This window comes from Phoxinus phoxinus, assembly GCF_949152265.1.
Source record: "Phoxinus phoxinus genome assembly, chromosome: 5".
Lineage (NCBI taxonomy): Eukaryota > Metazoa > Chordata > Actinopteri > Cypriniformes > Leuciscidae > Phoxinus > Phoxinus phoxinus.
Genome location: NC_136880.1, coordinates 23,132,871 through 23,277,049, shown reverse-complemented (window position 1 = coordinate 23,277,049; position 144,179 = coordinate 23,132,871). Strand labels below are relative to the sequence as shown.

General features: G+C 37.4%; 6 protein-coding genes across 17 annotated transcripts; 4 read left to right on the top strand and 2 right to left on the bottom strand.

Annotated features, from left to right (window-relative positions):
• Positions 1–236: 236 nt before the first annotated feature.
• csnk1g2a (casein kinase 1, gamma 2a) lies at positions 237–12,295 on the top strand. Of its 4 annotated transcripts, none has more exons than XM_079613058.1 (10): positions 237–372; positions 3,071–3,219; positions 3,313–3,547; positions 3,839–3,924; positions 5,190–5,274; positions 5,362–5,507; positions 5,595–5,678; positions 6,762–6,863; positions 7,503–7,609; positions 10,634–12,075. In XM_079613058.1, the coding sequence occupies exons 2-10, from the start codon at positions 3,121–3,123 to the stop codon at positions 10,686–10,688; spliced, it is 999 nt and encodes a 332-aa protein (XP_079469184.1). In that variant the 5' UTR covers positions 237–372; positions 3,071–3,120; the 3' UTR covers positions 10,689–12,075. The 4 variants fall into 4 exon arrangements, with proteins under 4 accessions (XP_079469184.1, XP_079469183.1, XP_079469185.1 ...); XM_079613057.1 differs by having other exon boundaries at positions 5,359–5,507; XM_079613059.1 differs by lacking the exon at positions 6,762–6,863 and having other exon boundaries at positions 5,359–5,507; positions 10,634–12,295.
• An 844-nt stretch (positions 12,296–13,139) lies between these two features.
• Positions 13,140–20,477, top strand: mfsd12a (major facilitator superfamily domain containing 12a). 2 transcript variants are annotated; one of them, XM_079613055.1, is made up of 11 exons: positions 13,140–13,809; positions 14,281–14,491; positions 14,618–14,750; positions 15,819–16,025; positions 16,176–16,268; positions 16,374–16,466; positions 17,794–17,964; positions 18,215–18,309; positions 18,442–18,572; positions 18,697–18,747; positions 19,366–20,477. In XM_079613055.1, exons 1-11 carry the CDS (start codon positions 13,539–13,541, stop codon positions 19,440–19,442), a joined length of 1,533 nt encoding a protein of 510 aa, XP_079469181.1. In that variant the 5' UTR covers positions 13,140–13,538; the 3' UTR covers positions 19,443–20,477. The 2 variants fall into 2 exon arrangements, with proteins under 2 accessions (XP_079469181.1, XP_079469182.1); XM_079613056.1 differs by lacking the exon at positions 18,697–18,747.
• A 16,852-nt stretch (positions 20,478–37,329) lies between these two features.
• prrx1a (paired related homeobox 1a) lies at positions 37,330–60,077 on the bottom strand. 8 transcript variants are annotated; one of them, XR_013797837.1, is made up of 6 exons: positions 59,871–60,009; positions 42,239–42,932; positions 39,447–39,622; positions 39,102–39,283; positions 38,503–38,577; positions 37,330–38,181 (listed from the first exon to the last, which is right to left on the bottom strand). XR_013797837.1 is itself a non-coding variant. In XM_079614028.1 (6 exons), exons 3-6 carry the CDS (start codon positions 42,483–42,485, stop codon positions 38,049–38,051), a joined length of 738 nt encoding a protein of 245 aa, XP_079470154.1. In that variant the 5' UTR covers positions 42,486–42,932; positions 49,625–49,757; positions 59,871–60,046; the 3' UTR covers positions 37,330–38,048. The 8 variants fall into 8 exon arrangements, 6 of the variants coding, with proteins under 6 accessions (XP_079470154.1, XP_079470156.1, XP_079470152.1 ...); XR_013797838.1 differs by having other exon boundaries at positions 42,239–42,963; positions 59,871–59,975; XM_079614028.1 differs by lacking the exon at positions 38,503–38,577 and adding an exon at positions 49,625–49,757 and having other exon boundaries at positions 59,871–60,046.
• Positions 60,078–66,944: 6,867 nt separating this feature from the next.
• On the top strand, positions 66,945–99,710 carry kifap3b (kinesin-associated protein 3b). The gene is made up of 20 exons (XM_079614025.1): positions 66,945–67,097; positions 67,543–67,674; positions 67,783–67,934; positions 68,102–68,163; positions 68,487–68,628; positions 68,869–68,968; positions 70,305–70,429; positions 70,526–70,624; positions 70,715–70,893; positions 76,031–76,193; positions 78,326–78,426; positions 83,231–83,339; positions 83,542–83,654; positions 83,843–84,008; positions 84,593–84,718; positions 86,186–86,284; positions 87,632–87,717; positions 92,132–92,297; positions 92,643–92,724; positions 98,399–99,710. Exons 1-20 carry the CDS (start codon positions 67,066–67,068, stop codon positions 98,481–98,483), a joined length of 2,319 nt encoding a protein of 772 aa, XP_079470151.1. The 5' UTR covers positions 66,945–67,065; the 3' UTR covers positions 98,484–99,710.
• niban1b (niban apoptosis regulator 1b) lies at positions 99,710–122,402 on the bottom strand. The gene is made up of 14 exons (XM_079614024.1): positions 122,211–122,402; positions 111,884–112,014; positions 111,624–111,752; positions 111,420–111,534; positions 110,858–111,022; positions 107,692–107,807; positions 105,684–105,788; positions 105,209–105,371; positions 103,581–103,768; positions 103,197–103,343; positions 102,980–103,090; positions 102,762–102,869; positions 101,396–101,507; positions 99,710–101,297 (listed from the first exon to the last, which is right to left on the bottom strand). Exons 1-14 carry the CDS (start codon positions 122,263–122,265, stop codon positions 100,354–100,356), a joined length of 2,589 nt encoding a protein of 862 aa, XP_079470150.1. The 5' UTR covers positions 122,266–122,402; the 3' UTR covers positions 99,710–100,353.
• Positions 122,403–124,517: 2,115 nt separating this feature from the next.
• rnf2 (ring finger protein 2) lies at positions 124,518–132,871 on the top strand. Its single transcript, XM_079613111.1, has 7 exons — positions 124,518–124,651; positions 125,477–125,589; positions 126,917–127,077; positions 129,301–129,516; positions 130,404–130,676; positions 130,808–130,979; positions 131,753–132,871. Exons 2-7 carry the CDS (start codon positions 125,503–125,505, stop codon positions 131,852–131,854), a joined length of 1,011 nt encoding a protein of 336 aa, XP_079469237.1. The 5' UTR covers positions 124,518–124,651; positions 125,477–125,502; the 3' UTR covers positions 131,855–132,871.
• Positions 132,872–144,179: the final 11,308 nt, after the last annotated feature.

Here is a 144,179-nt window from a genome sequence, read left to right as displayed (position 1 = left end):
TCCACACAATGGGGGATTTTGTTTGAAGGGTGAAATATTTTGCATCATGTTGTGCATACATCACTATAGTATTGACCTTTTTTGCCTGTGAAATTTAATTGATCACTATGGTGATTATAGTGATCAACTGCTGCAATACGTAACCCAAAACACCCATAATAAGGACCACGTCAGTTGTCTGACTATGGTTTTTACAGCTTTCATGCGAACCTAAAACCAATGTTTAAAACTGGCTTATTACTTTTGCGTTAACCTGAACGCCAAAACTTATGTTTTTGTCCTTTAATTTTACTCTTTTATAGGAGCCAATCAAATCCAGAGCACCCCAGCTCCACCTCGAGTACAGGTTTTACAAACAGTTGGGCAACTCGGGTAAGTAACAGGCTGAACTTCTATCCATTTTCTTTTTATTACTTTAAATCTTACAGTTTAGCACCCATGTTCAGACCAGTTATTTGTTGTAGAGCGTATGCTGTTCACATCCTATTTACAATCGTGAGTTTCTTTTAGCTCATCCTGTCCACATCCTCTTTTCAACACAGAGGACGAATTTAATCAGTACAGGCTGTGGTTCCTGTGCATCGATTGCTCTACTTGTTTTTTTACACGTTTGATAAGACTTGCAGGACAGAAAAAGGTTAACTTGTATTCAAAGATATGACAGGTTAACATATAGCTTATTTCAATTATATAATTTATTCAAAATGTGTTCATCAATAAAAGATTGTCATTAAGCTCAGATCAGATAAAGCCTAGGGTTGCTGGTCGAAGCGTTGCGGCTCTCACTACTGTTGATCTCTGTTCCCAGCATTAAAGGGATAGTTCACCCAAAAATGAAAAGTACCCCATGATTTACTCAAACTGAAGCCATCCTAGGTGTATATTACTTCTTCTTTCAGACGAATACAATCGGAGTTATATCAAAAAATGTCCTGGCTCTTCCAAGCTTTATAATGGCAGTGAAAAAATATCCATATTTAAATCATTATCGATTTAAAATAACTAGCAGACGGCCGTACGCAAGTCGACTTGCGCCAAAAGAGTAACACTTGAGGATGTATGAGTAGCGTAAGCTTTGACGCCTCTTGCGGTTCAAATAAACAGCGCTGGGCAACCGCGTTCGTCATTACGTTGTGCGACTGAAGGGTCTTTTAGTCTTTCGGGTTTGCTGTTTTCATTTTTGGGTGAACTATCCCTTTAAAGGCCTGAGACCCTTTTTATTCTGCTATGCATTTTTAATGAGGAGAGCTTTAGAAAAACGTGACACTATACAATTTCAACATTCACTCATTCCTATGCTGACGTATTATTGTGAATCTAATTGTGTGTTCATGGTTACTCAGGGTAGTATTTTTGTGCTGATACAGTGTGACCAGGCCAGATTAAGGCTTGGTAATAAAAAAATGTATCTTGATATTTTCCAGCCTTTTAAAAATATTTGATTTATATATGATTATAGCAATAGCAACTTAATTTATAAAGCACAATTAAAACGACACAAGTTGACCAATGTGCTTTACAATGTCACACAGAATTAGATTTTTGTGACTGATTAAAAGCTATTGAAAACAACAGATATTTTTTAAGTTGTACTTTAAAATCCTGTACTGTAGCAGCGTCTCTAATATGTTTATGCAAACTGTTCCAAAGTTTAGGCACTGCTACAGCAAAAGCGCAATCTCCTTTTTGACTCTGATGTGTCCCAGGAATTTTTAGTAACTTCTGATCTGAATTATGAATTTGGCTTAAAGAGGGTTTTTTTGGAACCATTGTTTTGACCAAACAGCCATTGTTGTAAACTAGATATAGAAATTGTATATATTATTTTATATAAAGATTTAAGAATTATTTTCAATTTAAATGTAGCTGCTTCTTTTTTTTACTAAACATTTTAATGCCTGAAAACATTCACATGGAGATTTCATGTGAATATTATTTAGTGATGATGATACATGATTTGTTCCACTTATTTATTGAAATGGACAATTTGAAAGAACTGATTAGCCTAAATGAATCAAACTCCATAACTATGTCAGTGTTTCTGCTTCTAAGGTTTAAATGAAAGGTGGTATTGAAATATCTTGTTTTAACATTTGTCATACTGTAGTCGTGACTCAAAAAAAAGTGTTCACACTTGGCATGTTTGGCTCGATTAAAATGAACCCTGGTGCGATTGCTCTGTTAGTGCGGTTCATTTGATTAAGTGTGAACGCTGTCATCTGAACCCTGGTACGCACCAAAACAAGCGGGCAGAGACCTCTGAAAAGATAGGTCTCGGTCTGCTTCCGAACAAACTCTGGTGCGGTTCGAATAATGTATGAATGGTGAACGCAACACAGACCAAAGACATGTACTGTAGACAAACCAAAAACAGGAAGATGAGACTCTAAAAAGGACAGAATGCTCAAGCATGGTTTTTCTCGTCATAGTGGCGATGTTGCCCATCACAGTTCGGTACCGGCATCAGAATCTCATCTCCTCGCAGCAGATCTTTTGTGTGTGTGACGGAGGGTTTCCTGACGCTGTTTTGACTCCTTTACGCATTTTATAAGCTCTTAACGAGTTCTCAGCTGGTCAAAATACTATCATATGCAGGCTACGCACAATACGAGTGCATTTAGCCCAGCACACAGCATTGGTTTGTATATTCATGAGTTCTGTCTCAAAATAGGCAATATGTCATACAAGCAGACCAATCAGGTTGTGAATGTATCCATATCACTTTAGGTTTGGTGATAATCAGAATCAAAAGCGTATAAAAAGAATTGCGATATTCTCCATGTCCCAGTTAAACTTATCGCCTAATAGATTTGAGAGTCCTTACCTTTTATCTGTTGCCCCATAATGCCTATTATACACAAACATGTAGTGTACCTCAATATAAAGCACTACTGAGTGCCGAACACCACATAATAAAATATTATTGTTCCCTGTCTTTACGTAATCTTATTAATTCTTACCATTAAAGATAAAGCTGCTAAATTGCCAGTTTGTATTTATATTACTGAACTCTGTGGATTTGTTTTCTAACTGCATATATATATATATGTGTGTGTTTGTGTGTGTTCAGAGGGTGTTCCTCAGGTGTACTACTTTGGGCCTTGTGGGAAATACAATGCCATGGTGCTGGAGCTGCTGGGCCCCAGTCTGGAGGACCTGTTTGACCTTTGCGACAGAACCTTTTCCCTAAAGACCGTCCTCATGATCGCAATTCAGCTGGTTTGTGTAATCGGTTACTCATGAGAGAGAAAGAAAGATGTTTAAACTAATAGTTTTTTTTTCTTTTTAACACTACTTATATCTCTATTATAGATCACACGGATGGAATATGTGCACACAAGAAGTCTGATCTACAGGGATGTTAAGCCTGAGAACTTCTTGGTGGGCCGGCCGGGGACCAAGAGGCAACATACAATCCACATCATCGACTTTGGGCTTGCCAAAGAATACATCGACCCTGAGACCAAAAAACACATCCCTTACAGGGAGCACAAGAGCTTAACAGGGACAGCTCGCTACATGAGCATCAACACACACCTGGGGAAGGGTAAGAGACACGGGAAAGATTCGCTCTATCAGGGCTTAGGAAGGGTTATTCGAATTTCATGGGGGGATAAAGACTAAAGTATGTCTTAAAACCTAGCTTAGCTGTTAGTGACACAAATCTGCTTGCTCAACCACAAAACATACATTTGTTTTGATTCTTATGCTAAATGCATAAAAATATATATTTGCTCAGTGAATTAAGACTTTTTGTCTGACTGAAGACAGATTCCAGTGTACCTAGCAGTTTCATAATTTTGTCTTTAATAATAATAATAATGTCTTTTTCTTGTAGAGCAAAGCAGACGGGACGATTTGGAGGCGCTGGGTCATATGTTTATGTACTTTCTACGTGGCAGTCTGCCCTGGCAAGGATTAAAGGTATTGTAGTAGGTGGAGTGAAAGAAATGTTTGCTGCCCTCATGCATTTGATTTAAGAGTTTGTTTTGAAAACTACGTTTTATTCTCTGTTACATTTCTTTAAATATTTAAAGCACAGATTATGATATATGAGAGATTAAAGCGGTTTATCAGTTCTTTGCTGTTTTGTACTAATGAGAAGTTCAAATCTATGGTAAGAATTTCCCCTCTGTTCAGTTCTCACTCTCGTAACAGTATTTTGATGGTATCCTTCTGGTCGGAGAGTCTTATCTCACTCAGCTAATGTCTGAAAGAGTGACAGGCCCCACTATCTGTCACTATCCTGAAAAGTCAGCAGAATAACCAATAGCTATATAACCTTGATAAGCTGACCTATTTAGAAGGCCCAAAAAATATAACTGTGTTTGGTTACTTCTTTATGGTTTTATAGTCTAAAGGGGAAAAAGACTGAAGTCTATGTGACCTTTCTGTTAAATGTCACATGCTAATCATAATTTAGACTAGTACATGGTTCCACTGTCATCGAAAATATGAAAAAAAAAAAATCCAAGTACATTTTTCTGAAAGTTTTCGCTCTCAAAAATTGTCCTTTGAAGTCTTATAGGATACGCTTTTTTGAATTATTTTTTTCAATCACTGATGACAGGAGAGGTCATGGAAATTCATTGTTCAAAAATACTATTATGGTTGCACTGTATTTTACAGTATGTGCCCTTGCAGTGTACTAACTCAAAGTACTGAATAATATTAAAATAACTACATGGGTTAAAGGAATAGTTCACTTTAAAATGAAAATTCTGTCATCATATACTCACCCTTAAGTTGTTTCAAACCTGTATGAATTTATTTCCTCTGCTGCACACAAAATAAGATATTTAGAAGAATGTCAGTAACCAGACAGTTTCTGGGTCCCATTGACTTCCATAGTAGGAAAAAAATATACTATGGAAGTCAATGGGACCCAGAAACTGTCTGGTTACTGACATTCTTCTAAATATCTTCCTTTATGTTCAGCAGAGGAAAGAAATTCATACAGGTTTGAAACAACTTAAGGGTGAGTATATGATGACAGAATTTTCATTTTAAAGTGCACTATTCCTTTAAGGCTAGGTTTAGAGTTAGGTTTCGAGGTAGTACCTAATTATTACCAAGTTATTGTAAGTATGCAGTATGTATATGTGGAACAGTACGGACTGTAAAATAAATAGCTTATTTATGTAATTCCCCAAACTGTTCTAATATTCTCTCCCATTTTATTCATTAAGGCTGACACACTGAAGGAGCGCTATCAGAAAATTGGAGATACCAAAAGGGCAACCCCTATAGAAGCGCTCTGCGAGAGTTTCCCTGGTAAGCGATTTCTTTTCAAATGGCCACATATCTCGTGCACTCTTACCTCCGGTGCATTGTCTTAACTTTGACCTAATCTCACAGAAGAAATGGCCACCTACCTGCGCTACGTGCGGAGACTGGATTTCTTTGAGAAACCGGATTATGACTACTTGAGAAAGCTCTTTACAGACCTCTTTGACAGAAATGGCTATGTCTTTGACTATGAATATGACTGGGTCGGTAAGCCGCTGGTAAGTCTGTTTGGATGTCGTGCCATAAACCGCTTGTATATGATGTAAGTTACATGGATGTTGAGTTTCCTGTTCATGTCTATGCAGCCGACTCCAATAGGACCCATGCCTAGTGACACACCTCTGCAACCCAGCAGCAGAGACAAAGCACAACCACAGACCAAAAACCAGGTGAGATACACCCTCATGATGTTGATGGCGATGTAAAATACATGTTTGTGTAATACACATCATTTTCTTTCTTTTTTTTCTTTCTTTTGACATTTTATAGTGTATGATCAAAGACCTTATAAAGGTTTTAGCTTCATTGCTTGGAATCCCACTTTAAAATTAAAAAGGTTCAAACTGACAAATAAATATCCATATTTAAAATTAATTTATTTAATTTGTTAATTTAACCACTATTAATAATTGTTTAATAATAATTTATATTAATAATCATGTGTAAACTACACAAAAAATGAAATTTTAAATTTGCATTAAATGTTTTTTTAATTACCGGTAATTATTTTTTTACATTTTAACTATTTTTAATCATTAGCAATTTTAAACATATTTATTTGTCAATTTTAAGAAAAAACTCCACTTACTATTGATTTCTTAATTTTCTAAAGTTGATGTTTATTATATTTTAATATTGCACTCTTTAATATTGCATATAGCGGTAATTCCTTGTTCATGTAAAAGAGGAAGAATGGGACAGAGTACCATTTAAGTACTAGTGTTTTTCCCTTTCTTTGGTTATTTGTGGTAAAACATTGCTTAATGCAGTGTATTTGTTTAAATGTTATCTCAGTGTTTCATGACTCTTTTAACCCATGTCAGCAGTATGTGGTAAATGTTTGTTTTCACTCATCAACCGACCCTAGACAACTTCCTGCAGCCAGAGTAGTTTTTTGCTAGTCTGAAGATCTGTCATTTCCTCAAACGCTGAATGCCATTCTTTTAGTTGGTGGTATTTCCATGTCTTGGTCACAGTCCCTTAAAATCTCTGTTACATTATAAGTTTTTATATGAGCTGTTTGTGAAAGATAAGAGCTTTCCTCTCCATCTCTGCATGTCATGTGCTCTTGTTTGTTTTTTCACTCACACTTTTATTTCCACCTCTATCCTGTTAGCTAGAGTAGTCTGCTTGTGCATGGAAGGCGTTCCTCTTTAAACTCGTTCTGTTCTTTTTTTCTTTACACCCTCACCTCCTTTCAAAAACATCTCTTATGCCCTTTGCCACCTTCCCCCCCATTGCTGTCATGCCAGTCTCCAGAACCTAAAGGAAGTGAGTCCCAGCCCACTCCCGTGACCAACAGGGAGCTCCTAGGGTCGCACCTCACGGCCGATAGGCTAGGGGGCTCTGTCCAGGTACTGGGTGTTTGCGCAGTACTGCATGCTGTTGGTGTCGATCTCTTGCTTTCTCTGTTCTCTAGTCTTTCTGTTTCTTTTAGTCCTTTCACTTGAGACACCTCTGTCCATCTTCCAGCTGCAGACACTTAAATGGTCTCCTCTCTCCGCCCTTGTCTAACACATCACTTATTAAGTGACACACATCTAGTGACCTCAGTGGGAAAATACTGCTTATATTGTATATAAGTAGTTAAGCAAGACAAATGGGTGTTGTTTGCTTGTGTACATGCAGTTATCCAGGGTGTAACTCTTCTTTTATAATATGTTAGTGTAATAAGAATTCCAACTAAACTCATTTTCGGCTTATTTCCATTATCTAACCAAGCACGGTTCTTTCATTTTACATACCCCACCCCCACCCCACCCCCCTCTTTCTTCTTAACTGTCCTGGTTGGTGCTAAGCAACCTGATTTTGAACAGGTTAATTATTAAAAAGTGTCCTTAATGGGTTACATAGCCCCAATCTGAGTTACATGAACTGTTAAATATGCAGGGCCAGTTAGACAAAATAAATCCCAGTGTGTTTTTTCTGTTATTACTCATCTTTGCCAGTCCATATTGAAAACACATTGCCTGCTGTCTTAAATTAATCTTCAGGTTATGAGCTCGACCAATGGAGAAGTGAATACAGACGATCCAACGGCGGGACACTCAAACGCTCCCATAACTGCCCCTGCTGAGGTGGAGGTGGCCGATGATACAAAGTAAGGACAATTTAAAGAGTCTTAAGTTTGCCAGTTGTTTTTAAAAGTACATGTTTGCATAATACACATCCTTAGGGTTCCCACGCGTCCTGGAAAACCTGGGAAATTGATGACTAAATTTCCAGTCCTGGAACATGTCAAATGTCCTGGAAAATCTGGTTGTTGTCCGGGGAAACTATATTTAAAAAAAAAATTCTTGTATTTTCCTTTAGCCGAGAATGAAGAGTGTATCACTCCCTGAAACGGTTAACGTTAGTAGCAGTGCTGTGCAGGGACGCTGAGTTTTGACGTGAGAGAAGTATTTTGAATGATGATGTTTAGTCTCATTGGCCCTTGCTGCAGTTAGCTAATGTTATGAACTACTCAAATGTTTGAGGTGAATGTCAACTGGTAAGCAGCAGCTACCTAACCTTGTTACCATTAATTCATTAACTTGCTAACTAATTTTATACGTTATAATCCAGGGGTAGGCACAGCAACCTTCAGCCTGTTTTTAGGTCTGATTGTTGTCAAAAGTACTTTGATACCATGTCGATAATTAAATAAAAAAAAAGTAAAGATACCGGCTGACGGGTGACAGTCATGCGCATTTGTGTGAGCGCTCTGTAAAGAGCATCAAAGGTTTCTATTTACAATGTGTTTTTACAGCATTGAGCATTGTAGATGATTTTGAGCACATGAACGCAATGACCAACAAGAGGCTTTTAAGAAATAAGTCAGAACGCGCTCAATAGTACTCTTGATTATAGAGGGAGCGCTCTTTATTTGCCATCTGTACATAACCCATTCACAGTTTGAATGAAAGTTTTATTTTTAATGCTGCTAAGTACACACTCCAAAGTTTCAGGAGGGACAACCTTTTAAATGCAGGATTGAATCCAATATTGTGTTGATTGACAGTAATAACCATAGCAACAGATGAGACAAAAGTCTGATATGTCAAAATAGATATGTGCATTAAGTGTAAATGCAGACTAACAGACCTGCCACTTGTTCTGTAACAAGTTTGTGTAATGTATGTGTAATTTGTTTATTTGCTGTTCATTTTATTACTTTTCACCTAACCCGTTTAAAATGATGTTTACTTAATTAAATATTTGAAGGCTACATGCTAATGCTTTTTGGTATTTACTTAATTATTTTTAGCATTAATAATTCATTGACTTTGTTTAATATTTAAAGTCCCCATGTAGTCAATAATTTTATTCTTTTAAAATTCACCAAAATTACATTTTTAAAAAATAAAACTTTCTGAATTGTTTAATTTAGTATTCGCAGAACCATGAATATGCTAATTAGCCCTGCTTCCACTCACTCACACCAGCTAAGATTACCAGATCCACTCGGCCAGCTTTACTGTAGTAAGCGCTACACGATGGCAAGGAAATACTGCTTTAATTGAGCCATATATGTTTGTACTAGGGCCGCACAATTAATCGTATTAATTAATTAACGTAACCGCACGCGATTTGAAGTGAGTTTGTAGTATAAGCATATTAAATGTTGTTTGGAAAGCTGTTTGACACGTGTTGCTTTTTCAAATGCACGTTATAAGTGACTCAAACTCAGTGCTTTCAGATGGAGCAGCGTTTACAGAGCCGTACATCAATGACAAGCTGCACATAAAAAATAATCGCAGCCTTTGCGATTTCAAAATCGCGATAAGCCAAATCGGTTTAATTGCGATTACATGAAAATTACGATTATATCGTGCAGCTCTACCAGAAACTGATTAATAAGTGGAAGAACGAATTCTACAGGCTCATCTACAAGTCGATGTTTCAGAATGGTAATGCGTCTTATGTATCGCTCTCTACAACGTCGGACAACGGTAATTTGATTAACCTTTGGCTTGTCTACATTATCAAACAGCTAATAATGTGCTGCTAATGTTACAAACTATGTTCCCATTCGCCATCTCAGTCACACAGCTGCCTTCTGAAAATCAGCATCCTTAGAAATGCTTTGAACAACTCAGAACTCCAGTGGAGTAAGACTTATAGTTCATCATAACATCTTAATATACATAATTCACCTGCTATATTGCTGAATGTCCCCGATTTTTCATATCAACGGAAAAATATACCAGGATAACCTAGCGTCTCTTGAGACTCCCCTGCTTCAGAGAATAGTTAATGATATGCTAAAGCCCGCCCCACTTGTGATGAGATTGGACATGAATGTGCACATGGTTTGTCTTAAAGCATATTAAAAGCACATTAATAACTTGATTTTCACCAAAGTTTTTTTTTATAATTTCAAAAGGTTAAAATATTTAATTATTTGTTTCTATGGTATTATAATTGCTAATGAGAATTTTATTTTTTAATGTTTTGTATTTTATAGTGTATGATCAAAGACAAATTATAAATGTTATAGTTGTATTGCTTGGAATGCCCCTTTAAAATAAAAAAAGGAATTATCTATTTATTAATAAAAAAAATCAAACTGATGAATATCTATATTAAAAATCTATTTCATTTGTTAATTTAACCACTTAGTATATTTTAATAAGTTCTCTTTATAATCATATGAACTGCCCATTTTCAAAATGAGTGGCTTTGTTTTAAAAAATGAAATTTAAATATAAAAAATTATTTATTAATTTATTGTTCTGTTACATTAAACTATTTTTAAACCTGTAAATAACAAATACTTTTTCAAATTGAAAAATAAATACATTTGTTATTGATTCATTCATTTTATATAATAAAATGTATTATATTTGAAATATTTAACTTTCAGTTTTACCGTTAATTCCTTCTACAAGAGGAAGAACGTTTGAGTTGCCATGGGCTTCAATGGGTCAAAGCACAGTTGTAGCATTAATGTATTTATGTTTTGGTTACATTATCACCAGTCACATGTACAGTAGCTGCACAGAATTGTGCAGTCTGATCTCTTGCTAACAAATTTGCTTTGAACTCTGCCTAACAAAACCTCGACTAGACAAGTTTGTGTGACAAGTTTGAGAATGAAGGGATGAGATTGCAAAACTGTCTATAACTCTATCGCTCATTTCAGGTGCTGTTGTTTTTTCAAGAGGAGGAAGAGGAAAGCGCTCCAGCGACACAAATGAGGAGGAACATCTTTGAAACGTTAAGTCACTGGTGCGTTTAAAGAAAAAAATAAAAGCAAAGGACTTGGGAGCTGAAACATGGAGCTCCATCCCTTTCTGTCTCTGCTCCACATCAGAACAGAAACTCACTGCCTCACTTTTGGCATCCGCTCAGAGGACACACCTTAGCACTCTGGGCTCGATTCAGTGGAACAAATAAATATATTTGTACAATGTGGGAAACCAGAAGAGACTAGCGGTCAGAAGTAAGATATATGTTATGTGACTTAAACCAGATGGACTGTTTAAACTTGTATTTTAGATGACATGCAAAACCATTATTTGAGAACTAAAAGGCAACCAGACACACAGACATCCGTTCACTTTGACACACTGGCTGGATGAGTGAGTGATGTGCTTCATGATGTTTTTTTGTTTTTTTAATGGGATCAAAATAAGTGGGGAAAGACTGCTGACTGATATATGGAGAAACGTACACAGGAATCAGTAAAACCTATGTAAATTCTGTCTTTCCTTTTTGTTTTTGTAATTTAAAAAGTTGTTTTGAAGATCTGCTCTCCTTGAGTTGAACAGTTTTACTCATGTTGTAGAATGTGTGAACATTTTTTAACCGCTCTTAGTGTTTCTTTAATTTCTCTTCATTGTTTTTTTACTTACTCTTTTTTTTTCCCCTGTCCATGTGGATGATGATGTTGTAGCACAGTGGCTGGTCTCAGGTACTGTGGGAGATGGAGAGAAATACATGGGATCTCTCCTCTGTGAATTGCACTTTTGAGGGAAAAAAGCAAACCGTTTGGCATTTCTGGCATTGACATTTACAGGAAGCAACAGAAATAAAAGCAGACGTGGGATCATTTTATACAGCAGGCTGGTCTCTCCCAAAGGGACAAAAGTGATGCTCTCGGTCAAAATTGTGCTTTTATTGTTTTTCGCATTAGATTAAGTTACCTGGGAATCATAGTTTGTGCCTTTCCAAGTAAAACATTTAACACTAATGTGTCCCTCTCTACGATTCCTATCCAGGCGGGGTGTCCATGGCCCTCTCAGAGTGTTTGTTCTCTACGGTGCACTCCATGCCAGTCTAATGGAGTCCGTTGGCATTTCTCAGATTTCTTTTTCACTGTTGTAAAGTGTATCATAGCAAAGCTCCATTAAGACTTGAGTCTATGGGTTTATACGCAGTAACAGAGGTTGCCTATCAGAGTGAGGATGTGTATTGATTTACATACCTATTAAATGTTGCTTTTCTTCTATGCCTCATAAGATGGTATATGTTGTGTCTGTGCACAATCACTGCAGTGAGTTTATGTTTGTGGTTAATCCTTGTGGTTATTTCAACAGTAGTCAACATCACGTGATGAAACGTAGCCAGTTGCAGTGAGTCACCAGGTTGCCATAGAACACATTTGTAGCTGCAGGGCAAGTGCCGTAAACACCGCTTAACCTGCGTAATACAATTCACTGAGTATAGAATGGCATAAGAGCAGATGGCACACCCTTGTAGTTTATGTAGTGCTAGAACAGGATATTTTTATACATCCAAATTACTTTTTTTCACCTTGCAGATACAACAGAGCTAGTCAATTATGACATCCTGTGATGATTCAATCATTAACCTCTTTAGAACAGACTGTAAAGAAACATGAATAAGCTGTTCTTAAATATGGTGTTAAACAGTGGCTCTCAACCAGTTCATGATTTACTGGATAAGGCTTAACCCTAAAAAAGTTTTGTACCCTGGGGGATACAAACATGTGAGAGGCTGTGAAAGTTTAGGCCTCTTTTCTTGGTTTCATGTTGAATGGGTGTTTGTTGTGAATGTTTAGATATGGTGACTTTGCTCATATATTCTTTGTTGAGCTCACTGGCAGCATTTAAAACAAAACATGGCCAGCTGTAGTGGGAAATCTACTCACCATCAAATAAGTTATAATTTCTCATATTTACAATATTTGGAGGAGACTTGCGAGTTTAAAAAGTTAAGCGTTAGCTTATTACGTTCATGTTTAAATTAAATGAACTTATACATTTTTCATAATCTGTAAATGTTTGTATCTCAGGGGAAACGTTGCCCTTTTAGGGGTATAAAAATGAACTGGTCTATAGTCATACTTTGTGGCCCGTTTTAGAAAATCAATTCAATACTTAATACTCTTATATTTAATAATTTAGTTATAGTTAATTCAGTTTTAGGTCAACAATACATGGATTTTTTTTTTCTGGTAATTTGTTCGTGAGAGCTGCACGAACAGCAGGTGGTGATATTTGACAACTGCTCAAACACTAGCAAACCCAAATGCGTGAAACATTGTACTTTTGTGAAAATAAGCGTAAACCCGCGATTCCTCATGCTTATACGCGATTTCGTGAAAAAGAAAAAAATTATACAAAATTCTTAAGGGGACTTTTACCGGACTCGCGTTTAAAAAGCAGACGAAGAGAATGATGAATGAGAGAGGGCGTGGCTTAATACGCACGTGATAACAACACGAATCGAAAATAACAAGACGCTATGCTATACTAGCTCTTTTGCACCAGACAAATTCAACATTAACTATGCTGCATATGATCTTTACCAATATGTCATTTAAGAGAGTAAGTCTCAATCGATGAAAGAGAATGATGAAGTTTTGTTTCGCACCTCGTCCATCGTGACTATTATTTGCAAAGTCAGCTGACCAAAACCATAGGAACTGCAGTTACAACTGTTATGGAGCGAAAGCATTGACCTTCACACTAGACTCGTTCTCTGCAGTGAGGAAGCCGGCGCTGGAGAGGACAACATGCAGAGGTGGATAAACGAAAATACACACTTTTAGCCGACTGGGAATTGACTGTATCGCGTTAATCATGCCGGACTCCACAGAAGCCTCTTTACCCGCCGTCAGTCGTCTGAGTTACTCAGTGGGGCATTTTCTCAACGACCTGTGCGCCTCGATGTGGTTTACATACCTGCTGGTGTTTTATCACTCAGTACTGGGCTTTCAGAACACATATGCGGGTGTGTTGCTGTTAGTGGGGCAGATAGCGGATGGAGTGTGTACACCACTAATCGGTTATGAGTCTGACAGGACACCCGGCTGTGGGTCGTATGGGAAAAGAAAAACATGGCATTTAGTCGGTAAGTGAATGAAATCAAATAAACAATTTTTTTAATGGAATATCGCACTATTTATTGTAAATGAATTATCCGTACAGATCATTATTATGTTTTTGTATTCATGTGCCCTCGTAATCTTTGATCAAAATATCGTTCCCTCCCTCTTGCAATTACATATGTTCTCTGATGACGTGTTTACTGGCATTTACTCACGTGAGATCTGAGCAATAGCAACAACCATCCACACGTTCCTCCATACATATATTGGACAATTAATCACATCTTTCGTTTCATGGTGGTAAAGGAAAAAATCATGCAAATGTTGTACTGTCATCATTGTTGTTTCAGAGCTGTATGACTTTTAAAAACAAATGTCATTGCATATTTTGTAAACGATGACAATTATTTTTGATGAACTTTCTCTTTAAGGTTTATTTCATGCATATTATAAGATGATATACATTCTCATCTACTGTCTTTTACCCCACCTAGGGACCGTCAGCGTCCTCCTATCATTCCCTTTTATATTCAACCAGTGTCTGGGCTGTGATCCGAACACTCCACAGTGGGTCAGTCTCACCTACTTTACCCCCTTCATCGTCATCTTCCAGTTTGGATGGGCGGCCACCCAGATTTCCCATCTCTCCCTCATTCCCGAGCTGGTGTCTTGCGAGCATGAGAAAGTGGAGCTCACTGCATACAGGTAAACTCATGCAGCTCTGTGCTAATGATCCAACATTCTTGTTGCTTGTTTGGAGGAGTTTGCCTGTACCGGTACTTACCGGTATGATGTCTTAACTTTTTATTGTATTTTGGTTGTATCCCTCAGGTATGCCTTTACAGTGATAGCCAACATCACAGTTTATGCAGTGGCCTGGTTGATGTTTCATTTTCAGACACAGGAGGGAGATGATCCTGCCATTACAGAAAACCTTGGCCCTGGTGACATTCCTGTTTTCAGAGTGAGTGCTGAACTTTTATTGTGCTACAGGAAATTTAATTGAAAGTTAGATGACCCAAAACATTTCCCTTAGATGTTTCTCTAGATGAGTACCGTAGTAAAATTTAGTTAAAGGGGTGGTAAAATGCCATTTTCACAAGATGTAAAATAAATCTCTAATGTCCGCAGAGTGTGAGAAGTTTTAGCACAAAATACCCCACAGATATTTTTATATAGCATGTTTAAGTTGTCACTTTTTGAGGGTTTGCAAAAACGCACCGTTTTGTGCCTGGCCCTTTAAATGCAAATGAGCTGCTGTAGAGGGCGGGGTTTCAAGAGCTCGAGTGTGTTAGCAGCTGCGATTACCTCTCGCAGACACACTAAAATTACAGAAACTGTTCTGTCTTTAATGTTAAAACGGAGTCAGACAAAGATGGAGAGACTCAAGAAGAAGTGACAACATGTAGAAAGCAACAGGACGTCTCTGAATGGTTAGTTGATGAATTTATGTTGCTGATGTGGCGTTAAATATCTTCAATTAGGATATTCTGTAATCTATAAATCGCTCATATAGGAACTGTTGTGAGATGCACACAGAGTGATTTTCCATTGCATGTGAAAAGATGGATGCTAAAGTTTGAGCTGACTCACAAATGTACTCTTATAAAACAACTTTTCCTCTCCTCCACATGGACTGCGTGTTCCCGGGGGCTTATGTACATTTTAGGGTTGCTGATGTCACTAACCCCGGAGGAATGTTGTGTAGTCCCTACCAGCCGTTTGTTGTAGTCCTTTTCTTTAAAAGCAAAAATCTTCCTTTGCTTTGAACTTTGAGCTTTGTAACTTTGCAGATGTTGTTTATGCTCAAACAGCAACATTACACACTAACTAAAGTTAGAAAAGTGAAATCTTACTTTACCACCCCTTTAAATTAATGTAATCAATGACGGTTTATGGTTTTCAGCTGATTTTTATGGGCCAGTCTTTTCAGCCTTTGCTTTTGTTGACATTTACCTAGCAGGTTACATAATGTAGGCCTGGACAAAACAGCTCTGACAAGCTTAATGCAGAAATATCTTTTCACACACAGAATCTAAGTCTTGTAGTGGTGTGCATTGGGGCTCTGTTCTCGGTGCTGTTTCACCTGGGCACGCGGGAGAAGGGCGCACGTCCCCGTCAGGAGGAGGATGGTTCTAGTTCTGGTGAGCGCCAGTCACTTCTTCACAACGCCACTGTGGCCCCTCCCACTAATCCGCTGCAGTGGCAGCATTGGCTGAGACAGCCATCATTCTACCAGGTTAGTAGCCAGTACCCATGTTACTCTTCACTGGCATGGCATTTAATTCCCAGCTTAAATCACAGTGGTGTGAAATCTTCAGGAAACAGTATTTAGTAACTGTCTGTTATTACTGACTTGAACATCTTCTTTAAACCCTGCTCTATTCAGGTGGCTGTGCTTTATATGTCCACCAGACTGGTAGTAAACCTGTCACAAACATATATTTCCATGTATCTCACCTACTCACTACTGCTGCCAAAGGTACGACAACTATAGTAATACTTCACTTTACACCCAGATTAGCATCAGCAACAAAAGCATTGAAGAAAATAGACAGTAATCTCTGTTTGACCCTCTGTCTTGCAGAAGTACATAGCCACCATTCCACTGGTCATGTTCCTGAGTGGCTTTGCTTCCTCATTTATCATGAAACCTCTCAGCAAGCTAATAGGCAAATCTGTGAGTATGAGTTTGCATTTTTGATTGATATATAAGCCATAATAGCTCTTCCCATTGTTGGAAGTGATTCAGTATTGCTGTGTCATATACGTGTGATCATATTTCTGAGTTGAGCACACACGAATGCCACCATGAAGTTGTAATTGCCAGTGAGGAAACGTTTCATTTTTATTTGAGCCCAGACTTTGCGCTGGAGGTGTGCCAATTTAAGTACACAAATGGAGCGTCATATACACACCTGATGTGCATCCTTGGCTGTTTTATTTTTATTTTTATTTTGCATCAATGCTAGAAAACTTCCTGTACTGGGCATCCCGAAGTAGAAACAGAAAAGCAAATTGAAAATAATTAGCATAGCTGCGGTTCATAACATTTCAAGCAATAGATAGTCATGTGCATTCGATCTGATATACCGGTAGTGAGTACAAGGATATGAGATGCATTATGTGAATGTTTGGCTAAACTAAAGAGATGTTTTTAATCTGATTTAAACTGGGAGAGTGAGTCTGAGCCCTGAACATTATCAGGCTATTCCAGAGTTTAGTATACCTCCCTTCTATTCTTTATAAACTGCTGCTGCAATTGCCACAATATATAGCATTTGGAAGTGAAAACATTACAGATGAATTCCAGTAGCCCTGATTTATGAAGAGTTAAATGATTTTTTTTTTAAGGGTATGTATGACTTTTAAAAACATGGCTTAAAATGTATAGATAAGTAACATAGATAATTATAATTAAAATGTATAGATTCCTCAAGTTCTCAGAGCTGAATGTCCTTCATAGATCCTGTTCTTATTACCTCATGTATTTACATGACTCTCCTAGTTGTTCATTATTTAATAAAAAAAAAAAGAATTTTACTCAAAATTTTTTCCTGATCAAATATTTTTGAGCTTGACAAATAAAATGACTATGGAATTATAAAATTTTATTAATTTATATGACTTTTCCAGGTCAGGAAATGTCACTTTTAAAATTAAGCTACCACATTTATCCAGGTATTTCAAGACAATTCGAACCCTGATTCTTCAAAGAAAAATATATATTGAAGGGTTGAATCAAAATAAGAAATCTTGGTTTAGTTGTTTTTGTGTAGATTATTTAATGCTTGTTTTGTCTTGTCTTATTATAAGTCCTATTAATTAATCTTGAGACCCCCAGTTGAGAACCTCGGTCTAGACTGTTCTCGCCCATCCAAATTTCAAATGATCATCTGAAAATGAATAAAAGGACAAATCACTAGACAATTTAATGTACAGTATTTGTACAGTGAAATTTGATACAATATGATTTATACTAAAGTTTCCTTGTTTCTTATTGATAGATGACCTATTTTTTGGGACTGTTGCTGATTCTGGTGTTCTCCTATTGGGTGCTGCTGGACACACACATGGGAGAAAAGGTGTACGGGGCAGCGGTCCTGCTAGGGGTGGGGTCTGGCACCATCCTGGTGATGTCTCTTGCCATGACGGCTGAACTCATAGGAGATCAGACAGTAAGTGTTGATATCAGTCAGTCTTGAGGAACTGAAAACGTACAGCAACCACTTCAAGCAGTTGTTTAATTTAGTGTATTTAAGCGCTTACAAAACTGAACCAGTAAGAAAAGCAGATGTTTGCAGAAGTGAAAAAGGCATGCGCTTCAAAGGGACTAGTTTCAGAAGTGTTCAAATAGTCGCAGGAAACAAAAATTTGTTTTCAAAGAAGTTTTCTAGTTTCTGAAATGACTTGTTTTCCTCCTTACAGCAAAGCGGAGCTTTTGTTTATGGAGCTATGAGCTTCACAGACAAGGTGGCTAATGGTCTGGGAGTCATGATCATTCAGGCGCTACACCCCTGCCGGTAAGTGTGTACTTGAATGCATCGACACATACTAGAATGTAAAGTGAGTAAGAAAGATTTTTAGAGTACAATTGAATTATAATATATGTTTTTAATTGAAAGCGTTTTCTGTGTGTGATTTCTCTCATTCAGCACGATGGTATGCTGTCCGGCCTGCGTGTGGTATTACCACTATGTCATGGTCATCGTCACTGGTGGAGTGGCCGTTTTAGCAGCACTGAGCCTCTCCGCGATCCTTATCTGGCCTATAAAGATTGTGCACTGTAAGAAACTCGACTAAACTATCATTTATGTCTCTCACTTGTTTCATACACGCACTTCCTCTTTTTAATAGTGTTACTCCATAACAGCTTCCCCTCATGACTGGCACATTGTTTTGTATTTCAGTATCTAAGCGAGATCATGAGAACAGTTCAATAAACAGCAAAGACTTTAAGGGTGAGGGTCACATGTCAGCATCTGAAAAAACAATCAGGAATCTGAGCTAAATGATTTTCTCCTCAAAATACAATCAGAAACATTAATCATCCACCTTTACATTAAAGGGGTCATATCACGAGGTCTGTTTTCCTTGATCTTTCGAGATAAAGGATTGTAAGAAATGTCAATTCATATAAATCGGGTGTATTCCCAACAGTTTTTCTCTGATAACCAAGTGCTTTGATGCAGTTATTCTAAGCAAATCCATTCCAAACCCCAGGAAAACTAGTGATGTGGGAAAGCCTGCTAAACCTTGTGTATTTGAAGGTGAAGATGGAAAATGCTCATAAAAAAGCTAAAATATTATACAAGTGGATTTATTTTCATAATAAAAAATGTGATATGACCCCTTTAAAAGTGATTTTAAAAGTGATTCTTTGATAAATAGAAAGTTCAAAAGAACAGCATTCATTTGAAATAGAAATCTTTTGTAACATTATACATGTTTTACTGTCAATTTTCATCAGTTTAGTTTGCTGAATAGAAGTATTAAATTCTTGAAACTGACTCTTTTGAACAATGGTGTGTACATGAACTTCTACATGTAATATCTAATGTTTGTATTGGTTTTTGTAGATCTGCCTGAGGTGACTGGTCTTATGGGGAGTGATGGAGAGGACTCCGAGAGCTCTGAACAGCCTTCAGTCGACTGAGACGCAGAGATTCTTCAGCTCTGATGCAGAGAATTCTGGTTTACACTTACAGTGGCCAAGGTTAGAGTTAAAATCAGGTTTTGGTTCAGAATAATCTTTCACACTGACAATATGTGCTAATATTAGCCAATAGAGCGGCCACATCTTGACACATTTCTACAATACAGGTTCACTACAAGACAAGGATGTGGTGAGTTCATTTTTAGACGTGATTAGTTAATATCGCTCATCTTTTACTTAACCCAGCAGTCTTTATAGACTGACACTTTATAAAGGGACTAACATTTTTATTATGCACATTTTACAATTGTTTTTATTTATGATTATAAATTGAGTTCACTTATTTAAATCATCAAACTATGAATTTAAGGGAATTTATATATGTACCTGCCATGAAGGCCAATGCAAGACGGCGCACATTTTATGATGGATGCATCATTCCAGATAACACTTCAAATGAATCCATCTATCTTTTCCATAAGGGAATTCATGAAAAAGGGAAGAATTGATCTTTTAAATCAGGGATATAAAGCCATGTGGTGTCTTTTCAAGGCACATGTTCTGGTGTGAGATACGTGGGGTTTCGCTGTTAGGGACCAGAGAGCCAATGATGTGCATTTTCTCATATAACCATTCTTGTATATTTATATATGCATAATTATGGTTTTCATATGTAAGACAATTGTGTCTGACATGTGTTCTGTTGATATGATTTACTGAACAGAATAAATGTTCTTTGTGAACAGACATGTCTGTATGATTGTAACCTGTCTTTGAAAGTAGTTACTCATTAGCAGGAATGCAGTGTCAGTGTGAGTAGATGTAACATCTGGTCAGCTGATTTAGCGTGATGCTTGTGACTTTAAACACTCAAAATAACTCATAAAAGCTGTCGCTCAGATGTAGCTGAAATGTATTCTATTATAGTGGAAAGGAATCAGCAAAACCAGGATGTTTATAAAAAGACAATTTGTATTTTATTATCTTTGACGTCTTGTTTAAATTGACTTTTAAATAAAAGTGTTTATTTCTTAACTATACAGTGTCAGTGATAATTAATAGGATGTACAAAAACAATTAATAAAGACTGTATATTGCAGATCTGTTATATAGTTTTATTCTACAAGGATGCATTAACTAGTTTAGACACATGTAACTAATGTTACAAAAAAATTTTTATCTTGAAAATTATAGTTTATAATCATATAGTAATACAATTAATTTATAATAATAAAATATATTAAAATGGAAAACAGTTATTTTAAATTAAATAAAATTAAAATTTTACATTGTTGCTGTTTTTACTGTTGTAGGAGCCAAATGTAATGATTGTTCAGCCACTAGATGGCAGTGTGCATCAGTGGTGCAGCTGTGGTCACCTCCTGTTAATAATATCACGTGATATTTAAACTTCCCCGGGTTGTATCCAGTGTTGCAAGCATAGACATAATAAATATGTATTTATTATGTCTATGGTTGCCAGATGTTGTGGGTCCCCGTTCTAGTTGGTACATATCGTGAGTTTCCGGTTAGAGCGTTCAGGGCACCTACATACATGAGAATGCAGATTATCACTGTTTTATGGCTGCCAATTGATTAAAACAATGAATAATGATCTCTGTATTAATTCTCTTGAGCCTGCTGAAATGTTCCTATACATATATTTTATTTCCAACTGTGCATTCTGAATAATAAATAGGCTAAATATGTTTATCCACTGAGCTGCAGTAGTCCTATGCTCGTCGTCTTAACAGTTTTTTTTTCTCTTTCTGACATTTCATACCTGTTGGGTTTACATTTTTAAATGAAATTGACTATTAAAAGGATTGCTTGTGTGGGCTGGTGTTTATTCCAGTCTTTTAAAATGGTTGAATGAATGAATGCGTAGAGGAGAATGACAGTCAACTACTTTGAATATTTTAGCATTTTGGGCATAAACATGTAAATAGTGAAAAGATTGACATTGAAAAATGACACAGAATGATTACAATATTTAATCATAAAACATAAATGTTTGTGGTTCGTACTGATGTTATTCATCCGTTCTCATACACTTCAGCTTCGCGGTCACTAGTTTAGACCATAGACGGTTTAGACGAACACTGAAATAATGGCATATTTTTAACACCTGCTGCGTTCTCGGATCGGCTTCTCCTGTCAATACAAATTGCAAAAAATTTCAATCTTATTGCGGACACCCATTTTAGATGTCGTTTGTTCAACGCAATGACCACAGTACATTGAAAGTAAACATAACCGGAAATAAGTGAGCCGTACTATTTCCAAACGGATGTGTGTCACGAAGCTCAGTGCAAGTGGTCCAAAATTTGATTGTGCGGATAAAAAAAGGGTTTGGGCGGGTGGACAAAATTTGGGCTGGTTTGGGGTCAGTTCAGTGATTTTTTTTTTTTTTTAAGGAACAGTCACAGGTTAGATTTTTGCAATTTTTTTTAAATGAAAGATCAAAAGGATAAACAATGCAGATTTATTTTTTACAGCCATTTTTTATCATATTTACCAGGGGTGCCATTAATTCTGACCACAACTGTATATACATATTAATATATTGAAGAACACCGATAAGATCATTGCAATCGTGATTGTCTTGTTGTTTTAGTCAAAACGTCTCTATCATTTTATTCAACTGTAGTGATATCTGATGTCTATATAAGTGATTTCCTATAAAGGCACCCTCTGGCCTCAAGTATGAATCAAACAGAAATTACACAAGAGTGTTTAACGCTCCACATTGCTAACATCGCCTCATTTTGGGTATAAATAGAAAAACATACTAAAGTTTTTCAGCAAACTACTTATTTACTCTTACTTGAGTCATATTATTTTCCAGTAGCCAATTATTGTTATATATTATTCCAGTATTGTAAGTAGCAATACTTAAGTAAAATGTTTTAGTACTCTCTCTACCACTGCTTATAGGAAAGCCACTAACTGTATTTTGATCAAATAAATGCAGCCTTGCTGAGCAGTGTCAATGCTTAAAGGTGCAATATGTAAGATTTTTGTAATAAAATATTCATTGCGTTTGTATATGCAAATTTTGATAGGGTCGGGGATGATGTCTCAATTGGTCTAGTTCCGCCTAATGCGAGCACTCCTAGCGGCACGGCTATTGGCTGAATGTCTGTCGGCTGGTGTAGCTTGGCCCTGTTTTCCCCGTGCTTATCTTCACTACCGTACTCTCACGGCGGGATTTAATACAGTTCCCACAGCGTAGCTACGAAATGTAGAGTTACCGCTCTCGAAAGGGAACGTCTCCGCTTACTATCATAACCTTGGTTCCCTGAAAGGCAGGAACGAGACATTGCGTTAGTTAGTTAAAATATTATAATCATACAAGTGTCTTTTGCTAGTGTGTTGTGCTTCAGCACATTTGCTGATGTCATTTCTCTTCATAAAACAGTGTGGGTATGGCTGCAAAAATTAGCAGGATATGAGATTTTTGGTTATCCAAAGTTCATGTGTTTTTTTATGTGAAAAGCATTTCAGCACCTGATCTATGCATCTCCTGTCATGTACAACACAACTCACAAATGCCCACGGGAAAATCCCACAGAAACATTTATTAATAACATCTTTGTTTTGAAGCCTAGGAAATATATCAAAACCATACGTTCAGCTGCATCCTATTAAGAAGCAATCATCACTAATTGGAACAGCATTTATAGAAACCACTGTGAATTATCCATATGTTATTGTGCAATCTAACAATAGATTGTTTCAGTGATACTGCACAGCACAACACACAATAGTAAGCAATGACTTTTCTCTTGGAGTTTTAAACAAAAACTGTTGTGTTGAAGTTACGTGTCAGTGCAGATGCGGCCTATTTTTTCTGCCTTTTCACGCAAAACGTGTTGTTGCTGTTACAAAAATACCTTTATTTTTAAAACGTTTATTTTTTAACTTGAGAACGCCTTGTCAGGCATGCACAACGTCTAGACTCTAGAGTGAGTTTACATTGAAAAACGGGCATGGAAAAACGCGTTCTGTGTGAATGGTCCCTATGAGTTATCAGTATTCCGGTTTCATTATATGTGTGCAGAACTGCTATTAAAAGCGTAACAGCAGAACATACAAAATACATTAGTTTGTGCCTCCCGCAGCTCTTAACTCCTGCTGTTTAATTCAGACCAGGATCATGGCGTAATCTGCTACTCATTAGGCTCAAATCTGTTAGCAATGAAGACCAAATCTAAAGGAAAGCCATTCTTTTCACTTGCTTTATTTGCATATAGCCTATTGCCTTGCAGGTCAGCTAGTGTATTTCTAATATGCTTTGTGAAATAATACTAGACTGCTCCCTGAAGATCGGGAACACTCTCTAAAGTAAACTACTAATGATGCCATTAATCACTGCTTTCTTCCTTTCACCCTGCTTTTCAAGATATTCTGTCATTTGAGGGTAAATATATAGAGGTTTTATTCTAGCCTTATTCAGCCAATTTTACTGAACATTTCATTTATTATGTTGGAAGCTGAGGCAACATTGTGATTTGAGACGAGTTTATAAATAAGTTTATACTTGTACTCAGTTGTGTCAAGTCAAGTGTCGGTTTTCTCCGGTATTTATTGTTCTTTTGCACTTATGCCCGTGACAGGGATGGTTGAACTTTCTCTTAATGGCCATTGGGTGGTGCCAGAACTGCTTGTTTTTTAAAGCTGGCATATCCTGATTTCAACCTTGTGTAGAAATGACAGATCTCTGTCCAAAATGGGCAGATCAAGTAGGAGAACACGATAAAACTTTATATCAATGAATGCATTGTCCAGGTGCACTGCAAATATGAGTGAGTTCAGGTAAATTGGGCCATGTTTTAAATAAAAAAAAAAGTTATTTTTATTTTTTTTTAAATAAAAGAAAAAAAATTCAATGCAATACTTATTTTTTTCATGTAATTTACATTGATGTACTAAAATAACTTAAATGGAAATAAAATCAATAAAACTATAGACATTTTAAAAAAACTTGTAAAAATGACAAAAACTTTAAAATAAAAAAAATGGACAAATAAAAACTAATTAAAAAATATTTATCTCAATGATTCTAAATAACACCATGCATCTAAAGTCTATAAAGGTGTTTTGATAGTGCGTTGGCTGGATCATACGGTATATATTCTCAATCTTTTAAATATAGGCTCACGCACCTTGGATGATATAGTGTTTTCTTGATCATGTGTTATTGGAATTTAAGCACTTAACCTTCGGCATATTCTCACAGCTGACAAGAACCGGCTTGTTTTCCCCTCTCCTGTTAAAACATGACATTGTAAAACCTTTTATTCAGATGGCAAGCAATGCTCTGTTGGTTAAGAGAAGGGTAAAATCCAGGAGGTGAAACCACAGAGAGATAATAATGCTGGCTGGAGTGGTTTTTATTTAGGGGAATCCCAGAGGCTACAATCACATCCATATTGGCAGCAATCAAACATCTAGCAGGTCCTAAACATTTACTGCACATACTCATTAAAGATGATTAAAAACATCATGGAGAAGGGATCAGACAGGTTTAAATGGTAAGGGACATTTAAAGACTCCACAGCCTAATTGAAAACAACAACAGGAAATAGAACCTGTTGTTGCTGTAAAAAAAAAAAAAAAAACATCTGTTAAAGACTAAAAACATAACCAATCCAACGGTTAGAATGAAACCGGAATGAATAAAGTAGACCCGATAAATAAAAAAAGAAAGGATTTTACAACAAAAGGCCTAAATTAATGAAACTAATCAGCCTAAAACAGATGGAAACTTTGCAGAGTTTATTTTCCCTGTTCTGTTTGGTTTTTTTTATTTTGACAAAATGTTACAATTTCTTCTGATCAAACATTTGGTGCATAAAACCTCTGATTTATTATTTGTTAGTCTTTTCAGAAACTAAGTAACAGTCACTAGAATGTTTCATAGTTTCAAGTTCAAATAAATAGAATGTTTCAAAGTCTAAATAATTGGAATGTTTGATTGTTTAAAGTTTAAATAAACAGAATTTTTCAGTTTCGGCATTGCAAATATAAAAGGACTCAACTTTGACTTCACATTTAGACGTGTTGGTTGAACCCGTAATGAGTTGAAAAAGAGGTGAGTGATAAAACTTCATCAGCAATACATTTAACGGTTCTCATTTTCATTTATTGTTCTCCGGTGTATCGATCAGTTCACTCAGTGTTTCCAAAGTTTTATTACTATTTAAAAAAAAAGTTGTTATATTCATTTTTTTTCACCATATTACATCATCTGGCACTTTAAAAATGTGTCTGTTTATCATCCATCAAGCTAATTTGTCCAAGGCGATAAATGTTTGTTTTTACATCCAGAGACAATCAGTGTGGATGAAGTACTGATCCAGAAGGAACACCATAGACTTTCAGGGTCACTGTGCAAGTGTCACAATGTGTAAAAACAGCACTGGTTTGTGCTGAAAGGCTCCCCATAATTCAAGAAACCATATATCTGTGTCCGAAATCGCATACTTCCCTAATCCCGTATAGTAGGCAAAAACAGTATGTGATAAAAGTCAGAATTAACACTATGAAATAGTAGGCAAAAAGTGTGCATAAGATGGACACTTTACTATCCCATGAGGCCACTGGAGAGAATTTGGCAATGGCAGTGAATTGGAAGGTCACATGATAATGAAAACATGGTGAATGTAGTATGTCCAGATTCATACTACACTCATTTATACTATATAGAACATACTTTTTCTTTTTTAGCCATGAAGTAATTTTTCAAAATAAGTTCCTCTAGAGAGTATGCGATTTCGGATGCAAAAATCTGTGAATTGCTATAGGCTCCCTTCCATGTTATGATTGAAACAGATAATTTAACTATTGGGAGAATTAGAGCACTTATAAAAACGTATAAAGTAGCTTTTTATAAATTTAGCACAAAAAAAATGAATTTATTATTAATTAAATGTATTTAAATAAAATTACACATAAAAAAGTTAAATAATTATATACAGAATATTTAATTTATTTATTAATAATTGTTATTATTTCCACTTTTAGAGATTGGCAGTGACAGACCCTGCAGAACACAAGTTGTCAATGCCACATCAGTTGTTCTGGAGAGAGGCAGCTCTCCTTTATCTCAGCAAGCTGGACCTCTAACCACCAGAGCCTGGGAAAAACATGAACTTAGGGGTGCTTTCCAAGAATGACACGTATTCATTCCCCTTCTTTAACATGATTCAGGCCCCAAGGCTTGATTATCAATGACTAACACGGTCATATTTCCAATGGTTGATTTGTGGAGAATCTTTTTGGACCATGTTGGTGCCATATGTTACAAATTAAAGCCAGAATTCAACATTCAATGCTAAAATATGCTACAAACAAAAACACTGGGAAATTAACTGGAATATGTCCATGAATAACTACAAATGTATAATCAAATAAGTCCTTTTAAGCTTTGGATAATATCTGTAGAGATTCGACGAGAGGTTTGGATTTGGTCAGGCATATCTGTGTCATCTAACGTCTTTTGATGTGATTTAGTGTCAGTGCTGGCTGGAACCGACGTGTTTTATTCACTGTGGCTGTGGCAAACGGATAAAAACGAGCGAGAGACAGAAAAGGAGAGATAGAGGGACATAGAGAGTGTGCGAGAGAGGAAGAGAGAGCATGCTGCCACTGGATCGGTCACACCCACCACGTGTGTTGTGTTTAGACAGCTGCTGTTCAAATGACCTGCCTGTGCACAAGAAACATGCACTCCACATAGCCGTAAATCATCTCTATTATGGAGTCGGTAAAGCTTGCAGAGATCTCTGCAGAGCACTTACATAATAATAATTGTCTCTTCAAAGTATAGTACCATATTATTCTCTGACACGCAAAACCTACCTCATTTGATTAGTTTGACAACTCTAGGTGCTTTAGGCTAGCTTTTCAGTGCTGATGTTTGGACCATCAGAAATTGCTTTTACACAAGAGTTCAATAAACATGTAGTTGATATTAAGTAACTTGCCTTTTAGACAGTAATGCAATAGTTCCAAAAGAAAGTACAGCAGCAGAAACTATAATCGTGCAAGTGTTTCTGAACAAATCAGACAAAGACATTGTCGCCACCTACTCGCATAATGATGCAACCTGCAAAAAGAGTTGATGTTGTATAAAATGTCTCCAGTCACTAACATATCCTCCCTGAAACGAGGGATCGAGACGTTGCGCCATCCTATGCCGCTATGGGGAAACATCTTTCTCCTAGAAATACTGAAGCCTGATTGGAAATAACGCTGTTGCACAGCAATGGCCAATGGCATTCAAGCGCACAAATTAGTAGTCTCACAGTAGAAATACTGCATAAGATACAACTATCATAACAAGTTGTATTGCAACATACCTCTCAACATATGTTTCCGGTGTTCACACAGCAGTGAAGACTACCGGACCTGGTTGAACACCAGTATTTTGGGGGTTCAATGTAATTGGGTTGGCTAAGTGGCGACAGCGTTGGCTTGTTTTGACCAGCGCAGTAGCGGGCCTGGTTGAAACCACATCCAGCCGCTGTAATCATGCGAACGAGAATACAAGCAGCGAATCTCTGCGTATAAAGGCCATTGCACACTGAGTCCGAAATGTTCATTTGCGTTTTTTCGTATTCGTGATTCGGTGGCTCTGAATTGTCAAAGCACCATTCAAACTGCTTGTTACGAATGCGAAAAACGCAGAAAATCAAACCCGTTTCGATTTTTTTTATGACGGACGAAAGTTTCGGAGGCAGTGTGCAAGCGTAATTGACATAACGTGAGGTCGTATTTATTTTTTAACTTGTGGAAATTTCAGATGCGAATTTCGGACTCAGTGTGCAATGGCCTTAACTCAACACAACTGAATTAGAACAACACGGTTCAAGCTGCGCTTTCAGCCGCTACAATGCCACCAATAATCCTCATGCTCGGCCGAGGGGAGGTGCTGCGGGTTGGAGGCCAGATGCTCCGCAGAAGGTGTATCCGAGTCCTGGCGCTCATAGCATCGCAGTCAGAACCCTTAATGGCGACTTCTGCGTGGCCGCGGCCCAGGCAGAAAACGCCCGATAGGTCCCGCGCAGATAAAACAAGGTTAAATGGCTATCTTCGGTCCACTGGAACGCTCAAGGGGATCAGTGAAGTGTAATCCACTTTTGGAGATGAATCAATGGCTTGTCTTGCATTTTGAAGGAGAAAGATTCTGAGGAAGTGTCGTTCAGCACCACGCTAGAGGCGTTCCCGCCCCTAATTTGCGCACTTAAAGACCATTGCAGTGCATTGCCGTTATTCCAATCAGGCTTTTGCATTTCTTAGAGAAAGGTGTTTCCCCTTCGTAGGATGACGCAACGTCAAGAGACTGATATTGAAAGGGAACTGGATGATAACATGGTGAATGTGAACATGGCTATGTTGACTGTTTTCCTATCATCAAACTGGACTGTTATAGAGGTATATTTTAAATTCGATGCATCATTTGAGAAAAGAGAAAAAGTGGATGAATTTAATGGTTATGTAGTTCTAAAAAAAACTACTGAACTGCACATTAATGAAGGAAAAAAGGGGCCCACTTTTTGTTTAAAAAAAGTCACCAGCTCGCTCTGGTTAGTTAATATTTGCCCCACTTTGGATAATTTGTCATTGGCTGGAGTTTGTGAGGCTGATGAGGAGCTGATCATGTGACGAGGCTAAAGCCAGGCTGGGCTTCAAGAGGGGAAATGCACAGCATTCCTCAACGATCCCTACTGAGGACTGGCTGAAAACCAATAGTGCTGATGTGCAGCGCACGGCACGGCTTACAAGGGCCAGATTCAAACAGCACAGCACGAGAGAACGAGTCAGAACCCCTCTCTGCCACCAACATTTTCTTAATTCAGTTTAACTTTAAACTGCTATGCAGAGTTAATTGTATTTATAACTTGGAGTATGGAGTTGAGGATGGAATTGTATTTAGACCACCTCTGTTCAAAGCACCCACACCTCTTAAACATTGTGCATTTGTATATGTGTACACATTTGTGTGTGGTGTTTTAATGTGTCAAAAGCCATGTGGCACACATTCAGACAGACAGTTAAAGGCACAGAAGAGTGTTTGTTAACATTTGTAGTGTGGGAAAAACAATAGTTCCCTCATACATCTTTCCTGCCCTTTTGTGCTGTGGCGGACAAGCCAACCAATCAAATTCTTTAGTCATTCTGTGGACTAGCATGATGATGGAAAACAAAAGCCCACGCCTTCACTCTCCACCCTTTAAGTGGTCTTTCAGCTATTCCCCTTGATATTGTAGTCAAAGTTTCCAGATTTAAGGAGGGAATTCTTTCCACTCTGAGTCAAGAGTCAGCAGAACTATCCTTGTCATTTAATTCAACGATTGCGTTAGATAGGCGTTGCAAATGGGCGGCGTTTGTGAGGATAGAGCAATGCTACATGTCATGTGTTTTTTCTTAAGAGCATCAGTGACAACTGACAAGCAACATAATCTTGAATTAGATTGAGACAAACACTAACACAGGTTCTCAGGAAAGGAAAGCCTTTGAATGTGTTCCATCCGTTGGAGGCAAATGTTTGTAGTCTTTTTGTATTGCATTCCATTAAGGTTTTGATGAATACCTTTTTCTTATTTTGAATTCTTTCTCAAAATTCTGAATTACTAGCACATTTTTCAGAAATTTTTCATTATACGTTTTCCCCTGTACATCAATGTATTTCTACACTTCCTGAAAACTCAATCTGATACTAACGTCCCCTTCAAGAGCTTGAGAACCCAAAGTTGTATCCCTAATTAGGGAGGACTGGAAAATGAATTAGGGAATGTTGTAAATCTAGCATGTAAATAAAACACACATTGGAATCCAGTTGTTGGGCTTGCCGCGGTTGCCCACCAGTGTGTTTGTGAAATACTCTGGCAGAGATCCTGATCAACCCTAATCAAAACCAAATGAGAGACGGAGAGAGTGAAAGGGAAAAGGAGAGTGGGGAAAAAGCAAGGAGAGAAAGAGAAAGGGAGAGTGAACATCATTAAAATACTATCCAACTCAATTACCAGCAGATTTAAAACAGATGACTTGGGCATTTTTTTGTTTTGTTTTTGTCTTACTAGATCAACCAGATCAATTTCTACACATTATTTTTTTTGTTTACACAGGCTTTCTAACTGCTTCCTTTCTGATTATGATAAAAGTGAACAAAAACTGTAAGTCATCAATAACCTGTGGTCAGAGATTTTCCTGTAATTATGATTACAAGTCAACATATGACATAAGTATGCGTACTACGAATACTAGTTTGGGAAGCTTTGCTTTATTAATTTGTCTTTTGGAATACCTCTCAACATAAAAAAATTTAATTTTTTTTTGAAAAACTTTCATTTTAATATGGGAAAAAATTACCATATCAAAGTTATATGCAAAAGATGCTGAAAAGTGGGAAACTCTATGCAAATCAGTGTTTACTGATTCACTCTAATCAGATCTAAAGTGTTTGATAATAGCATTTAGCATCATGGAGATCTTCTCGCCACACTGCCAATTAGTCATAATTGGTAATTGGAAAACTAAACGTCAGGGTTCACTTCCGCGTGCTGTCAGTGTGCTGCCAGAAAGGAAATTGAAGGCAGATTTTCCACGGCCTCCTGACCAGACCCTGTTTGGAGAGAACACTCACCGGCACAAGATGTTATGCTATTATGAAATATCTCATTAGTATGACTGACCCCTTAAATGGATTTCATAGTAAACTTTGAAATTCATGAAGTACAAAGTAGTTAAATTTACTATTATTAGGTACAGTTCTAATAAGAAATAGAAACTATATTAAGGTGGCAAATTATATATAGTTCAAAAGTTAGGGTTAGGGTTATGTTTTGTGCTCTTGTGCTCACCAGGGCTGCATTTATTTGATAAAAAATACTGTATAAAACAGTAATATTGTGAAATATTATACATTTTAAATAACTGTTTTCTGTTTGTATTTTATAATGTAATTTATTTCTTTGTTGGCAAAGCTAAATTTCCAGCATCATTACTTCAGTCTTCGGTGTCTTTATCAATGCTAAAACTACTTATTTGTGAAAACTGTGATTGATTTTTTAAAAATGTAATATTATAAATATATATTAAAAATACAAATACATTATTATAATATATTTATACATACCTAAAAATATATATTATACATGCATACATAGATAGTGTATGTTATTAAACAATCCATACAACACAATCCACTGAATATCCTTCACAGCCTCATTCATTAAAATAAATTGAACTAATTGAAATGAATACTCGGTTCTGTTAGAGACATTCTAGGAGAGTATAATTATAATTATATATATTATATAAGAGTATAAGTATAATATATTATAATTATTGCTGATTTATCATGATATCTCAGTTGCTTTTTTAGGGTATAGCAGATCAGGCTGATAATCCATAATCTAATAATTGGTTTTCAATACATTTCTCAAAACAAACTTGGCAAAGTGATAATATGCTTGTTCTGCCGAATTCCCTTCTGTAACAGTGAAGTTCGTTGGTCCAGTGAGGTCCGTGATTAAGCGTGTAAATCAGTGGAATTTTTACCTGCAGCGGGGGGGGCTGATTGTATTGAATATACAGATGAGTTATGATAAGGCAGCACAATAGCAGCCTTTATGAATGAGTCCACTTAATCAGCCTAGGGAGGAAGGTGCAAAGCCTCTGGGACAGATGTATAATATCACTACTTCCTTCCATAAGCCTGTGCTGCAGATTTATGGTGTGGCTACTTTGTTAGAAAAACTCTCTCATGCCGTCTTCCGCCCTAACCTGTTTTCCTTCTCCTGGAGTTTTAGTGTAGTGTTGTTTCCTTCACTTGGGGAAAGAGGGAGTCGCCATTAAAGCAACAGAGAAGAAAAGGAAAACTGTATTTCAATTGGTCCACATGCCACAGAGCAGTTGGATGGTTTACAAATATGTTTAAAGGTGCACTCAGTCATTTTTTGTTTATGCTGTGCTGGCCCATATAGCACCATCTTGGACTTACATAGTGCTGTGGATGCAGCATCACGCGTCCGAAAGCTTAGGCAGTGACTTGCTGCTTCGCTGCCTTTGATGACTCAGTCAGTATTTGAAGGTACTTAACGAAACTGATTTCAGACAGAATTCTGAGGCAGCGTAATGGAAAATAGAGCAAGCTTTGGTGATAACTAAGCAAATATTTAATTTACAACAGTAATTTCTAGCTAGAAATTACATCAGAAGTGGGAAATGTTGGTCAAAACAGTTACACAAACTGACCACCAGCTAGGCTAGAACTTCCAAACACCATCTTCACCGCCACAGAATGGAAAGCACAGGATTGTGGGATATCAAAGGCAGTGATCTATGCTGCTTTCAAACACCGATTAGATGAAGGTATCTCAAGAGGAGACAGGAAGTGAAGCTAACACTAGATTTGGACATGCCTTCCTACCTTGGGATCCTCTGAAGGCAGCATTTTGAACTTAAGCTTTCGGATATATATATATATATAATATAATAATATGTGTAATGATCTATAAAACTGCTACTACTGTAATATGTAAATTATAATGATAGGCTTAGAGATTACCTATATATATAGATCTATAAAAATCTTTGACGCATTGAGAGTGCCATCGCATTAACCATTAAAACTAAATCTCAGGACAACACTCATCGTCAGCTAAACAGATGATGCCTTAAGTGCTGACGTCTCTAAATGTAAACTATTTTAAAGAATTTGACTGAGATGTTTATTCTCAAAATTATTCTAAATCTGACTATTTCAGACAAGCCTACACAAGCCTGTTCGTGTGCCCCGTACAGCTATAACTAATGTCAGATTATGGTACCACCATTATGGAAAATATATTTATAGTTTCACTCATTCACCATTCACTGGCCCTGAATGTCTGTGTACCTGAGAGTGATCAGTAATGAACCGTGGCAGACTCTAACATGAGAGCCACATCACTGGTCAGTCATGCTGATGAAATGAGAGTCAGATAGGTCCATGCGGGGAGGTGCCGGTTCAGAAGGTTTCCTCCTCTGGGAGAGAGCAGAGAGAACAGAGACTGGCCGCGCAATGTTGGGATTGTTTGCTTTGATGAGTTCTGGGTCTAAACTGCTCCAGAGGGCATTATCAACTAGAGATGTCTATTTCAACTAACTTCTCCTGAAGGCAATTTGGAAGACTTCCATCAAGGAAAGGAGAGGTTGCTTGAGGACAGACCTTTAGAAAAACAATTCAATTTTAATATGCACTAAACTACAACACATTGATCTGACGTGACCATTGCTGCAGTGAATCTCATCAGGCCCGGACTTATTTTGTGGCTCTCAGAGCATATTTTTCAATGCTGAAAAGATCATCATGGTCATTTTCAGGGCTGATGTGAGAGAAAGTGACCATGTGTTTTGGAACATTTCATCTCCAGCATTCATCATCCCTGAAAATCTAAATGCCATCTTCAAGTAACAAGCTACTTTTTTCCAAGATGATGCATCTGTTTGGTATTGGATTAATTAAAAGTAGCATGTTATCAGTATAAGTCTAGGCATGATGCCATAACCTACGTGGTCATATTATAATTATTATATTTGCATGGTCATTGTATTGATTTTCTCAAAGATTGTCTACAGAAAGTACAATAACGCTTACTATAATGAGCCATATATAAGAAAAGTGGCATTTTCAAAGGTAATGGCTTGAGGAGAGATCAAACTAGCCAACACTAGTTTAACTGAACCCCCACCCCATTCTCTCTCTCTCTCTCTCTCTCTCTCTCTCTCTCTCTCTCTGACTGTCTCCATCCTAATGGGCTCCAGATGTGGAGGTTGATGGGGGTGAGCTGCTCGCTTGTCATCTGTGGAGCTGTCCGTCCATGGGGAGGCTCTGTCAGTGGGCTGCAGGGTGCAGAGGGATGTGGGGGTGGGGTGGACGTATGATCAGGGCCGCTGGGGCTCAGGTTAGAGCTATAGACGACATCTGGAAGCACTTGGGGTCAGCGAGCCCAGCCTGTGAAAGGTAAGATGGACGCCCAGGCAGAGGAGACAACATGAAAGTTGTTTTTTTCTTTCTTTTCTAGTGGCTTCCTCAAACAACTCTCCTTGGGACACGAGCAAAGACTTTTCATTACTTATGAAATCAAAAGTGTGAACAAACATATACGAGCATTGCAGCCCACCCCGAGAACATTATAGGATAAAACGAACGCATGTTTAAGTCATAAATTCATTCTTAGGTGTTTGGTTGATGTTGGCGCGAGGACAGTAACGAATCCGTCCAGCTTTCTGCATGTATCATTGAAAATCCTCCAACCAGAGACTCACTTTGTTAAGGAACCTTCAAGGCCCATTGACCTTGATATAAATGGTTCAAAGAGGGTAGTGTCGTCAAAAAAACAAAACAACAACGTCGAAATAGGAAATGGCTCCCTCTCCAAAGTGAACACCCTGTATATTGCAGGTCCTAAGAGGATGGCTGTATTTGGAAAGGGTTGGACTCATGAACTGCCTGGATCATGAAGATTCTGCTGTAAATTGGATGGAACGAGCCCAGTTTGTGGGGAGAAGCCACATTAAAGGCATCACAAATGGAATCATGACTGGAATTTTTACATAGATGCATCATTTAAGAAAATGCTCAAACTCGGATCATTGTGAAACAGTTCTTGTCCATCACTGCTAACTCGGGAGAGGTCAACCAATCGGAAATGTACTCGGTCCTAATCTGGACTTCTTTAGAAGCTGCTGCCAAATTTATTTGGAAAGCCTAAGGCAACAATTTATTTAAACCGATAGTTCACCCAAAAATGAAAATTCTGTAATGTATTACTTACCCTCATGTGGTTCCAAACCCGTAAGACTTTTGTTCATCTTCAGAACACAAATGAAGATATTTTTGATAAAATCTGAGAGATTTCTGTACTCCCCATTGACGGCTATAACAACACTTTGGCGCTTAAAAAAAGTTCATAAAACGAATCCATGTGAATTGAGCAGTTTAGTCAAAATTTTCTGAAGAGACATAATCACTTTATAATGATGAACAGATTGAATCAACTCACACTTCAGTTGTGGTAAAAGGAAGCTCAAGTATGTTCGTTTGACATGCGAGAACCAATGAGGCTCATTCTCGTGTTACGCAGGACGTTTGAGCTTCCGGAAGAACCAATGAGGTTTGTTCTCGCGCGTCAAGCAGGTTCGGTTGAGCTTCTGTTTCTGTTCGCTGATCAAAGTTTGTATGTGAATAAAAGCCTAAATGTAATCTGTTCATCAAATAAAGCAATCAAGTCTCTTCCAAAAATTTGGACTAAACTGCTCAATTCATATTAATTTGTTTTACGATCTCTATGAACTTTTTGAAGCATCAAATTGGTAGTTTAATGGAGGGTCAGAAATCTGTTGTGCTGCTTAATATTTTTGTGGAAACTGACATTTTCTCAGGATTCTTTGATGAAAAGAAAGTGCAAAAGAACAGCATTTATTTGAAATAGAAATATTTTATAAACTTTACTATCACTTTTGATCAGTTTAGATGCATCCTTGCTGAATAAAAGTATTAATATCTTAAAGTAGTAATCACAGAACCCAAACTTTTGAACAGCAGTGTATATAAATTTTAAGTGAGCATTAGATAATGGCAAAGGTAATCAAAATGTCAAAATAGAGTAAGTGAGCATGCACAATAAAATAGCCAATATCAACTGATACAATAAATAAAGTGCGCTAATTTAGTGCACTGACACCTAAGATTTTCAGCAATGCTGTGTGAGAATCTCATTTTATACCGCAAAACATGATGTAAACAAATTGTTGGAGCACATTACAGTGATGACAGCTGACAGATTTCTTTCACAGAGCTGAAAGAGACAGATGAAAAGGAAAAACAACTCACCAGCTCACCCCCTTCCTCCAATTGACTGTCTCTAAGGTCACTTGAGGTCACATGTAATCAGCAGACCGAGGGAGCCATCAGGTACATAAACAAGCCAGTGTCAGCCATTCAAAAACAGCCCGAGGCCACTTAAACTCAAACGATCGCTTCCTGTGCCATAAACAGACTGTTTTGAAAGTAAACATTCCTGCTCAACAAAAAATGAACAGCGCCGGCCCTGAAGACTGCTTAAAGGAATCAAAGTTCACCACGCAACACCAAAGTCTCCATCATCAGGTAGTAAAACGCATAGGCTGTTTTTCAGAACGCTCCTGTCAGCTGATTTTTCTCTTCCACCTTTAAAACGCTTTCAAATCTAAAGCAAATACACAGGCACTTTAATGGAACGATAGCTGGCAGGGGAAGAACAACAGCGCTAGAAGTGTTTGGATCACATTGTAAATGACCAGTTTGATTAGCTAAATTTTGTAGTTTCCTTGCTTTTGTTTACCCTAGAAAGTTGGAAACGGGTGGAGAAGAAAAGAGCCGCAGGAATTTCTGCAAAGCTTTCTACTGTTTCTCACGGAACCCCCAGGAGTCCCGACAAAGAGTTATTTTACAGTTTAAAGGTAGATGTTCACACTGAGAGAAGGAAAGAGTAACAACCACCCATAGGAGACCACAAACACACTAACTCTAACTCTCACTACTCATGTGTTTCTCAATGATTTCACCTGCCTTTCCTTCTATTACGTAATGGTGTGATTCAATGGGCCAATGGTGGGAGTACGTTTCATCTAATTTTATTCTAAAAATTCTTCTTCACGCACATAATGAAATAGGAATTGATGTCTGATACGTGGAACTGCTGCCAGCAACAGAACAAAACAGAGAATAAGAAAAGTCTATATACGTGCTTATTAGTGAATCTTGAACATAGTTGTGGTAAAAAAAGCATAGTCAAATTGTTCTCTGGCAGGCCATAAAGACATTTGAGGACACTCTAACCCTGAAGCACAATGCCATTAAACTGCTTGGACATCTTTATTGCAAAAGGAATATTACATGTTTAGATATGTTTAGACAATATAAATGGGTAAAATCAACAAGGCTCCAAATTCATTACTTGCATACATATATGGCAAGAGTTCTGAAAATGCCAAAATGAACAAATGACCCTGGCATGTTTTAAACTGAAAACAGCGAAGAGTGATTTTAGAGTACGTTAATAAGGTAGCCAAATTTCAGCCAGTTCCAAATAATCAAAATATCCAAATCCCAATTTGTGGCCTCAGTGCATAGTTATGAGTTCCAAGGAGAAATCGAGGGGAAATCCGAAAAACTTCCCAGATGTCCTCAAGATTGTAGTATAAGGATTCCGCAGAGGTCATCAAATCCCTGTGGTCTCGAGAAAGAAATCTATAGTAAGCCACAGTCTTCATACGGGATGACCACACTCACGCCGCCACAGTGAGTGCGAACAGAGAAAAGTTTCCATTTTGTGCTTTCCAAAACTGAATTTTCCCACATGTCATTTTCCCACATGCCCAGAACATGACAGTCTTATGTAAATCATTGGTTCAGGAAAGCTCGGTACCTTGGAGAAGTTCTCGTTTCCTTGTAGAATTGATGGATAAGAGTAAAACACATATAGGAGGACAGAAAACAACATATATGCCAGTTTTGTGGGGACTGGACATTGGGATCGCTCAGAGTCTCTGACAGCCCTGCTGTCCACTTCAGTTGACGGTGGGTACCTGGTTCAGGCTGTATTCTTTGGCCTTCAGTCTCAGGTTGGCGATACTGTTGGCCATATTCATGCCCTGGGCTGTGTTGTTGTTAGCGCATGATGGAGAATAAGTTGCCATTGCGCTGTAACGGAGAATTCAGGTTGTCAGGATGAGAGTTGACACTTTTCATTAATAATGGATCATTCAAACGCTCAGAAATGCATGTTCTGTCTCTATTCATTTTATTGACTTTGATGAAAAACTCTATATGGATAGCATATGTCACCACATTTCTAATTTCAAGACAATAATTGTATATTAATAATAATAATTAATACTTTTAATAGTTTTCACTCCCTTAGTTTAAAAAGGATGTTTACAGTAATAAAATAAAAAAACAGAAATCTAAAGTGGTATTTCTGGTAAGGAATTATATGAAATCTTTCATAAAAATGCTTCTTACTCAAGCCGTAGAGTTGTCTGAGTGATCCTTTAAACTGCTTTTCTTATTGATGGTTATGTATCACTGATGTAATTTCTGTTGGTTGAGTTTGCAGAATTCAGCTCCATGTAAATAGAAGTAAATCTAAGCTTTTATCCAATGCTACCGACATTGCAATTATTGGGTAACACTTCACAATGAGGTCCCATTAGTTAACGTTAGTTAGTTAATGCATTAACTAACATGAAGCGGTACATTTTGATAAATACAACTGTTCACTGTTAGTTCATTTTAGCGCATACACATTAAATAATATTGAAATATTATTTTTTCATTAGTTCATGTTAACTAATATAGTTGACAAATGGAATCTTACTGTAAAGTTGTATACATTTCATGGGAATTGAACCCTTGACCTTGAGGGTCTCATTCTAACACATTGCATGTTTAAATCGCATGGTTATACATTTGAAATGGTGGGATAGTTGAATATTTTAAACATTTATTTACAAGTATACTACTTTCATTCAACATTATGCAGATGCCGTCCACTTTCATGACCCAAAATATTGGTATAGCTCATGCATAACCAATGGAAAAAAATGAGGTGGACTTCTAACCTGTACGATGGTGAGCTGCCCCAGGACAGGTAGTCATTGGGTCTGGGAGCGGGTCGTGGGACAATAGGCTGCTCTACGGCTGTTACTTCTCCTGAGAAAGTCTTGAGCAACGAGGCATTTTTACTGGCCAACATTGCACGTTCGTTTCGACGAAACTTCGCCCGCCGGTTTTGAAACCACACCTGGAAAATCAAGAAAGGTGCTCACTTAGACATGTACATAATGTGACGAGCAGCCTTATCATCATACTGGAGCATTGTGTTTAGTTTGAGAAGGTAAAGTACAAGGATGCTGCATCCACATGACGACAGTGAGCACGATTACATTCTGTAGACCATGGCTAACCTGCACTCGTGCTTCAGTGAGGTTGACTCGGCGTGCTAAATCCTCCCGAACAAAAGCGTCAGGGTAGTGCGTCCTCTCAAACACTCTCTCTAAGGCCTGCAGTTGGCTGCTGTTGAACGTGGTCCTATTCCGTCTCTGTTTACGCTTCTTCTTCTCCTCTGAGTTGAGTTGCTCATCTGCACACACACACACATTTAAGGATGACATGAATATCCCCATTATAGCAGGTCTGTACTCATAACGGCCTAACTGGAAAAAGAATATTAAATTCTTAGAATTACGCTTAAGTCAAACTAGCAAATGGAAATTCAGCCAAAAGTCACAAACATGTCTTAGAAAAACTGCAAGTTTGTAATTGTTTAACGGAGAATTAATACAAATTATACTTAAGAAAAAAGTGATGATCCTTCTTAAACCCGTAAAGAGTGTGCAAGCAAGAACACTGATCCTTATTTATTAAAAATCAGCAATTTTTCTCCAATTTTATAAATTATCAACTGACATTTTAGGTTAATAAACCCGCTTACCCCATATGTTCTTTTGGGGGTCAATAAGACCCTAATCATGTTGTGAAAAAATGTGCACAATTATTATTATTTCTTGACTGTTCTTCATGATTACATAAAATCTTTTCAGAAATGTGACTTTGACAATGTTTCTGATGTTAGCTTTTTATAAACAGTGCGGGAAAATATTTTTAGAGGATAACTTTAGGGGTTTTATTAACGGAAGAAAATGTTATTAAATAAAGTATTTGATGTGTTGTAATACTTGTATGTCTTTCAGTCTAGATCTTATATAAATTATATTACACCTACAGAAATGGAACATAAAAAAATGTTTTTTTAAAGGTTTTATAGAATGATACATAAGCCAAAATATTAAATAAAACTACATGTATCAGTTTCCCACTTATTTTTTGTATTTGATGAAATCTATTTTCTTCTGTCTTCTACTTTTTGTTTCTAAAATTATTCTGGCTTCTTCTAGTAGTAAAATGCCAATTAGTAGGCTATAATGTCTAGGGGTTTTTTTTGGTCCGGTGAGAAACAGATAGTTTCAGACTCACTCCTCTTAGTTTGGATGGGCTACATCAATCAGTTCTTAAATCGCTCCATAAAACTTCCCAGAGAGGGAGAAAATACCACAGTGACGAATTGATTCGCCCCAATTCCTACAAGGCAGTAAAATAAGAAGAAAGTTGAAAGAAGAGTTTATCAGTACTAGGCCCAGAGCATGAACAGCTCCACATGTGACAGCTGTGTGCTTGGTGACAACGAAAAGCATCTCGACTTTATCGTCTTTTATCAGCTAAATGCGCTTATAGGCCTACTGGAGATTTAACTTCATTTCAGTATGGTTATTCAGAGGTCATTAAAATAATACATCTGAATTCACATCTCAGATGTTTTAATTGTTCGGGGGGGGGGGGGGGGGGGGGGGGGAATTACATAGCCTATAAATGCCCTCGAGTCTTAAATCGTGTGGTTAATAGGCCTTTTATTTCTCCGACGTACGAAATACACGCGCCCAACTATTAATATTTATTTAGCCTACGTTTATTTATTACAATTATTATTGTTTAGAATTATTATTTCGTTTTAATTTTCTTGGCTTCGTTGATTAAAAAATAAATATTAAAAATTGTATGTGCAAAAAATAAACAAAGCCCATTAGAGCATAGCCTATAGTTTTCGCAAAATAAGCAAGACTGCAATTTTAGCAAAAGGCTCCTTTAGGCCTATAATCATTTTCGTAATGTTTCACGTTTAAATGTATGGATATGAAGCCTAAAAATATAGGCCTGGCCTACAATGTTTATGCTAATAAATCATGATCTATAAAATTAAACGAACAGTTTTGGTAAACATAGCTACCCAGGTAGCCTATAGTTTGGAAAATGTAAACGGTATAACCACTTTATTGACTTTAATTCAGTAGTAATTAATTAATTGAAACTTTGGACTAGGCCTATTTAAATCTAAAACGTATAGTTCTATAATATTTACAATATCTAGGCCTATATTTCCTATTATGAATTTGCAGATAGATCACTAGCTGTTGGCTTCACTGAGGGGAAAATATTAAATAGGCCTAAATAGAAACTGTCCGACTGGTAAAATGACTGTAGGCTACAGTGAATTACACTAGGCCAATGAAAAGTTTAAAATGTTGTTTTGATATTGTTTTATTTTAACAAACCTTAATGGAATTAATCTATCGAAGAAAACTATTAGACCTGGCTGTAGGCTATTTTATTTTATTCAAGGCCTATTGTTTAAACGAATGGAGTTTAAAGCAACAACACACTACAAATTATGCCATTAATTGCTAACTTAACGCATGTAGTAGGCTAAATGAAGCACGCATTCAGAGTTGGAACTCGTGTTCTCTTGTAACGCTAATATGGGTGCCTAAAGTGACCCGCATCTTCGGTATCTTACTGATGTCTATCATTGTCACTCATCTGCTAACGGGACCGTTTTTGGCACGCTAAGGTGCTAATCACATCTAAGCTATTAGTTTACAGTGTGTAGGCCTAAGCTATGCCTAAGAATATTAGCGTGTGCAAATTCATCATTCACTCGTTAAATAATTGGGAGACCCTAAACAGAAGCTGACTAATGTCAATGAAGTAGCTCATTTTCCTTTCCTTTTTCTTTTTTAAGTTGAAATCTTAATTGGCTTTAATTATTCTTATTAAATTAGGACAAATCCGTCCTGATATTTCAATGTTATAATGTTTAAATACTGAAATAATCTCTGGGATCTTGCTCTGCTCATGCACTTACTCTCCTGCTGTGTCGTGTCGCTGCCGCTGGTAAGTCCCGGAGACTCCAGCATACTCCTGCCCGCCTCCCCTGCGCTCTCGTCCGCTTGAGCTCCCACCATCTCCCGCGCCTCCTCCAGATCCAACAGGTGGCTGACGGAAAAGTTCTTCTTAGCCTGCAAATGATCCTGATTCGCGGTGATCGGACTCTCCAGTCGGTTAGGAAACGTTGCTTGTCTGTCCATTACATGAGCATAGCTGGAAGTCATGACGCAAACTGACGAAACCCAAGATATCCTTTACCTTTAACCAACATGGGTTAAGTCTTGACCTCAAACAATCACTCTATATTCGACAAACAGATTGATTTTGATTTCTACATCCGTAGGTCAATGTGTCATATGGATCCAAACAAGCGTAATTATCGCTCTTTTACTTGACAATCATGCGTCTTTATGGAAAAAGGCATCGCCGAAAGACATCTCCAAATCTAGAACGCCAAAGTCTTCGTCTTTTTCTACCCGACGGCTCCCTCTTAGTTTCTGCAACAGAGACTTTCTCCTCTCGTTCCGAGAGTGAGGGAAGGAGTATTCTGGCGAGAAATGTTTGATGGCTCAGATGAACGATTTACGCCCAATAGTAGGAGGTCGGACGAGCCTCTCTCAGCTCCTTTCTCCGGTACTTCAAACGGCGCAGACTGGCGCTGAGGGGGGAGCCTGCGAGTCAAATACACGAGCATTTGAATCCCTGGGGAGGGATGATAGACATACAAGAAGTCCTAATTACGTGGCAATGTTTTTTTGTCGGCGTTTCTAACGTTTAACAAAGCAATATATATTTTCTCAACCCCTTAACATCCACACTGAAAAACTTAATAATTAATTGGTCAATTAGCCTATTGATGATACTTTTTTTGGGGGGTGGTCCGGATACAGTATTCGAGTTATACAGAAATACATAGCTACATTTATAAAAAGAAATATCCACCACATTTCTGAATTAAAAGTCACTGATATTTATTTTGGGTCAAATATAGACAAAGACTAGCCTACAATGTCTAATTAAATTTAGACAGGCCTCTAGTTTGTAATCTTTTATTGTAATTATTTCTTTAAAAAAAATTAAAAGCAGGTTTTTGTTGTCATATAGACTAGGCCTATTAATCCAAATCAATAGCGTAACAGGAAACCATTTTTGTTGTCATGCGTTTTCCCCCCCCCAAGATCAAAAATGTTTTGACCTTTTTATGAAAGAATACATTTTGTCAAAAATGACCTTGAAATCATTTTTTTTATTTTTCATTTATTTTTCATTTTATTTATTATGTCATTTTTGGTCCAACATTTGTCCTTGTCTCGAAAATCATTATTTTTGCCCGTTGTTCCACGTGGAATTAGATCACTGAACAGACTTAAATGTCTTAGTGATCATCACGATCACTTTTTTGCATGCAAATAGTCTGAAGGCCTAACCCTAAATCACAGGCTGTTGTGGTTAACTGATGTTAAGCTATATTAACACGAACACACAAAAATCAAAGTTACACACTGGCAAAGCTCTTATGGGTATCGTGCGTTCAGGCCATGATCGGTTTGCAAAGGATTTCGAAGCGTTGCGTGCGCTTTTAAAGAGTCTCTCGACAGGAGGGGATCGAGCTCTGCATGTGTCGCAATGACATGAGTTCAGGCTCCAAGCTGCCTCCGTCAGCCTCCTAGCCTAGGTCTGGGAAAAGAACACTTGATGCCATCAAAGGGGCGCAGATTGAATCCAGATGTGCAGTGCCTCTCTCGTTCTTTCCGTGCATTTAATTAAGGAGCTTGGATTGAGGAGATCTTTCTTCATCATTAGTTTTCCCCAAGATCCCATTTCTCCCTCGAAGCCCAGCTCGCTGCCCTGTGCCAGCGCAAAGCTTTGCTTTTATTGTTATTATTTTACTCTGCCCATAAATCTGCCACATATCGAAACATTGAGTCTTTTTGGGGAAAAAAAGAAAGAAATTGGAGGAATACAGGGAAACAAAACCAGGCCCATATAGTTTACCAGCAACAAAAGCTTTAATCAGGCTCCATAGCATGTTTTTCTTCATGAGCAGGGCTTAAGAGTAATCTGAATATGGATAAAGAAATACATTTATGCACTATAACAAAATTACAGTAATAAAAAGTCAACGCCTGACCTCTATTTTTCCCGAAAAGTATAGGCAATAAAAAGTCAAATTGTAAAGCGAACTGGATAAAGTAAAAATAATAATCTACCCTGAAACGATAAAACAATAGGCCTACATGTTTGCATAGAGAAAAAAATACAATAAGCGCACTTAGCCTAGCTATATTGAAATAGCCAATATATTGGTTATATGTATTAAAATGGTTTGGTTATATGTATTAAAATGTGGTGGTGGGATTTATTTGGAGGACAAGACATGCTCTGTATTTAATATCGAAAGAAATAGAGGCCATGATGGTCACACTGACAGCAACAAATAATATTTGACAATAAAACAAGACGCAAAACATATTTTCACCTTGTGAAAATCGTCGGTTGTCAATCGCATTATTGCTTGTAACCATGCAGACGGAAAGTAAAGACAATTAACTGAAAACAGTAGGCCTAGAAACAACCACCGAATCAAAACATTAATATAGGCCAATAATGATATTTTTAAGATCAGTTTTTAAACATGATAGCACTATTAGCCTATTTAGGTGAAACATTTTACCTAGTTCGGACAATGTATACGATTTAATTTTTTATGAGCATAATATAGGCCTAGGCTACAGTAGCCTAAGTCGTAAATAATGGAACTAAATTATTACTGTGGTTATTATTGTTTCAGGAATTTAGGAATAACATACAAAAAAAAAAAACTTTCACGTGCAACTTTATGCAATCCACCATCTATATGAAATTTGCTCCAAATAAACGAATGAATGAAATAAATAAAGTTAGTTAGGAATAACTCCCTAAACATTTGGACTGATATATTTTTTATCAAGTTTATTTGATCAGTCATAATACATAAGTAGCCTATAATAAGGTGAATCGACACAGGCCTATTAATAATCAAATTCGTTTTATTTAAAACATATATTTCCCCTATCGGCAACACGGAGGACAATAAGTTTCATGAAAGCAACTTCGTTTTGTAGCAGCGCACGGATCATTTGTAACAAGGATCATATCACATGTCCATATGAATTGGCGTTCATTATAGGATAATTATTATGATCAGACTCGGATCCTCTTGTAAAAAGGCCTCGTGCCGAACCTTTAATACATGCCACATACCTGTGTGCATCACAAACATACATGTGCACAGCTTACATTTGCTTCAGCATCGGGACATTTTCTCATAACATCACGTTATATTATGTTTGTCTAACGAGCACAGCAAGGAAAGAATCAAGGGCCTGAGAACTACAGTGCAACCTATCACATATAAACCCACATTAGTCGGAATGAAGAAAAAACAAAACAAACCTTAGTTTAAAAAGTCCATAAGTGACTATAAAAATCAGTTAATTTGGAGTTAACATTTTTATAGCCTCTCCCTTAGCAAAAGTGGACTTATAACACGGCTTTGTTTTCTTAGACATTACTTTAAAACAAAGTGCAAAAAAATATAAGATAAAGGCTAAGCTAGGTGTCTAACTTTCCCTTACGCCGCGCGAAACCCCCCCCCCCCCCAAAACATGTCCAGTAGTTATTAATGATTTATTGTAATCCAATTATTTAACCCATTTCGTTTACATACTGTGTCAAAAGCTACAATCTATAACTAATGCGTGGCCAGCGGCGTTAGTGCTCTGTATTTATCACAGACTTTTTACGTCTCATGTTACACACTTTTCCAAGTTGTCTGGAGAGGAACCACACTAAATTAAAAGCAGATCCAGAGGAATGCTGCTCTATGAAGATGAACTACTGTTCAAACAGGCACTAGTCTCATTCACACATCTAAGTTGTTTGGTATGGCACGCTCATATATGAATTTTCCATTAGTTTTATTTTAATGAGTATATTTACAAAGACAAACAAGTAGCCTAAAACACCTGCCTTGAAATTGTCTATACTGGAAAAAACTAAATATGATGATACGAATGTAAATTATTTAACAATCTTCAGCCCTTATTTATTTTAATACTGTGGCTTTTACTGCATTTCCAATCTTGTTAAAGGAAATTAGATTAGACTAAATGAGAGCCAGCGATAAATAAATCAATAAAAATAGCTAAATAAATAAAATAAATTACAACTGATACCTGGTGATAAAGCTTCTGAAATGTGTACTGCCAGTAACCACTCCAAAAAGGATATACTTTACCAAGACAACGCCTGATCAAATTCAAAACGTATAAACAACAGATCCCTTACAGAGATGAGTCTTACTTGTATTTTGCTATTCTCTGACCTCATTGCTGCAATGCAGAGCAATAGGGCCAACAACATCCCCGACTACAACGCTGAAACACAGCAACAATGATCATTTCCCTATCGTCTCGGTTGTCTTAGTTCATAATATATTGGTCATCTTGGCCTGGAGAGCAGCATTTAAGCACCACCTCTTCATTCCAGAGACCTCAAGGGACTTAAAGCTGTTTGGAAATTAGGCTCATTCTTATATTAACCCTTTGACCCTGCCGTCCGACGGGCTGAAGCCGTGAAGATGAAGGCCAGAGAGGCTAATTGATGGCCATCGCTGAGGGGAGAGAGCATGAAAAGATAAACAAAATTAAGAGCAGTGATGAATATCACCTCTGAAGGAGCGAGAGGCCAGGAGAAGTAGTCATTTATTAATGGGAAGTGTTAGGCCGTTAGCCCAGTTATTGAGTGATGGGCCAATGGCAGGGCCTTATTGCAGGTCCTCGTGGAGAACTGCGATCATAGGCCGTGATAGGAGAATAGTGTTGGTCTGCTTCAGCTTTTCCCAAACACAGATGTAAGATGACTGTGCAGATTGCAACGCTAATTCAATTTTCCCTTATTTGTCTATTAAATTCAGATTTTATCAGCAAGGCCTGGTTCTGAAATCAGAGGCCTATGGTTTCAGGAAAGAACCATGTAACACAGACAGAGATGTGAGACAGTTGATGTGGATTTGGGAAAGAAAACAGTTACTGTATGTGTGCATTGGAACATTGAAAAAGTCTGTTGACACCAAAGGTCCAACTTCACAGCGCTGCCTATTAATATCTAATAAAGTTTCCTGAAAACGTAATGACCATTAGTCACAATATGAGGAATTTCTCTGTGCTGCCACAATGAGGGGCTCTGATAGAAAACACATGGGCTGCAAAAGACGGAGCGAGCCCATCAATGAAAATATGATAATTGTGTTTCTAAGACTGAATACATTACTATATGTCAAGACAAAAGACACATTTAGGCCAAATCCATAAAGTCATATTTCTTTCCGAAACGATGCCTAAGGACAAATGTCAAATCAATTTGTCACGGGACATTGAGAAGAAGCAAATATGGGATATTAGCGAAGAAAGACTGTGTTATTTAATTATTTGGGATTGACGAGATTCAAAAATTGAAAACCGACTATATTCTGATTATATTTAGCATCAGCTCTCTATAAAGTGCTGACAACACTGGGTGAGAAACACTCATTGAAATACACTAAATGTTTGGGGTTGGTAAAAATGTATGTTTAAATGTGAATATATTTTAAAATGTAATTTATTCCTTTGATGGTAACGCTGTATTTTCAGCATCATTACACCAGTCTCCAGTGTCACATGATCCTTCAGAAATCATTATAATATGCTGATTTGCTACCCAAGAAACATGTCTTGTTATCAATGTTGAAATTGCTTCATATTTTTGTGGAAACCATGATTCTTTGATAAATAGAAAAAAAAATAGTATTTATTTGAATATAAATATTTTGCAACATTATAAATGTCTTCAATTGAATGCATCCTTGCTAAATATAGTATTAATTTATATATATATAAAAAAAAATCCTGATTCCAAACTTTTAAACAGCAGTGTACACTAAAAAAAAAAAACTTAATAAAAAACATTGTTAAGATCAACAAACACATGTTCATCAAGGGTGGTGTTAAGATTTATATACTTAGCTCTAATGACCCACATAATTTCATCACACTGTAACCTTTCTGAATGAGCCTTTGAATCTCAGCTAATGAACATTTGAGAGCACTTAATCAAAAATAAGCTTTGTTTTATGACCAGGATATGTATAAGCCATCATTTCACTCTTTAGGTTTATTTATACTGAGTGAACCAACCCTAAAACACACAAATAAGAAATAAATCAACACGCTGATGCAGCGAGCGCTGCTGAAGTTTCTAAACACTCCACTCTCAGACACAAAGGCTGCTTGTCATTCCTCCTCCGCATGCCAACTCTAGCAGGACTTCAGAGAGTGTTTTCATCGACTATCACCCATTAACTCAAACAAATTGGCAGCCAACTTTTCCACCAATATGATGGGATGTAAGAGCTGAGGAGCCTGAGGCGAATGTTGGCATGGCAGCAGAAAGGATTCAAGCAGGAAACAGGAAATTAGGTTTCAAAATATTTTAGATTTGCGCAGTGCAAACACAGTTTACACATAGCACACATAGCATAGACTGGAAGCTCAGCGTTCAAGCCTTGCTTCCCAACAGATGCAGTTCTACACGCCTGGGAATCTGAAAACTTGTCGAAATTGTTGCGGAAGACATTAACATTAAACGTAAATTTATGAATTTATCAGAGCTGTCTCCTGCAGATTTTATGATTGTGTTTAAACTAATTTTAAATAAAATGTTGTTTCATGCTCAAATTATCATTATCAATTGTCTGTAAAATAAATTCTATAATTGAAATTAGAGCGTGTTCTAAAACCGAAATATTGCATAATGATTTCATTTCATTTGATCAAAAAACATAGTACAATAACAAATAGAAGCAATAGGAAACTGACGTGCATTACAACACATTCAAAGTTTTAAACACACATTCTTTGATAAAAAAAATTATAGGCAAACATTTGATAAAACCTATCTAATGTTGAGCATGAAAGAAACTCGACATAATTTATGGGCAGGAAATTGCCAGTCGGGTATTCTCTGAGACAAGAGGTTAAAGAAAATCAAGCCAGCTCCATGAACACATGCAGCCCAAGTTCAGAGGTCCTTTTAGCCGTTTAAAATGGTAACATTTAAAAAGATCTTGCACTACTCGGTCAGGAGAAAAGGTAAGGTAAATAAATGCTTCAAGAAGGGCAAATAGCCAAAGTGTATGGATGTACTTGCATATGTCTCTCATGTGCACATTCACATCTCTGATGTGTTTAGAGGCCACGTGCTCTCTGGACAACCCTGACCTTACGGAGGATGTGTCCCTTTTCCTAACCACCAATGGACTCCCTTAATTTCAAGTCCTGACCTTACAGCTGTCCACATCTGCAGTGAGTTTGGGATGCCGAGACCCAGAGCAGGGTGGACAGCGCTCTTTCCAACTCCTTGTCCACTTGGAGAGACCCCTTCTGGGCTTGGTAAAACTGATTAGTAAGAGACAGCTGTGTAGGATCACGAAAGACAAAAGGTTTATTTATTATTTGAATTGTATATTGAATTGTGTGTGCTTTTTGTAATTTTGTAATTTTCAAGTAATGAAAATTCAAGGAGTAGTTCACTTCAGAATTAAAATTTCCTGCTAATTGACTCACACCCATGTCATCTAAGATGTTCATGTCTTTCTTTCTTCAGTCGAAAAGAAATTAAGATTTTTGAGGAAAATATTCCAGGTTTTTCCTCCATATAGTGGACTTAGAGCAACGGACAAATGGCTCTATGATCCCAGCCGAGGAATAAGGCTTATCTTGACAAACGATCAGCCATTTTCTAAAAAACATTATATAATGTTCACGACTTCACGCATTACGCAATCAAGTTGGAAAGGTCAGGCGGTAACCTGAAGTGGAAAATGTAGGGTAGGGCACAGAGGTGGACAGTAACAAAGTACATTTACTTGAGTACTGTACTACTCAAGTACACTTTTTGAGTAGTACTTTACTTGAGTATTATTGTTTCTGGAAACTTTTTACTTTAACTTCACTACATTTGAAAGACAAATATCGTACTTTTTACTCCACTACATTTCTGTTAAGGTCCTTGAGTAGAAAGTAGTAATGTCAGTCTGGGGATGATTTTGGTTGCAGGGGTTACATTTTGGTTGGAATTGAATGTCGGGTTGACGTCAGAACCCAACGTCGGACAGACGTTGGATTTTGTTTGGAAATAAAAGTTGGGTTGCCAATGCCAAAAAACTTGGCCAATGCCAATGCCAAAAAACTTTAAATAGGGCACTATTTGAGGGAACAGGCATTTGGGGGTCTGAAACCATTGTGGACGTTATTGAGTGCACTTATTCAATCTCACATTCAATCCCACTACTGGAACTGTGTTCTAGAAATAACTTTGATATTGATATGAGGGTAGGCAGGCATAGATTCAGAGGCATAAGGTACTGAAAGTATTACCTACAACAATGAAATGATCTCAAACTTTCATAGAAAATATTTTTTAAATAAAAAAGTTGCCAGAAACTTAATAGTCATATGACTAGAATGCAGTTAATTTATAGTCTTAGATTTGTACTACTACTGTTTGTATTTAGACTTCAAAATTGATAAAAGTTGTGTTATTTTGTGAAGATCCATATGATCAAAACATAAGCATCATAAACTTCTAACAGAACTTATTTTGTGCAAAAATCCAATAGCCAATAGAAAACATCCTATGGGGTTTCTGTCGAGGGAACCAGGGTGATGTAACTTCCGGGTTGGCATACAAAAATATGTCATCACTGCAGCACTCTATATCAGTGCTTGGAGAATCAAATTTGAGGACCAGAACTAACTCTTGTATAAACGTGTTTAAACACAAGGCTTTCATGAGTTTTATGTGTTTGGCCTTAGGACTGTCATTCAAGAATGAATTGAGCGCACCAGTTAGTGGAAGCTGAACATTCTTCAGGGAGTGTGTTACCATCAGAGACTTCCCTCATGTTTTCAATTACCATTAGGACCAATACATCTCCCTTTCCTGTACAAAAGCCAGGTTCCTTGATCTAGCCCCAAATGCACTCACTCATACACAATCAAACTAAAGTCATGGTCAGCTGCAGAAATTGTCAAAACCCCAGTGCCCCTATCAATATCTTGTTCCCATTGACCTAAAGTCACAGAGCCCCCTTTTCCAACCAAAAGCACTCAAGCTCATCCAGAGTTCAGCCAGAATCCCTGCATATTCCATTTCAAACAGTAGCGATCTCAATAGAATGCAAAATATTCAGCATGTCCAATCTGGAGAGTCATATATATGCCTATATGTATTATATTTATGCCAATGTGACCGGGGTGAAGACAGATTTGACAGGCTGTTGAGGGAGGTGATGAAATGAGTGAGACCATACGTTGTATGTAAGAAGGTTACTTAGAGGACTTGCAACAGGGTCGGCCGGCCAACCTTAATTCAAATGTTATCAACCGACATCTTCAAAATGACCAAATGTTGTTGATTTTATCATTGTTGGCAATGTAATGTAATTAACTATAGTAGCTATTTTTGCCCGTCAGCTGTGTAGTATGACACAATGCATGTATGCCACATTATGGCATCAATTTAGTGTGGAGAGATGCATTTAACAGTTGTTTTTTTGTATTGAAATAAATTGGGTAATATTGAGCAAAAACAGACAATATCTTGTCTAAAATAACACAATGTTAACTTTTTATTTATTGAACTGTTGTATAAAATCAATATCAGATTTTCACTCATGATATTCGAAACAGCGCTGATATTGCACTCGTTATGCATGTGAATTTGCTTAATCATGTGATATAAATATAGGGAAAAAAATGATACAGGGGCCTTGCACTCTATAGGCTAAATCACGCAGTGAGTTGTTGCCCTGCTTCATGTTCATCATCAATCAATTGTATAAAATGGAAAATGACATAGGTCTGGAGTGGGGCAGGGTGGGTGCGTTAAATAATTTTAACATGTTATTTTTCCATAACTAAGTAATTAAATTAATACGTTAAATCGACAGTCCCAGAGTTTTAAAACACTACGATGTTATGTTTAGGCCTATATATTATTTTAATTTGTATTGTAATTGATTAAATAGAATATAATGTATTACATACCCAATAGATGTCTCCACCTACTGGTGTATCGTTGTAACCTGCAGAAAAAGTTGATGAAAAATCCCAACCACCACCCATACACGGACAATCTGTCTGGAAGTCACAAACGCATCAAGTGATATGAACAGTCCAAAGTTAGGGTCCTATATCTGTGCTTTTATGCATAAAGAGGTATGGCACAATATTATCTTGTAATATTATATCGCCTTTTCTGCTATTTACTTTTTTAAAGGATCGCTCATATTTACAAACTAGACATTGAGACATTGACATAGATATAGAGCTTGGCAACTTGCAATATAAGCACTGGCCACAGTATAGAAGTTTTCCACGAATTTGTCTGGAACCACTTCCCATTTGCTTTAAACATGGGTGCGCTGTCCTGTGGAAACTGCTTAGCAGTGGATGTAACTTCAGCTGATGTGTCTGACCACCAACTAAACATCTGGGGTTGAAGAAAACTTCCTGAGGCCTGTGGCAGGGTCTTAACCCAGATACTGCTTGTCAACAACGGTTGGTTTAGTCTTGGGTGATAATAAAAATGTTAACACCCTCACAGTTGCATTGAAGTTGAGAGAACTTAAAAACTTGAGGCAATCCTCTTTAAGACTTGGAATGTTGGAACACACACAAGTTGGAATGTGCTTTCATCAAACATAATAAGTTCTGTCAACTCAAATACAGTATATTGTAATTGCGGATCCAAGTTCAAGAGGCATTCATTTTAAGTTAAGCTGACCATAATAGCGATATAAAAGTTTCTTAGTTTGGCTAACTTGTTCATCAGCAAACTGACACAATTATATAAATATACATCTATCTATGCACCAAAAAAGTTGTACATATATATTAATTGAAATAGAAGATACTTCACCAAAGGGAACACTAATCACTCTAATGGTGAAAACTGAAATATAACAACTTTTGCAACAAAATATAATCAAATAAACTAGAGCTAAAACAAATATTAATTCTGAATTACAATATGTATGTCATCATCAGTCCCCATGATGGCGCAAATCCTAGAGAAGGATTTCACACATTTGTTTTGAGCAGGTGACGTAGCATACAAGGCCGTTCGTCCAACACTCTGCAGCACGTAAGGAAGAGAAAGACTCTGTTATTGAGTCTTCACTTTTTCACAATTGGCTCCGTTGCCCAACTTAAAAGGGGGACATGAGATATATATATAGCAGATAGCGCAAGCAGCTCTACACCTTATCATGAGAATAGTGGCACAGCCGGTGTTTATCATAGCGAGGCAATGAACGGCGGCAGCGCCGACCTACATAGTGGTTAGTGCAAGCAAAGCCATACACCTTTATGAAAGCAACGGCACAGCCGGGGATTTATCATAAAAAAGCAACTGAATGGTAGTGTATTAAAGACAGTACCACACATTGCTGAGGCGGGGGGGGCTGCTTAATTAATGTAAGTAAGCAGCAAGAGCAATTCATGCTTTATACAAGGCAGAATGCCACACTGAGGTGGGACGCTGTTTATGTCGTAAGCACGTTCAGAAAACAGGGACCTGTGGGACCTATGCCAGCTTTTTGATTCAGCCTGGGTGCGGCAGGCAGAGGCGAAAATCACAAGTAGTTCAGCTGGAAGCGAGGCACGAGGATACTGACTCTCCTGCCTCCGGCTGCCGCTGCTTCCTACTCCATGGCCTTTGGGCAGTGGAGGGTGTAGGCCTAAGCGCTTCAGCGGCCTGCTTATCATCAAAGATGATGGTGATATGGAGGCGAAGGATCCTGACACTCCTTCATAACTTCACAGTGAGGATAGCCTGGTCTTTTCAATGCTGAAAGAAAATGTCATAACAAAATGCAAAGCAGGAGAGCGGGAATCCAGTGTTGTCCGCTGGTTGGAGCAAATCTCATCGGCAAGCAGTAAACGGCTTCTTGAAGTCAGAACAGCTGTCTGAAGGAGAAAGATTCGGAGGAAATGCCGTTCAGTGTTGCATTATATAGAGAGCGTTGCTGCCCCAGATTCGCACGGTTGAATGTCATTTGCGCTTGCAAGGGAATAGCATGATTCAATCAGGCTTCAGTATTTCTAGGAGAGTTGCTTCTCCATGACGTTATCGATGACGCAACGTTGAGAGAGCGATATTGAAAGGGAACCAGTCATATCAATAGAAATCCACGATAGGAACATTTACATGAGGGCAAAATATTTATCTGCGTATTTCTGTACTGCATTGATGAACAGAAAGCTGCTTGGTTTGAAAGTGACTTCTGTGTGAGCTGTGCCTCATCGCTAACTTATTGACAAAAGACCTTTTTTTTTTGCTAATGTCATGTGACTGCATCTTCAGGCTGAAACTGCAGTATAACATCCACAACAACATCCATGTGCTTGTCTCATCTATTTAACACCATTAAAATGCCACCTCTTGTGTAAGTATCAGAAAAAGCAAACACTGGCTAAATCCATTAGTTTAAGTGGATGATAGGGTTAATAGCTAGTTTATTTAGCTAGCTCAAAATGTTCTTTTGTTTTCCTTCAGCCCAATAAATAAACTCTTGCCCAGATATGGGCTGATTACAACTGAGTGAGTCTCTCAGCCGCATATAGAGAGAAAGAGCGAGAGAAATGTGGGCTGTGGGATGTTTACAGAGGTAATTGAGTGTAGGGGCTCACCTCAGGGGCTTTAGAACAAACGCTCATAGCCATACTCCCCGGTTTATTATGCTTTCCCATATGTTTATTAGACAAGACTGGGCCTCACCCAAATACACAACCCAGTTTGTCACATAGGCACAGGCACACCTAAGTGCAGTGCACTGAATATTAAAATGCACTCTTGGCATTAATTTGCTTTCAGAGTTTTTACAAGATTCTTTATGCAGCTCTAAAATAATTATGTGTTATTAGACCTATGTCAACAAATGCTGCTTTTGTAGTTGATCAATACTATTGTGATGGCCTTGAGGGCCTATGTATCTGTGGTGTCCAAGCCAGCATTTCAGGGGGCTCACATCTGTTACCAATTGGACTTCTCCACTGCCCATCTGTGCTGAGGTTTGCCTAGGTAATCTCAGTCTATTGGGATCCCAAGTCTGGAGGGAACAGCACAACGTCCATTATAAACCCACCACCATTAGCATTACAGTTGCGTAATTGTTGCAATGCTCATTGCAAACCAGGAGAACAAAAGAAGGCCTGAAGCAGCCTCTAGCAGCAGAGATGATGGAAATCATTTCAAGTTTGCCATAAACATGACTCTCTGACATAAATGCCTCCTGGCAGGACTGGTGGTGCCTACTTGCCGAATAGAGTAGCGTCAATTATAGTCAGAATGATGGAGGGAAAATACCTGCGCTCTCAAGATTTGCTGATTTATTACAGAAATTATTGCAACCACTTGTCGTGTTTCTTATAGCGCACTGTCATTCACAAACAAGCCATATCATGCAATGCTAATAGTCCAATTTGGTTGTTCAATTATATGCTATTTTCTTGAGGTTGGATGTGTTGTTTGGTGAAAAGTGGAAAGCTGTGGGTTTTATTCTGAGTAGATCTAAGAAAGGTCTAAATTTAGTAATTTTTAAAAGCCCAAGTCTAATTAGGAATGCATGTAAACCTCAATAATGCTCAGTTGTGTTCATGTTTGGTTTGTATTAGGGAACAAAGGAAGTACATGGTGTTCTGTTGATCAAAACCATCGAGAGTGACTCAACAGCACCAGACTAGCTTGCAGTCTGTGCACATGAGGAGCAAATAAAGTGTGCTATGGCAAGCCGTTTTAGCTTTTATTCATTTCCAGGATATGAATTCTTGATATCAACAATTAGATTTTTGATATCAACAATTAAATTTTTTGATATCAAAAATGTAATTGTTGATATCAACAATTGAATTCTTGATATCAACAATTGAATTCTTGATATCAACAATTGCAATTGTTGATATCAAAAATGTAATTGTTCATATCAACAATTGAATTGTTGATATCTGTAATTGTATTTTCACTAGTGAAATGTCACAATAGGCTGCCATTCAAAATCAATTGTTGATATCAAGAATTGATTTCTTACTAGTAAAAATGTAATTGTTGATATCAATAATTACATTGTTACTAGTAAAAATGCCAATTACTGATATCAATAATTCAATTGTCACTAGTTGAAATGTCTATTCTTGATATCAACAATTGAATTGCTACTAGTAACATTTTTCATTTTTGATATCTGAAAATGTATTTATGATATCAATAATATTTCAGATATCTAAAATGGCTTTCTTACTAGTAACAATCACATTCATGATATCAGAAATTAACATTGTCACTAGTGAAAATGGGATTATTGATATCAAAAATTAACATTGTTACTAGTAGCAATTCAATTGTTGATATCAAGAATAGACATCTCAACTAGTGACAACTGAATTCTTGATATCAAAAATAAAGGTTTTTACTAGTAAGAATTGTATTTCTGATATGTGAAATTGGAATTTCTACTAGTAAGAAATCAATTCTTGATATCAACAATTGATTTTGAATGGCAGCCTATGGTGACATTTCACTAGTGAAAATACAATTACAGATATCAAGAATTAAATTCTTGATATCAAAAATTAAATTCTTGATATCTAGAATTAACATTTTAACTAGTAAAAATGTAATTGTTGATATCAAGAATTAGCATTGTTACTAGTGGAAATGTAATTCCTGATATCAAAAATGGCCATTGTTACTAGTATAAATCTAATTCCTGATATCAATAACTATAATTTTAACTAGTGAAAATGTAATTGTTGATATCAAGAATTCATATCCTGGAAATGAATAAAAGCTAAAACGGCTTGCCATAGTGTGCTCTGGCACTGCAAACCCCATAAACCTGTGCAAAGCTCTGAGATTCTGAAGAAACAAAGAAAAAGTCTCTGATAAGTGATATGGAGAACAGGAGGCACTGCATAGTGTTTACTGAAGGTATGTTGAGTGATGATATCCACAACAGTAAAAATATAAAATCAGCAGTTCAATAAACAAGAATATAATTCCAATTGTAACTTCCATTTTAGACACAACCAGTAACTTTGTGTATTTTTGCTTCGCCAATTAAAATTGTTCCAATTAAAGTAAAAGCTAGAAGTCTTTGCAAGTATAGGGTGCTTTCGAAACATTTACAAATCTTTAGTTTCTAATCAGAGGATCGGAACTTGATCAAACTCACCAAGTCACATGATTTCATCATTTATTTTTTTATTTTTTTATTCTGATGGTTCACTGCTAGGTTTATGTATCTTTATCTGGTGAACTATTTAGTTATGTTTTAATTACAATTAAAGGTAAGCACCCCAAAAAAATTTATTCTGTCATAATTTACACACCATGTCATTCCAAAACCGTTAGACTTTCGTTCATCTTCGGAACACAAAATAAGATATTTTTAAAGGGGACATATCATGAAAATCTGACTATAATCGGGTCCCCGGTGAAAAGCAAACGTCATCCAGAAAATGTGAAAAGTGACAACCCAGTGACGTTGTTTTGGTAAACTTTTCTCTGCAAGCATGTCAAAAAAATAAACCGATCAGATTTCACTCCCCTTCTGATGTAGGAAGGGGATCTTATTATAATATTACCGGCCCTTAATCTGCACGTTTCCATCCACAGTAGGGCTTTGACTCTGAACTTCGTTAAAAGTTCACAACACAACAAAATACAGAAACACGCTGCAAAAGTTCACAACACAACCAAATACAGAAACACGCTGCAAAAGTTCACAACACAACCAAATACTGAAACGCACTGCAAATAGCAACGGCCACAACATAAATGTTTCCAGGGGACCCCAATAAGTGACGAACATGCTTATTATAATTTCCAAACGGAAGAGAGCATCCCTATGCCCTGCTCCCTTCGAAGGGCAGAGCCCTTGAAGTGGAGACTTTGGAGTGAGCAGGGCACTTGTGTGCCATTATCTAGCCGTTTGGAACGCACTTGGCGAAGGGAGCAACGAAAGACAGCGCAATTTCCTCATTATTTTCACCTGGGATGTTCCCCTGACAACACAGCATGGTGTCCATCAGCTGAATAGCTGTTCTTACGACAGAAATGTCTTATTATTGCTGTTAACACAACTGTTGCAAATAAATATACTTTTTATGCAAAAAAGTTTTTAAAATATGCCTTATATATCTGTGTGTGTGTCTCAACTTCAAAACTCGCCATATTATCTTTGGACCCTGCATTAGCCTACTTAACATTATTTCTTATTCTTTCCTGTTATTAAGGTTATTCTTAAATGTTATTATTCTTAGCTGTTATTCCTACCTACTGAAACTTATTTAAACATGACTTGACAATAACTGTACAATACAACTGAAGTATAGATTTAAAAGAGTATAGTATTTCTTAATTTGCCAGTGTTTTTTCTGGCAAATTTGACAAGCTATATTAAATTATCTGGGGGGGTATTTTGAGCTGAAATTTCACAGGTAGGCTACATTCTGGGGACACCATAGATTTATATTGTGAAAAGGGGCATAATATGTCACCTTTAAATTATTCACTCATAAAGACATGTTTCTTTCCTGAATAAACAAGTGTTTTTCAACAACGGTTGAGTAGGCCTAAATGATTATTGGTGAATTCGAATAACTACATACTAGCCTACTCTTGCTACTTTTAGCTACTAGGCCTATATCCTTCAGGCATAAATAGTAAGAGTATAATTCAATTCCGAATTCAGGATTTGGCTCAATAATCAATGTTTTTAAACGAATCGGTTAAATAAATGATTCAATGATTCATTGAGAGAGTGGCTGCAAGGTTACCAAAAAAAAGTGTAATGCTGGTAATTTACCAGTAAATAAAACTGTAAGCCCCTTTACAGTCTTTATGGACAAATTACCAAAGATGTGTGAACATGGCCCTTTTCAAAAATACCAGTAAATTTTTTTTTTTTTTTGCAATTATAACGTTACCAGTAATGTGCTCTGTGTGAACGCGGAATAAAGATTATTCATAGACTGTAAAAAAAAGAGGTAACGTTAGCTTGATCGCGTCGACGAGGTCAGACTGGGCTTACGTGAGAAATCTGCTTTGGGCCAATCATAAAGTTCTTATGGGGATGACTTGATTACTCAGCGCTGTTTTTAATCTTTTTAATAGTTTTTCTAGGCTATGTACATATGCGCAAGATGTTAACCTTTGACCGTTGCCACGTCTCGCTGCTTTTTTTCGAGACCCTGCCGTCTTTTCCCTTCATCAGCGCTGCGGCTCTGCAGTTGCTGGATATAATGCACGTCTTGTGTATATACGAGCAAAACGTGTTCTGTTTGGTCATCCCCAAGCTTTTTACTCAGACATCAAGAAATGTTGTCAAATTGAACAGTGAACTAAAGCGCTTCTTCTCATGCTGGCGAATGAAGACAACGGCGCGGCGATTAAAGATCACTTCCGATGACTGACATCACATAATTTACAGGTATTTTGGAGCTGATGTGTGTATGGTCTCTTACCGGTCAAAAGCTGGAACGCCGTTGCAAACAGCATATTTGTTTATTTACCGGTAAAGTCATTCTAATAATTTACCGTGTGGGAAAGGGGCTTGTAGGCCTACGTGTGAAAGGGGCTGACGACTCACTCATTAAGTCAGTCACTGCTGCCACCTACTGGCCTGTAGATGGATAATGCTAACCTGCAAAAAGGGAAAGGTAAAAATGTATAGGCTACTGTAGGCCTAAACATTCTTTATGAAAATGAATACCCCAAATCGCACGAAATCTAACACATAAACCCACATATTCTAAGTTGTGTAGGAACATACTACTTGCAAAAAGAGTTAGTGAAAAAATCTCCACTACTACTAATGCAATCTATCTGATTCATGTATTTAATTTCATTAGGTATCTAAGGTTAAAGGCTTTAACCATTAAAATGCTTTTTTTTTTTTTTTTTAGTAATGGCCTAAGTGATGTCACATTCTTTCACCTCATTTATGAGCCTCTGTGTATAGTAAGACACATCCAGTGAAGAAAATCCCTTCTTAGCAATTTACAGTAAACTCATAATTTTTTCATAATTGTAGGGAAAGATATATTTTTGCGAGGGAAGCCTGCAAATAGCCTTCCTGTGGTGAGTGTTGTCCATGTAAACAGGCCGGTTGCTAGGGAGCGGAGCTGTCAGATGATGTGTGTTATTGTGGAGCTCCGGGCCCTTGGCACGGCGAAAGCGAGCCTGAGATCAGAGCGCAGATCTGGGCCGCTTCTCCACCTCGCTCCCTGAGATCTCTTAAAAAGCCATTAATGAACATCTGGTTGAGATTACTTCAATATTGCCATCAGCAAGAGAGCGCTGGCAAACACAGCAACCCACTATGTGTGGCTGCACTTTTCCCATTTCTCCCCTTCACTCTGGGCTTAAAATAGGTTATGTGTTCTTTTGAGTATCATTTATGATAATGAGAAAATAAGCAGCTGGTACAAACTATTGTCCCCCGTGAACCCTGATCTAATATCAGCCCCATGTCGTCAACATTAATGCACAAAGTCAATTTGTCCAGTACAGCTGAGGTGTTTGGTATGAGGCTATTCATGATGGATATTGCTGTTTATTATGTAGAAAGTCCTGCATCCTGTTTTGCACATTTCCATCAGCTGATTCACTGAGCAGGATGTGGTTTAAGCTGTTGAAGGCACTGTGAAAATGGACCACGGCTATTAATAAATGAGTCATTTAACTCAAACCGAGATTTCATAATATGCCATGTTTTTAGAAATCATGCTTCAGAGGTCTGTAAATAGATCCAAATAAAACACCACTGCATTTCTGCACTAGCCACAGGTGTCCCAGACTGACATTCATTTATACTCTTCACGTTACATTGATATATGATGACTATGACTAAATGATGACATAAATCAGACATGGTGCACAAATAAACTCATTACTTGTTTATTAAACCTTATTTGAGGGCATAGACACAAAAGTTATTTTAAACATTACATTTTATCGGTGTGAATGAGTAACAACAAGCCATCAAGCTAAAACTCACGTTGGTTGATTAAGCTGTGTACTGATTTTCATAAAAAAAACTGTAGTATTATATATCCAGCAGTCCTAAACTTTTGAATGTTGGTGTACATATTAGTTACTGTGCAATACTATTTCTTTTATGTATAAAATCATAATATTTTATAGTTGTAGGATTTTTAAAATAAATTCTTGTTCTGCAACGTTACCTTGTACCCTATACGTACATGAATGTCCTGAAAATCCACAGATCTGTTAGTAAGCAAGTTTTAGAAGCTTTCACAGAAAATACACTCAGCTTTAGAGAGGAGCTATGGTTATACCATCACCTTCTGTGTGCTACTTACACATTAACTCTAAACAACAATACAAACTTTCACACAATGGGAATAATAGGCTAAACTATAGATTTAAGGAAAAAGAGAAACGAGCAGGTACTGTATAAATGGCTCTACCATGAGAGAAAGGGAAAAAATAGATATAAACAGCATTGATTGTTTATAGAGTTCGTATGCATTGTGTCCCTTCAAGCAAATGATTAAGCCCACTGAGAAATATAAAATGTCTTTATGGCTATAAGCTTGAAAAGATGACAGATCTCAGCATCTCACGCTAATCAAATCCTCCTGCAGTAGTCAGGGCCCTGTGAAATATATGGAGCTGACCACAAAGAGTAAGCGTGTGAGAGTGTGCGAGAGGCTTGCAGCGTGAAGCCCACTTGCCATGTGTTAAAGTGAGTTTAATAAGTGCAGCAGCAACAGCAGTTAGGAAGATTGAGTGATATATGTTCCATATGGAGTTGAACTCTCTGAGCCTGTCAACTGTGAACTAGTACGATACCAGCAGGCCACTTCAGGGGTGTCATAACGTTCAGTCTTAACACACTCCCTATTAACTTATACATCTATCATGGCTGGATCTCCCAACAAGATCAGGTGTGAGTTACAGTTACTATACGCGCCAGATTAAAAGAACATGTGCCTGTTTTACTGTCATGTTTTCTGTTGATCTGGTCGATAGTCAGAAGTTCTCATGTTTAGTTCATTATTTAGAAATTTTACAGCAGTTCAAGTCTTTGGACATTGATGATGCATGGTCTGACATGATCAAAATATATAAGATCTCAGCTTATAAACTGAAATGCATTCATTCATTACATGACTCTCTGATTCTGGTCAAATGTTTTTTGTATAATGACCTCTAAACTGTATATTGTCTGTTAAGTTGATATGTTATTGATTTATGCTCAGCTTTATGCAGTCCTATCTGGAAGATGACTCTCTGTCTAGACTATGAGACTGAGGCATAATTCGGTACTCAGATGAACAGAATATGTTGACATTTCTTGTGCTGGTTTGTGATGCGGTTTCTCTTGCTCTAACTGGCCTCTCAGTTGTTGTTTTGTGGCTGAGGTCAAAGTGTTGCTGTCTCTACCATGAGGACCTTTAAAGACCTTTACTTGCATGCATACTGTTTGAAGCAGAGGTGACTAATACAACATTTAGGAGAAAGAAAAACAGAGTACTGGAATTACATTTTATTTCAACCTAAATAATTATTTTATGTTCATTTACCATTTATTTGGTGTATATATTATAGCCATAATATACACTACCGTTCAAAAGTTTGAGGTCAGTACAATTTTTTTAACTACCGTAATCCTTTTATTCAGCAAGGATGCATTCATTTGATTGAAAGTGACAAAAGACATTTTGTAATGTTACAAAAGATTTAAATTAATTTAAATGCTGTTCTATGTTCTTTTGAACTTCCTATTCATAAAAAAATCCTGGAAAAAATGCATCACGGTTTCCACAAAAATATTAAGCAGCACAACTGTTGATAATAATAAGAAATAAGAAATTATTCCGTAAGGATCATGTGACACTGAAGACTGGAGTAATATTGCTGAAAATTCAGCTTTAAATAAATTACATTTTAAAACATATATTTAAATAGAAAACAGTTTCACATAATAATAATAATACACAGTGTGTACACACACACACACACACACACACACACACACACACACACACACACACACACACACACACACACACACACACACACACACACACACACACACACACACACACACACACACACACACACACACACACACACACACATACATATAGTGTAATTAAACATTATTGCAGGTATAAAAGCATTTGACACTTAAAATTACCCAAAATAAAAACACATAATTATTACATATACAATCCAAAACAGTTTGGACACTTTTTATCCCTGCAAATATTGAGAGCCAATGTTTTTTTTTCTGCAACAGAGGCCTAATTCACTTTCAGATACAATGACTCTTTAGATAGAAAAACTCTTTTGTTTTAACTTTTCCACAGTCACAATGGAAGTGCTTCTTTTTCTCAAGCAGTTCCTCCAGAGTCATTTAAAAGGTTTCATATTTTCCACCCTGCGTGTCCAGGACATTTACAGTTGGCGTCAGAATATCAGTTGGTCTGAGGGGAGGCACTTTGAAGTGTTTGTGGTATCACCACATCTGCGGGCAAGATGTGCGCCCGGCAGGGAGGGGGTGTCGGGGGGTTGTTGAATATTGCCTGTCTTCTCCCACATCATGTGACAATGAACAACATTCCTTAACTCTTTCTGGAGCGAGCGCACATTGTGAAACTCTTCCCATCTTCATTCCACATCATCAGCGGCATGAATCTGCACACGGAACTATGATCGGTGGCCATGTTTGTTCTTCTGAATAATGATGAACGTGTCCGAGATGCTTATAATGCTCAAGGGGAGCCTCCATGCTAAGCAGTTCTTCATTTAATTGTTTTCAGAAGGTTACATTGAAATGCGTCCTTTGAAGAATTACATTTAAACAGTGATTATGAAATAAAAAGCAAAGAGACATTCTAAATTGATGGTATAAATGTCTGGTGTGGTGTTGAGCACTCCCGTGTTTGATCTCATTTTGCTCTGTTACCTTATGCATATTATTGGTGTCAGACGTGGCATGCCGCTCACCTACGGGTCGTACAAGGCATGTGCATAAAACATGAGAGGGAAGCCAGAGGACCGAACGAGTGTCAAAGTGTCTGAAGTGTAATGACTTCTGAAGTGAGTGTAATGACCCTGAAGGTCACACAGTAGTTTGAGAAATGTTCCCTCAATGTTCTGGGCACAATTTTAACAAGTTCAGCCAATAATTAAGTTGCTCTGTTTTAATAAAAAAAGAAGAAGTTTTTTTTCCATTTAGGATCAAAACAGTAAAATCACTAAATATAGCTAAATGCCTTATTGACGCAGATTGTCAACAGTAAAATGGCACTGTTATGAACTCCTGAAACAAACAAGCTGGCTCGTAAATGTAGGGCAGCACCAATCCAGTCAGCCCACTGGCACCACACACATCCCACAGTCTGACGCATGAAAGTACCTTCAGCTCAATTACAACAGAACCACAGGACGGCAACTTCATCAACAGTTCAGTCTGCAATAACCGTAACAGCCACACCGCAGTCATTTTCACATTTCATTGATAACAAATGTGCTGCCAGAAAAATGCCAAACGGGCTGCCTTTTTCATAAGCTCTCGGGCTCTTCTGCGTTTCTCACGCAGACTGCAGTGGAGCCATTTGTAGCCATTATTAAAGTCATATTTCACAGCTTTGCCTGTAAATCACCCCGAAATGTTTCAAATTAGTTGGATTACTGTTTTACTTTGCTGTTACTGCTGCAGTGCGTGCTAGACAGCTCTAATGTGTCAAGCTTTACAGGGTGGGCCGGGAAAACTATAGCATCGTTTTTCGTGGTGGGACAAAAATGTGCTATAGCAAACAACCGCAAGCGGAGCGGGCACTCTGTGTTGCTATAGCATTATATACGGTGAATCCTCAACAACATCAGCAGCCAGTGAAATCCTTAATAGTATAGCCCTGACTGTGATGCATCTGGAAAAAAAGAAAAAGTTCACATGAGTGCAACGTTAAACCTGAAAATATCCCTAAAAAAACGCTGGCCAGCTTTCAAGGGCTGACTGGACCGGTGCATGGATCCAACTGGATGATTCATTTTGAGATATGAAAACATTTAATTATGGTAAACCGGTTTTGGGTAATGTTATGACTTGCATGCGTGAGCCAGTGTAGATCATTATAGTATAGTATAACTGGTAAAGGTCACTAGACTGAATCCGTGGGAACTCATGCAGAGAGCATATCCGCTGCCCTGTGCTATAGGCCGCTGAGTTTAGTAACGCCACCATATATAGGCCACCCAATGCTGTTGATATTGCTTTCACTAGTCCCAAACATTATGGATTCTCTCACTCTTTTAAAACGTAACACAGTCTATTGGTGTTCACTGTTGAAATTAAGAGCTGATCATCAGCATAAAAGATTCGAATGGCTGATGTTTATGGTACAGCATATTTTTATATTGCGAAGAAGATATTATAAACATCTGGTGACTTGTTTTTGGAACACTGTCATCTAGTAAGAGCAAAACTTGTGAATCTGTAACGGGGAAACTCCTCATTTAAACGTTTTTTTCTAAACATTCACCTATGGGTTTGAATTGCTTGCCAAGAAAAACAAATCTATCATCCTATTTTGGAGTGAAAAACAGAGAAGAGCTAGAAAAATCAGCAGGATATGTGATTTTTGCTGCTAGATAGCTGTGAAATCAGCAATGTCAACAAACATATCACTGCTCACTTAATATAAACACATCCATAAAATCAGCCAGAACTAACACGTAGGTGACCATAGCCAACATGACACTCAAGCAAAAGGAAAAGTATAAAAATGGTCAAAAAGTTTATTTTATGAATGTACTTATTTATACTTTTGGAAGTCCTACATCCTTAAATTGAATGTATCATTATAATTTATTCTTTATATATTACTCTAAAAAAAGACCTGCTCAACTGTTAGAGTCAATCATATTCTCTGCAGATATAGTCTAACTGCTTTCATAAATTTGATTATATTCCCTTCTATAAAAACACATATCTAAATAAATGACTTGCATATAACCACTGCTACAATCCATAATTTCCAATGAAATGCATGTTTGTTGTCTTATGAAAACAAGAAATTTGTTCAACTATAAATTTGGAGTGGACACGATAAGCATTTCAACATCACCTGGTATAAAAGTATTAAAAATTACCATACACAGCCTCCATAAAACCAACACAGGTATATATATAAAAAAGCACATGGAAAATAAGAAGGCATCACTAATCTAGATTCAACAATCTAGTAATTGATACCGGCACAAACAGTGTGTGTGTGTGTGTGTGTGTGTGTGTGTGTGTGTGTGTGTGTGTGTGTGTGTGTGTGTGTGTGTGTGTGTGTGTGTGTGTGTGTGTGTGTGTGTGTGTTCAAAATGACACGTGGGTAAAAATACTACATATTATTGAGAGACCCCTTTTAAGTTTTAATTTTCAACGATGCAATTGCGAAAAAGTGAAAACTAACCATAACACTTGACAATGGTCATTTGGAAACTCCCTGCCATTCCTCCCGTCCTACAGATGGCGGCCGCGCTCAGTTCAGGCTTCTGTTCCCCCGGCTCGCCCCATCAGATGTGACAGCGGATCAGTGCAGTGCGGATGAACGATGCTTTGATTCTCATTCATGTCAACAGTCTGAAGAGCAGCCAAACCGACGTCTCGCGCTTTCACATGAACGGAATAAAATGCAGCCGGACGATTCGCAGTATTTGCAGCGGTAACCATTACATTTAACCTAAACGTACATCGCAGTATGACAGCGTTATGTTAGTACGATTATGACCATGTATTAAGGGAGACACACTGCATATAATCCGTGTATACTATATATTATTCATTTGGGTATTTATTGCCGCTGGTTTTATTTCCAAGCAAATTAGTTCATTATCATTTCTGTAGTCATAGTGTAAATCTGGGTCAAATTCATCCGCTCCACTTGCAGATGGGCGTGGCCTACTGTCACCATCCCGTTGTGATGCTAGTGTCTCCAATCTGCTCATCTAGACATTTATGTAGTATTTTGGGCGTGTCCCGAGTGAGCTGCACCTATGATGCACGCCTCTTGTGCTCTTTAGGCTTGACAGCTCACTAGGGTTTGAGACAACCAATGTTTATCGCAACTCACTGTCACATCCAATCTTGATCTCTCCTGTGTCTATTAGGAAATGTAGGATTGGTGATATAGATGTGCATCCCACAGAAAAGGCGCTAGTGGTGTATTATGAGGTGGAAGCATCCATTTTAGGAGAGTCGGGCAATGCCAGGCATGAGGAAAAGAAGGAAGGCCAGAAAATGTAAGCAGAGATGAGCTGTGTTTGTGTGCACACACTCTGTACATTCTCTATTCTGTTTATTACATTTCATTCAACTTTTTTTTGTGTGTGTCTGTGTTTGTTCTTTAGCATCCGGCTCAGGAGTCTGAATTCCAGCACTGATATTTCCTCCCTGGCCAGGAAGGTTGTGGAAGAGTGTAAAATCATTCATCCATCAAAACTGGCGGAGGTGGAGCATCTGCTGCTGTATTTAAAGAACCGAAAGAAGCCAAGCAGTAAATGTAAATCCCTCTTTAAAAAATAATTCCCTTTTGTTAAACAATAATAATAATAAAAAAAATTGTTGTATATGAGCAGCTCACAATCTTGTGTTTGTTTATTTTTTTTATCATATCATATGATATTTTAATGGTGATGGCGTTTGTTGTTTCATGTTGTCTGTCCTTAGCGGAGAAGAAGGAAAAGAAACCACCGAAACCCAGAGAGCTCCTGCCGTTTGAAGGAATGGAAGTACGTCTTGTTTCCCACCCAAACACATTTGAAGTTTTATGTAATTAGGTCTGACAAAGTGAATATATTAACACATGTGATTACTTGCTTATTTTGAATGCCATTTATCTCATTTGACATGATAACTGATCCATTCTGTTACAGTACCTACTAATGGAACAAACCATTCGTGGCCAGACTAATCGTCTTTACATAACAGTCCTATTATTTAGCTTCCTGAATGTTTTAACTGTGACAAACTTACATATTTTAGTTGATTGACAGCCATAGTTTTAACTGAAGTTGATGTATTCCCAATTTTCCATAATCCTTTTTTTTTTCAGGTTGAGGAGGAGGCCAATATTAATAAAATAGATGAATACATAGAGCTGTTGTATGAGAGCGTCCCAGAGAAGGTCAGAGGGTCCACTCTGATCCTCCATTTGGCCCGTAACCCTGATAACCTGGAGGAGCTCCTGCATAATGGTACTAAATGAACCGATTGTTTTTTCCTCAATTCACTGTCAACTATTATTATTCTATAACAAACTTCCGTCTCAAAACATATGAAAAGTGATGAACTGCCGCACAACAGCAGTCATTTTAGCGATTTTAACTTTTGAATTCTCTTGCAATATATTTTTTATTTTTGTGTTGGAGTGTGTGGGATGAATCTGTATCAGCGATCATTATCCAGTTGTTTGTGATGTGTTAAATGTTTTTCAGAGACAGCACTTGGAGCTCTGGCCCGGGTATTGCGAGAGGACTGGAAACACAGTGTGGAGTTAGCAACTATTATCGTCTACGTCTTCTTCTGCTTCTCAAGGTACACAATTCCTTTACAGCTTTTTTTGTCCTCTTGCCAACAGCGATACTCATTTTGTTGTGGTGCTTTAAAGAGAATAGAATAGAATAGACCCTGATTTTAGCATGCGGATAATCATGCTGATGTTTACAGAGATAGTTCACCCAAAAAGGAAAGTTAATTTACTCATCCTCAAGTGAGTTTCTTTCTTCTGTGAAACACAAAAGAAGATATTTTGAAGAATGTTTGTTACCAAACAGTTGTGGGGCACCATTGACTTCCATAGTATTTTTTTTTTACATACAATATAAGTGCCCCACAACTGTTTGGTAACAAACATTCTTCAAAATATCTTCTTTTGTGTTCAGCAGAAGAAAGAAACTCGTAGGTTTGGAAACTTGAGGGTGAGCGAATGATGGCAGAATATGACTTTTTTGAGTGAACTCTCCCTTTAAAGTGTTGTCAGCATGGTGAACTCTCTGAGAGGTGAGGTGAAAATAAAAACACAGTTTATATTGTTAAACAGTTACTTTAAATCACCTACTCTGAGCATTTTTCCTGTTATGATCAGATCATGATCTTTAAGTGTCTGTTTGTGGGGACATTAGACCGTTATTGTGTGGTATAATTCATAAATATTTGGCCTATTTATTTGTTGAATATATCTGTCAGCTAGACTATTTAAGGGCTGCATATTTTTGGATTCAGCTTAATGTTGTACTATGAATACATTCAGATGCATATCTCTGTCCATTTTGTATCATCTCACTGTTTATTTTATTTTTTATCTTGCTGTCTTTTAAGTATGTAAGTGTATGTAAGTGTTTTGAGAGAGGGATTTTGGAGGATATATATGCTACCTTCACTTTACATTTTTTATTTTAAGAGGCAGATTGCATACCATATATCATTCTGATATAGCTCTTGAAAGCCTTAAGAAAACCATGATATGTTCTCAAAACATCTTTAGTGGCTGCAGATCAGGTTACTGCTTTCACTGAGATAGCTGTCAGCTTTTATTTGAGCTATGAAAGACTTGTGTTCTCATTTGAAGGTTTTCCTTGGCTCTCATTTTCCGATGGCTAATGTGGAAATTTCTTTTCGCAAGCTAGAATGACTTTGACGTTTGAAGGATGTATTTGAAATGTATGATGAGTTGTTTGGCCCGATCTTTCAGTTCTGTTTATGTACTAATCAGGACTAGAGTAAGAAATTCATCTGGCACGTCCGTCTCGGTGTCTCTGCATACCAGCCATTGTCTAGTTCTCAGATTGTATCGCATGCATCAGTGTCTGGCTGAATGTGCCAGCAGAGGTCGAAGGAGGACAGACCCTCACGACTCGTGTTCTTCCTGCAGTTTCTCTCAGTTCCACGGGCTCATCACGCACTATAAGATTGGCGCGCTGTGCATGAACATCATCGAACACGAGCTGAAGAAATATGACCTGTGGCAGGATGAGTTAGAGAAGAAGAGCAAGGCTTATATCCTTTTTGTCAATCACTTTTTAATCATAAAGTCAAAAATGAATCACTAAATGAACATGTTAAATGAACTAGATTATTCCTTAACATATCCACGTGACGAGGACCCCGACAACCAGAGCTTGCGGAAGGAGCACGAAAAAACCCTAAAGAAATACCAAAGCCTCCTTGTCAAACAGGAGCAGCTGCTGCGAGGTATAGGAAGTGTTTTTTATTTTTACAAGTTTAATAGGAATCATTCATTAAGCTTTGTTTATATGTTCCTCTACCTCCCTTTGGCTCTAGTTGCGTTCTACCTGCTGTTGAACCTGTCTGAGGACACCCGCACAGAGCTCAAGATGAGGAACAAGAATATTGTGCACCTGCTGGTCAAGTCTCTAGAGAGGGAGAACGAGGAGCTGCTGGTGCTGGTGGTCTCCTTCCTCAAAAAGCTCAGCATCTTCTTGGAGAACAAGAACGACATGGTAAAAATCCTAATATATTACCTTTTGTAATTCTGATCTCACAATCTAGGCTACTTTGCTGGTGTGTCCAAGACAGTGTTCGTATCCGTTCCGGTGTCCTTGCCGATGCCGGTGTCCGTATCTGTGCAAGTGTCCGTAACCGTGCTGGTGTCCGTGGCGGTGTCTGTATCCGTGGCGCTGTCCGTATCTGTTCGGTGTCCGTATCTGTGCCGGTGTTCGTATCTGTGCTGGTGTCCGTATCTGTGCCTGTGTCCATGCCAGTGTCCGTATCTGTGCCGGTGTCCGTATACATGCCAGTGTCCGTATCCGTGCCGGTGTCCGTATCCGTGCCGGTGTCCGTATCCATGTTGGTGCCGATGCCGGTGTCCGTATCCGTGCCTGTGTCCGTATCCATGTTGGTGCCGATGCCGGTGTCCGTATCTGTGCCGGTGTCCTTATCCGTGCCGGTGTCCTTATCCGTGCCGGTGTCCTTATCCGTGCCGGTGTCCGTATCCGTGCCGGTGTCCGTATCCGTGTTGGTGCCGATGCCGGTGTCCGTATCCGTGTTGGTGCCGATGTCCGTATCCGTGTTGGTGCCGATGCCGGTGTCCGTATCCGTGCCGGTGTCCGTATCCGTGTTGGTGCCGATGCCGGTGTCCGTATCCGTGTTGGTGCCGATGCCGGTGTCCGTATCCGTGCCGGTGTCCGTATCCGTGTTGGTGCCGATGCCGGTGTCCGTATCCGTGCCGGTGTCCGTATCCGTGTTGGTGCCGATGCCGGTGTCTGTATCCGTGTTGGTGCCGATGCCGGTGTCCGTATCCGTGTTGGTGCCGATGCCGGTGTCCGTATCCGTGCCGGTGTCCGTATCCGTGTTGGTGCCGATGCCGGTGTCCGTATCCGTGCCGGTGTCTGTATCTGTGCCGGTGTCCGTATCTGTATCCATGTTGGTGCCGGTGTCCGTATCCGTGCCGGTGTCACTAGGGACCAACAACTGTTTGGTAAGCCACATTCTTCATAATAACTTTTATTTTCAACAGGAAAAAAATAACTTATTTGGCCTAAATGTCTGCCATTCCTTTTTTAATTTATTTTATATTTTATAATAAAACATTAAAAAACAAAAGAAATCTCACTGCTCTGAGAAGTTTAATAGTAGCTTTAATAAGTATCAATTAGGGCTGTAAACGATTAATCGCGATTAATCGAATTCTAGATAAAAGTTTGTGTTTACATAATATTATGTGTGTGTATTGTGTATAATTATTTTGTATACTGTATATAAATACACACACATGCATGTACTGTATATATTTAAGAAAAATGTGTTATTTATATATAAAATAGTTCTATTTATATATAATATATATAAATCATATAAAAATATATATGCATTATATAAATGTAAATATTTCTCAAATATATACATGCATGTGTGTGTATTTATATATACAAAATAATTATACACATTAAACACATATTATGTAAATACAAACTTTTATTTTGGATTCGATTAATCGCGATTAATCGTTTACAGCCCTAGTATCAATGTATAATTTATACAGTGAAGTCTATGTAGTTTTATTTTTATATTTGTTAATAAAAAAAAAAAGAAGAAGAATTCTTCTGTTAAATACACCTACTGTAGCTGAAAAAATAAAGCACTGTTTATTTCATTTGTATTTTATGTTGTGTATATTAGGGGTGGAACGGTACACAGAAGTCACGGTTTGGTTCAGACATCACGGTTCGGTACAATGGAGGGAAAAACAAAACAAAAATGCAGAAGGCATTTATTTTTATTGTGCATGTCTCAGGCTGTACCACCTATACAGTCTCTCCCCTGAGCTAGCTGAGGCAGCCTGCCCTGAAGTGTGTAAATAAGATGTAAACAAAATAAGACAATCTGCTATAAACTGAAAATATAGCATCTCTTATGTGCGGACGCACGAGCGCGAAGGTGTGTGCGGCAAAAATGTCGTCATTGCGGTGTGGGCGGTCGGTGTGCTGTGCACGGCTTTTTTTGTAACAGCGCGCACGGCTCCGCATCTGAAGATGCATGACTTCAAGCCGAATCTGGCCGAGCATGTACATCTCACAGTACCGGCACCCAGTTCTTGCATCTAAATGAGTTGCTTACATTAACTAAATGAGCCTACAATAGCAGACATAAGCCCTTTAAATAAAAAAATGGCCATGTTTTATAAAAAGGTTCACAAAACTAAATAAAAATGTTTTAAAATTATGTAAGATAACGTTAATTTAGTTGTAGATTACGTTCTCATATCCATTTCCCCCCCCCTAATGTCACAGGGAATAATCTGGTTTACTGCTTTGCACGATTCTTTTGTAGTGTGGTTTTGATGTATTAAAGTGTTGTACTAAAATATTCACGAATGTACCTTACTTCTTCTCGCCGCTGATTCCTGATGGTTAGAGGACAATTACACCGAGTCGCACCCTGTCGTTTCAAAGAATACACCGGCGAGCGTGCATTTAGGGAGGTGCGCGCGCAGTCAGCGGAGGCTCGCAAACCCATAGACAGCGCAAACCTAGCTTAAGGCAGGGGTACAGAACGCGCGTTTCTAACAGTAGTTCCGCATTACATTAATTAATTGGCACACGAGTTTTATTTATTTTTATAGCGTGTATTCTCCGTGTAAATTCATGCACCGAACCGTGACGCCCATACCGATTCGGTTCAACACGAATACATGTACCGTTCCACCCCTAGTGTATATGTAATGTGTATCTTTGTTCTTACTGTATCTTTTATTAAAGCAGTCCGTAACATTTTGGGGTTAAAAATAATCCCAAATAAATTTGAGCAAGTACATAACCAGCCAGTGTTAAAAACTATCTGCGTGCCTTAGCTCGATTCAAAACGGTAAGCTTGTAATAATGTTTTTAATTCCAGTGGTACTGGTCTTTGCATCATTGCGTCACTGTCTCAACTCTCGGTGATGAACCCAAACGCAGACAGTATGCAATTAACAAGGTTTATTAAAGACAGGAAAAACTGGGAAAACAAAACCCACGAGGGGGCAAACAACACGGGTAGGGAAAATAAAGACTACCAACACTAGACTAAGACTGGACAATTAACTAGACTATAAACTCACAGCAAATACAAGGTTAAACAGCTCTGTGACAAAACAGAATACTCACAAGGGTGATTACAACATGAACCCGCACAAGACAGCAAACACAAGGGGATTACAAAGGGGAGAAAAGGATAGGGACAACAGGTGATACTAATGAAACAATGAAGACTAACGAGGAGAACAAGGGGGCGGGGTTAAGTGAACAAAAGGTCTGTCGTCATGATCCTGCCTCAAGACTAGAGAAAATCAAGGACACGAGGGCAGAATCATGACAGTCACATCTGTACACATAAAGAAGAGTCTCTCGGCTAGTAGGCTATGTAGCGTGTGAGGATGTTGTAATAATTCAAATAATTACATTTATTTATTTGATGGCGGTTCCAGAAAGGTTCAAACGAAAATCACCAGTGTCCAGTGACAACTGGAGATTCACCCGTTGTAAAATGCAAAAGTCTTCGGAGTAGCTACAGGAAAAAAAGAGACCGCAACCGGGCCCATGCGAAAACAAGGATAAATATCGGAAGGGCATTAAATGTAGTCATGCAATGCTGATGTTGTTAACATTAACAATTTGAGAACAACTTATAATTTGCACGGTTTGACATGATATGATAAAGCGATCGTTAGATTTAATCAGCACGATTTAATGCAATGCTTTTTTTACGTTAGTTGGTCAGAACAAAAGTGGATGTTACTTACTGGAGTCGGATGACATTTTCCAGTGAAAATTCTTATGTTGGTCATACTTCCAAAAACTGATCTGTGATTCTGAATGACCGTATCCACGCCGGCGCGGCGACTGACAGCCGCACATTCTCCTCAAAACATTGGATTCATCCTCGCTGTGCCGTGCCGAGGAATAACCCACGTTAAGTTGATAATTCCACGAATAACTGCAATTGCAGATTTCAAACAGAGATGGCGACAAAGAGGAAAAACTACGGACTGCAGCTTTTTTTAACATAAAATAATGACAACAATTTTTATCTTCGCCACTTTAGCCTAAATGTCTGCCATTCTTTTTTATTTAATATTTTGTTACCTTGTAACTTAAGGCTTTGTTTTTTAAATAGGGACATTAGTTTGGCTGTAATACTCTGTCACTTGCAAAATAGTAAAACCAACATGAAAAAGAATTGTGATAAAATCGTGATTTTCATGAAGAAAATCGTGATATGATATTTTTGCCATATCACCCACCCCATCTAAATTTTAATTTTATAACAAGTATCTGATTTCTGACATCAAGTATTCGATTTGATTTTTGATTCCCAAATCCTAATTTATATACATATACATATGAATCATAAATATATGGATTTTATACACTTTGAATGACATTCAGGGTGTATTTCCTGGCTACAAATTAATTTGCTATTACGTTAGCACATTTTACTAATTCGTTCCCTCGGTTTAAGTAAATCATGCGCATGCACAATATAATAATTTGTTCCCAATCCCTTGTTTTACTAAATAGTGCACACAATAAAATAATTTGTTCCCTCGTTTTACTTAATCATGCGCACAATAAAATAATTTTTCTCTTTTTTTTTTACTTAATCGTGCACATGATATAATAATTTGTTCCCTCGTTTTACTAAATCTGGGCCACGTTGTAATAATTTGTTCCCTTGATTTAGTTCAATCAAAACAAGGGAATGAATTAGAATATTGTGGCCATGATATACAATATATATTTTGTCCTGCTTGTCCACTGTCAGTCCACCTGGAGTCAATCTACTCTGGCTATGAATGTGCATTTATCAAGACAGACGTTGTTTTTATTCCTGTATCCCTTAACCAAATCCTTGTTGCAGATAAAAGAAATGGACTAGTATTGGCTTTGAAAATCTTTCATCATGTACGTACATAAAAACACATGTTGGACAAAAATTTCTGGCAAAAAAAAGATGATTCTATTTGTGTCTCCAGACGAAGCGATTTTCAAAGGGAAAAGATTGTTTAAATAATTTCATTTAATAAATTTCCTTCATGTAGTTGTTTCAACATCTAATTTAAAATGTATTACGTGTACTTGACTTGTGCGTTTGTAATAGGCAGAGATGGACACGGTGGAGAAGCTGGCTCGCCTGGTTCCATGTGAACACGAAGACATGATGAACGTCACTCTGCGACTCCTCCACAACCTCTCCTTTGACACGGGCCTGCGCACCAAGATGGTGCATGTGGGTTTACTGCCCAAACTCACTACTCTGCTGGGTAACTCTCTTACCTTTCATACAAATGAGATTGGACCATCGTTCCACTGTAATTGAATTGCACAGCAAGTTTTTTTTTTTTACATTTTCACACATTTTAATGCCAAGGACTTTGCATCACATATAGTTCCACAGTAGTTTTACTAGAGATATTGCCTAAAACCCTCACTGAGAAACTCTGTAGAAATAATAACAATTATAAACCCTACTGTTCAAAGATATGTGGACGGTAAGATTTTTTTCATGTTTTGAAAGAAGTCTCTCACAAAAGCTGCATTTATTTAATCAAAAACAATTAAAACAGCTGTTTTCTATTTTAATATATTTTAAACTATAATTCATTCCTTTGATGGTAAAGCTGAACTTTACTCCAGTCTTCAGTGTCACATGATCCATCAGAAATCATTCTAATATGCTGATTTGCGGCTCAAGAAACATTTCTCAATGTTGAACAGTTGTGCTGCTTAATATTTTTGTGGAAACCGAGATGCATTCAGTAAGTTCAGAAGAATTAAAATTAATTTAAAATTGAAATATCTTTAACAGTATTAATGTCTTGCTGTCACTGATCAGTTTAATACATCCATGCTTAATAAAAGTATTCCTTTCTTTAAAAAAACAAAAACATCTTACTGACCCACTTAAGTTAACATTGACTGCCCTAAAAATACATTTTGTGAAATCTTTTTTTTCCCCTTTTAAATTTTTTGCTCATGACAATCTCATCCAAGCCCAGAATGTTACGGTTTTAATGCAGTATATTAAGAACGAACAGGATAATATAATTTTCCTATTTTCCATTTAAAATAAACCTCTTTGGCCCAGCAAGAAATTGGATAAAACTTGTATGAGTGAGGTTAATGGACAAATTACATTTGTAAGGTTTCAAATTAAAGTCATCTTTAGACATTATACACTCTTATCTTCAGACTAGAAAGCGACTATTTAAGGTTGCATTCAATGATTCAAAATCTGTACGATCTACATCTGAATGATTTGAGAATATACAGTTACACTGAAAGCAAAAACCTGCTTTGGCAGCAGCGGGTTCAAGTGCAGATGATGGAGGTTTGACTTAAATTATGGCCATTTCTATCAGATATCCTGAATCATCAAGCTAAGCCAAACACATTTACCCAGTGATTTTGAGTCCAGCCACACATGTCATAGGAAAAGTCTGTTTTCATTTTCAGTCGTTCACAACAATCCCAACAGCGCTTTCTGTACGTCTTTGTCAGGCGTCAACCACAATATTTTGGGTAATTCGAGGCCTATCACATGCTGCGCTTTTGCTAACCAGCTCGGATGACACCTCCGCATCAAATGCTGCTTGGGAAATCATTTTCGTGATTACATCTAAGGACTTAATTGCTGCACATTTTTCACTGTGCCAGCCGTTAACGCTCCAGCAGTTAGGGGCGAGTTTAAGAGGCTACCTGGCTGGTGTCGTAAAGCCCGTCCGTGTCCTCCTACCCTCGCTGAGGTGAGGCAGCGACGTGGGTCATCTGTGTCTGCAGACACTAACGAGAAGCACATGTCCCAGCCACCGAGGGCCCGCCCAAGACGGCCCTCGCTTATTAATGCCACTAAAATATATGCCTCCTCCTGTGTCCCCAATTAAACAAACTAAGCAAACCTCTTCTCTCCTTTTCTTTACCTACTCAGCTTTCCCCCAGCGGTCACATCTGCTTCTAATCGCTGATGTGATAATGTGTTCTAGGGTGTCTCGGGTCCCGACTGCCATGGTTGGACTTATAATGACTGATTATACCATTGATCTATCCGAGTGTTTCCTATCTCGCAGGGGAGTATCAGCATTAGGGAGGAAGAGTAGGAGGGCGTAAAGTGTTATTAATGAGAGTGTTTTTAGGGAGAAGTGTGAGTGTTTGGGTTGCGTGTGGATCTCTGCTCTCTCTCTCTCTTCCCCATGGAATGGGTTTGGATCGTGATCGCATACACCACATGCTCTTATCTCCAATCTCTATGATAAATAACTCGCTCTCAGCACGAGCCAGTATAAATACGTTATGTAACTGACCACGACGGATCAATTTAGATAGCGCTTTAAAAGTTTACACACGTTGTGAATATCTGTCTGAAGGGTTTTTTTTTGCTCTCCTTTTTTTTCTGTAGGTGATGACACGCACAAGCACATAGCGATGCGCATCCTGTACCACATCAGCGTTGATGACAAATCTAAATCCATGTTCGCGTATACTGACTGCATCCCTCAGGTCTGAGTCTTCTTCACTTTTATTCACTTTTGATTATTGAGATTAGGGCTTTTAATAATCAACATTGTTCTGTTGATTATTTCCTGAATTAATTAGGGTAACACTTTATTTTACAATGTCCTTGTTACATGTTGTTACTATAGTAATAACTGTACATTATGCATAATTACATGTAACTAACCCTAAAACACACCCTAGTCTTAACCATAAATAACCTGATTGTAAGAACAAGTAGTTGATTACTATTACTCAGTACTTAATTATACATTGTAAATGTATAATTACAATAATTGTAACTTTTGTATAATTGTAACAAGGACACTTTTAAATAAAGTGTAACCGTAATTAGATATTCTCCAACTTGCCCAATATTAAGGTTTTGATAAAAAAGTAGCAATACAGTTTAAATGACCAAATAAATTATATTAAATAATAATATTAATCAAAACCTAATAAAAATCAGTGAAATGAACAGGTTCTAGCAGGACATAATTTAATTTCCTTCTCTTATCATAGTAGCACTATGCATGTAATCAGAATTTTTTCAGTAATGAAAAAGTAATACATTTTAATGTATTATAATAATTGTTACTTGTTAAATATACAGTTGTAGTTGACTTAAAAACTAATTTACCTGCTTATACGGTTTTGATCCATATGATTGGCATCTGTTTGATTGACAGGCATATGCATGCTCTATGAAGTATGTAGAGTTAAATACTAGTGTGATGGAGGCATTTAATTGTTAGGGGCAAAAAATAAATGTTCATGTTTTTTGCATTTCTAAAGTGCCATTACTGACGGAAGTTCTCCATGCACAGTGCAAAGACCCGACTAACGGATTACAAAATTCATTGTTTATCATTTTCATTATCAAGCGAATTATTAGCAATTAATTTGTGGATTCTATAAGCTGTAATTGTATGTACAGTATGTCACATGTGGCAGGACAAAATCTGTTATGTGGTGAGTAATGATTCCTTTTTGTAGACATTTGTAAGTAATATAGACGGTATGCACTTAGTAGTCATCCTGGTATTCTATACATACAGAAAAAGTGTATACTGCACACTATGTGCATACTGTACTGCATAAAGTTAAATTGTACTTTATGATTCCAAATACTGTATGTTATTGCTGCTGTTGTGTGTGTCATGTATGTATCATGTGTACACCTCAGTGTTGTAAAGTGGGCTAATTGTAGTGCTGTCTTTCTCTCACATGGCGTTAATGAGATAACAGAGCTAATTTAATAGGAGGGGGCCTCTGTGGGGTCACCAGCAATTGCCTGGGTACAATTTCTCTGAAACAACTTCTGCCCGAGCGTTGTCATCTTTAAAATGCTTGTCTTCTCTAATTGGGTGAAAATGCCTACCAGATGCTTGTTAAAAAAAAAAGTTAAATTCCTCAACCTAATCGCTCCGCCGATCCGCCTGGAGACGGTTGTGGCATGATGTCAGTCAGAATAGCTGCGGGACTCCTCGGGGAGTTATGCAGTGTTTTTCTTTCTTTCTTTCTTTTTTTGTTGTTGTTTCATTATGCAGTTTGTTTTTCATTTCATTTTTTTTTTTGCTCTTGTGTACTCATTCTCGTAAAAATTTTAAGCAAAAACATGAACTGCTACATGATTTATGTGTAACGAGTGGTTCCCTATATTATTACAGGAAGGTGGTACAGCAATCACATGACGTTTTCAAGAAGTTTTCTGTGCGCAAACACCCGAAGCGCGCGCACATAAAGCTGCATCTCAGACAGCGCGTGGATAGCCTATTAAATCGAGTTCTCTTTCATGCCTTCTTGCGATTGAACAAACAAATTCACACAAAATTATTTCGAAATGCCATGCTTGTATAGGCAAGTATCCTTGTGAAACATAGTCGGTTATGTCTTAAGTGAACATTAACAGCTGAAAAAAAAATGCGTGTAACAATATATTGAATAGCTGTTAAAGTGACAGCAGCCTAATAAACGTACTGCTGTCTTTGTCCTCAATGTCCATCCAACAACAAAAGACACAGATAAAGTCACTCACTACTCTTGACTGGTTGAGCCCTGCTGGAGCAGCTCTAATTATTCACTGTGCTATTAAATTTACATTTATATTTAGTCATTTAGCAGACGCTTTTATCCAAAGCGACTTACAACTGAGGACTAAACCAAACGAGTCGTCGTGGAGAGGCAAAAACAACGCAAGAAGTGCTCAAAATACAAAGTTCAGGCATTGCTCAGAGTTGCATAAGCCAGACAAGGGAGGATTAAAGAAAAAGGTTTATTTTTTTTATTTTTTTTTATGATAAGTGCTCACGGAAGTTAAATTAAAGATAAAATATGATAGATCAATAATATGAACAGGGAAAGTAACAGTAGCTCCTACAATACATTTTAACAGGCATAGAAAATAACTGAAGGAAATATCTATTCACTAAGCCTACTAATTTGATTACAATTCTGCCCAATATTTTAAAACATTAAAAATGCAATGAAAATACAGGTATCGGTACTTGGTATCGGCAAGTACTAAAAATAAAAGTATCTGTATTTGACTTGTTCTGGAAAAAGTAGTATCGGTGCATCCCTAGTTTTCCTTTTTAAAAGTCTTCATTTTTTTCTTCCTTTCTTTTTTGTTTATTTGTTTATTTGTTATTTATTTATTCTTTCAGTGGTTCATTCTTTCTTTCAGTTTTTTTTGTTCTTTCTTTCCTTCGTTCTTTTGTTTGTTCTGTCTTTCAGTTTTGTTAAGTACATACTTTCATTACATACTTTCATTCTTTGTTTCTATCATTTTTTGTTTAATTATTTCTTTCATTTGTTTGCTCTTTCTTTCCTTCGTTCTTTTGTTATTTTATTTATTTCGTTATTTCATTTTTTGTTTTCTTTTGTTTTAGTTCCTTCCTGTTTTATCTTCCTTCCTTTCTTTTTTTTGCTTGTTCTTTCTTTCTTTCTTTCTTTCTTTCTTTCTTTCTTTCTTTCTTTCTTTCTTTCTTTCAGTTTATTCAGTTGTATATTCTATTGTTCTTTCTTTCATTCATTCTTTTGTTCTTCCTCATTTTGAAGACTCCCGTGACTCTTCATCAGTCTGTCGGTTTCTGCCTGTAGATCTGGTGTCCCTCAGGTCTGCTCTGGCAGTTAGCCTGGACCCTCTTCTGTAAGGGAGGATTTAGATCAAACGGCCTCGCTGCTCTGGGTTCTGAACTGGCGAGGAGAGGCCCCGGCATTGGACCCATTCCTCTGCCACAAAGGGGTCTAGCTATAATTACTCAAAGCTGTGAGGTGTGTGTGTGTGAGGAAATGCTTGCAGGGGTTATGGAGCTATGAAACCATGGAGAGCTCAGAGACGGAGGTGGGAGGGGGAGGGTGGGGGATGACTCAGGGGTACGAGGCAGGGCCTCCCATTGCTGGTAAATAGGAGCAAGCAGGTGCCAGTGAGTCTAGACTGCGTGATTTGGAGGCCTGGGACTAAGTTATGTGATACTCAGTATGGGAGAGGCCTGATTGCTCACTGCTGCCTCTTCACAAGCCTGCATTGGACTGTTTGTGCCTTCCTGTTTAACATCCAACTGGCCCACACCGTGGCTGTGCCCATTGCTCATCTTTCTTCATCTGTTCATCTCCTCATTCTTCTCTTCACCCACACATGCTCAATTCATTGGCCGCTGTACAGTTATCTCCTTAAGATAGGCCTGCAGTGTCCCTCTCATTGGGCCATTATCAGCCGCAGTGTTGACCTGATTAAAGTAGACTGTTGGATATTGCCTCAACTCTCTCTGGCTCATGAATAAAAACACAAATAACAATCCCTTCGCCAACACTGACAGCACTAATACTTCTCCCTGTCAAGAACCGTCTGTTTCGTCATTTATTTCTTTTCTTTTGTTTTCCCTCTGGTTGTTGCGCGATACTCCACATGCAATCCTCCTCAGTTTTAAATTGTGCTTCAATAGGTCTATTGTGATATCACACTCCGAGGACATTTGGAAATCTCATATGTGCCTCATTGTGACGTACTATTCCGGGCATCACATTGAGCTTTTTTCAGGTGTCAGTCAAGATGAATGTTTCTTTGTGATTATTCTTGTAGTAATTAGTTCTTATTCTTAAACAGTTTGCAACAACAATAGCAGCAACAACTACAATAATAATATCATGGATTTATTTATTGTTGTGGTTGTTGTTGTAGTTATAACATGAATGTAATTTTTAAATTATTATTTATTTTTAAATTACTATTAAAATATTAAATAGTACTATTAATAAAAAATATTATTATTATTATTGGTAGTTTATTATTAAAATATAGATAATGATGTTAATTGTCATCATCAGAATTATACTGAATATAATCTAGATAAAATAAATAAAATATTTACGTTTTATTTCTTTACTACTTTACATTTGGAATCACACTCATTTATACAGTAGGTGAACCTTAAGCAAACTGAACGGACTAAACCGGTCTAAAAGGATCCGAGTCATTCTAAACATGCCATCATGCTAATCAGTGTGTGCCTTTAAGCGCGTGAGACACCGTTTCCGGCAATTTTTGTTTAAAAACATTTTCCACTTCTGTAAAATAAAGTATGTCAGTGCATATTTTCTGTGCCATGTTTGCAGCAGTGTAAAGACAGTTTGGACAAACCTCAAAGTTCCTGATTTTTTTGCTGTTGTTGTCCTGACCAAAACTTTTATGTCAAGCCCTGCTATGCCTTTATAGCATGCTGATTCAATGTTTTCATGTATGATGCATTTTGTTATACATTCATGTATGATACATATCATGATATGATATTTTGAATGATATCTCCAGCTCATGCAAATGCTGTTTGAACACGGTGAAGAGAGAATCGACACCGAGCTCATTTCCTTCTGCATCAACTTGGCTGCTAACAAGACTAATGCTCAGATTATCTGTGAGGGTAAGAGCCTGTATCTCATTTCCCCTGGAATGACATGCAACACTGAACTACACTGTGTCACAAACATCTGTGTTTACATGTCATATAGCATACTGTCACACATCAGCAACTTTTGCTTTCTGTAATTAATAATACATGAAGTCTGATCAAACCTGTGATTAATCTCTGGCTGAAACTGATTATTTGAGTATGTGCTTTGCAGGCAATGGATTGAAGATGCTGATGAAAAGAGCACTCAAACTAAAGGACCCTCTGCTGATGAAAATGATTAGGAACATCTCACAGCACGATGGACCCTTGAAACAGCTCTTCATTGTAAATACATTATTTCTGTCATTCCATGAAGAGGCACAAGTTACACATTATAAACTTATTGAATACATCAAAGCATAATTTATCATTGGCCTGTTAGTAAAATGAGTTTTTAAAAATGACAAGAAGTTACTCTGTGTTAAATGATTGCTAGAAACCCCTAGGGATATTTGATGTAATTTACTCTCCAGGACTATGTGGGTGATCTGGCTGCTCAGATCAAGCTGGAGGGCGATGAAGAGTTTGTTATTGAGTGCTTGGGGACAATGGCAAACCTCACCATACCTGACCTGGACTGGGAGCTTCTGCTGAAAGAGTACAACCTGGTGCCTTTCCTCAAAGACCACCTCAAACCCGGTAAAGCTAACATGTACCTGTGTGTGTAGTACACTACACTGCAGTACTACACTGTATATGAGTAGTTGATACATACCAGGCCCTTTTTTTATTGACATCAAGGTGTTGTAGATCAGTTTTTCCTAGTTCTGTGCAGATAAATCACCTTCTGCCTTCGTCTGTTCATTAAAAGGTCCTGTGGTGTGACACATTATTTTTTAGAAGTATAAATAGTCTGTGCCGTCTCTCAAATAATATGAGCTTTGTATGTAGAATCTTTCAAAATGCTGTTTAAAATAGATATAGATGTAGTATTGCAAGATACTCTGCAAGACATCTCTTTCCAAATGGTTTTAATCCTATTTTGTGCTACATCACATTCTCTCTCATGTCTGGATACATTTTTGCAATCCAATTTTGTGTACAAATGGCCTAACTTATGACAGTCCAATCATGCTTCTGTATAGTATTACTATATGTGCATAATATTACACATTTTAGCAAAGCTAGTAAATCATCCATGTGCATTCCTTGTAGGAGTAGTACGATATACAAATTTTATCATCATACTAAACCGCATTTGATCTTTGACCTCTGTGTTTCAGGTTCAGCTGAGGATGACCTGATCCTGGAGGTGGTGATCATGATCGGTACGGTGTCTATGGACGACTCCTGTGCCGTCATGCTGGCAAAGTCCGGCATCATTCCTGCTCTTATTGAGCTGCTAAATGGTAAGAGCGCTGCCAACATTTACACACATTTATTAGCATTGAGCCAGTGCATGGGTGCTTAAAGAAACAAACGGATCTCCAAACCCTCGACAAAAAAAATATTTTTCATTATCACTAGCCATAAAAATAATTTCCGGAAAAAAAAGATCAGCGATGTTTTGATTTCTACTTTTGTTTGGCTGAATCACGAAAGCTGCCCCCAGCCCCCCTGCTTTGTGTGTCTGTAGCCAATCAAGTACCAGATTTCAGTTTGGCATGCTTTGTCTTTCCTAATGTGATCTGATGGAATGAGTTTTGAAGAGTTTATTTAGACTAAACTAATATTAAATTAGAATAAATTAGAATAAATAAACAGCCCATGGCTGCTAGGGACACGGAGGGCTGGTTCTCGCTTTATGCATTACGTGCTGGGAAGTGACAGTGTTTTCAGGAACAGGAAAGCACCAGGCTCATGGTATGCATCAGATTTGCTGGTTCTGCTCAGTGTGAGCCCTCATTTCAATAAATCCTGATGGCGGGGCTTTTCCTTGCCATGAAAAGAATAAATGTTTAGGAGGGCAAGGAGGTGGAGGGCTAAGATAGGGACCGTCCCAACATATACAGCTCCTCTCAAAGAGAAAAAGAAAAGAAAGTTCTTGAATTGGCCACTTTTTTGTTATCCCACTCCAGACACAATGGTCTCAATTACATGACATTCAACATCTGAAATGTTTTTGCACTACATGCCATAAAATATTTTGTATCTTTGATTACAACAATGGAATAACAAATCTGACGTTTGTTTCCCTCGTGATAAGCATTATGTGGCAACGCTGCATTGACAGATGCTTGGGTATTGTTTTATTTACAAATCATTTCGGCACTTGTGTTCGTATACTCGTTCATTGGCTCTTTCTCATCTGAAGAGGCGTTGACATGTTCTCTGTGATGTTATTTGTAGCTTGTGCAAAGCTTGTACAGCTCCTTGCTGTAGCGGTATTCAGTATCTGGTCCCATGGAGCAGCTAAAGCCTCTTTGCTATCATTCTTCTAGAGGAATTTCGATCCCAGGGGACGAGTTCATTCTGAGCCAGATCAAAATTGAAATAAAGGCTTTTATTAAAGTTAGGAGGGGGCCGTTACAACCACACAGTTCTCCATAGGAGCTTTCTGTATCGTTTCAGAGGAAAAGTTGATACTCTCGCCAAATGGCGGCTTCTCACGAGAGCCTTCATACATAAACATGATCCACTGGAGGAGGTTTTGAACATCAGCTCGCATGAACAGGCACCATTGGATAGGAAATGCCTGCGCAGCTGCTCTGGAGTGTGCGTGTTTGTTAGTTTTCCCGTATTGCATTTCAGCTTAATGCTGATGTGCAGATATTCTCGTGATAAGGATAGGATTGCGACTTCTTCAAATGAAGCAAAATGCTTTATTTCATGAGGTCAAAGTAATGTTCTTCATTTGCTTGTGTTGCTGTTTCCAGCCCAACAGGAAGACGATGAATTTGTGTGTCAGATCATCTACGTCTTCTACCAGATGGTCTTCCACCAGGCCACCAGAGATGTCATCATTAAGGACACTCGTATCCTTGTTACAATAAATTGATTTTCAGTGTATGTTATTCTCAGCAGATGTTTTGTAAATAGTCTTTGACAGCTGTTTGGCCTGTGTTCACCCATGCATTGATACTGTTGGGTTCTTTAGCCTTCAGTACTGCAGCTTAATGTAAGAATGCATGCTTTTTTTTCACGTCTAGACATAAGGAGAATTAAAAAAAAAACAGGTTTGTCTGCACTGTAAAAAGTGGCGAGATACAATTGTTAGCCTACAGATCTATTTCTACTTGACCTAACCCGTAAAAATTACTTTAATTTGTGTAGCTTACTAACTTGTGTAGTATTCAGGTTGATTCAGACATATTCAATAATGGGTTTTTTTTATGTTACAACATAAAGCACATTTTTGGGGTTTCATGGCAAAACATTTTATAGTACATACTGTGATGCCTGAGGTAGACCGACATCCAGGCCAATAACAGACCACATGAGACCCAGACCAATGGGACTCAAACTCAGACAAAGGCTATTTTTTAGGGCTGTCAAAAGATTAATCGCATCCAAAAGAAAAGTTTGTGTTTACATAATATATGTGTGTGTACTGTGTATAATTATTTAGATATATAAAAAAAACACACAATCATGTATATATTTAAGAAAAATTGGTTATATTTATATATAAAATATTTATATATAATATAAATTATATAAATGTATATACAGTATATAAATGCAATTTCTTAAATATATACATGAATGTGTGTGTATATTTATACATAATAATTATACACAGTACACACACATATATTATGTAAACACAAACTTTTATTTTGGATGCGATTAATCACGATTAATTTTTTGACAGCCCTACTATTTTTATTTGGTTTTAAGAAGTCTAAAGACCAAGGCCACAAAACGTAGAATTTTGCCAAAAGGTTTGTCAAAATTATTGTAATTATAAGATTATAAATAAGAAATTTTACAATGAGCTGTTGAGCTGTTTACACCCTCATACTTTTAACTAATTAGTTTGTATAGTTTCTATAGCAAGATTGGTCAAAATGTGTGGCTTTATTTTTATTAACAACAAAATATTACACTACATTAATAATACTAAATATGATCCATTCATAATAGTAATACTACTGAAATCCTATCAATACACTTCAACGCTCAAACTCAATATTTAAGAATGAAGAAGGTGCACTACTGTAGTTATCACTGGCTATAACAAAATGTAATATTGAGTTTTTGCAAGATGTTAATGTTTTTAACTGATTGAAGATTTGTAATTATGGTAATTGAGATTGAACACAGCAATTATTGGGCTTTAATTGTCAGTGAGTTGTGAACTCCTTAACCGTATCTCCAAGAGGCCCCAGCTTACCTCATCGACCTTATGCATGATAAAAATGTGGAGATCCGACAGGTGTGTGACAACACTCTGGACATTATTGCCGTAAGTATTCTAAAACAACCCCACTACACATGGGGTTGCACTCAAATCTCAATGCTGACCATGTGTGTTTACAGTGCTGATAAAATCTCTGCAGTTAATGCTCACTCACCGACATTAGATAGCAGTAATTGGTGGTGAACTCTGAGAGCCAGGTTTGTTTGGGGAAGTGTTTCATTCACTTTATTAGCCTGCTCGTTAAGCCTCGGCCACATGAAAGCGTGCGTGTGGGATCTGGTTTGTATCCGTGGTGACAGAGAAAGTGCAGATGTATAGCTCTGGCTCAGCAGACTGACATGTTTGAGCTGAGGCTGACGTTGGTATCAAGTATGCAGATTTACGCTTTCATCGGCCATTCTATGAGGCAGTCATGTTTATCAATTGCATTGTTCCATCTCAAGCTAAATACATTTTTACAGATTAATTCGATATGAAGACTTGCTTTTTTTTTCTTTTCTTTTTAATTCCCACTTTATAATTATCATTTGTTTACTTCATGGTAGCATAGTTGATATTTTAAGATCATCTCCTATTGACAAACTTACAGAAAAAGATGAAGTGAAAAATATGAAAAACTTTCTTTGTAAGTCTTTTTTTATTGCACATTGTCAACTAACATCTACTCCATTTTGATTTATGGAGTTGTGATCTGATTTCAAAATGATTCTCAAAGCATCTACATCCTTGTAGAATTGACCTCCAACTTTCCCCAACAAACATCTGATTTCCTTATTTTCTGACTAGAGAAGTATGACTCGCATGAATCATGAAATGGCCTTTAATTACTAAACCATCTGCAAAATGTTGTGTTTCAAATACAAATACTGCAGCTCATGATCCTGTGTTTTCAGTGTCATGCTGCTCATCACAAACTTACGGGGTAGGTTCGTGGTACAGGTTTTCCTTCATTTTTAGTCATCCTGAAGACCATGATTAGCTGGTTCATGTGTTTATTTGGGGCTGGAACTCAACAGGAAGTTTTGACATCCACAAGCAGGATTAGACTTTGTTTTTGCTTTTGGAGAAAGTATCTAGATGCATCAATTAATATTTTTTTCTGGAAATCAATCTAGAACAGACATAAATGAATACTTGCCACAACTAATAATTAATTCACCCTCATGTCGTTCCACAACTTTCTTTCTTCTGTGGAACACAATAAGATATTTTGAAGAATGTTAGTAGCCAAACATTTTTGCTCATAGACAAAATTAAATTTCTTAAAATATCTTCTTTGATGTTCCACAGAAGAAAGAAAGTCGTACAGGTTTACAGGAGGGTGGGTAAATGATGACAAACTGTTCATTTTTGAGTGAACTAACTATATATAAAATATTGGGTGCAGGTTTGTGTGAGTGTGTATTCTCTCTCACTGGCCCTCTGGGCTTTGCATCAGGCTTCTTGCCCCAGGCTCCCGCGCAGTTCTGCGCTGCTGTCCACATGATGAATGGACACAGCAAAGAAAAGAGAAACAGGGCTTATTTACTCAGGTTCTGCCACAGGGGGCCTCGGCTGATTAATCCATATTTTCATTCAGCGGAGCAGGCGGCGGCAGTGCGCCTCTGTAGGCCTTTAGACCCCGGGATAGAGAGCTGGCCTTGAGCTCTGAGCCCCAGCAGCCGTACAGAGCTAATGCTGAAAAAAAAAATCCCAACCTCAGCATGAGTTAGTATTGGTACATCTAATACTTTGTCTCAGCAGAGAAGGTTTAACTTTTTAATCTTTCTTTATGGGGTGAGCTCTGTGCAAACGATGCTAGACGTGTTTCCCACTGCCTTGTGCCAAGAGTAACAAATTCATTCATTGTCTTCAGTTTAGTATAGTTATAAAAAACAAAAAAAGCATTTGAAAACTAAATAGTTTACCCCAAAACTCACCCTGTTACTCCAAAACTGTATATCTTTAATTTTTCAAGTCTAATTGTTCCCCAAAGAGGAATTTGTCTTGGACCCATGTTCCACAAACAATAAACTGTAATATAGTGCCAAACCATCACACAATGTAAAATACAAAAGCCATCATAAAATCGGACATTAGAACAATCGTTTAATTTGGTGAACTGTCCCTTGAACTCAAGAAGTGTATTTATATTGTTTAAACCTGTAGCGAAAACAGATGCTGATAGGGGTAGATCATGTGCCAAAATGATGCTCTCTTCAAAGAATTATCACAGCAACAACATTCATGAGAATGTTGAAAACTGTTCATGAAAACTGTTTTCTACCCGTTACTTCCATAATGTGATGTGAAGCAAGATATTCAACTAAAAAAAGGTGTGACTTTTTATCCATCAGGACTTGATTGGAAAATGGTCTTGTGTTTGGAAGACAGGGGTCGAAAATATGGCTTGATGACCTCAGCCAAAATGCCAAGTCATAGGTGGAAGTTTTGATGAAAGATTATGAAAATAGACTTTTTTTGCAACAAAAATTATTCTTAAAGGGTTAGTTCACCCAAAAATGAAAATAATGTCATTAATGACTCACCCCTTATGTCGTTCTAAGCCCGTAAGACCTCCGTTCATCTTCAGAACACAGTTTAAGATATTTTAGATTTAGTCCGAGAGCTTTCTGTCCCTCCATTGAAAATGTATATACGGTATACTGTCCATGTCCAGAAAGGAAATAAAAACATCATCAAAGTAGTCCATGTGACATCAGTGGGTTAGTTAGAAGTTTTTGAAGCATCGAAAATACTTTTTGGTCCAAAAATAACACAAAATTACACTTTATTCAGCATTGTATTCTCTCCCGGGTCTGTTGTCAATCCTTCAGTTACGCTGATGGCGTAAGACGCTGATGACGTGTTATCTGGTGCGCCCGAGCTTCATTTATAGACTGAGGGAAACGCACGCTGTAAAAGTGTCTCATCCGTGACATGCACATTTACGCACCATTAAAAAAATGATATCCACGCAAACAATGTAGAATAGCTTGAATATAGCGTGCGTCTCCCTCAGACTGTAAACGAAGCTCGGGCGCACCAGATAACACGTCATCAGCGTCTAACGTCATCAGCGTCTTACGTCAGCAGCGTCACTGGGGAGTCGTGAACGCAGATTCACAACAGACCCGGGAGAGAATACAATGCTGAATAAAGTCTTATTTTGTGTTATTTTTGGACCAAAAAGTATTTTCGATGCTTCAAAAACTTCTAACTAACCCACTGATGTCACATGGACTACTTTGATGATGTTTTTATTTCCTTTCTGGACATGGACAGTATACCGTATATACATTTTCAATGGAGGGACAGAAAGCTCTCGGACTAAATCTAAAATATCTTAAACTGTGTTCTGAAGATGAACGGAGGTCTTACGGGCTTAGAACGACATGAGGGTGAGTCATTAATGACATTATTTTCATTTTTGGGTGAACTAACCCTTTAAAAAAGACCAGAAATGTGTAAAGGTTTCTATTTCAAATCAATTCTGTTTTATTTATCAAAAATATTAAGCAGCGCAACTGATTACAACAATAACAACAACAAGAAATGTAATGTGAGCACCAAATCAGCATTTCAGAATGATTTGTGAAGGATCATGTGACACTGAAGACTGAGATTTGCATCACAGTAATAAATCACATGAATAAATTAAATTTAAATTATATAAAAAATATACAATTATTTTAAATAGTTGTAATATTAAAAAATTATAAAAAATATTGACTGTATTTTTTTATCAAATACAGTACATGCAGCCCTGGTGAGCATAATAGACTTCTTTCAAAAACATACTTTACAAAATCTTACTGACACCCAAACATTTGATTTGATGTGATATGATTAAATTGTATGTATTATGTACTTCTCTCAGAAAAGCACTAGTTCAGCACAGAACATTGGAAGAGGTGTATTAAGATGGAGGTAGACACACTGACACACTTGACATGCGTTGGCAAAAGAATCCAATAGCACAAAATCAACTGATTCCCCATCTCACCAAAAGTGCAGGCTGTGCAGAAAGCTTACGGCTGTGTGCGACGTGTGTGTTGTGTGTGGCACTTCACCCAGTCTGTGGGCTCTGCACCTTTAATCACTGACCTCACTGGATTAAACCAGAGTCTGTTTCTCTGTGGCTCCATCAGCGGCCACAGCCTATAGGGAAAAACCCTGCTCAGACAGAAGCCCTCATTGTGGGATGAAATATATCTGCTGCGGAGGGTCCGGGTGCTGTTAGAAGTCTGTGTAACGGTAAATGTTAGATTGCCAGGCATGACAGTGTATGGGACCCTCTTGCTCTGATATTCACTGGAAATCGCTTGTGGGGAGTTCAAGTAGAACTGGCGCTGAATTGCAGAATGCCAGCCCTGTTTTGACAACTTGAATTTGCACAGCTGTGTGGTATAATTTAGGTTAGAGGGGAGTAACACATCTCAGCCAAATAAATCTACGTGTTTGTGTGTGTTCTGTAAAGGAGTATGATGAAGAGTGGGGGAAGAAGATCCAAAGTGAGAAGTTTCGCTGGCATAACTCGCAGTGGCTGGAGATGGTGGAAAGCAGACAGATGGAGGATGGCGAGCCATACCTGTATGGAGACGACCCGGACGCCCTAGAGCAGCCTGATCTCTTCTACAGCACTGGTTAGAAACCACACATACACACCCAAAACAGCCCTCAGAGGAACATGGCTGAGACCACAACAGACACTCACTGTTTTCTTGTCTGCAGACATGACTTGATTGACATCCTGTGCCACAAACTGACAGACATGGAAAATGAAAACCCTTAAATTTAGATCAGATTTTCCACGAGAATTGTGATGCTGTATTTTGGCTCGATTGTCCGTCGAGTTGGTGTCATCAAAGGCTTGTCGTAGTGAGAGGTTGTCAGGAAGATAAATGAGGAGAGCTGCTGGGTGGAAGTGGCTCTGCTGGGTCGCTGTCTCATACGTTTGTTTGCTCTATATACTCTGTGTGTGTGTACAGACGGTATGATGCCCCCTGAGCCCGGCCTCAGTCCAGACTTCTACAGCCAGTTCCACTCTCAGAATGGAGACTTCAACGCCTGGTGAGTGTGCAGCTGTTACCCTCATCAGCTTCTCTTACATTAAATACATATGTAAAATTATTTGTTTAATGTATTTTCTTAAATCATAGTCAAGTCACCTTTATTTCTATAGCACTTCATACAATACACATTGTTTCAAAGCAGCTTTATACAGTGATAAACAGGATATTAACAGAATCATGGATGCAAACGGAGATCAAATCTGTTGTAAAGCAGCTCTCCATTGACAGTGTCACCAGCTGAAGTCTGTTCAGTGTTGATTCAGTTCAATAACTGTAAAGTTCAATTACAAAATGAGTTAAATTTAGCTATATGAAGCTCTACAGAAGACAATTATCGTCACTATTCACTTTGTGTCAGTTCAGTGTTGATTCAGTTCAGTAACTGTTCAAGTGCCGTTGTTGCGAAAATCATCTATTATTAAACGTCGAATTATGAAAGTCGAATCCGCTATAAAGCAGCTCTGCTAAAAACAGTGGTGTCATCATCCAGTTCACTGACTAGACCTTAGTCATGGTAGCGCCATATTTCATTTTTGACTAATGAAATCGAGGCTGTAAAATCGAGGGATAAAATAGAGTGCTTTCAAAGGATTGTATTGTTGTTTAACAGCAATCCGATTGCTCAGCTGATGAAACGTCTTTCCGGAAAAAAAAAGGTTCAATATTCAGTACAGTTGTGAAAATGACGTGATCTAGGACCGTTATCCTGTGTGTGCCATTTTATAGACTGGATGTCTATCCCTCACAGCCTCGTTTTCATCTGCGTTAAGTTCAATATGGCGTCTAACCTGACTACGGTCTGTTAAGTTCAAGATTGCAGTCAAATCGATAATATTACTGACTAGTAAGTGTCCCCATCTTTTAATTAATCGTTGAATTGACAGCCCCAATAATTAATGATCTCAGTTTTTGCCCAAAAGAATAGTGCTTTAGCAGTACATCACAAAATATTTTGGATATGGTTTGCTGGGCACAAAAAAAAGAACATGTGCTGTAGTGAAAACAGGGCAAGTGATGGTCTCTTTCACATACTGGTCTCAGACCATCAGGCCTTTGTTATTGTTAATCCCTTTGAGTACACCAGTTTGATTTTGTGGTCTTCAGAGAACAGTATTTTTAAGAAATGTCCACATTAAATGTATTTTTGGCTTTTGTAAGTTGTTTAATCATTTGAAGTACAGCTGTTCAACAAAGCACCAAATAATATTACTCTGACGTTGTCTTTCTCTGTCAGTGGAACTCTATGGCCTGAAAATAAACATGCCTTTTAAGTTATATGCAGCCAAATATATTGTCCACATTCCTCTCCAAACATACACACACACACATGCCTACAGATGAAATAACATTTCACATATCCATCCACTCCGGTGCTCACATTGAATGTCAGGCTGCCAAAGAGCTGATCTGTGAGGAAATGGATCCGCCACTCCTATTTGAGATGCAGCTCTGATATAGTGCATACTTACTGTTGTAGTCTAAACTTGCCCTGGTAGTGCGTACTTGATACGATTGCTTTCACTGGACGTGTTTAATATGCGCTGTGTGCTTTGTATAGAGAATGCTCTGTTTGTTTTGGCTGGGTGGGGATTTCGACACTTTGCGGACTGACGGCTGTGGCGCTGAGTGCCGCCGCGCTGTCATGTGGGTGAGGATAGAGGCGGGGATCCAGATGGAGGGGCAAGTTCTCCAGCGGCTCTTTGTAAAGTGATACATTTCAAATATACACCGAGGGGTGGGGGGCAACATTAGGGTCCTGGGATGAATGGTTTAATTTGAGTGGGCAGCTCTGAGTGACAGAGGTTACCATAATAATCAAATAGAGTCTCCGTCTTTACTTAAGACGCTTGTGAAAAGATGTGTGTGAACGCAGGCCCAATTGGAGTGGTTTGACTTCACGTGCCAACCTGAAACATGTATTTGATTCACTCCATGTAGGGTCGTGTGGTTCTAAAATAGTACAGCGGTATCAAAAATGTACATTCACATTGAATAAATTTGACAGTTTAATTCTTTAATTTATGTATAAATTAAATCCAGATGGTTTGCTTAACTATAGTCTGTTGCATGCTTCATACTTTTTTGATTCATTTAATGCACCCTTGCTAAATAAAATGATTTATCTTACCCCAAACTTTTGATCGTTAGTGTTTGTATCAAAAAGGTTTTACTATTGTCATCTGGTGATCTTCTCATTAAAGGACAAGTTCGGTATTTTACACTTAAAGCCCTGTTTTCAGATAGTTTCTGATGAAATAGAACGGTTAAGATGTGAAATTTGGACACATGCTGCTGGCCCAAGAACTTTCGGTTTCTGTGGTAGCACCCCCCCCCCCCCCCCCCCCCCCCCCCCCTCCACAATGGCTGCATAGGTGCACTGGAACAATCCTTCCTAAAAATGCATTAAACTTTCGTTTACAAAGACGTGAAACTCACTGAGTGGTCAGGGGTGTTCACGTTCATCAGAAACGATCTGAAAACAGGGCTTTAAGTGTAAAATACCGAACTTGTCCTTTAATGAGAAGATCACCAGATGACAATAGTAAAACCTTTTTGATACAAACACTAACGATCAAAAGTTTGGGGTAAGATAAATCATTTTATTTAGCAAGGGTGCATTAAATTAATCAAAATTGAAAGCACAACTGTTTTCAGCATTAATAAAAATAAGAAATGTTTCTTGAGCAGTAAATCAGCATATTATAATGATTTCTGAAGGATCATGTGACACTGAAGACTGGAGTAATGATGCTGAAAATGTAGCTTTCAACATTGTTTGCCGTTTGACATTGTTGGAGAATTCACCAATATATTCTCCCAGGAAATAAATGAACTGATTTACAGGAACAAAGAGGTAAACCTTGAATGCAATTTATGTTGCTTTGGATAAAAGCCTCAAATAATGAATAAAAATGTATGCATATTTAATGTAATGTATATGTATAATGTATATACACTTTTTGTATATCTAAACAGTATATATATATTTAATATACACTTTTTTGTGCATTGTATCAAAACCCAATGCAGATGAAAGAGAAACAAATGAGTAAAAGATCACAATATATGACCGTTTTAAATAATCATACAGTAAGCACTGCAATATTATTGTATTGAGTCCTACATACCAATATGATTATCACCAGAGCCCTGTTGATTCCCACAGACAGAGGTGCAGAATCAAGCTAAAACTGGTCACTCTGAGCATGAGCGGGACAGACACACTGTCCGCTGATGGAAAACCAGTTCTGTGTGCGTGTCTTTTGTGTGCACACATCAGACTGACAAATCCGCTTTCATTCGAGCAGTGTGGCGCTGCGTGTCCCTAAAGCCTCGGGGAGCTTGGACGAGAAGGCAGGAGGAAAATAGAAAACAGGGATGTGGAGACGCAATCAGGCAAAGGAAGGGGGAAAAAAAGGGGTGCTGTTGATTTGACACAGCCAAGGTAGGGGCATGTAACTGGAGACGTGACAGGAGCACAAGATCAAAGCGCGGGCTGGAGAACAACTTGGGGAAAAAAGGAGGAGAAACGTCCTTTTATAAAAGAGCCGAGACCCGTTTCCTGTGCAAACACACTCTTCTGAGCAATGAAACAATGTCTGGTTAAAAGGGCCTTTTTTACTGGCACCTTTGGCCATTTCCCCCCGGAACGTCAGGGCCGACCTGGCTCCCTATGAGCTGTCAATCCAACCCCCGCCCCGCTTTTACGGCCCTGTTTTCAAGGCCCGTGCAGGAAGAGGTGACAGGCTGCCTCATAATTGGACAGGAATGTGCTCGCTATGGATCATAGGCCGGGTCGGTCGCAGGACTGAGATAAATCGTCAAATGAATTCAAATTCTAATTAGTTTTCTTATCTGAGTTCATTCATAGTGTCATTTTTTGGGCATTAACATCTTCCCGTAATTAATGACGGGTTATCAAGTTGAAGCACAAAACTAACCCTGATAACTCGCAGCTATAAATTATCCCAGGCCCTGAAGAACTTGCTTCCAAGGGAAGCCCAAGTGAGGAGGTAAACCCAGAGGCTCAGAGCACCTACGGGTGGCGTCGATCCGTGCACGAATCCCTCTTACCCGCTGTTCAAATTCAGCCTGACAGATCTGGCAGGCCAATAGGAAAAAGACATATTTTAGACAGCAGAGTGTGTGAGAGTCGGGGTGCTAAGGGGAGCTAGCTGTATTTGATTACTGGAGGTCATATGAGGCTAAAAACAACACAATGTAATATGGACACAGAGGGGCAAAGCAAACAGCTCATAATTTAAAGGCCGTAGGCCTGAAGCTGTTGGTTTAAAGGGAAGCAGACTGAGCCAGTGGCCAATTTGTTTCTAGAACCGCAGCACTTTCCTGGATCTGTTCATCCTGAATGAGTGTAAAAACCTCGTGGAGGTGCAAGAAGGACAGGAACGTGTCACACCTCTGCTGTTTTACTCCCCTTTACACCCAGAGCACTCGAAAATGAAACATCACCGTTGTTGTTTTATTCATATATCTTAGTTGCTATGTTTAAACAAAAACAGACTCATCCAATTTACTTGAATAATGTAATAGTTTCAGTCTATTTACACACAATTGTAACTTGACACTGCACATGTCATAGCCTGTATTTTACGCTGCCAATAGGCAATAGTATGCAGTATGTTAAACCAGTATGTATAGGCTCATATACTGTTGGAGGTATGGCTTACATTGGCATGCAGAGCTCATTGAATTGAAATCTTGGCATTTGGCAGTCTTACATGATGGGACAATATGCGTCCCATACTTTACTACGAATCTTTTTTCATTTTATACTTGGACAACTTGTTTTTACATCTCTGGTTCATATCGTCATAAACAAGATGACTCTGTCTTGTTTTTATTGGTTGATGCTTGTTCTGTGATTGTAAGTCTGTGTATTTTTAGTGCATTCATTTATTATATTTTCTTTGTACACTTCTCATTTAACGTAATTATTACAATTAATCAATGTCGGTGGTTATAAGGTTATGAAATGTATCCAGTCGCTTGGACCACCACCAAAATGGATTAATTTTGTACATTTATTTTTAGTAACATCTATATATGTGAGAATATATATATATATATATATATATACATTCAAGTAAAGATTAATACTTTTTTTTTAACCAAAAATATAAGAATATTTTTCAATTTTCAGGAATAGTCGTTTATACAGCTGAAATGTAATGGATAAATAAATTATACCGCTGTTATTTCATAAGCACATTTTTATACTCCCTTGTGCTGCTAAACTATAGCATGGAGTGCAAAATGTGACTGGTTTTAAAAATCTAATTTTCAGCTTATTCTTCCTGATGCTCCAAGCTCTCAAAAGTCATTCTTGGAATTTAAAAGCCAGTTAGATAATGATTTTCATAGAAATTGTGTGTGTCTGTGTGCGTGTAAAATATATAAAATTGTATATTTTAGTTATAGTTCTGTATATAATTTACTTCAAGCTTAATGAATTAATGTGTAGTATCGGCACAGCACTGACACAAATACAGAATCTACATTAATCTAACAAATTGATCTACACGCACCTGATAGCGTCTCTCCTGATGATAATATGTATGGAAGAAGGCCATCTAGTGCCTCTTAGAGGCAACAGTTTAACGGTAACGTGATCTTCAGAGTTTACGCTCACTTGATTTAAATCTCTTTCCCAGTAATGGAGCTGAAGGACGTCCTGCCACTGCCTACGGCTTTCGTCCTGATGAGCCGTTCTTCCACGGGTACGGATCCAGCAGATAGAGCCGCTGCGTGACGGTTCACTACAAGACCATTTTGATCTCCTTGAAAACTCGAACGCTGAGAACCAACCAGTCTCTTCCACAAAATGTAAGCCCACCCTTGGATTTAAAGGCAGATTTAATAGCGAGACCCAGTAAAATGCTTGGTGATGCTTTATAATAACTTTAAATGATTCATTAAGCAAATCAGAAGTTCACGTACATTATATGTTATATATTTTATATTTATATGTTTAGTTATAAACTGATTTTTTTTTGTTACTTTTTGAATGTACACAAATATGTTAAGCATTATTACATTATGTAATAATGCTTTGCATTATCTTATACAATGTATTAATATTGTTTTTGAAAGATATTATAAAGCGCTGTAGTTCAGTGCGTCTCCTCTTTAAAGAGACACTTACAGGTGAAGTATAATGTGCCGCATGCTCCACATACCACCAATGAAACAACTGACTCACTAATGACACGTACATTTAGCTTCAGAATAGTCTTTACTTATTTATACATTTAGTTTTTTTGTTTTTAGAGAGTGCACTTTAAGTATATTCACTGAACTGGAATGTTCAATAAAATGTTCTCATCTTCATATTAACTAAATAATAATCAGCTAAAATGTTATTAACTGAATATTTTATCCTGACATGTTATGATAATGAACTTTCGGCCAGTACTATGGATTATTATATAGCCAGTTCTCATTAATCCGATGACCATAAACTGCATTTACAGCTTCATAAAGATGTAGCATTACTCACTTTATATAAAATATCTTGCACTACTTGTCATGTATAACAAAACTATACGCCGTGTCTGTCAGATTGCATATACAAGTAGACATTATTCAATATTTATGAATTAACTGCCTAACCATGTCCAGGATTCATTGCTGTGAAAATCATTTGAATCTTATAACACCATAAGTGAGGTGCTAAATTCTGCCTCTGTTACAATTTTATGTATGCTAATTGTTTTACTTGATTATTATATGTTTCTGAATGAGATGTAGCATGTCTGTTCATTTTTAAGTGTTATTTTAGAGTACCGTACTTTAGTTTTAATTTATCACAATGAATTCAGGACCGCTCTGTATTTCCAGACACAAAACGTGCCTCCTAACATCTTGGCCTTTGCTGCTATAATGATCCTGTGAGTTTGACAAATTAATGTGAATTGTCCTTAACTGCAAACAGAAGAAAATAAAACAATGCACTGATAAACCGGCTGTTTTGTGGAAATTTATTTAACAGACTCTCTGTGATAATCATATGTACAAAGGTACTGTGTCTCGTTTTCAGAAAGTCTACTACAGCATGGTACAACATTATTGTCTAGTGATCGGCATGATCCCCTGTTATTTAATATAAAGAATGAGATGTTTGTACAAGCCAGCACAGCACACGAATAAATTAGTCCACTAAAACCATTTGTGTACCATCTAAAAATGTAGAGTTTCCATTTTTTTGTCATTTAATTTTAATAGCCTCACATTGTTTAAAAAAAAAAATTATAATAATAAATGTTCCAACATTATATAAAACTGTGCAGGTACAAACACCCACCGTTTTTTGTTAACATGATACAAGATAAAGTGTTAAAAAAAGACTGAATTCTGTTTACATAGGCACGTGTATGACTATGTGTCAAAGTATTTTACAAAAAGTCACTTTAAATGTTAATAATTAGGTTAATAATAAAAAAAATAGTAAATGATGCAAGTCATTTATATATATTTATATATATATAAATGTGGAAATAAAAAAAATATATGGAAACACTGTAGTTGGTTTTGTTAGCAGAGCTAAATAGTTTTATAACTTGGATAGTTGGATAACTGGATAGTTGGATAACTTTTCATTCAAACATTTTTAATGCTGGTTTTCATCACAAGGTCTTATTATGTCCTCTACCTCGATGACCTCCATGATGAGATCTCTGATAGCGTACACACTGTCAGCAGTGTCCTCTGGTGAATCTGTGTCCGCAATGCCGCTATGGTTATCCAGCTCTGATGTTAAAGCAACAGCGCCCCCTTCCGGACCATCAGGCACAGAGTCGAGAGCAGGAGAAGCATCCACTGCAGGACTGTCTTGCGTGCCATTACTATTCTCATCACTAGATGGCGCTGCCTCACACACCTTGTTATCCACACTGTGCTCATTGGCATCGGTGCCGTCAACACATCCATCTGGGAGAACTTCTGCATTGATCGTCAGTCTAGCATCAGGTTGGACAGTATGGACACATTCCTCTTTGATTTCAGACTGTGGAGCACTTGCATCTTTACTCTCCTCGTCGGCCTCCACAGTCAGGGTTTCACAGGCATCCGCGAGAGGAACAGGTGCTTGGTCTGAACTAACAGATGTAACGTCATCCTCCTTCACTTCGGAACGCGTCTCTGGTTGCGGAGAAGATGAATCCTCTGCGCATACGATGGTTTCGGGTTTGGTTGAGGAAACATCAGTCTCTGCGACCTCTAGAATGGGAGATGAATTATTAGGTAATGTTGGTGGAACATCTGGCTGGCTTTCAGCAACATTTAACGGTGATGTAGTTTCCGCAGATTCTGGAGAAGACACTGTAATCTTCACTGTAGGAATGACTGAAGTCTCATGTGTCTGGTGGGTGTCTTCACTGACGGTTCCTTCGGATGGGGAGGAGATCTTCTGCACTGCCAGCACTTGGGGTGGACTGGAAGGGGCAGAGAGGGGCGGCGTGCGGCTGTCAGCCAGGCTGCTTTGACTAACACACTGCAGGTCAGTACTGTCCGCAAACAGGTTGTTCTTCTTCAGACTGGCCGCCTCCTTCACCACTATACAGCAAACATATGACCAATATGTAGATGTGAGTTTTCTAATATGTCACTAATATGTCTCTAGACACCCAAAACAAGCAACTAAAACAGTTTACCTTTGTTAACTTCATTATTCAAAAGGTTGAGTAGTATGTTCTCGTAGATATTCTCCACTTGAACAAAGTTTGTGTAATCTGCAAAGATGAATTGTTCAAATTTCTGAAGCTCCTGCCGAAACGAGAAAAAAATTCAGTCAACAATTCAAACAAAACCAGCTGTATTTGAGAGGTAGCCTGATATCAAACTAAATCACAGTTGCAGTCGATCCTGAATAAATTCCCCAAATAAATTACTCTAATGAACCTTTTATTTTTTGTGAATCAAACACACACCGGGTCAGCCAGTGTAGTCCGATTCCCAAATGAATCACTCTAATTAGTTGGTTCTTTTCAGAGAATCAAAAACACAGTGCAACCAGTGAAGAAAGATTCCCAAACAAATGACTAATGAGAGTCAGTACGTTTTAGTGAATCAAATACATTCAGCACACCCAGTGTAGTTTGATTCCCAGTTTTAAGGCCCATTCTCACCAAGCATGATAACTGTTAATGATAACAAAAAAGATATACAAGTAGTAGAACGGCACGATTAATCATTAAAAGATCATGATCTCGATTATAACGCAGACGCGATCTTGACAATGACAAATGATTCACCTGTGTCTATTAACTTTTGACAAATTACAGGTGTTTTGTCGAATTTCGTAACTTGGCGCTTCAAATAATGGTTATATCCATTACATTGTTACACCAATAGGTGGCGAAAGTGACTGTTAACATTTTTATTTGTCAATCATTCATTCAAGAGATTCATTCAAACACGCTGATTCATCTAGTAATGAAACAAGTGAAGTATTTATTAGTGAGTCATTGAATCATTCATTTAAACCAATTTTCTTTTTAATTCGTTCAAATTGATTAAACATTTTTAAATAGACTGGAACACTTAATTTTGTCTGAACCTCTAGTAAATGATGTGTTATTTTGTTTAGTTGTCAGAATCGTGGAAGAATCCTGATCTCCATTTGAAACAAAGAAATCGTGATTCTACACGTATCCAGAATCGTGCAGCTCTAATAAGTAGTTCTAAAAAAAAGAATAGCAGAGTCCGCATCACAACTAACAATAACGGCCCAGAGAAACAATATCGTCAGAATCATACATTTTTCCAGCTGATGAACGATAAAAACAATGACAGCCAATCAGAATCCAGCAGATTTTGAAGAGCTCAAGCATTGAAAGCGACAGATGACATAACTGCAGAATAAACAGAACAATTTATCATTCTTGGTATGAATGGGCCTTTACTGCTTCTTTATCGTTATACAGTTTAGGCCAAGTATTGGATTTTTTCCACCTCTAAATAAAGTTTGTGTAACCATTTTTTTCTTTTCAAACTGGTTAAGAGCTGAAAAGTGCGTACAGTTTTGCAGCCGGGGGCCAGGTTTCTCCTGATGGCTGGCAGGGTGATGTCAAGCAGGGCGTCCTGGAATATCTTCTTCCTTACTGTGCTGCTGTCATAGTCAAATTGCTAAAAGCAAAAGTTTCCATAATGATTGTCACGTTTATTAGAGTTATTCTACTAAGAAGTTGTACTGCTGCCTTGCACATGTACACTTTGTAAATGTGGGCAAAGCCTACCTTGAGGACGCGTAGCTTGGCTTTCTCCATGACTGAGGCCTGTTTGTCAGGTTTATCCTTTAAGGCAGCCTGAAGCAGGAGCTCAAAAGTGTACACTGCATTCTCCATCAACTAAAAAAAGAGTGGAACAAAATAGTTCATTTATATTACTTTGACTATGCTCTCCATGAAGCCCCACTAAGTCTAACAACACCGAGCCAAGAGCAAGGAAACACACCTGCTGCATTTGATTCTGGGTGCAGTGGACTACTCGAGTCGAGTTGGAGAACTTGAAGCGGTTTCGGAGTTCCTGGAGCTGTTCTTTCAGGACGTTCACGTGCTGGTAACAGTCCTCGACCCGGTCTCGACCCGCCTGCTGCAGAGCCTTCAAGGACAGGCATGACTCATGAGAACTTCAGATGACCATTATTCCAGCGTGATCTAATCACGTCAGCCTTGCTGTCTAACACTTCACTTTCCTCTTAGTGGAAAAACTGACCCGATTTGCTTCAAGTGTTGTGCAATAGCCTTGGCCAGGAAAAGTTTGAAATCAGCAGATAAATATTCATTTTCAGAACTTGCCATATTTCCACATATTTCTAAATGTTGTGCAGTGTCTTACGCTCTGAAGTTCCTCTGTGACTCCCCCCTGAGGGAAATCCTTGCAGACTCGGGTGAGCTCGTCCTCCAACAGCAGCCTCACGGCCTGGAAGCCTGCGCTGACCGGACCCATCAGCTCCTCCAGGATAGAGGTCAGGTATGGGGCCACGCTCTCTGAACTGTATTTCATGGCTGGCTCTGATACTAAAACTGAACACAAACAGAAAGGAAGTCAAAAGGGTGCTGTACAACGTTAAGATTTGGTATGCCTCGCTGACTACATTTACATGAATGAAAATGTTCAGATATATGGTCATATTTAGTATGTGTAACCTGATATTCTTAAAGGAACACGCCGACTTTTTGGAACTTTAGCTTATTCCCCCAGAGTTAGATTTCTTTAATTTCACCGTATCCCTTTTCATCTCTGTGCATGCCGTAACTCTGTCTGACGCACCCACCGCTAGCCTAGCTTAGCACAAAGACTGGAGGTAAACGGCTCCAGCTGGCACACTGCTCCCAATAAGTGACAAAATAATGCCAACATTTTCCTATTTACATGTTGTGATTTGTATAGTCACAGCGTGTACAAATGAGACACGGCCATCTTCTAACCGTATAGAGCTCGGGCGTAGACATTATGGAACGGTGCATTGTTGTGGGTAGCATACTGGGAACTATATTCTCAGACGGCGAAGCACTGCTACTTGGGCGGAGTGATTTTATTATGGTTATGTGGTCTGGGGCACTTGCAAAACTATGAAATTGTAATTGTTTTGTTTTGACTAAATAAAAAAGACTGAATCTTTAAAGCATGTAATGAGAATTACAGTCATTAGCTGATACACAGTATTTTAGCAAAAATGTTACTAATTTCACAGAATTATTTAGCTTTAAACATATTATTTATGATAGCAAAAAAGGAGAAAATTATTCACTAACTTTTCTAAAAATTAAAGAAACTATATTATTCCACCTATGGTGTGCTCTAATTTGAAATACAATGGGTTAAAATAATATTTGTGTGAGTGATATGATACGAAGGAAAATATTTTTGAAAAATGCTACATTATTCTATGTATACCATTCAAAAGTTTTGGGTTGCTAAGTTTTTTTTATGTTTTTGAAAGAAGTCTGTTATGCTCACCATGACAGCATTTATTTAACCAAAAACAGTAAAATAATCACAGAAACACTGTAATAATGGAATTGTATTATATTTTAAATGGTCATTTATTCCTGTGATGGCGAAGTTGTATTTTCAGCATCATTCCTCCAGTCTTCAGTGTCACATGATCCTTCAGAAATCATTATTATATGCTGATTTGCTGCACAGGAAACATTACTGATTATTATAAATGTTAAAAACAGTTGCGCTGCTTAATATTTTTGTGGAAACGTGATGCATTTTTTTCAGGATTATTTGATAAATTCAAAAGAACAGCATTTATTTGAAATATACTTTTTTTGTAACATTATAAATGTCTTTACTGTCACTTCTGATCAATATAATGCCTCCTTGCTGAATAAAAGTATACTTTTTTTAAAATACCTTACTGACCTCAACATTTTGATTGGTAGTGTACACAAAATAGAAGTACAGAACACTGTATGTAGGGCTAATAGGCAGTATAGACTGCCTGTCCATACCTTGCAATTTAGTTTCCAGGAATGTTTGCGAGTTGATGATCTGGTCCATGTCTGAGCGGATGATCGCCTCCTGCAGTTTGGTGGCATCTCTGCACTCATTTTTCAAACTCTCCAATCCTTCTCGCAGTTGTTCATGCACAAGCTCATAGGTCGTTTCCACTGTCTAAGAGGAAAATAAAATAAAAAACATCCTAAATGTGGCCACCATAATCCCAACTTCATCATGAACACAGAGCTGCCTTTGTCTACATGTTGACTAATGGCAAACGTCCTTTTATAGAGCAGTGACCTCATCCAACTGATACAGTCTGAAAAATAATTATGTTTCATGGTATAAAACTTTAATTGTTTTGGATGGTGTGGAAAAACAATGGATTTAAATGTTGCCAAAATGTTGCCTGACTGTGACATTCACCACATAGCGTGTCAAAGACGTTATAAGAATAGCCGTGAGGAGCAGGCTGATCTCACTGACCGCAAACCACAGCCTCTTCCTCTCTGGCTTCTTGCCTTTCAGCTTGGGCAGCAGCTCCGTCTGCAGTGAGGGCAGCAGCTCCTCCATCACCAGGTTAGCCAGCACCTGCAGGCGGAGAGAGAGTCACTACAGAAGCCCATGGCAGGATGAGAGCTGTAATGAGACCGGACTGAGTCACAGACGCAAAATATTCCTAAGGCACCAACACATGGAGGAACAGTAAAAGTGTTGAATCACAGCAATGAATCAGACTGAATCGCCACACAGACGTGGCAGTCCGACGTGGATACTGAGTTGTATTGATCAGGCAAATAAAATGCTCTATCAATACTGTATGTGTCACTAAATATGTATTTACAATAATTACATCACTTTTTGATTTTGACTGTAGCCACAGAAAACTGGATTTTGATATATAATATAATCACTAATGATCAGGACTGCATTTATTTGATAAAAAATACAGGAAAATCATTCTAAAAAAAATGCTGCCTTTCATGCTCAAGAAACATATTTCTTATTATTACCAATGTTGAAAACAGTTGTGCTGATTAATATTTTTGTGGAAACCGTGATGCATTTTTGATGATACGAAAGTTCAAAAGAACAGAATTGATTTGAAATATAATTCTTTTTGTAACATTATGGGCCCTATTTTAACAATCTTAAGTGCATGGTGAGAAGCGCAGGGCGCAAGTGCACTTAGGGCGTGTCCGAATCCACTTTTGCTAGTTTAACGACAGGAAAAAAGGGGCGGTTCGCCCGGCGCATGGTCTAAAAGGGTTGTTTCTATTCTATTAATGAGTAACGCTCACGCCTTGGCGGATTCACTATTTACATGAAGGAATTAGCAAGAGGAAAAACTGAATGTGTCTCCAGAGAGCAAAGAATCTGCTCGTGCGCGAGAGTAAAGCGAGCAAGCAGACCATCTACGGGACAAGCCGGATTCCACCATATTTTTATGTACAATAATAATAATTAATAATAATAATAATAATCTTTTACATTGTAATCCTTTTATTTTTAATATTTGGCATGTTTGTGTGCTGCTGCGCGTCCCTGTGTGTGTAATAAGTGAAAATGATAACTGCGTCGGGCTGAAAATAGCAAAAAACACTCGCGTCGCGCCTGGCGCTGCATTGCACCGGGTATATGATAGGGCCCTATAAATGTCTTTGTGTCCTGGCTGAATATAAGTAGCCTATTAAAATCTTACTGAACTATAACTTCTAAACGATATAAGTTAAGGTAGTGTAATACAATATAATATAATAATTTGGTTAGCATTATGTCATTTCTTTATTTATGTAGATGAACAATAAGTACATTGTGTTGGTCCTGATCACCTTTTCAGGATTTGTTTTGTGATAGTGACGGATTGTTAAAATAGTCTATTTTCATGTCTGCTTTCAGTGCCCTTACACAACAACACCTTGTCCACCAAATTAGGGTTCCAAATGGGACCCAACAATAGTTAGAGGAAAGCAGAGGTGTTTCCTTGAGTGGCTACAGGACATCCTGTAAAATACCCCGTTGTGATCTCAAGATTTCATAACAACAGGAGATTACTTGTAAAAAAAAAAGGGAAAACATATTTAATGCTATTGGATTGGCTTGCAAAACATTTACATTCCCCTGACCCTGAGAGAGTTTGCATTTTGCACACAACGTTTTTTGAGGGAACACAAAAGTTCTGAGAGCAAACACAACATTTTCTAGGGAATGCAAAAGCTTTGCGAGCGAACACAAATGTTTCAGTCAAGCATGAAATGACAGCCCACTGATTCACGAATGGGATGTTAACAGCATGACACACTCCTAAATCCCTGACCAGCCGCTCTGTCCACAGCCTCTGACTCCACCAGTCTGTTGACCACACTATGACATCCACAGTCAGACTATGTGTTCATCTCTTTGGTTGCTACTTCAAAAAAAGAAGCATGACTCATCTGATTCATTCAAAAGAAGCATGACTCTGCTTGTGAGTAATATAGACCAGAATGCCCACCTCACAGTCATGGCCCATCAGCATATCCCATGATTCATAGTGGCCCTTCTCCTGCCTGTAGAAGTGAATGGCCTTCAGGAAACCCTGCACTTCACATGCCATACTCTTCAGATAATCTGCAGATAATAGAGAGAGGAGAATAGTTCTGTCAGATGAATTAATTGTGTAATACAGGATCATGTGAGCGCTACTCGGAAACTTCTCTTTTCTGGTTTATGACCAAGACACAGGCTTGGAATCAGCAAGTGTGATGAAAGACTATGATGAAAATAGAAAGCTGAGAAACCCATCACAAATGACATGTACTGTTAAATAAACGTAAAATGTAAAATAGTTACATTTTTCGAAGCAGCGTGACAAACCGTTATTGCTACTTTTAATGACACTGTATTGTGCACTTAGATGAGGTAATATTATTAACACACTAACCTTAAACACATAAGAAGCATTGGGAAGACGATTCGGTTTAGTGAGTCGGCTCATTTGGATTGTTAATGTAAATGAACCGGTTTAAAAAGAAACGACTCACTGATTTGAGCTTCAGGGCAGAAATCCCTGTGCAGTCTTAAAACAAATTTGAATGCTGCTCTTCCTTACGTTTTCCATTCAGTTTCATTCATTCATTTTTTTTAGCTGTATTTAGAGAAGGAAAACATTAACCGTTAACATAATCGTAACCATGATCAGGATTCAATCAAAACCTTTATTGCTTAATAAATAAACAAATAGTTTTCAATTATATAAATTGTTAGTAACATTTTAAAAGATATTGTCCTCTTAAATTCTTGTTGTCTAAACTAACTTAGTTAGTTAGTTAAAGTTTATTTCGGTCAACTTCAAAAGGAAAAACAAAAAAAAGAAAGAAAAACAATTTACAAGCAAACAGAAACAAAATTTAAATTACAATGGGGAAAAAATTGAAAAAATAAAATAATTTGATCGACCGAAAAGGTGTCGGCTGAAGCTTATGCTTATTGTGCCGGTACCTTTTATATATCATTTATTTAGCACACAACATATCCCAAAATCATCTTGCGTTCAATGACTAAAAGAAAAAGAAGCTAAATTCATTCTGCTTTGTATAATGTAATCTTTTTTTTATATATATATAATTTCTTAAAACTACTAATGGATTTACATGTTTTTAGTTCATCATCGAGACTATTCCACAGTTTAACCCCTTGAACAGACAGACATCTGTTTGACATGGGTTCTGATTTCTGATTTGTGGTTTACTGAACATAAGTGTTCCTCTGAGATCATAAGAAGTAGATTTCATCTGAAACAGGTTCTGGACAGTCTGGAAATGTATTATTTATTATTTTAAACATTATTTTGGCTATTTTAAATTCCACTAAGTCATTCAATTTTAATAGGTTGGAATTCATAAATAACTTGTTTGTTGGCTGATAATAATCTGTTTTATTTATAATTCGTATTGCACGTTTTTGCAGAATAACAATTGGTTTTATTATTGTTTTGTATGTATTTCCCCAGATCTCTACGCAATAAGTCATGTATGGCACTATTAGAGACTGGTACAGTATGTTTAGGGCCTTTGAATCAAGAATGTGTTTTGTTTTAGACAGAATAGCCAGAGTTTTAGAAAATTTTGACTTTATATATGTGGGATTTCCAACTGATCTTGTGGTCAATGATGACCCCTAAAATTTTTATTTCATTTACCATTTCTAGTTCAAACTTCTCAATTCTAATCTGGACGTTTGTATTTATTTGTTTATTACTAAATAAAATAAATTTAGTTTTATTTATATTTAATGACAGTTTATTAAAATCAAACCATTTTTTTCATGTTTTCATTTCTGCTTCCACTGTGTCCAGAAGCTGTCCCAAATTTTGATTGGAACAAACTTCAAAAGAATGCAAAAAGAGGTTTAAGTGTGCTATTACTATTAGAGATATACTTTTGTATACTTGGCTTGTATATGAGGCCTTTACTTACACTTAAACTTCTGTTCAAGGTATACTTAAGAAAAGTAAGAGTATACTTCAAAGTGTACTTTCATAAACTAAAATGTGGGCTAGAAGTATATAGCTAGTAAACTAACACTATACCATATAAGTTCACTTATATGACAGTTCACATTATATGTAGTTGCAATACAGTTTCTTAACTAGCTGTGTATTCGATGTTTACCACTGTTACACTTAAAGAACACTTAAGTATACTTTTATAAACCACACGTACAAATATATTACTAATACATTAATTTTAATATACTTACTACATAAAGTATGCTTGGAAAATATGATTGAACTGCTTAAGTTTAGTTTATAAAATAGAAGGTGTGCTTCTTTTTGTAAGGGTGGTGGGAATGAACTACTTTACATTATGAGTAGCTAGCTTGGCAAGTTACAGATTTGATGTAGATTCCCCAACAACACTAATAATATATACAGTCATTTGTGCTGCTTGCTAACTAAATGCATCATCACTGATATTATTATTATTTTCTATAATCAATTTCTGGGATTTGACCCTTAACTCTAAGAACCTTTGGTGCATATCTCGTCCTACAGCATTTATGCCACACACATGAATGATACCTCAATTCATGAGGCTTATTTCAAAGTCTTATCTAATCTGACTTTCAGCTAACAATAGCAGACAACCACCACAAGAAAAGGTTATGTTTAATGTTAAAATAGTGTTAACAACTGTTTATTTTTACTCTGTGTAGATGTTGACTTTCCTCTCACCTAGTATGTAAAGCATTAGGTGTGAAGAGGCTTTTTCAGTTGTGTGACGAAGTAGAAAATGATTGCACACAGCTTCGTGCTCTGCAGAGGCTGTGTAACCGCTAAGCGACAAGTGCGCAGGAAGAGAACTTTGCAATTCTGAATATTATTAGTGTATCACCATGACCACCAGAGAAAAACAGTAGTAAACTGATGAGATACCAGAGCAGCTTGAGGTATCCTCTGAGGTATCAGCCTCACTACTGTAATGTGTTTAGGGTTGAGTTTGGGTGGGTGTACAGAGAACTACCCGTAGTCAGAACAAATTCAAGAAGTACTTTCATGATGAGTAAATAGAAATTCTGTTGGAATTAAATATTTCCCGGTGGGTATAAGTCATGAATCTGATCAAACACACTGCAAACACAAACAACGCAAAACAAAAGTGCCCTCTGAGATCTGTTACCTTGGTTCTGATGACGAACGCAGTCGTTCAGGATCGAGACAAAGCGGGCCCGCTTCTCCTCCTGCTGGAAACAGAAGTACGAGTCCCGTCTGTAAGGCAGTCTCAGGTACACAGGAAGAGGACCGGGAACCGCCACCACAGGAACGGAGGGCTCTTCCTTAGAACCTGAACAACACAAATCGCATACTTCCCTATAGTAGTATACAAAATAAGTATGTCCAAATTCACAGTATACATAAAAGAGTAGGCAAAAAGTACCCGGATGACCTAATACTTCCGACGAGATTCTGAAGTGTGCATACAATGGACACTTTACTATCCCATGAGGCCACTGGAGAGGATTTGTGAATGCCAGTGAAGTGACGCAACTGACGTAGGTCACATGATAATGACAACATGGCGATTTTAGCATGTCATTTATACTACACACATTCATTCACTATACAGAACAAACTTTCAAAATAAGTACCTACTCAAGAGAGTATGCCATTTCTGACGCCGCCGAACACTCATTCCAACAGGAATAGAGACAGATCAGGATGTTAACTAGAGAAACACTCACCATTAAGGTCGGGAAAGGCCTTGTCTACGACAGCAGTGTATTTTTCCTCTGAGGTCAATACAGCGCCTCCTGTTGGCAGGAGTTTGTGGCGTGCAGGGGTTCCCTTTGTATACGACTGGATGCACAATATAACAGAATCATGAGCATGCTCAATCAAACCAAGCAGCTTTTACATGGAGATGATGAAAGATAACATGTACAGACCTCCTGGCTATCATGCAGCTCTAGACTATAGTCAGCACGGACCACGACAAATCTCTCTCTCCACTTTCTGTTGTCATCAAAGTAAAGCATGCTGTCCTTGTACAGGACTTCTGAAGCCTGCGGAGGCTCCTGGAAGTGAAACGTATTAGAATCAGTGACAGTAAGACTGCAACATCCTGAATCAGATAACACTGACATAAGTGATTAAAAAATCACATCATAAATTTGATGTTGTCATGATAAGATAGTTCTGCTCTCACCTTCTGTTTGAGGAGCTGGGCCTGTCCTGCTCTGTGCTGCTCCACCTCATCCTTCAGATGGCAAAAGAAGGCAACACAGCTTTGCCTTCTGTAATGAGGACTGAAGTTCTTCAGCTCAGCCTCTGTCCGGCCTACACACATATTAAAAAGATCAGATCACCCTTGAGTAAAAACATTTTTAAAAAAAAGAGAGAGAAAGAAACAGGAGACGTATTGTTGGCGTTGGATGTATTTCTGGCTGTTATTTGCACTGTGAAATGTTGATACATTTTATGTTGTTATGCAAGGGGTGCTAAATTGGTATTATAGTTGATCACCATCCAGAGTGAGGGTAGTGTTGTGGGAGAAAGGGGGAATAGTATTGAATGTGCACTTGTAGCGTACTTCAAATATGTACATGCCGATAATACAATATTAAAGAAAATACACTTTCATGCCTATTTCTTAAAGAGTCCCTGTGGTGAAAATCAATTTTAATGTTGTTTATATGTCTATGTGGTGTTTTTAATATGCTTTAAGACAAACCATGTGCAAATTCATAAGTCATTGCGGAGTTTCTTACGTCACAAACCACCTTGTAACCAATCCCGTCATGAGGGGGGCGGGCTTTAGCATATCATTAACTATTCTCTGAAGCAGGGGAGTCTCAAGAGAAGCTAGGTTATCCTGGTATATTTTTATGTTGACATGAAAAATCATGTACATTTAGCAATATAGCGAGTGAATTATGTATATGATGTATAATATTACGATGTTAGGGTGAACTATATGCCTTTCTCCACTGGAGTTTTGAGTTGTTCAAAGCATTTCTAAAGATACTGATTTTTAGAAGGCAAACTGAGATGGCGAACGGGAACATGGTTCATGTAACATTAGCAACACATTATTAGCTGTTTGATAACAGTTGGTAAGGTTTGATAAAGGCTAATCATATTAATTATGGTTATGTGTCCGACGTTGTAAACAGCGATACATTGTGCAGCGTTTACTTGAGTAGAGTTGGCCGAGTGGTTCTCTGAGCTGCTGTGAGTGAGTGGAGGCGGGTCTAATTAGCATATTCATCTTATTGTTCTTGACTCTGAGGGAGTTGACAGACAGTGACTAATTCCAGAAGACTGAGCCATCTTTACCACTTCACTGCACAGCCAAAATGACATGGCACAGAGTCCGTTTCAGCATTATTCCACTGTGCAACTTAAATTCAAAACGTTATTTGCAACAGCTCTTGGGCTTGGATCCCAATTTCCAAGATTTTAAAGGAAAATATCCTTTGATTTTACTTGGAAATATTATTTTCTGCCAAGGACTAAATAGTACAGAATTGTGATTATCTAGATGGAGTTCTGCTCAGACTGGCAATGGCTGAATAATATGTAATTTACGGTGCTCATTAGACACGCTATATTAACCATTAACAGAGCTTTACAAAACAGTGTCTGATACAATTTTAAAAATGACAGAATACTACTGACTTGTGGTCCACTTATGGTTTAAAAAAGCCATATATGTTTGAACCAGAAACTGATTCAGAAGAAGAAAAGGAAGAGCTACAGGCTCGTCTACAAGTCGATGCGTCAGAATGGTAATGCGTCTTTTGTATCGGTTTCTACAACGTCAGGCACATGACGTGAACATATTTAGCCTTTTGCTTGACTACGTTATCAAACTAATAATGTGTTGCTAATGTTACAAACTATGTTCCCATTCGCCATCTCAGAGTCAGACAGCTGCCTTCTGAAAATCAGCATCGCTTTGAAGATCATATAAAGTCAATGGAAAAATCCTCATAACATCGTAATTTATCATGATTTTTCCTGTCTGTGATTTTGCTCACTATGTTAAAATGACCACAGAGCATGATAGGTATGATAGGAGAAAATACTCACCAATGGTGTAGACTGATGAATTTGCACATGGTTTGTCTTAAATAGCCTATATTAAAAACACCACATTAAAAACTCGATTTTCACCACAGTATACAGTGTGCTGCCTTGTCTGCACAATCAGTGTTAATCAGAGGTCTAATATATTTATTAGAAAAGATTCACTGTGAGCCTGATATATCAACTTCATTATGACCACATGAAAATGCAATTCATAAATCCAGTTCATAAATCCAGTTCTCGATTTCAACTGACTGACTCAATGATCTGAACTGATTTAAGATGATCTGTTCCACACATTAATCTCTCACATGACTTCGGAATATTGAATAGCACATTAGTCATTAAGGAATATTGTGCTTTGTTTTAGAGCTTAACAGACAGAAAATATTCAATATTCCTCAAAATGTTGTTGTGCAGAACAGATTCTCCAAAATAAACAATCAATCAAGACTTATTTAGATTCTTCATTTTGGGTTAGATATTCTATGAATTCAGTCATAATATGAAGAATGTCACGATCACCAGCTGGAACGCAATTGAGAGTCACACTCCATCACAGACTATTGTCATTCTCTTACGGACTTCATTCCCCATAATACATGGACTCATCAGAACTCATTACTTTCAGCTGTGTCTCATTTACTTTGTTTGTTCACCCTATATAAGCCTGGTCAATTCGGTCATTCATTGCTAAGTCTTGTATGTGTCCGTACTGCATTTCTGAGCCTTCTCTCTGGTTTCATGTCTCCTGGATTTCTCTGTTCTGCCCCTGTCCTGGACTCAGTTATTACGGTTTGCTTGTGATTTACCTTTTGCCTGTTAGTGTAGATTAAGATTTTTAATTCCCCTTTTAATAAATACTGCGTGTGGATCCTCAACCTTCGTGTCAGTTTCATTAGCAACAAAGATACACACACAGGACAACAAGAATATTCTGTCTTTCTTGGAGTGACGCTGGATATAAAATTATACAAAAACTATAATTAATTCCTACTTTTGAATCTCACCACCCATTAGTATAAACTAAGTACAAACATAACGAGCTCCGATGACTGATGATCTGAAAATAAATTATCGAAAAGAACAGCTGAACATCAGTAAACAAATAAAATATAGCCCATTTGAATTATGTTACTGTGTTCTTTATAGTTATTATTTTGGAATGAATGTTTAAAAAGTACCTGATATAAAGTTAGCTTTAAACAGATTTCTTTTTTGAAGAAAAAATGTCCGCCCTCTTAAGGGAGTTTTCCTTGTTATTATAGTATAGTATTTGAATTCAGGGACTTTGGGGTAAAGTTGTTTCTAAAGGTATACAAATAAACTTGGACTTAACTAGCTGAATTGAATAAAGTGAGTTAGAGAGCAGATAGCTGCACGACGAGGGCAGGGAGATGAGATAGTGGTTTCCTGTGACACACAAACACACTTGTGCTAAGAGCATGACCGTTGTAACTCCTGGACAACTCAGCTAATTCTTCTTTCTAAAAGACATGGAAGCTATAAAACAACACACATCACGACACCTCTCTAACATGTCCCTTTGTACAGTCAGTATTAATAGTGCTGCAACAGTGCACTTAGGCATTGATATTGTACCAAATTCACTGAATCTTACATGAAGAGGAACAAGAGAGCAAAAGTGCATCCAATGAGGACAGATCTACTACATATCCCAGGAAGTCCTTACAGAAAACATCAGCCTCTGCAGCTTTTTGAATACACACATGTTTATGTTTGTCCTCAGTGCCTTTCATCTGACTGTTAGATTTCAAACCGCTTGTGATGATGGAATCTCTATTTGGCATGTGGCCTTTCTTGGTAATTGGTGCAATTAAATCTAATCTAACAGCAGGATATACACTACTGCTCAAAGGGGTTGGGGTCGGTAATATCTTTAAATATTTTTCAAAGTCTCGCCAAGGCTGCATTTATTTGATCAACAATACAGTAAAAACAGTAATATTGCAAAATATTAATACAAATTAAAAGAACTGTTTTCTATTTTAATTTATTTTAAAATGTAATTTATTTTTGTGATAGTACAGCTGAATTTTCAGCATCAGTCTTCAGTGTCACATGATCCTTCAGAAATCAGTACAATAATAAGCTGATTTGCTGCTCAAGAAACATTTCTTATTATTATTAATGCTGAAAAGTTGTGCTGCTTAATATTTTTGTGGAAATAACATTAGGATAAGGATTTTGATGATTATTTGATGAATAGAAAGCTAAACAGAATGGCATTTATTTGAAATATAAATATTTTGTAACATTATAAATGTCTTATAACTGTTATGACTAATTTAATGTCCTTGCTGAATAAAATGATTAATTTCTTTAAAAAAAAAAAAAAACTCAGTGACCCCGAACTATATATGTCTTAATGTCAAAACAGACAAACAACAGATAAGGGGGCCGATGGTTAGTGTTAAACAGAATTTGAAATGTATTGTGTCCAATGATGAGTTAAGCAGATCTGTGGGTCTCCCTGGGTAATTCATAAAACATAAGTGTTTTCTCAACTGTTTTGCAGACAGCAGAATGACTGTGCACATCTGTACTATAACTTTGGTCTTAAACTTCCCTTCATCTCCCCACTCACAAACAGGGTTTTAAATAGGTCTCCAGTTTCTTCCCGATCATGATATCCTGACAGAGGATGGTGTCTGGGACTTCAGTTTTGTTGTTTTATATGTCCCTTATCCTTCGCCCTACATATGTGTGTGTTCCTTTGATGCAGGAAAGAGCAGGAAGAAAGAAAGGCAAGTGTAACCCACCCTTATGTCAAATATATTTTGGACAACCAAAACTTTGATCTGAAACAACATATCGACACAATCATGCGACCTAAAGCGTAATGAGAAAACCTCATTGCATTGACACTGCTTTTGCTTGCACAATTCTTTACAGACGAAGTCGAAATGTGTAAGAGTCTGTCGTATTTGTTAAGAAGTGAAGTCATTTCCTGCAAACACAAGTGCAGCTAACTTCCGAGGCAGCTGTGAAATCAAGCGAAAGGTTCAGTAGAAAGGTTACACCTCAGATGAGGCCAATGATTTAAACTATCTGAAACTGAAAAAGGAAAGAATAGCGATTTCCATTCTCTATCTACAGATGTCACGGTGGGACTGGAAAAAAGGTTTTCTTTATGGACATATTTCAAAATGCCCTGCATTTCATAGCCGGCAGCCTGAAATGTTGCCAATACATAACATTTATGTAGCAGAACAACCAAAACATAAAAATGACAGAAAGATGCAGAATTTATAAGCTAACTGAGCGTTTGCTTTGAACTGCTGCTTTCTCAGTGCAAAATTTTTCAGGACCAGTTTCTAAGTTAAAAATATAGTTTTAAATAAGTAGCCTACCTGAAATTGCTTAAAATTAAAGGTGTTGGAAATATTTCTACAACTCTTAAAAATAAAGATTCTTTATTGCCATTGATGGTTCCCTGAAGAACATTTAACATCCATTGAACCTTTCCATTGCACAACATGGCAAAAAGGTTATTTGAATTATTAAAATGTAAAAAAAAAAGAACTGACCACTGAATGGTTCTTTGGGGAACCCAATGGCATGGCTGTGAAAAAACCCTTTTGAAACCTTCATTTTTAAAACTGTGTGCAGCTCAAATTGCTTGCAAAACAATTTTAGAGAGCCAACTAATTACATTTTATTGTCTTGTTTTACTGCACTTTACAATGTTTCACTGGGTACACCACTTGTCTAACTCTGTGTAAGTATCAGAGCAGAGTTTTACGTCCAGTGGTTTGGATGACCAGCTGAGAGTCTGCTTTTCCCATCACCTCTTGGCCTGCAGAAGAGATCTGAAGCATGAAACGCCCAACGAGGGAGACAGCTCCATGGCTATATCAGAGATTGTAGCGCTCTTTTTCTCTTTCTCTCTTCACTGTCCTTCCAGTCCAAACTAAAAAAATAGCGTGTGGTTCAGCAAAAGTGAGAAGTTCTTGGAGGAGCTACATTATTCTGTCAGTGTGGGCTTATGAGGAGGTTGTTTCAGTCCTTAATAGTTTTGAATCCGAACTGTAATGTGGCAAGCTGACATACAAGTCTGAGGCCACAGTGAAAACCTGAGATACAAAATCTGATTTAAAAATGGAAATAAAGGAAGATAAATATGCAAGATGCTCTTTGGATCATCTCAAATCACGCTGAAGAACATTATCATCAGTGTCAGTGACACAAACTTTGTGAGTTCATGCAGCTCGAGCCGAGGTCTGCTATCTTAAAGCAAATGAGAGACATTTTTAAAAATTTCAACTCAACTTTTTACTCAAATTGTTATGCTGATCAAATAATTGTTACATTTGGACTCAACTGTATAGCAGAGGTGGTGTTCTGTTAACTCACATTAGCCAAAACAATAAGGTGTTGAGGTTGAGATATATAACCTTTAACATTACTGTCAGTTCAGAATATGACATGATAGAGTGACACATACTGTATATCAGTTTTGTCAGTGTGTGACTAGAATCATGAATCTGTGAGGGTGTGGGTCAGAGGCTTTGAGCTGTTCTCCTCTGGAGGTTTGGGACGTCGTCCCGGAATGAAGCTCTCATTCCTCCCATTACAATCAAACTGATTCACTGACTGATACTCCTCCCAACAGCAGAAACACACCCAGAGACACGCTTTTTTCAAAACCTCAACATCTTGTCCAAGATTGTTTCTGCATATATGAATGATACCTCAAAACATTTGTGTTGTTGAGCAGAGGTGTGCTATTATGTTTCTAAGCGATTACATACATTTTTTGTCACCTGTGTGGCAGATTATAAAGAGGAAAAAAAATCTTTTAGATTTACATTGAAGGAGGGACCTGAGCCAGAATGCCATAAAGACTTGGGCAGGCTCTTTTGACTTGGACCAATAACCACCCAGAAAAACCATAGCAATCACCTACAAAACCTTAGCATATAGCAAGGCCCTATAATACCTTGAATACCTTTAAAAAACTCAAAACCATATGATTCAGCAGCCCCGCCACCCTCGGTTTGGAGAATGATTGGGATGGATAGATGGAACACCCTAGAAATGCCTAACACCCTGAACACCCTAAAACTACATGGAAATCCCTAGCAACCACCTAGTGATCACCCGAAGCCCCCAAGCAACAGCATAGCAATGTATTGAAAAAACAGAACTACTGTAACACTCATTGTAACCACATAATAACACTTTGAAAATAACCATTGTGGCAAGTTTTCACACGAAAGCAGTACAAAAAGGTTAAAAAAAAAAAACGTTAAAAAAAAACTGGTAAAAAAGTGTTCATTGGTGGACCCTATTTACTTTCTTTAAATTAAACAAATCTTGTCAGTTTCTACACTTAACTTGAAAGGAACATCCTGCAGTATTTGAATGTGTTAAAGCGGTAAGGCAATCTGCATGTCTGTCTTCAAGGTGTTTGGCCACAATTTGTAATCGACTGAGAAATGCTGAAAAATGTTAAACCTCACCATATGGAACAGGTGAAAAGGGAATGTTTCTGTCATGGAAATCCCTACACATCTTCCTCCCACATGGTGAGGACAGGACAGTGTGAACCATGACCATTCCCCTAGAGCCCCACTGAAAACTTTAAATGAAGGGTTCGGAGTAAGTGGCACAGGACAGAACGACATGCTTCATTCAAGCACTGCATCAGGAAAGTGGATCCAGACCATAGATTTGCACAATTATCTTTTAATGCCAGAGTTGCTAGCATTTAAAAGCAAAGAGGACAAGGAATATCTGAAGAACAGAGGATTACTGTCATCTGATTCCTCTCAGAGGAATTAGCCCATGAAAAAGACCCCTCAGCAAGGTGCCATCATACCTCAGTGGGCACAGAATATGGTGCTAAAACTGTGCTGAGACCATCACAACACAAGATACACTTAGTGCCGTCAGTATAAAGCGTGATATATGTGGATTAATTATCAATCAAAATATAAGGTCTGAATTGATGTGAAGACTAAACAGTAACAGAAAAACTGGATTCCAACTGCATGTCATCATCAGCATTACTTCATCTATTCATCTAAAACGCTCAATTTTTAAAATAGCAGTACTGTGCTTAATCTTTTTATGTGACTAATAAATTTACTATTATGTGATGTCATTCTAAAGGTTATTAGAATGTCATTCTACAACTCTAAAAAATAAAGATTCTATATTGGCATCTATTGGATTCCATAAAGAACCTTTAAAATCCATGGAATCTTTCCATTCCACAAAAGGTTCTTTATAGTGGACAAAGATTATTAAAATCACACTACAAAATTGTTATTTTCAGAACTGTTCACTGAAAGGGTCTCTGGGAACCCAAACTGGTTCTTATGGCATTTCAAATGTGTTTTTAGAAAGCATTAATTATTACTGTATAAATGCTAAGAAACAGTGAGAGTTCTGCAATAAAGGTTAGTTAGCAGTTAACATGAACTAACAGTGGATTGATTGGATTGGAACTTAAGGATTGATTCATTGTAGTTCATATTAATTTCAGTATATTTACTAATACATTATTAAAATCAAAAGTTGTATCTGTTAATATTATTTAATGGACCTTAACATGAACTAACAATGAAGAGTTTTATTTTTAACAAAGATAAATAAATAGTGTAACTAATGCATTGGCCATTGTTAATGTTAGTTAATGCATTAACTTGACTAAATGGGACCTTGTTGTAAAGTGTTAGCTAAACAAAACATGATCATACATTTTTGGCTTTCGCTGTTGTGCTAAGCAGCAGCATATGGGTCATTTTACAGCATATGAAGGAGAGTCCAGAGCACTTCAGGCCCCTCTCAGCTAAAGCAATCCAAGTTAGTGCCAAAAACCCATGACATCATTTAGGAGTGGTGAATAGCGCATCATAATTAAGGACACATTCTGTGCAGCTTTTATATGCTGGTGCTGTTTGATTTTCAACATCTGTTACGTCAGCCCACACCCCTATACTGTTTTATGCCTATTCTTTATGCTTTCGTCCACATGAAGTATTGTTTAATGGCAAGTAATGAACTGTTATTGGACAGAAAACAAATGTAATCAAACATGCAGCGTTCTAACGACAGCACAAACCCTGAAGTCCTCATTTAACCTGCGTGTGTATACATTGGACAGCACTGCAGTAAATACATGCCAAAGCCCAAAAAAGGGGACGTGGCAAATAACTTGAGTTTTTGGAGCACAAGTGCGGTATTCACTGAAGACTGAAGCCCTTTCTGTTTCAGTTTATAGCCTAGACTCTATTCTGCTAATAGTTTACCAGCTGAACCATACAAATTTGATGTCACTATGCCTGCAATTAAATAGTGTGTCATTCTTATTTGATTATACTACAATGTATCTGTCCAGCTGTATTAGGTGTCCTTATCATTGCAACTGGGGACATTATAATTTCTATAATGAGCAGTTTATTCAATTACGCTTTTCTTATAAACTGAAGTTCACATTCAAGTCCTTTACTTATGCAGAATTGAGGCAACACAACCTTTTTATTCAGCATCCACATTACTTTAAGTCAGCAAACAAACGGGGGTAAATATTCCGTTTGAAAAGACTGAACAATAAAGAGAAGTGAATGTTGGAATGAGTTTCCACTCTGGTCAAATACTTCCTGCTCACTGCTGGCCAGATGAAATAAGAGCAAAACAATCCCCATTATGCAGAAACAGCTGTGCTCCCCATCAGGGGAAGGAAACCCATTCTCTGCCGTATATGCGCTCAGAATGTGTGACATTCCTGTGAAATCACATAGTGCATTCACAAAGGCTGATTCGGAGAGTGCTGCAAAAGAGCTGTGGGCATATTTGAATCTGGGTAAAAGGATCTTTGGGTAAAAGGAATTACGTTACAGTCTCCATGTTACATACATTAAGTTGTGGTGACACTTTATATTATGTGTCTGCTGATATCCAGAACAACAGCACTCTTTCTCACAGTTCATAACTCTGTATTTATGTAAATTCACAGCAACCTGAACTATAAGTGACGGATGATTAAACTGGGCTATTGCATGACATTGAGCTGTGGGATATCTGATCATAGGTGGGGTTAAAGGTGTGGTGGGCGTGTGGTATAGGTTTGGGTGTGCACTGCATGAAACTGATGACATTTCCTGCACTAGGCTGGCTGTCAAATGCATGTCTGATGTGTTAAAGTAAAGTGGATGTTATTCTTGGATTCCAATTGCCTTCAATAACTAACATAATGATATAATGGTTTAGTGGTAAGACGCTGACTTTAACTTTAAAGCACAATGCAACACGGATAAATAAAGTGTAGCCTACACGAGAGAGAAAGTCCCATTCAATTCTGAATTCTTAATCTTAACGTTGCACATAAGAGAGCTACAACCGTTACGTAGGATAGGCCTATAGACTTTTTGTTTTAGTTTTTTGAGTAGGCTACTAAATGAAAATCCGTTTACCTCGTATGTAGCTTATTTTACTCTCGTCCAACAGACTGGATGAGGATGCTCCCATTGTGCAGTGTGGCTTGGCTTGTCCCGGTCCCGAGCGGAGGCTTTTTCCCGTTAGTCCGATTAGTTTCTAAAGCGCAGTGGCTGTTTTGACAGTAAGATATTGACGAGCGCAAATAAACTGTGACTCAAGCATCTCAAACTTCCTCAAACTACAGCGCCGCCCGCTTATCCTCTCTGCTCTGTCAACATCCGAACAATATTTTGCTCATTTTCATAGAAATTTTTTTTTTTAACGTTAGACTGTTTTGTTCGTTTATTGATGTATTTACACATACAATGTATCTCCAAAACCTCTTTGTATTTTATCCCAGAAAAGTAGGCTAATTTTGGAAAAACTTCAACAGATCAATGGATTAACTGTTTGGCAAGATATGGCATAAAAACTGTTTAATTTGAATTGCATTAGAATGTAGAATAGAACGTACATCGCAGTTTATATTTATTTTAATCAGCCTCGATTATTCGGAGTCTAGAGACCGTCTACAAAGTATAAAACGAAAAAAAAAAAAAAAAAAACATTCGAGGTGCGTCCTATTGAGCTACTCACAATTATAAAAAGAAGAGCAAAATGCACTTAGGTGCGTAGAAATACGCAAGGAGTTTCACATACAATTTGTAAATTGTTATGCAGAATGGAACTTCGTTTTTAAAAACTAAAGATTATAAGTTATCCAAAATTTTAGGCGTATGTTTTTACTCTACTCCCCCCTAGAGGCACAGTTTGAAGTTATAGCCTAGTTTTAATCTTGTAGCCTAGGTAATGTACAAAAATGCTACTGAAATATTAAATCTCCATGATGTTTTGCGATAGCCTGTTTGTGTAGGACTAGCCCATTTCCCCCTCATAAAAAGAAAAACAATGTTTTGGTAGGCTAAATGATAATGATAAATTATGACATAAAAAAATTAGATAAATTGTCATAATGACATAGCATCTCATAATTTAGACATTTTATAATATCATAATTGGCTGGGTTTTTCCTGCATTGAAAAAATGCGGTCACCAAAATTTTTTTTTTTCCCATGGCTATTTGGTCATCTAATGTCAGCTCCTCTTGTGATGGCGGCATGACATGCTTTAAAATAAGCTTATGGCGATTAAAACAGTTTGAATAAAAAAAAAATATTTCTTTGATTAAACATCTAACTTCACATTCTTTGCGTTTGTATCAATTGCCTTTCCCAAGAAGATCATCTTAGGAGGATTCATCGCTCCTGGCAACAGGTGCACATGCAAGCTAGCTAGCATATTATATTAGCGTCAATAGACAACAATTTATGATATTAATATAAATATAAAGTCAGTCAAGTGTTTAAAACAACTTCTGTGAGTCTCTATTGCGGACTTTCTGAAGGAGGGCGTCCAGTGAATAACACATTACATGATGTGTGTGCTCCATAATGCTTTTCAATTCATGTTTAAAATAATAATAATAATACTCTTCTCTAAAGAAATTTGAATTGAGCACAGAGATAAGAAAATATGAAAAGTTGAGTTTTTTCCTCAGTAGATGCATAGATGCATAAGTGCATGGACATGGAGTTTTTGATTTTGCATACCTTATGAAAAAAAAATGTTTGTCACTATAACTGTCACTATATAAGATATTTAATATAATATAGCCTATCTCTATAATATATATATACCTATTGTTCATCAGCCACCACTGAATACTTTTTGAGCCAGGAAAAACCCTTAAAATTGACTTCTATGTATCCCATTATTATGTCAGAATAGCCTACCTTTTTATTTCAGAAGTTCAGATTTATTTTTTCTCATATATGCCTATTTATGACTTTTTATGTCGTTATTATTTACCAAAGCATGATTTATTTTGTGGCGGGCTCGGGGATTGGCTTAGTTTTGTTATAATATATTCAAATAAATCATAAATGTCAAAATGTTTATGTCAACCTGTTAATAATCCAATTCAGTTTTTTAAGGCTAATCACGTTAAACGTAAAGCTATCGTCACACCTGTGGTCCATCCATCCATCCAGGCTACCGTTTACATTGTTGGGTCAGAGATAATGGGTCATTATCGTCTCAGGAAAGTTGAGACAGCCAGGACAGGTGGCTAGTCCATCAAAGGGATAGCATATACAGAAAATTTTTTGTCAAGTTTTTACATTTTCTGTAAATATTATTTTACATGAAAAAGACACGTAACGTTAGATTATTCGATGAACATATGACGAAAAGTAAAGAAAAATAAACGATGTACTTACATGTCTTCACTTTACACAGTGGATGACTGTCACTGTAAAACTGACTCAGTTTTGGAAAAATACCACATTTCCCAGAGTTCATCTGGGCCCAATGAATCCGCCATATTGAGCTCAGCAGAACGCGCTGGCAGGAGAGAGAGTGTTCACAACATTGAAATGTAAGTATGTAAACAGCTGCGTTTGTACAAAAATATATTTTTTCTGGTTGTCGAGATTGACGTTTTCATTAGCGCAAAAGGTTTTATATGTCACAATCTCGCCGACACTGAGTTCAAAGTTGATTTAATGTAGCCTGTAAATACAGCATCTGGATTAGCAGGGAGAGTTAGCCGTTAGCTCAACGTTTTCATGACAGCGCAGGAGATAAAACCTTTCCGCTTTATTTTTTTTCTCTTCCGATTATTTTGTTTAGTTTTTGTTCTCCGTTGGAGAGCAGGCACAGTCATTCAAAATACACGTTGTACGCACAGGGAGATGCTTGGTCTATTCAGTGACACAAAGAGTTATAAGTGCCTTCAGAAGCTAATTTTAGCCTGCTAGCTCTGTGACAGCAGGGTTAGACAGATTAATGGTTTATTATAGTATGATGATCTAATACAAAACAAAACAATGCAGAGTTGATAATTGAAGTAAACATGAGTAGAGTTTAATGGACGTAATCACGCGCCAGCTTTCGGCTTAACGTTAAACCAACGTCATCAGACCATAACATCTCTCAGATGTCAGTTGTCAGAGATGATCATGATGAAAATTGCTTTGCTGTCCTTGTCCTAAACAAGGATATTTGAAAACTCTAAGATCATTGTCTTCAATAGGTTTTTAATAACTCCTAAATATTTTATCATGTATGGATTTTGACATAAAAATGCTATTATTGTTTTGTTGATTCTGTATCTCATCACATCATGTAGCTCTTATAGTAGATTTTCATATTATGTTCTGCACATCATGTCTGTAATGTTTTCTTTGGCTGTTTTTCACAGAGGTGAAGGAGACCCAGTGTATAAATATGACACAGACGGTCCAGACGAATGGGGTTCAACCCCTCAGCAAGACATGGGAGCTTAGTCTCTATGAATTACAGAGAACTCCACAGGTAAGAAAATTAAATTCACATGCCAAGTAGTATATATACATTTATACTACAGGGCCGGTGAATGCTTGAATCTGATTTGTTGACGAACGTTCTAAGGTGTGCAATTATTTTCAGGGAACCGCACGGCTAAAGTAGTTCCGGCAGGTCTTGACCGCATTACAGTTCCATATCACTTCGCGTAGTTAACTGTAATAAGGAAAATAGGATACAATTCATAACAAGAAAAAACATGCAGCCCCATGCGCTTGATCTGTAATTTTTAAACTTCACAATCAATGGAAACATGCAGTTTAATTTGAATAAATAAAGTATATAGTCCTATCTATAATCAATAGAAAATTAAATCGAATATATAAATAAATTGATAGTCCTGCTGCACGCGTTTTCGTAATTATTTCAGATAATATAACAAATAAATAAATATTGATAGGCCTATACTTGTTAAAAGGGCTTTGTTTTTCATTTATTAGGCTAGTCTACTGTCACTAATAGAAAAAAAAAAGAATGAAAGAATTAATTTAAACAAATTTAATTTAATAAATATATAATAATATTGACGCATTGTTCCCAGCATTAGTCTGCTTTCAGTGGCTCAAACCTCCGTTACTAACTCTAAAATTACGTTTTGGAAGTAGCAACGGAGGCATGGGATTAGGTGCGTAAGAAATTAGTCCTATGTACAAGAGCGCTTTAATGTTAAAATTCCTTACTTAGGTTTCCCAAGTGTGATTCTGACTGAATGCTAGTCCAAGGGGTTTTCAAACTGAGGTCGAGGGACCCCCAGGCAAAGGAGTGACTGCAAAGGAGTGACAGGGGCTCCATGGAAAAGTCTAGAGAAAAACTAAAATAAATAAATCTGTAATAATAATAAGATATTAATTAAATAAGATTAAAATAAGTAAATTAGATTAAAACAAACTAATTTATAATAAATGTGAAAATATATATAAAAAAATATTAGTTGGATAACAATCTATTAAATTAGATTAAAATAAATGTATTTATTTGTATTAATATAAATCAATTATACAGTTACATTACTATAGTTAGAAATATATATATATATATATATATACTCTCTCTCTTTCTATATATATATATTTGTATTTATATAATGTGACTTAATATAAACTAATTTTAGATTTGTAATATACATTTTTCAGAATTTAAATTCTGTTTTTCTAATAGATAGATGCCTTTTTAGGGTTTGGGTTCCTCACATGATGATTATCATATATGGGGTGAAACTCTGGCGAGAGACAGTTTTGGTAAATGTTGCTTAGTTTTTGACCCTCAATGCAGCTTCTGTGATGTTGTGCTCCTCTAGGAGGCCATCACGGATGGTCTGGAGATCGCCGTGTCCCCGCGCAGCTTACACAGTGAGCTCATGTGTCCCATCTGTCTGGACATGCTGAAGAACACCATGACCACCAAGGAGTGCCTCCACCGCTTCTGTGCCGACTGCATCATCACTGCACTCAGATCAGGGTGGGTTTGTGTTATCCGTAGGATTTATGTGCTCGGATATTATACTGTACATTTTGTTTGTGGCGTGAACGAATACATGATAGTACCACTGGAGTGTGTGTGGTATAATTATATTAAAGTTAACGCTAGGGATGCAGTGATTAACCGATTTCATGATTAACCGCACTTAAACACGTCACGTTTAATTCATTGTAAAGGCTCCGCTAACACAGTGTTTCTGTTGCACAGAACTATTGCAACTTGCACAGAACGAAAACAAAGTTACGCCAGCGGTGCACCTGCATAAAGTGCCGTGCTTATCAGAGACGAGGAGGCTACTACTATTTTACACACTTGATTTGGTAGAGAAACCAAACATCAAAGCTTTATTTCCACCACAGAAACGCCTGAAGTCTGCAGCCTATATTCTAGCTGAACCTCCAGAGTGAGTTTAAGGCGACCCGTTATTTTAGAAGAATAACGTATTATTTCCATGCCGACGCATCATGCAGCCACACTACATATATGTAGCTATCACGTTTATTTCGGTTTTCTATTTTTATTCAAATATTCACAAACATGACTATATCATGAATTAAATAATATATTCCTATTCTCAAATCTGTGGCAGTGAATGCGTTGTCATTTAAACACCTTTATAATTGTCATGTTAGTTGATATAATGTGTGATGATGAGTTTGCAATTCAGAGGATCTAATGGATTTACATCATTTACCGGTAAATTAATCAATTTTCCCCAAAATACATAAAGTAAGCGGCCAGTGAACATGGGAGAAGAATAAACTTTGTTTCATACACAATGTGTATCTGATATGAATAAAACACTACATCAAATTATAATTGAAAGGATTAATATTGCAGCTTCCATAGACTTCAGTCAACGATTCGATATCACAATGCATTGCATCCTCAATTTTCAATATTACTGAACATGGCTACATTTTTGTCAGTGAATACAAGCAGTCAGATATATGAACTCCCTTTTTATTTGATCTGCTCCAAGAAAGTACACTTCCTGAATGTAGTCTGAACACAGCAGACGACAGGACCATTTAGAACTGATAAACACTAGTAAATAATACTAAAAGCGCATGATACTGTCACATAATGTGATTTAGTTACAATAACGCTCACAGACTTGCAAGCACACGCATCCAATCTCGCACGCGCACACACACGCATGCTCTAAATGTTAAAATAGTATTATTTTATTACTCGCTTTTGTGTTTCGCCTCCCTCCGCCATTTTACGTTACCGCGAGAAGCGTGTATGTGACGAATAATGCCAGAGAAATGTCAGTGGGCTATAATCGATTATATTCTATCGCTGCAGAATCGTCCACGTCCGCGTTGCATCGATGCAACAATTAATTTCAACACCCCTATCGCACTGGTGTTATGGAATGCGTCAATGGGTTAAAATTAATCGCGCTTCACGGGTGGAGGGGGGACAGATTGCAACTGAGAGGCACAAATTAGATCTGAGAGGACAATATCCGCTTTTGCCCCCTCGTGGGCCGGCCCTGTAACACTCCATGAGGGATGTTCTCGATTTCTTTCTATAATTTTTACTAAAACTTCAAAAACTATATCAACCAAAATAATAGACACAATTTTCTCTGGCCACATGTAAAATTACATTAAATATTAAAAAAAATATTAAAATGAATACTTCTGGATGACAGTAACAGTTCAGTTTATTCCCCTCATACTGACATTAATGTTCACAGAGCAGAGGTCACCTTTCTTTAATTCCAACGGGAGAGATGGACTCTTGTCTTTATTATTATTTTGTGCTGTATTATTTGGTTACTCTGTCATTTCTGTTTCGAAAGGCAGCAATAAATGTAACCTCAAACAATATCTAAAGAGTGTTCATGTGATTTTCTACATTGTTGTGAAATTAATGAATTATCAGACTATAATCGTACAAACACAATCTATAATCGTTGCATCCCTAAAGACAAAATTGACAATTTTCTTTAATGGAATGTTGCAGTCGTCTTAATGCATTTCATTGTTAAGAAAAAGAACAAGTACCCTGATAATCTTTAATCTAAAACATTAGTCACCATGAATTAAAAAAAATGTCTTTATTTTTGTTTACAGAAAATTGCAGTATTTCTAATAAATGATTTACCTGTGCACATCATTATATATATTTTTTTTAATTCATGTGCCCTCGTAATCTTTAATTAATTGTCATTTCTTCTCTGGTTCACAGGAATAAGGAGTGTCCAACATGCAGGAAGAAGCTGGTGTCTAAGCGCTCCCTCCGTCCAGACCCCAACTTCGACGCCCTGATCAGTAAGATCTACCCCAGCAGAGACGAGTACGAAGCCCACCAGGAAAGAGTGTTGGCCCGCATCAGCAAACACAACAACCAGCAGGCGCTCACCAACAGTATTGAAGAGGGCTTAAAAATCCAGGCCATGAACAGGTTAGATGGCTGACATGCATCCATGTGGAATTTATTCTAATAAAATATTTACTTTCGTGAATTCAATAATTGTCATAAAGGTTTAGCTTGCTGTTTCTAGTGCTACCATACATCTTATTTACTGCTAAATCTATTGAAACTTGACTGGATATTAAATATTATGCTTTTCAGTTAATGGACTCTATAACTACATAAGTGTGGATTATATCGATAACGTTCAGTTTATTCAAATCTCACTCTGATTGTCCCCTGCCGCTTTAGATGCTCGAGCTTTTTAAAGTCGAATTAATTCTGATTTGCTGTCAATGTTTTTCTTGTTCAGCTGGAACAATATAGCTCTAAAAGTGCAACTATCTGCAAATATAACTATATCTTTATCCTTATCATTATAGTTATTGTTCTTGGTGTAGGGCTGTGCTGGTAAACTTGACAACCGCACCAACTGGCTGAATAACACATTTGGCGGTGGTCCGGTGCTGTTTTACATGAATAAATGAAAAAGCACAAAGCTTTGTTTACAAAAATAATAGGTTAGCAATTAAATGTTACATCGCAGCCAAACATTTGGATTTGTGACGAATGAGAGAGTTGTGCGTGAGCCCATAAATGTAAGCTTTGTCGGCTCAGTATTCTGTTATTATTATTATTTACGTGTGTGTGTATATATATATATATATATATATATATATATATATATATATATATATATATAAAAACACCCCCCAACCACTGCGCCACCGCCGGTGGTAAAAAACTGCCACCGTCACAGCCCTACCTTGGTGTGAACAGCTTTCTTTGATCATGCTTTTTTTTTTTTTTTTGTTGTTTTTTGTTCATCTGCTTTTGTTACTGTGTTCCCACTTCCACCACTATACACTGCACTATAGACTGCAGCGGGGGAAGAAGCACCAGATCGAAAATGGCAGCGGGGCAGAGGATAATGGGGACAGTTCACACTGCAGCAATGCATCAGTGCACAGTAACCAAGAGGCCGGGCCCAGCATCAAACGAACCAAAACTTCTGACGACTCGGGACTGGACATGGACAATGCCACAGAGAACGGAGGAGGAGACCTGGCTCTGGACGGGGCCAGCGAGATTGAGCTGGTGTTCCGCCCTCATCCGACGCTGATGGAGAAAGAAGACGCCGCGCAGACAAGGTGGGCCATCTCTGTTCATCATTTCACCAACATGTATGCAGTTAGTTTTTCTTAACCAAATGTATTGTTTTAAGCAAATTTCTGTTGTTAATTTTATTTAGTCTGAGTTTGAATGTGGAATTTGTTACCAGGTATATTAAGACGTCAGGGAATGCCACAGTGGACCACCTCTCAAAATACTTGGCTGTCAGATTGGCTCTGGAGGAAATGCGCAAGAACCAAGAAGGAAGCCCCATCAACGTAGAGGCAGCCAGTGAAAAACAGTACACCATCTACATCCCTACAGCAAACAACCAGTTCACAGTGAGTTTGGTGCCGCTTCTAATACTAAAGACATGATCTAGGACTGCACAATATGGTCAAGCAATCATAATATGATTATTTTGACAAATATTACGGTAGGATAAACATTTAACTTCTGATACTGGTGCTTAGATGTTACACCAATTAAAATGTTAATGCAGTTAATTAATAGTTTTCAGTCATGTGACTGACGTGGAGACCTGGAGGGCAAATCCATAGAACTGTAGCATAGCCCTGTCAATTTTCAAGCTGTGAATATTTAGATCCCCTCTCCGAAAAAAGAGGTGCCCTTTTTTGGGGCACTTGTAATCCATATACAGCACCCAACGCAATATTTCAATCACTAAAAACAGCGGGACATTCTAAAACCCTTAAAAAGAAGAGGGAACGATGCTTATTGTGGCTTAATGTATTAAGACATTGATGTTAAAAGATCCAATTCAGTATATACCTTATTGAATGATTCACATTAAATACAGGCAAGCAGATGAGCCCAGAATATGAACAGAATGCAAGAAATTGCATAAGCATTGTCTTTATAATGGTTTTCTAAGGGAAAACGCTTAACATGACCGCATCTTTAATCCATTAAGCATAACATGCAATTTGTGTTGCGTTCATATTCTTAACGCATCTACTTGTCTGTGTAGTTTGGTCATTCTTATACGAGTGTGACATCACGTGAAAACTATGAATACCATTGGACTCCTATTTTTATAAACGTGTCACACGTACATTTCATCCGCATGACAGTGTCTCTTTTCCCCTCTCAGGTCTTGAACGGCTCCTTCTCCCTGGAGCTGGTGAGCGAGAAGTACTGGAAAGTCAACAAGCCCATGGAGTTGTACTTCGCACCGACAAAGGAGCACAAATGAATCCTGTGAGACACGAGGGTCCGAGCTGACCCGGGACAGACTGATGGTTCATCCTCTCTTCTCTCTCCCTGTTTCTTTCTTTTTTTTCTCGCTGTTCCTCCTCATCTGGAGTAAAATAGTCTCTGGGGCCCTGGCTCCTCAATAACTGTGGCTGCTTTGATTTGTTTTTTATTGTCTTTTTGTATGAGAACGAGACCAGGGTTGATCATTGGGAATGGGTGGGAGGGCCATGGAAGTCAAACCAGTGTGGATTTGTTTGTTTTTTCTCACCCTTTCAGTTGACACAACCATTTCATTGTTTCATGTTGAGTCCTTTTTGAGTCAAGAGGACTCATACGTTGCCTTCAACACGCCAAAATTTTAGTCAAAATGGATATTGCAACGGTAACACCATGAGGAAATCATACTGAGGGCTTCATGAAAGACTCTGTCAGAAGGTGGCTTTCACAGCCTGTGGCGCTGTTCTTTAATATCAGACTTGACCAATGACGTTCAAGAGAACATGTAAGAGATTTTAAGTGCATTTTCTGACACACCACTCCTGTAGCAGCAACATTTGTTCACTAACATGACTGCATCTTGCCACTGTGTACCAGTACAATGTGATGGCTTAGTTCACATGACACTGTCATGTCACTAGTCTGTACTAGTGTTGGTCGTCAGATGTTTCGGGGATTGTACATACTACATCACTTTATAGAATAACTACCTGGAAAATGTATATTGACACCTTTGTTTCAGCTAGTACCATTTCACAAAAAAACATAAGTTGGCAGTTGTACATTTGGACCCAGTTTTTGATAGTTGCATTTCATAGACACTTCATCCAAGACATGGAAAAACTTTTTTAGAGCATGAAGTACTTTTAGTTTGACATCCTTGGCATACATTTGAGTTAATGTTGTTATTTGGGGAAAAAATATGTATACAGCGTTCTTTGTTTGGAAAATAAAAAAAAAATGTATGCAAATCCTGGTGTCACACTCTTTGTGTCATGCAACAGCTTTTATTTTTCTTCTTTTTTTTTTTAATGAAGTTTTCCGGGATAGTGGTGTAGCAACAACACATCCCCAACAGGTGGCGCTAGTGCTCAAGCCATTTAAGACTGAAAATTGATACAATAGAAAAGTCAAGAAATTGCCATGGTGTAAAAACATATCACAATACAAATAACAAATTATTAAGTTAAAAGCAGAACATGTTTAAAGATATTTTGTACAGTAAGGTGATGTGTCTCACCCAGCTATTTTATCAATTAAGGGTGAACCAATACAAATCTGGCAAATATTTTCATTGTTATTATGACCAATAATATATATTTATTTTTTGTACTATTTTGTCAAAAACTAAAACACAAAATCAGTCATTAAAAAAAAAAGAGAATCAAGGTATTATAAGAATGTACAGCATGAAAATGGATATTAATTTAGAAATTTGGTAATAATTAGATTACATTTACATTAAATGTAAGAACGTGTGTCTTAAATATTACTTAAAGTGAGTGTTAGGTGATGACAAAGGTAATCTAATGTACAAATAAGAGAAATGAGCTGCTCGAATTACACTAAAATATATTACAATGGAAAACAGAATCATGTGGCACAGTCAATTTTGGCTGCATTTTCCCCAAAGACCATTCTTCTTCTTCTTCTTCTTCTTCTTCTTGTCATTCATCTCTCTGAAGTGGACTGCAGACACATGAGACTTGTGGTCATAGTGGCTGGCCTTAACTCTTCCACGAGCTCAGCATGTTCTTCTAACACGTGATGTCTGCTTATTCAGCTTTTAATGGTCAAATATATAGACGTATGCATTTAGCCAGTCCTCCTGACTGAATGGCAGTGGAAACACAAACAGCATCTTTTTCTTTGTTTTTGTCATCTTCTTCAAATATTATACATTTAATAATATTATAACATTTAATCACACATTAAAAACAATTGCTCTCACTTTTACAATTTACAAGCTGTGTACATTTTCATTTTATGAGCATGAGCTTTATGATGAATCAGACAAAATCAGTGTTTGATCAAACTCACTCTAGCTTTATTAATTCACAGATGCCTTGTAACTCAAGGCTCATAAATTCATTTTGTTCACACTCTTGTGCACATATATTGGCCCCAAGTAGTATTTCTGAAAATATTGTCTTGTTCCACAGAAGAGAAAAGGTTATACAGGTTTGGAACGACGTGAGGGTGACCAAATGATGACAGAATTTTCATTTTTGGGTGAACTAGTTTACTGAACTATATTACTATTAAATCCTAATCTAATTATGACAAACTATATATCGTTTGAAAGGTCTAAGACTCTTGAATATATATTTTACCACTGTTTTTTGTTACAAATTATGTAGGAACAAAAATAGATTAATTTATGACAAGAGTGCACCTCAAAGAAATCTACATCATAACAGAGTTCTGGCCTATGTCTCAAAAAGTACACACTTTAAATATTTTATTATTTTCAACAAAACATATAAACTAGTATTTGTCCATAACAAATTATAAAATAACATCATCCTCTAAAACCTATAATATATATATAATCCTCTAAAATATTATATTATATTTTTTATCGCCTTTTTTTTACATCACATATTTTAGTAGTTATCATAAATTAGGTATCATTCGAAAGCTTAAAAACTCAGAATTCATCCTGTGAAAACCGTTTTGAAATTAGAAGTTGCGTTAACATAGAAACCGTACTTTAAAAGGCTCCTCCCTTTTTGGGCGTCGTCATGTTTCATCTAATCTTGACAAAACACATATTGTCAGAAAGTTCTTTGTCTCAAGGTTCCATATTTTGTGACAGAAGTGATATTTGGACACAAATGTATGAATTTGTTATAGCAGAATGCATACAATTAAATTCAATGGAATGTATGTCTCCCGGTGGCTATTTTTGGTATTACGCCTAAACAAAATCTCATGGGAACTTACATTTTTGTGATATCAACTTCAAATTTGGAACACAACTTGGTTAGATATATGGCTGTGATTTTATAGTAAAATATATTTTGTAAAATACATATTTTATAAAAAAGAAAAATATTATGTACAGTATATTTGATTTACAGTAAGTTTAAACTTTTTTTTCATACTTTCACTTCAGAAATAATCTGCTGAGTGTTTTCTTTAAAACAAGACCACACTTAGATCTATATTCCAAAGCATTCTTGAATTACAACCATTTAAGTTTGAATAGTGCATTTAAACATCCATTCTCAAAAAGGGGGGGTGACATTTAAGGGGTTTAAGTATTTAAAATGTATGAATGCATTAGATGTCAAGGTATCAAATCAAGGGTAATTTATTTGAAAGAAAGATAACAAATAAACTTTCCAAGAAAATCTTTTACAGACAAATTCTGTATAATAATTCAATAGATACAGTATACTGATCGACGATATATGATTCTGCTCAGTATTAATATGTTCAGTGAACTGGTGAACTGAAAAGATATCTTCATCATATTGCCACTAAAAAGCTATTTGATACCAAGTTTTTGGTCAAAATGTGTCAGGAAAGACATTCTGAGTCTGAGAAAATATCTAGCATCACTTGGTTGGATATTTTGTTTTCTAATGCAATTGAAATACGTCAAAATCATTTTCGACGCACACATTGTGAAACATCTGATTTATGGACTGATTCACAAATATCTGTCTTACCTTCTCAGTTCCTGCACTCTGAAGCTTACGAGACTGTGATATTTCACTAGCGGCTACTCCGTCGTTTATATGTCAAGAAGAGAGATTCAGGCAGGCCGTGTGGTTCATGTGCAGTCAGTGCCTGTCTGTGTCAGTTCTGCATAGTTTGATATGCAGCATTTCAGAATAGATTTTTACAGCCTCACAGCGAGGAGGCTGCTGACCCTCACTTGCAGTCTCAGAAATGTGTTTTTACTAGCGCTCTCAGGGCGGTCGGGGTCATGGCAGGGGCCGCTTACACCCCGCTGCCTTGAAAGGCCTGAGAGCTGCAGCCTCCCACATCAAAAGATGGCCAATGCATTTGTAAAAGCCCCTGACAGTATGGCCATATAACCTTAAGCACTCTGGCATTTTCACAGATCAAAAATGATCTCTGTGGACCATTCAGTGTTGACGTTTGACAGACACTGTAAGAGTCTGTTGAACTCTTGACCGTCAGAAGCATACATGTCCACATCTTTTAGATTAGTTGGCATCTGCTCATGTGTTTGCTTGGTGTTAGTTCATCTGATGCTCATAGCTTTCATAAATATGCTGATGATATTCATTTTAAGCGGGTCAATAATCGGTCAATAAATGGTCGTCAGGACTCGTAGTTTGAGGCCGCCTGCCACTCACTGGTTTGCAGATGGCAACATTGTGCAGATATTTCCTGGCAGTCACAACAGTTGACCTTATTTCAACTGTTTTCTTTAAGTGTAAGTGTGTGTTTGGAGAGTTGAGGGCTGGTTGAGTTGAGAACATTCTCGGACTGGTCCCTCATGAACTGCGCTGAACAAACAGATATTCATGCTTTGACGCTTTGAAATTTTGGTCCTGGATGTTGATTGATCAATACAGTGTTCACGCTGTGATACAGTAAATGATATAGCAACATAATTAGTCTAATAACTAAATTAATACATTTATATATAATTTTCTATATGAAAAATTATATATATATATATATATATATATATATATATATACACATATATAAATAAATATATATTTAAATTATATAGCCATCTCTGCCTGATCTCTGGGAATTTCTGGGTAAATATATAATAAATATATATATATACGATATATACATATAATAGTTAATTTACAGTATATTTACATACTGTAAATGGAATAATATTATGTAGTTATGAATATATTGATCTATTAATTCATTAATAAAATACATAGGTCATATTCAGTATATCAGACTATATGAAATCATAATAAAATAGATATATACAAGGAATTAATTAATTGATTAATTTGATTAGCCATTTACGGTCAATGATTTTCTCTTTAGCATCTGTTAAACGCACAACAACTGCTGAAATATTCTGTGTGTAAACAAGGTTCTATTTAACTATCGGATGCCCTGTGTGATTAAACCTTCCCTGCATGCATCTGCTGCCATCTATCTTCTAGTATTTTATCATATTCCTGGACTGACTGTTTAGTTTATGTTGTAAGCACATGTTCTTCATGTTCCAGCCACAAAACCTTTTTGTTGTTGTTCAATAAAGCTTCATTCTGAATCAAGCCTGCTTGGCCAATTAGATACCAGTACAAAATGTGCTGTGTTGTGATTGGTGCTCTGTATGTGAATGCTTCCAACACTTTCTTCTTTGTTTAAGGGGTGTTGTTTACTTATAAACTCTTGGGCCAAATCTGAGCGCCTGGGCACCATGCCACCATTTGGGCATTTGGGACAATTGTTGGTGTGCTGTTGCTACAAGGTGTTTTTTGACTTCCTAAATCAGAGAAACTCCACAGAGGAAAGCTGTGTTCACTAGATCACGTGACAGCCTGAAGCCATTCAGATCTTCACGCACCACACGTACACGTAGCTTATCTGTGTGATAAATGTAAATGTGATATATGACGTTCAGACAGAAATATTTTCTAGCACAGAAAGCGTGAGGAATTGTGTCCTAATATGACACAATACATACTTTTTTAACATATTACTTTCACATTCAAAGGAAATTATTTAAGTATTTGTTTGAATCACGTCATAAAAAGAAAACTGAAATAGTTAATGACTAACAACTTAAAAGTTACATCATAACTATTCATCAATTCTTTATTCATACTAATTTATAAATAATCATTTATTTTAATTTCAGGAAAATTCGAATTTTAATATTTAGTTATCGTTCTGTTCTATTAAGTTAAACATTTGAATAACAAACGAAATATTGAAAGTCATTAAACAAAGAATACATTTCCTGATTCCAGTAAACCATTTGTTATACATTAACTGGAATGGACACTCTTCCGAATATGTATATAGCCTGCCTATTCTACTGCATGTCCATGAAGGAAGCGTTCTTAGCAATAATCATGTCACTTCGGAATTTTGATATAGACATCCATTAGAACAAATGTTCTTCACTTCTACTCTCTGGACAGTCTGCATAGTTAGTAATGAGTCCCAGAATTACCCTTTTCACCCATGGGATGTGGATGCTAAACAGCTTGAGTAAAGGGGATTCATCTGAACTAAAACCAGACGCTGCATGGATAAAAAATCTTTCTGAAAGTGATTCCAACGATACTGTTCCTCTGCGTTATTATCGTTATAATTGCAGTGTGGACTTTGCTATTCTCTTAGAGTTAAGGCACATTCACACCAAGAATGATAACTATGATGATAACGACTTAATTATTAAGTTAACTGTAACCATTTTGGCATCCACACCAACAGACATAACGAAGTAACAGTAAAGGGACGTTTTCAGGTACAAAAATTGAATAAAGTAGCCTAATTACATTTAAAATAACACTAAATATATAATATTCACACTGTACAAATTAAATAAAGATTCATCCTTTTTAAAGATACAAAAAAGTTATTTAGTGAAGAGAAGGGACTGATGTATTTGTCTTTTGTAGTTTGATTGACATTAAAAACACAGACAGCAGTGGGAATATTAGGCTGCTGTCACTTTAAGACTAATGATTTAATCCAATATAATGATACACATGCATTGTCTTTCTCTACTGTTTACATTCACTTAAAGGGATAGTTCACCCGGAAAATTAGCCCTTGATTTACTCACCCTGAAGCCATCCGTGTATATGGCATTCTTCTTTCAGACAAATAAGATTGAATAGGGGCTATCCATTAATAAATTGAATTGAATTGAAATACAACCGGAGATATATATAAAAATGCCCTGGCTCTAAAGCTTTATAATTGGAGTGAATGGGTTTTTCAGAGTGCATCCATTCATGATAAAAGTGCTCCACGCGGCCCGAGGGGTTAATAAAGGCCTTCTGGAGTGAAGTGATGCGCTTGTGTAAGAAAAATATCCATATTTAAAACTTTTATCGACTAAAATAACTAGCTTCCGGCAGACGTCTGTACGCATCGTTTTAGTATATTTTTTTCCAACTATGGAAGTCAATGGGAACCAGAAACTGTCTGGTTACTGACATTCTTCTAAATATCTTCCTTTGTGTTCAGCAGAGGAAAGAAATTCATACAGGTTTGAAACAACTTAAGGGTGAGTATATGATGACAGAATTTTCATTTTAAAAGTGAACTAATCCTTTAACTTACGCTACTCATACATCCTACATCGTCAAGTGTTACTCTTTTGGCGTAAGTCAACTTGCATAGGCCGTCTGCTGGAAGCTAGTTGCGCTTCGGGTGTGTGTGCGCTCACATAACTTCTCAGTGTGCTAGTTCTACAGACCCAGCTTTTAAAAAACGTGCTGACCTTCTTTTAACTTAAAATGTGCGCTCATGCCGAGACGCTGAAAATAAAAACATGTGTGTAACAAATATTTACATGGAACAACTTATGTGTCAGATGTATAAACAAGAAATGCAGCTGGGCGACATTTTCTGCCTGTACAGCCAAAAATACAATGCCTTATCCCCGCGTCCTCTATTGATCCCAACTTCCGTTACCTCTGGCAAACTTAAAACTGCACTTGATGATTCATTATATTGTAAATGAATGATTTTTCTAATCATTCACTCACATTTCAGCAAAACTCTGGAAAAGTAGCTATGCTATATGTGAATTAGGGCTGCCGGTGATACAGGTAACGTTAGTTTACTCTGATTCCTGTAACTTACTCCTGAAAAAGGAGAGAAATAATGAAAGAAACAGACGTGGGCTTCCTCAACGGTAGTTCAACATTAATCTATAATCATGAATCTATCTATATTGTTTAACATAACGCAAATGAAAGTGCATCCAACTCTTCAACTGTATACTATTTTACAATAAAAGGCAGTAGGCCTATAAACATGTCATGTCACAGTCATAAATATTTAAATACTCTTTCACTCACTTTGTAATACAGTAAACTACCAGAAGAAATAGACATTTGAATAAAGACATTTGAAATAACAGGGATTTAAATATATTTACTCAGATTAATAAAATGCCCACTCCACCTATCGTCTCTGATGCCTGAAGATTAAAAAATAAAATAAACCGTTATAACCGTCAACTCAAGTTAACTTTATCATAATATATCAGTTTAAAGCAACAAAGGCCTATATCTAACATACAGTAGGCTACACATTATTACTCTTTAATTCACATGGCCATATTTATATTTATCTGAAAGATAAAGTGTGATTTAGACTGGAGGCTCATTGGAGGAACAAGTGAATTCTAAGAGCTGAGGAAAGCCTTCAACGTTTCAGAGTTTTTATTTTGTGGGCTCTAGACTCTAATCATGTAATTTCCTGTTTATCACAAACCTGTTTTTGGGCAGACTGTCAGCACATACATCCTGGTAATAAAGTGAGTGAAAGAACAATGTATAATAGCAGTCTGTAAATAGCAGTCTCAGTAAAAGCAAGCATTTGAGGCATTGTTATGCATTATGGTCTTTAAATGCTGTGCTCGCAGGCACTGCCTGTCTTATGTAAGAAACCACAGCTATGAAAAATGCTATGGTTCTTACATAATCCCCTCAGACAAAACAAAACAGCGCTGAAAGGTTTTATGTGCTGTTATATATTTGCTTTTTACACAACTACCAACCTCATTCTGTTACAGAAGAATCAGAATAATTAATACATTTTTCAGACTATAAATGGAAAATACACCATTTGAACTTCTTGTTCTTGCACTAGTCTATGGCAGTATGTGTGGTTTCACTGTGAGTCACTACATTCTGTGGCTTTCTACACATCCACAGAACCAGAGTTGTACTGAGCTATTCAAATGAAAATGCCTTGTACAAGTGGAGAAGATGTGTACCAATTAAAGCATCAATGACAAGATAATACTGGGACAAAAGGTATAGGATTGGAGCTGCTTGACATTAAGGTGAATTTTTAACAACAGCTAAATAATAAAAAAAAAAATAATAATAATATATATATATATATATAAAATATCAAACTACATCTGATCATATCAGGGTTATAAATAATATTAAACTACATCTGATCATATCAGGGTTATATATAATATTAAACTATATCTGATCATATCAGGGTTATGATATAGCTAACTAAAACTTAACCATAAAAAAATTACTTGAAATAAACGTAAACTGAAATATATTAAAAAACTTAAACTTTTTTTATTTCAGGTTACTAAAACTTCATGCATATTTAGAAAACAAAACAAATTAAAACATCAAAATTACTAAAGCTTGAACTAAAATGAAACCAAACAATATACAAATGAAAATAAATTCTAAATATTAATAAAAACTATGATAGGATCTCAATAATCCTAAAATAACAACGGTCCATTTGGCTTCCTTTGTAGTCCTTTCAGGAGCATTATATTTTCAGCTTATAACAAAAGTAACAAAGAAGAATCTAAAAGTTTCTTGAAATATGTGATTGAAACCAAGGTCATTATCCTTGCCTGACCCAGTGACCTGGATCTATCTGTGGAAACTTAAAGGATTTGTTCATTCTCAAGTCCCCTCATCTCACAGTGACCCTGACTGACCCATTAACCTACAGTGGCCTGCCCTAATATAACCACAGTGTAGCGGCACATAAAAACAATCCAAAGACCGCTAAGGAGCTGAGTGGAGGAATGACTTCTGTGACGCGTTTTTCTTTGAAGCTTGCATGTTGTTTTATTTTGTACAGGTTTGCACGGTCAACAAAATATGTGCTCCAGCACTCACCCCCATTCTTCCATCCAAACACACACACACAACAGGTGTTTTAACCCCACTTAATTAATGACACACCCATTATCATTTGGTCACATGACTTTCTCATTATATGGCTCCTACATACCAGCCCCTAATTATATTAAATACACATAGGAGACATTTATAAATACAAGATCTCAAAATACCAAAAAATTTTTTTTACATCAATCATAAATGTTTGCACATTTACAATACATCGATTCTTCAGTACTGAGTCCTTGTAAAGTCCATAACGCAGTGTCAGCACAGAGTGAATGTACCATCGATGTAAAGTGAGAAGTATGTGGTGTGTCGATGTGATGAGTGTAATAAGTTCGTGCCTATGTTAAAAAAGTCATTCTCTTTCAAGGAAAATGTCAAATATCCACCTCTTGCAGAAGGCAGATTTTTGTCACTGGTCTAATCAAACAGTTTGTCTTGGTCTTAAGTCTCACTTGACGAACAAAGCCTTGATTATCTGGAAATGTCTGAATCACTTTTCCAGTTATCCATGAATTACGTGGTGCTGAGTCGTCAACCAAAAGCACAATATCACCTGGAACAAAGTTGCGAGATGGAGCTGACCATTTTTGCCGCTCTTGCAGTTGAGGCAAGTACTCCTTTGTCCATCGTTTCCAGAACAGGTCAGATATATATTGCACCTGTTTCCATCGACGACGAGCATATACATCCTCCTTTTGAAAGATCCCTGTTGGCAATGATGGGGTAGTCTTTAACAGCAGCAAATGATTGGGTGCCAGTGCTTCCAAATCATTGATGTCGGCAGATTCCTTAGTAATGGGACGTCCATTTATAATTGCTTCAGCTTCACATAGAACTGTATGAAGGCCTTCTTCGTCAAGGTTTTGTGTTCTCAAGGTGGCATTAAGTACTTTTCTTACGGACCTAATCATTCTTTCCCATATGCCTCCGTGATGTGAACCAGTTGGGGGATTAAAAATCCACTTTATTCCCTTCTGCAGAAGCATGTTGTTGATCTGAGATTGGTTCCAGCATTCAATAGCTTGCCTTAACTCGTGTTCTGCTCCAAGAAAGTTTGTACCATTGTCAGATCGCATTTCCAAGACTTGTCCACGTCTTGCGATAAATCGTCGCAGTGCATTAATAAAGGAATCAGTATTCAATGATTGTACCACTTCAATATGAATAGCACGAATGGCTAAACATGTGAAGAGAACTCTTCACAATACTTCTCCTGCTTCTCCTAATTTCAAAGGGTCCAAAACGGTCAACTCCGACGTACGTAAATGGAGGTTTATCTGGAGAAACTCTATTCAGAGGTAGGTTTGCCATCTGTTGATGCCCTGGAGCTGCTTGCAAACGCTTGCAGATCACACACTTTGACAATATCTTCCTTATACTGGCGCCCGGTATCCAGTACCTCTGATGCAACCTTGATAACATATAGTTTCGACCACCATGACCCACCTCTTGATGTATACATTTAAGAATGAGGTCTGAGATGTGAAAATCCTTAGCAAGAATAACGGGATGTTTTGTCTCTTCAGACGTAACTGCCCTACTCAAACGTCCGCCGACTCTTAAAACACCATCTTCAAGGATAGGATTGAGCTTATAAATGTGACTGTTCTTTTTCACATTTTCTCCCTTTCGTAAACTTGAGTTCATCAGAGTATCTTTTTCTTTGGCAGTAACGAATTACCCCTAATTCAGCTTTCTTTAGCTCTACCACAGAAAGCTCAATTCTGTCACATTGTGCCTTGATTTTCTCCATTTCCTTTTTCAAATGTAGTTTTTGTTGGTTTTCATCCATGCTAGATTGTATTAAAGACATACTCAGTGATTTCCTCTTCTGACTTGAAGAGTAAGAATGGGGATTGAAGAGTAATTGCTTAAACCTGAGGATCCAAGCCACTGACCTCTTCAAACGGGTCCAAGATGAGAAATACTGGATGAAGTATGTTGTAACATCCATATTTTCTTCTATTTGTACAGCACTGACTGTGACACTTGCTTTTATCTCTGGATCATCTGATGAACATTCCCCCAGGTCAATAGGATTAACTGGCCACTCCTGTTCAGGCAAAAGAAGAAACTGAGGTCCAAGCACCCAATTCTTGTTCTTCAGGAATGATTCCACTTTCAACCCTCTAGAAGCTATATCTGCTGGATTTATTGCCGTGTTCACGTACCGCCATTGTGATGATCGAGACACTTTAAGGATTTCCGAAACTCTGTTGGCAACAAAAGTTCGGTACCTACTAGAGACTTCGTTTTTGATATATTTAAGTACAGAAGTACTGTCAGTCCAGAAGACGGAGTCTTGAAGGTCTATGCACAGTTCTAATCTCCACAATGAATCCATTCGACTTGCCAGTGTTGCAGCAGTTAGTTCCATTCGAGGGATAGACACTAGCTTTAAAGGAGCTACTCTGGCTTTCCCCATTACAAAGGCGATGTGCGCTTGGGAGTCAACATTATGCAAAACCAGATAAGAAACTACTCCATAACCAT

Excerpts from the sequence above, each read along its gene's own strand:
- rnf2 (XM_079613111.1), top strand. The coding sequence starts at position 125,503 with ATGACACAGACGGTCCAGACGAATGGGGTTCAACCCCTCAGCAAGACA. Across the intron at positions 130,677-130,807 it reads GAAGACGCCGCGCAGACAAG|GTATATTAAGACGTCAGGGA; the intron begins GTGGGCCATCTC and ends ATTTGTTACCAG. Across the intron at positions 130,980-131,752 it reads CAGCAAACAACCAGTTCACA|GTCTTGAACGGCTCCTTCTC; the intron begins GTGAGTTTGGTG and ends TTCCCCTCTCAG.
- kifap3b (XM_079614025.1), top strand. The coding sequence starts at position 67,066 with ATGCAGCCGGACGATTCGCAGTATTTGCAGCG. Across the intron at positions 70,625-70,714 it reads ACAGGAGCAGCTGCTGCGAG|TTGCGTTCTACCTGCTGTTG; the intron begins GTATAGGAAGTG and ends CTTTGGCTCTAG. Across the intron at positions 84,009-84,592 it reads CAAAGACCACCTCAAACCCG|GTTCAGCTGAGGATGACCTG; the intron begins GTAAAGCTAACA and ends TCTGTGTTTCAG.
- csnk1g2a (XM_079613057.1), top strand. The coding sequence starts at position 3,121 with ATGGTGCTGGAGCTGCTGGGCCCCAGTCTGGAGGACCTGTTTGACCTT. Across the intron at positions 3,548-3,838 it reads CAACACACACCTGGGGAAGG|AGCAAAGCAGACGGGACGAT; the intron begins GTAAGAGACACG and ends TTTTTCTTGTAG. Across the intron at positions 6,864-7,502 it reads GGCTAGGGGGCTCTGTCCAG|GTTATGAGCTCGACCAATGG; the intron begins GTACTGGGTGTT and ends ATTAATCTTCAG.
- niban1b (XM_079614024.1), bottom strand. The coding sequence starts at position 122,265 with ATGGGAGCATCCTCATCCAGTCTGTTGGACGAGAGTAAAATAAGCTAC. Across the intron at positions 112,015-122,210 it reads TAAAATAAGCTACATACGAG|GCCGGACAGAGGCTGAGCTG; the intron begins GTAAACGGATTT and ends ATATGTGTGTAG. Across the intron at positions 103,344-103,580 it reads TCACAGAGGAACTTCAGAGC|GCTCTGCAGCAGGCGGGTCG; the intron begins GTAAGACACTGC and ends CTGTCCTTGAAG.
- mfsd12a (XM_079613055.1), top strand. The coding sequence starts at position 13,539 with ATGCCGGACTCCACAGAAGCCTCTTTACCCGCCGTCAGTCGTCTGAGT. Across the intron at positions 13,810-14,280 it reads AAAAACATGGCATTTAGTCG|GGACCGTCAGCGTCCTCCTA; the intron begins GTAAGTGAATGA and ends TACCCCACCTAG. Across the intron at positions 14,751-15,818 it reads GTGACATTCCTGTTTTCAGA|AATCTAAGTCTTGTAGTGGT; the intron begins GTGAGTGCTGAA and ends TTTCACACACAG.
- prrx1a (XM_079614030.1), bottom strand. The coding sequence starts at position 42,485 with ATGACTTCCAGCTATGCTCATGTAATGGACAGACAAGCAACGTTTCCT. Across the intron at positions 39,284-39,446 it reads TCACTGAAGCACGAGTGCAG|GTGTGGTTTCAAAACCGGCG; the intron begins GTTAGCCATGGT and ends TTGATTTTCCAG. Across the intron at positions 38,182-39,101 it reads GGCAGCTCACCATCGTACAG|CGCAATGGCAACTTATTCTC; the intron begins GTTAGAAGTCCA and ends TCTCCGTTACAG.